The 144179-nt window shown below is 30.9% G+C and overlaps 12 protein-coding genes across 24 annotated transcripts; 6 read left to right on the top strand and 6 right to left on the bottom strand.

The window, feature by feature from the left end:
• The first annotated feature begins 17392 nt into the window (after positions 1-17392).
• On the top strand, positions 17393-23831 carry KAN (Homeodomain-like superfamily protein). 2 transcript variants are annotated; one of them, XM_089720620.1, is made up of 6 exons: positions 17393-18879; positions 19002-19078; positions 19648-19693; positions 20028-20214; positions 23295-23388; positions 23563-23831. In XM_089720620.1, exons 1-6 carry the CDS (start codon positions 17997-17999, stop codon positions 23674-23676), a joined length of 1401 nt encoding a protein of 466 aa, XP_089576746.1. In that variant the 5' UTR covers positions 17393-17996; the 3' UTR covers positions 23677-23831. The 2 variants fall into 2 exon arrangements, with proteins under 2 accessions (XP_089576746.1, XP_089576745.1); XM_089720619.1 differs by having other exon boundaries at positions 17397-18879; positions 23292-23388.
• A 6906-nt stretch (positions 23832-30737) lies between these two features.
• Positions 30738-34738, bottom strand: LOC105636167 (voltage-dependent L-type calcium channel subunit). Its single transcript, XM_089720724.1, has 3 exons — positions 34259-34738; positions 31947-32184; positions 30738-31211 (listed from the first exon to the last, which is right to left on the bottom strand). Exons 1-3 carry the CDS (start codon positions 34550-34552, stop codon positions 31057-31059), a joined length of 687 nt encoding a protein of 228 aa, XP_089576850.1. The 5' UTR covers positions 34553-34738; the 3' UTR covers positions 30738-31056.
• A 12753-nt stretch (positions 34739-47491) lies between these two features.
• LOC105636166 (TPX2 (targeting protein for Xklp2) protein family) lies at positions 47492-50048 on the top strand. Of its 3 annotated transcripts, none has more exons than XM_020680111.2 (7): positions 47492-47600; positions 47727-47762; positions 48917-48958; positions 49035-49133; positions 49293-49352; positions 49450-49544; positions 49692-50048. In XM_020680111.2, the coding sequence occupies exons 1-7, from the start codon at positions 47568-47570 to the stop codon at positions 49816-49818; spliced, it is 492 nt and encodes a 163-aa protein (XP_020535770.1). In that variant the 5' UTR covers positions 47492-47567; the 3' UTR covers positions 49819-50048. The 3 variants fall into 3 exon arrangements, with proteins under 3 accessions (XP_020535770.1, XP_020535769.1, XP_020535771.1); XM_020680110.2 differs by having other exon boundaries at positions 47496-47600; positions 47706-47762; XM_020680112.2 differs by lacking the exon at positions 47727-47762 and having other exon boundaries at positions 47498-47600.
• Positions 50049-55122: 5074 nt separating this feature from the next.
• On the top strand, positions 55123-64965 carry LOC105636164 (uncharacterized). The gene is made up of 16 exons (XM_012219362.4): positions 55123-55437; positions 55555-55599; positions 55762-55802; positions 55900-55981; positions 56421-56465; positions 57213-57269; positions 58047-58106; positions 58236-58363; positions 58620-58887; positions 58987-59053; positions 61238-61308; positions 61387-61476; positions 62667-62775; positions 63055-63146; positions 64072-64177; positions 64744-64965. Exons 1-16 carry the CDS (start codon positions 55309-55311, stop codon positions 64863-64865), a joined length of 1512 nt encoding a protein of 503 aa, XP_012074752.1. The 5' UTR covers positions 55123-55308; the 3' UTR covers positions 64866-64965.
• Positions 64966-65710: 745 nt separating this feature from the next.
• LOC105636163 (uncharacterized) lies at positions 65711-67694 on the bottom strand. Its single transcript, XM_012219361.4, has 2 exons — positions 66528-67694; positions 65711-66245 (listed from the first exon to the last, which is right to left on the bottom strand). The coding sequence occupies exons 1-2, from the start codon at positions 66717-66719 to the stop codon at positions 66126-66128; spliced, it is 312 nt and encodes a 103-aa protein (XP_012074751.3). The 5' UTR covers positions 66720-67694; the 3' UTR covers positions 65711-66125.
• Positions 67695-67848: 154 nt separating this feature from the next.
• LOC149497028 (ribosomal RNA processing-like protein) lies at positions 67849-69841 on the bottom strand. Its single transcript, XM_089720635.1, has one exon. It carries the CDS (start codon positions 69680-69682, stop codon positions 68015-68017), a length of 1668 nt encoding a protein of 555 aa, XP_089576761.1. The 5' UTR covers positions 69683-69841; the 3' UTR covers positions 67849-68014.
• Positions 69842-74010: 4169 nt separating this feature from the next.
• LOC105636161 (Far-red impaired responsive (FAR1) family protein) lies at positions 74011-81474 on the top strand. 2 transcript variants are annotated; one of them, XM_012219358.4, is made up of 4 exons: positions 74011-74351; positions 74468-74491; positions 75090-75643; positions 80830-81474. In XM_012219358.4, coding segments are annotated over exons 2-4 (750 nt in total). In that variant the 5' UTR covers positions 74011-74351; positions 74468-74490; the 3' UTR covers positions 81025-81474. The 2 variants fall into 2 exon arrangements, with proteins under 2 accessions (XP_012074748.1, XP_012074749.1); XM_012219359.4 differs by lacking the exon at positions 74468-74491 and having other exon boundaries at positions 74012-74351.
• A 1700-nt stretch (positions 81475-83174) lies between these two features.
• Positions 83175-84528, top strand: LOC105636160 (xyloglucan endotransglucosylase protein 1). Its single transcript, XM_012219356.4, has 3 exons — positions 83175-83537; positions 83636-83829; positions 83940-84528. Exons 1-3 carry the CDS (start codon positions 83262-83264, stop codon positions 84343-84345), a joined length of 876 nt encoding a protein of 291 aa, XP_012074746.1. The 5' UTR covers positions 83175-83261; the 3' UTR covers positions 84346-84528.
• A 1479-nt stretch (positions 84529-86007) lies between these two features.
• Positions 86008-87504, top strand: LOC105636159 (Adenine nucleotide alpha hydrolases-like superfamily protein). 2 transcript variants are annotated; one of them, XM_089720072.1, is made up of 4 exons: positions 86008-86448; positions 86564-86673; positions 86753-86874; positions 87099-87504. In XM_089720072.1, the coding sequence occupies exons 1-4, from the start codon at positions 86229-86231 to the stop codon at positions 87190-87192; spliced, it is 546 nt and encodes a 181-aa protein (XP_089576198.1). In that variant the 5' UTR covers positions 86008-86228; the 3' UTR covers positions 87193-87504. The 2 variants fall into 2 exon arrangements, with proteins under 2 accessions (XP_089576198.1, XP_089576199.1); XM_089720073.1 differs by having other exon boundaries at positions 86032-86448; positions 86756-86874.
• Positions 87505-88002: 498 nt separating this feature from the next.
• Positions 88003-90545, bottom strand: LOC105636158 (glutamate decarboxylase 1). The gene is made up of 7 exons (XM_012219353.4): positions 90385-90545; positions 90093-90297; positions 89615-89815; positions 89307-89521; positions 88861-89114; positions 88718-88770; positions 88003-88624 (listed from the first exon to the last, which is right to left on the bottom strand). Exons 1-7 carry the CDS (start codon positions 90468-90470, stop codon positions 88154-88156), a joined length of 1485 nt encoding a protein of 494 aa, XP_012074743.1. The 5' UTR covers positions 90471-90545; the 3' UTR covers positions 88003-88153.
• Positions 90546-94036: 3491 nt separating this feature from the next.
• Positions 94037-108620, bottom strand: LOC105636157 (cystathionine beta-lyase, chloroplastic). Of its 8 annotated transcripts, none has more exons than XM_020680106.3 (16): positions 108079-108620; positions 107455-107520; positions 104792-104894; positions 103449-103558; positions 102907-103069; positions 102688-102800; positions 101077-101147; positions 100863-100954; positions 100192-100279; positions 99996-100107; positions 97329-97425; positions 97155-97236; positions 96450-96609; positions 95990-96097; positions 95794-95896; positions 94037-94490 (listed from the first exon to the last, which is right to left on the bottom strand). In XM_020680106.3, the coding sequence occupies exons 4-16, from the start codon at positions 103545-103547 to the stop codon at positions 94315-94317; spliced, it is 1464 nt and encodes a 487-aa protein (XP_020535765.1). In that variant the 5' UTR covers positions 103548-103558; positions 104792-104894; positions 107455-107520; positions 108079-108620; the 3' UTR covers positions 94037-94314. The 8 variants fall into 8 exon arrangements, with proteins under 8 accessions (XP_020535765.1, XP_037492397.1, XP_012074740.1 ...); XM_037636469.2 differs by having other exon boundaries at positions 103449-103522; XM_012219350.4 differs by lacking the exons at positions 107455-107520; positions 108079-108620 and adding an exon at positions 105505-105752.
• A 651-nt stretch (positions 108621-109271) lies between these two features.
• Positions 109272-116036, bottom strand: LOC105636156 (glutamate decarboxylase 1). Its single transcript, XM_012219349.4, has 7 exons — positions 115878-116036; positions 115584-115788; positions 111466-111666; positions 110943-111157; positions 110340-110593; positions 110197-110249; positions 109272-109970 (listed from the first exon to the last, which is right to left on the bottom strand). Exons 1-7 carry the CDS (start codon positions 115961-115963, stop codon positions 109503-109505), a joined length of 1482 nt encoding a protein of 493 aa, XP_012074739.1. The 5' UTR covers positions 115964-116036; the 3' UTR covers positions 109272-109502.
• Between the last annotated feature and the right edge of the window lie 28143 nt (positions 116037-144179).

Below are 144179 nucleotides of genomic sequence, written 5' to 3'. Positions count from 1 at the left end.
TTTAAATGTTATTAATTAAATAAATTATAACAATATTTTGAAAAATGCTTCAAAAGAATGTAATTTTAAACTTAGTAAACAATTTAAAAGGGTAAAAAAAGAGTTAAAAACAATATAAGTTTAGATTAAATATTTCTCTCTTTTTTTACCATTTTACTTTTTAGATTTTTAACTTTTAAAGTAAAGTTTTATTTTTTTTAAAAAAAAATCTTAAGTAGAGTATATCATATAGTAAAATATTATTAAAACTTTTAGAAATGTATAAAATATGCTAAGTGATTATTATTTTGAAAATAAACATAAAAAATTTTCAGTTCAAACCGGACCGGAACAGCCGGTTAACCACCGGATCAGGACCGGCTAAGATTCAGATTTTAATTTTCACATGAATCTTAACCGGCTCTCGAACCGTTGGTTCCAGTTCAAAACTTTGAACCGACGGTTTCGGTCTCGTTTCAGTTCATCTATGGTAATGTTCAGTTCCGGTTCAAAATGAACCCGTGGCCATGCCTACAAATAAGCATAAAGACCAAACATAAACTTTACTATTATTAGCTAATAGAAGCCGCTAATCTTTTAATAAAACAAATGAATTCAAATCAAGAATTCATATAGGGTAAAATATATTTAGGTCTCTAACTTATATCCTAATTAATATTTATCCCTTTATTTTTGAGAAATAACTATAATGTTTTCAATTTTTACTTCTTTCTCATTATCGTGTCTTTCCGTTCAAGAAGGAGCTCTTTACAATAATTTGACAAGGAGAAGAATAAAATGACATTTTTAAAGTAAATACTATTTTAGTAGAATAAGATAGATGTGGATTCCTAAATTATGTGATAATTAACACTTTTATCTTTTTATTTGCGAGAAATAATTATGACATCTCTAATTTTTGCTAAATCTCATTATCGGTCCTTCTGTTAGAAAAGGTTATTTATATATTTAGTTAGGGATGGTGTACTTGTTTTTTGAGAGTAGATGGATGAAAATAGTAATTAGGACATAAATGAAAGATAGAGATATAATTTACAGTTAATTTTATTGTATTCCTCTTTTTTCTGGGTAAAAAAATAGCAAAAAGATAGAATTTGAGTTACTATAATATATCTAAATTTATACTTATATACTTATTATATATAAATCTGCGAATAGGGAAAATAATGAGATTTTCGATAACGCTCTTGATGGAAGCACCACTCCCATCACACAATCATGGCCTATGAAAGCGCCACCCCCATCACACAATCGTGGCCTATGAAAGCATCACCCCATCACACAAATAAGCGCGTCCACCTATTTATAACGTCCACATCAAAGTTAACCAATCTAGAAAGCTAGTTGCACCTGAGCACCCGAGCACCCTACATTCGTTTCTAGGCAACATCTTCTTGCAAAACAATAGGTAACCAGACAGTGCATTGTGGGTCCCGAATGTGTATGGCACAACCCAAGAGGGAGGGTGAATTGGGTTTTCTAAAAACTTGAAATTAATTTTAGAAATTCTAAACAAGAATTAGAATTCTAAGTGCAGCGGAAAAACACACAGAACTTTGTGAGAGTAGAATATGGATTAGAATCTCCTCACAATGTTCTAATTTCAAATATAGAAAGTCTATGCAAAGTGCAGCTATTGATTAGAACAGTTTCACACTGACTTGTCCAATATCAGAGCTTCTTTATGAAGGAAAGTTATTGAACTAAGAACTTCCTCATAAAGTTTGCAAAACCATATAACACTATGTGAAAGATAGTTATTAGAACTTCTTCACAGAGTCTTAATCAAATGTTAAAGTAACTTTATGATGGAGAGTTATCAGGTTTAAAACATCCTCATAAAGTTTAGAAAACAAAATAGAAACCCAAACAGTGAATTATACTAGAAATAGAATAACAATTAGAACATTGTATATTCACTATATTAGAATACCAGAGTTCTAACGTTTAGAATTAATGAAACTTATTGTCGTTTTAGAACATCTGAATTAATAACAATTTCAACGTTTCTAAGAAATTAAACAAGAGTGTAAAAGAGACAGTAATAACCAAACTTCAGAAATAAATAGAATAACACCGAGAGTTATAGTGGTTCGGCACTAACTCGCCTACATCCACTCCCCAAGACGCATCTTGAGATCCTCCACTAAGTTATCTCTTTTAAAGGGTAAGAGACAAACCAACAGTACAAGGCAAATGGATCAACAACCTAGATCTACCCTTTTTGTCCCACTAGATTTTCCAAAGGTTCTAGTTAACCTCAACCCTTTCTGTTTTTGGTAGAGTACAGAAAACTCGATTCAAGACATTGCTATCCCACACATGGAGAAGGTCGCTTGATAACCTCTATCTCAATAGCTTCTAACCTAAGCTATTACACTCAAAAGTTTAACAAATAAAGAGCCTGTCTACTATAGAATACAGATTCTAAATAGACAGAAAACTCGATTCAAGACATTGCTATCCCACACATGGAGAAGGTCGCTTGATAACCTCTATCTCAATAGCTTCTAACCTAAGCTATTACACTCAAAAGTTTAACAAATAAAGAGTCTGTCTACTATAGAATACAGATTCTAAATAGACAGAAGGAAACGCTTATATAAGCACAGGAAAAACAATTTTATCAGATTAGAAAATCGATTAGAACACAGAATTGTTTTTCAAAAAGAAATTGTAAAAATTCTTTTCACTTTAAAAATTGAAAACGTTAAGTTTAGAGATGAAAAGAAAATGGGGGTAGAGTAAGTTTTGAGAGAAAAAAGGATTCGTTCAATGAGAGAGTGCTCTTAAAACAAATACTCTTACTTCACCAAATGAATAAGGCGTGAATGTTCCTTTATATAGGAAACAGAAGAGCTGTCACCTTTTGGAAAGATATCAGAATATCTTCTTTCCTAATTTTTGAAGATGTTAAAAATCTTTGTTACCAAAAATTGTTTTATCCCTTTTTGGTAAGAGAATAAAACCCGATTTTCACTTCCCTTTAGAAAAGATCTTCGACAGCATTTATTTTGGAGAGAAATTATTTGCGGAAAGTTGCACTTACCAAAACCGAAAGAGATTTTCCTTTCATTTTAAGGTAAGCGAATAACTTTAAAACACTTTAGATCTTTCAAAATATATTTCCGAAAAGGTGAATGATTTTATTACCAAAAACATTAAGAGAAGAAATCTCTTTAGTTTTAGGAAAATAAATCTTTTCGATTTAAAGAAATATTTTCGAAAATAAATTATTTTGAAGAAAACTAATTTTCCGAAAAATATTTTTGAGAGAGAAAAAGATTTTTGTGCTCATATATGGACTTTCTCTCTATCCTACAAAGTTTTCCTAAATACCTAGCTACTAGGTCTTCGAAATCTTCATGCTCAAAATAGGATTTGCCTTGTTTGATATTCTTTCCAACGAAATTCCGCATAAAATAAAATTAGCACAAATAACATAATTTAAATTTATTTGTTTTGTATTAATCATCAAAATCCGAGATTTGACCCTTGAGCCAACATGCATGGCATCCTCATCCTTACATCTACAAACTGGACACGTGCTTGACACCTCCACTCGCTTCTTAATTAAATTAAGCTTAATTAGAAAAATATTTATGAATGCTCTACATACAAAATTACGCACCTTCGCAGGCACAACGAATTTCCAAAGAATTTTAAGCAATTATTTTGAAGAAATATTAGGTAAATGTCGAGCAGTATATAGAGAATTATAACCACTTTTAACACTGTAAATGCTATTTGGAGTAAACCGCCAACACCAAACATCTTCCATTGGATTTTTGGGCAACTGGATAGCTAGAATAGCTGTCATATGTAGAAAATAAATCTTACACCAAATCAACATCCCATTGCTGCCTACCTGGGTAAAGTAAATTATCTACCTGAAAATTTAGTAAACCAGTAGTATTCATAGAGAGAACCATATGACTATCTGTTGGTTTGTGGCTTAAAATTTCCACATTGGAAATTTAGGAAGGGAATAGTGAGTCCTTTGCCTACAAAAGGAGCCTACCTCCTTAAGTTTTAATTGTCCCAGCTTGTCTCCAATACCTAGTGGGTTAGACAAGTTTCTCGCCTCTCTCAATTTGTATATTTCTTTAATGAAATATAAATTTGGTAGTGTCCGATGACGTAGGCAAAATTGGCCGAACCTCGTTAAAATTCTGGTGTTCTCTCTTATTTATTACTTTTTTCTTTATTTATTTAATAGCTATTGTTGGGCAAAATATTTTTGGTGGTTATTGTTTGATTAATTGTATGTCTAGGTAAATTCTGTCAAACGACACGAATTTAGTTTAAGGCAAATGGATTTTAAGTGAGATCGTTTGTGACTCTTCCACTTATCTAGGAATTTACCTGACATAGTTACTGAGTACAGTAATTCACAAATTGTTTTTAATTTGGTAGAAAAAGCCCAATTTCCACAACAATTGGTATCAGAGCCAAGGTTAATAAGTATTCACTATAGTTGCAGCATAGTCTGATCTTCCACATAAAAAAAGTTCATTGATTGTGTTTCGCATTTTGAAAATTGATTTTATAGCTATTAAATATTTAAAGTAGAAATGGCAAACGGAAAGAAAAATACCACACCTACTGCAGCATGAACCTTTAGTAAGAAATGTTGTATCAAATGCAAGATTTACAGTGGAGATTTTCGATAGCACCGGTCATTTCGGCATGTGGCAGAGTGAACATCTAGTCGCTCTCTTTCAGCAAGGTCTAGATGCTGCTATTGAAGAACAGAAACCAAATGAGATGGAGGAGAGTGAATGGAGGACCATCAATCGTTTGACATGTGATACAATTCAGTCGTGTCTTTCTAGAGAGCAAAAATATTCTTTCTCGAAAGAAACTTCTGCAAACAAATTGTGGAAGACATTGGAGGAGAAATTTTTGAAGAAAAACAATCAGAACAAACTCTTCATGAAGAACAAATTGTATCGTTTCAATTATGTTCCAGGTACTGTGGGTCCCGTATGTGTATAGCTCAACCCAAGAGAGGGGTGAATTAGGTTTTCTAAAAATATTTTAAAATTTAAAAACAGAATATCAAATTCTAAGTGCAGCGAAAAAATAAAAAACTTGTGAGAAAAGATTATGGATTAGAACTTCCTCACAATGTTCTATTTATAAAGAAATAGAAAGACTATGTAAAGTGCAGCTATTAATTAGAACTGCTTCACAATGTCTTATTCAATATTAGAACTTCTTTATGACGAAAAGCTATTATATTTAGAACTTCCTCATAAAGTTTAGAAAATCATATAAGACTGTGTGAGAGGCAGTTATTGAAATTAGAACTACTTCACAAAGCTTTAACCAGGTTTAAAAAACATATTAGAAACCCAAGTAGTGAAATATACTGTAAATAGAAGAACTGTTTAGAACTTGGTATATTCACTTATCAGAATTTCAGAGTTCTAATATTCAGAGAAGATAAGACTTATTCCAGTTTTAGAACATCAAATCATTAACAACTTTAGCATTTCTAAAATATAAACAAGAGTGTAAGTAAAGCAGTATCAAGCGAAACTTCAGAAATTAAAAAGATCAACACAAAGATTTATAGTGGTTCGGCACTAACTCGCCTACATCCACTCCCCAAGACTCATATTGAGATCCTCAACTATGTTATCTCTTTTCAAGGGTAAGAGACAAACCAACAGTATAAGGCAATAGATCAACACCTAGATCTACCCTTTATCCCACTAGATTTTCAGAAGGTTCTAGTTAACCTCAACCCTTTCTGTTTCTGGCAGAGTATAGAAACTCAATTCAAGACATTAGAATCTCTCTCACGGAGAAGGTCGCTTGATAACCTCTTTCACAATAGCTTCTAACCTAAGCTATTACACAAATGTTTATCAAATAAAAACCTGTCTACTATAGATTACAAAATTAAATAGACAGACAGAAATGCACATATAAGCACAGGAAAAATAGTTTTTCAGATTAGAAAATTGTTTAGAACACAGAACCGTTTTTCAAAAGCAGTAATTGTAAAAAAATTTTTCTCTTTTAAAGATAAAACGTGAAGTGTAAAGATGAAAAGAAAAATGGGGGTAGAGAGTAGGTTTTGAGAGATAAAGGATGTGATCAATAGGCAAAAACTCTTAAAACGAAAACTCTTTCTTCCACTTAGTTCAAAACGTAAAAGCTCCTTTTTATAGAGAGCTTTGTGACTCTTGCTTTTGGAAAGTGGATATTTTATTTTGAAATCAGAATATTTGCTTTCTTTATTTAGAAGATACGAAAATCTTAGTTACTAAAAATTTATTTTATCGTTTTGGTAAGAGAATAAAAGATGATATTCCTTTTCTTAAATATAAAGATTTTCCGAAAGCATTTTATTTGGGAAAGTATTTTTCGAAAAGATACTACTTACTAAAAATGAAAAGATACAATCTTCCTTCGTTTTAGGTAAGAGAATAAATTAAAATTCTTTAGATCTTCAAAGATAATTTCCGAAAAAGAAAACATATGATTTATTACCAAAATCGTTTTAGAGACATAATCTCTTTAATTTTAGGTAATTAAATCATTTTGATTTTTAAAGAATATTTTTCGAAAATAAAATTTTTGACGAAAGAAATTTTTTTGAAGAATCTAATTTCTGAAAAATATTTTTGATGAGAGAAAAATTAGTTTATATGCTTATAGATAAACTTTCTCTCTATCCTACAATGTATCCTAAAAACCTAACCACTAGGGTCTTCGGATATCTTCACACACTAGGGATTTTGTAGGACTTGCCTTGTTCATTTTCTTTCCATAATAATTCTGCATAAAATAATATTAGCATGAATAATAAAATTTAAATTTATTTGTTTTGTTTTAATCATCAAAATTCCGAGCTTAGAAATTGACCCTTGAGCTAACAGGTACCACTATGAATGAACATATCACAAAATTTAATCAGTTGGTGGCTGATTTGTTTAATTTGGATATGACATTTGAAGATGAAGATTTGGCATTATTATTGCTGGCATCTCTTCCTGATGAATTTGACTTTCTTACAAAGACTCTAATCCACGGGAATAAAGATGTGACTTTTAGTGAAGTTTGTGCTGATCTTTACAGCCATGAACTGAGAAAGATAGAAAAGAAGGAAAAGGCAACTGAAGTAGAAGCTCTGGTGGTTAGAGGTCGTTCACGAAGCCAAAAGAAAGGTGGAAAGAAAAGTAGATCCCGTTCAAAAACCAGAGTTGACAAAGATGAGTGTACTTTTTGTCGTGAGAAAGGTCACTGGAAGAAAGATTGTCCAAAGCTGAAAGCCAAAGGCAAAGCTGTTATTGATTCAAACATAGTTGGGTATCATGATGCAGACTCAGACTTCTCATTAGTTATTATGACATCTATAGACAATTCACTAGCAAATTTGACAAGTTCTGGTGAGGTATGGCTGCTAGACTCTAGATGCATTCATCATATGAGTCCCCATTTGGACAGATTTTTTGACTTTAAAGAACTTGAAAATGAAGTTGTCTATACTGCAAATGATGTTCCTTGCTTCACAGAAGGGATTGGTTCAATCCATTTGAAGAATCATGATGGGTCAATCAGGATTCTGACTGATGTTCGATATGTACCGAGTTTGACAAAGAATCTCATTTCAGTGGGAGTCCTAGAATCAAAAGGATTCACTATAATCGTGAAAGATGGAATGATGAAAGTCATCTCGGGTGCACTTGTGGTGATGAAAGGAGTTCGGAGAAGGAATAATTTGTACTACTATCAGGGTAATACAATTATGGATCGACAGCAGCAGTTGTTTCTAGTGATGACAAGGAGTTGGAAACAACCAGATTGTGGCATAGGCATTTGGGACATGTAGGTGAAAAATCGTTGAAAAGATTATCAGATCAAGGATTATTGAAAGATGTCAAAACCTGCAAGTTGGACTTCTGTGAGCATTACACCAAAGGAAAGCAGTTAAGAGTGAAATTTGGCACTGAAATCCATAATACCAAGGGTATTTTGGACTATGTTCACTCTGATGTATGGGGACCCTCTACAATGGCTTCTTTGGGTGGCAAACACTATTATGTGACCTTTGTCGATGATTTCTCTCGAAGGGTTTGGGTGTATACTTTGAAGTCAAAAGATTAAGTGCTAGGAGTTTTCCTTAAATGGAAAAAATTGGTGGAAACTCAGACTGGTAGACGCATCAAATGTCTCCGAACAGATAATGGAGAAGAATACAAAAATGATGCTTTTGATAAAGTCTACACAGCTGGAGGCCTTGTTCGGTACTTCACAGTTAGAAATACACCACAGCAGAATGGGGTGGCAGAACGCATGAACCGAACGTTGCTGGAGAAAGTTTGGTGTATGTTGTTTAATTCTGGGTTAGACAAGAAATTTTTGGTTGAGGCTTTGTCATATGTGTGCCATCTCGTTAATCGATTACCATCAACTGTTATTGGTGGCAAAACACCTATAGAGTGATGGTGTGGAGAACCTGCTAATGATTATGATTCCTTACGTGTATTTGGTTCCACTGCATATTATCATGTTAAGGAATTGAAGCTGGATCCAAGAGCTAAAAAAGCCATTTTCATGGGGATAAGCACCAATGTTAAAGGCTATCGGCTATGATGTATATAATCAAAGAAAATAATCTTTACCAGAGATGTCAATTTTGATGAATCTACCATGTTAAAAAAGGTGACAGTAGAGCAGCCAATGGTACTCTACAATAGGATGAGTTTGATAGAAAATTCCCAGTGACAGGTACTGAACCTGTAGAAACTCCTAAGGTAGAAGGAGGTTCAGATGAAGAGGAGGTTCAGATGAAGAGGAGGTTCAATCCAAGAACCTCCATATCAACTTGAGTCAATTGCACTTGATAGGCCAAGAAGATCTATAAGAAAGCCTACTCATTTTGATGATATGGTGGCCTATGAATCTTCAATTGCAGATGATAGTATTCCATCCACTTTTAATGAAGCTATCAAAAGTTCAGACGATGTAAAATGGAGAAAAGCTATGGAAGATGAAATGAAGTTCCTTTATAAGAATCAGATGTGGAACTTAGTTGATCCACCAAAGGGAAATAAGGAGATCGGATGCAAATGGGTATATGCAAAGAAAGAAGGATTTCCTGACAGAGATGGTGTTCACTATAAGTCAAGATTGGTAGCTAAGGGATACGTTCAGACGGAGGGAATTGATTATAATGAAGTGTTTTCTCCAGTTGTAAAACATTCCTCCATTCGGATTTTGTTAGCCTTGGTAGCACAGTTTGATTTGGAACTAGTTCAATTGGCTGTAAAAACTGCGTTTTTACATGGAGATCTGGAAGAAGAAATCTATATGACTCAGCCAGAAGGATTCAAGGTTTTTGGAAAGGAAAATATGGTATGCAAACTTGAAAAATCGCTTTACGAATTCAAGCAATCTCTGTGGCAGTGGTACAAGTGATTTGATAAGTTTATGCAAAGGCAGAAGTATACAAGAAGCAAATACGATCATTATGTGTATTTGCGCAAGCTACAAGATGGCACTTTCATTTATCTTCTTTTGTATGTTAATGATATGCTGATAGCTTCAAAGAATAAACAAGAAATTGAAAATTTGAAGAATCAGTTGAATCAAGAATTTGAAATGAAAGATCTGGGCGAAGCAAAAAGGATTCTTGGTATGGAAATTATGAGAGATAGGAAATTGGGGAGACTGTGTCTGAATCAGAAGCAATATCTAAGAAATGTACTAAAGCGTTTTGGTATGGATGACAAAACCAAACCTGTTAATACACCTCTTGCTCCTCATTTCAAACTTAGTGTTGGTCAATTGCCAAAAATGATGCAGAAAGGGAATACATGTCAAGGTTTTCCTATGCAAATATTGTGGGTAGCTTGATGTATGCTATGATGTGTATGAGGCCTGACATTTCACATGCAGTTGGAGTTATGATCAGGTACAAGCACGATCCTGGCAACGATCATTGGCAAGCTGTGAAATGGATTCTGCGGTATCTTTTGAACACCGTGGATGTTGGATTGATTTTTGAGCTGGATAAGAATAGTGATCAATGCGTAGTCTAATATTGTGATTCTGATTATGCTGGTGATTTGGACAAATGTCAATCAATTACTGGTTATGTGTTTACTCTTGCAAAAGCACCAGTTAGTTGGAAATCTACTTTACAGTCAACAGTAGATTTGTCTACAACAGAGGCAAAATATATGGCAGTTACAGAGGCTGTGAAGGAGGTAATTTGGCTTTAAGAGTTGCTTGATGAATTGGGAATTAGGCAAAACGATATTGTTGTACATTGCGATAGCCAAAGTGCTATTCACTTGGAAAAGAACCAAGTTTATCATGCAAGGACGAAGCATATCGACGTTCGCTTTCATTTTGTCAGAGAAATTCTGGCGAAAGGACAGGTTCAACTCTTGAAGATTCAAACTGCTGAGAACTGTTTGGACAGGTTCAACTCCTGAAGTTCAAATACTGTTTGGACTTGACCAATATTGTTAAAAATTGAAGCTTGGCACTGCCAAACACATTTGTAGACATTGCAACTTTGTGAGAGAGAGAGAGCAAAAATTTGTATTGGTGGAATTTTTCGCCAAGGTGGAGATTGTTAGTTTGTGGCTTAAAATTCCCATATTGGAAATTTACGAAGGGAACAGTGAGTCCTTTGCCTATAAAAGGAGCCTACCTCCTTAAGTTTTAATTGTCCCAGCTTGTCTCCAATACCTAGTGGGTTAGACAAGTTTCTCTCCTCTCTCAATTTGTATATTTCTTTAGTGAAATATAAATTTGGTAGTGTCTAAGGACGTAGACAAAATTGGCCAAACCTCGTTAAAATTCTGGTGTTCTCTCTTATTTATTGCTTTTGTCTTTATTTATTTAATAGCTATTATTGGGCAAAATATTTTTAGTGGTTATTGTTTGATTAATTGCATGTCAAGGTAAATTCTGTCAAACGACACGAATTTAGTCTAAGGCAAGTGGATTTTAAGTGAGACCGTTTATGACTCCTCCACTTATCTGAGAATTTACCTGGCATAGTTACTCAGTACAGTAATTCACAAATTGTTTTTAATTTGGTGAAAAAAGCTCAATTTCCACAACACTATCAGCTTGTGGTAGCCAAGGAATACCATAAACATTAGTCGAAAGACCATTATCAAACCTACGAAAACACCCTTCCTGCAATAAAGTCTTACTAGCTAAAACACTACGCCAGATGTAACTAGGGTTTCTTCCCAATTCTTCCTCCAAAAAACTCTTCCCAAAATAGTATCGTGCTTGATACAGCCTTGCCACTCAAGGGTGCGAGCATGTCAAGAACTTCTAGCCTACTTTAGGAAGCATAGATAAATTAAATTCATGTAACAGCTTAAAACCAACACCCCCATTAGCCTTCTTATATGAAAGATTTCGCCAAGACCACCAATGTATTCCAGTACCACTATTTCCTCCATTCCTCCACAATATCCGTACATCGCATTCTCAATAATAGTAACAATATTTTGAGGCAAAATAAAAACAGCCATCAAATAATTAGGAAGAGCTTGACAAGTTGAGTATTCTTTTCTGTCCTGCTCGTGATAACAATTGTCATTTCCAACTATTTAATGTTTTTCAAACTTTATCCAGCACATATGAGAATACCTACTCCTTACTATGTCCCACAATAGTAGGTAAATCCAAATAATTTCCAGGTTGCTCCACCTTTCAAATACCCAATAAATTACAGATAACATCCACCATTTTTGACTTCATGTTCTTGCTAAAAAATAACTCAATTTTTTGATAGTTTACCTCTTGTCCCGATGCTATTTGATACAAAGAACGGCAATGCTGAATTATAAAAACCTCTACAAGATTAGCCCGCAAAAAAATACAATCATCGTCTGCAAAAGAAGAGATGCAAAATAGTAGGAGCTTGACTAACAATATTTATTCCATAAAACTGATCATGCATTTCAAATTTTTGCAACGCCGATAAACCTTCAACCACAATGATAAAGAGATATGGGGAGAGAGAGGATCCCCTTGTCACAATCCTCGAGATGGAAATATTGGCCTAAAAAATTTTCCATTATGATAAACATTATAAGAAATAGACGTTACCATTCGAAAAATTTTTTGAACCCATAATTCATTAAAATCCAATTTCAGCATCATTAACCGCAAGAAATTCCACTTAATTCTATCATACGCCTTCTTCATATCCGTTTTCAATGCTACATATCCATCATGGCCTTGTATTTTCCTTTTGGGATAGTGCATAGCCTCAAAACCAACCATTACATTATTTGTAATAGCCCGGCCAGGAATAAAAGCACTTTGAGTTTCTGAAATAGCACAATGCATTAGTTCCTTCATTCTATTTGCCATAGCCTTACAAACAATTCGATCAATTACAATACATAATGAAATAGGCCGTAAATTAGAAATTGTAACCGGCTCCTTTTTTGAAATCAAAACGATGTTCATTTGATTCAAACCTGGACGTTTGTATGATTTGATTAAATATATTTTTTGAAAAAACAAAATTTCAAATAGAATATAGAAAAAAATTATTATTACGTCCATATATAATGGTTAAATACACTAGTCAGGACCTGTTTTTTTAAAATAAATTATTATATCTCTAACTTTTGCTTCCGTGTAATCATTTAGTTCTTCCGTCAATTGTTAAAATTTTTACCGTTAATTTGTATTAAAAAGACAATAACATCCTTTATTTAAACCAATATCATCATAGCCACCTAACTACCTAAAATCGTCAGATCCTAATGAAGAATGATCAAACTTTATAACATAGTGAGTTCTTGGAGATTAATTAGCTTAACAGTTATTTATAATTTTAATTCTCTTTGAAGGAATGGTGATTATCTAACTATTTCATTGACAGTCAGACAAAAAAAAAAAAAAAAAAAAAAAAAAAAGGAAAAAGAAATATTATGCATAAATAAATCCATCTCCAACCCGTTTTACACATATTATTGCAAGTGTGTGGCCAGTAAAATAAATCACATTTTCCTTAATGAAACATCCCAAATATTAACATTTTCGGGTCTCCAGATCGACGATCTGCATATCATCATACCATATGCCGACTCCATCAACCCTCAATTCCGAAACAGAAAAACAAGAACGTAGAAAGTGAGAGTCAAGTTTCTATTAAGATCTAAAACGAGTTTCTTTGAACTAAATAAACAATCTTTCGGGTTCCACCTGACCCAGACAACAAAACCATATCTACCCATCGAGAAATCGGAAACTAAACCGAAAAATTACTGCAGCCATCAATAGAGTCGGGGTGGAGCTGGAGCCCATCATAGAGAGACTTGAATCTGAAACTGAAGAAAGAATGAGCATGTAGCGCTGATTTTGGGAATTTAGATGACAGGATAAGTGTTTAAGGGCATACTAGTCATAAAAGAGTCTTATCTCTCTTTTGATTGGACGGGAGCAAAAGTTAGGGATGTAAGAATGTATTTAAAAAAAATAGTTTTTGACTAGTGTATTTGACCATATGTAATAATAATTTTTTCTAAAATATATATAATATTTTATTTAGAAGAGAGATAAAAAAGAAGAAAAAAGTATATTATTTTATTAAATATATTTTTCAAAAAGTAAATTCTAAAATAGAATTTACGTAATTAAATGACAAACCGTTGAAAGTTTTAATTTACAAAATATATATAATATTTTATTTACATATTTATAAACATTGAAACTTTTTTTTCTTAGGTGGGCTTTGAAAAAATTTTATTCTTGATAATAATTTTTTATTTTCTTCTTCATTATTGAATAATTTGTAACAACTATTATTTTAATTTAGTAAAAAATTTATATCTCCCTTGTAATAAATAGATGGCCTATTGATAATTAAACATTTTTATTTTTCTTGATTTTTTTTCTTATATCCTAAATCTTTTTGACTTAAAAGAAAACAATGTTTAAGAAATTGAAAAAAAAAAAACTAAAACTATATATTTCTGTTTGAGTCACTTATTTAGATTTTTTTAAAGAATTTGTGTATATGCATATATTCCTTTCTGATACACCGGGTAAGTCATATGACCACTGTAATCAAAATGATTACCATTATCAATTTAAAACATCTTCTCATTTCTTTTCTTTTACCTATCTTTTAAAAATAATTTATTTTATTTTTCATTATAACTGTATATAAATATTGATTTGGGGTTGAAGGTAAGGGTTTGGAGATTGAGTAATGACTTGATTTTCTTTTTGGGCATCTATTAGGATTTTAAAAATATGCATTTTATAAATTAGGGATTAAAGGATTAGGTCTAAGAATTCTGTAGAATATTATTCAGAGGCCATTTCATTATATAAAAATAGAATTAAGTACATAAAAAATAGCATTGCAAATAGTTTGTACGGTGAAGTGTAATACAAATTAACCACTTGTATTTATTTTAATCTAAACAAAATTTATGCTTTAACATTATATAGATAAAAAAAAATGAATATATAACAAACATAGTCAACATGCAATACATGTCATACAAAAGACTAATTATATATAAATGAGAAAATAATGAGATTTTCGATAGCGCCCTTGATGAAGTTTAAAATATTCTAAAATAACATTAGCCATAGCAATTAGAAAATTACATTTTATTATTTGATTGGATATAATTTACAAAAACTGTTTTTTAAATAACTATACATAGATAATTAAGAATTTCAAAATTTTAAGTTTTATCTTTTTAAAATTTATTGTTTGTTAAATATACATTATAATGAGATATTTGAAAATTTTTATATTTTATTTTTAAAACATTTGATCCTATTTTGATTATAGTTTAAAATATTTTATTTAGGAGATAAAAAAGAGAAAATATATTATTTTTATTATTCCTTATATTTTTTACGTTTGTATGATTTATATTATTTTAAAAATAAATTTTTAAATAGAATATATATAATATTTTATTTAAGGGAAAGATAAAAAAGAAAAAAGTATATGATTCTTTTCTTGTATGATTGTATGGAAAATTGAGGGCTTATTTGGAGAGAATAAAACATTTCTCTTATGTATTATTTTTTTATTAATTAATTAACTTATTTATTTATTTTAAATTTGCAGCTAGGAAAATAGAGAAATAAAATTAGATCCTAGTATCATTTGTTTTGTAATTTCTATTTATTGGCTTGGTTATAGTTTTTTTTTTTTTTTTTTTGTCTATCAATATCAATTTTCATTAAGTTACAGCATTTCTAGTTAAAGAAGGGATTGATTTTTGAAATTCAAATTGGTAATTTTTTAATATAATTTGTTTCTTGTTTTATGTTCAATTCTCAATAGAGTTATTCTTAATAACAATTTTTTTTATTTGTTATTTTCTTTTTCGTTAGTGAATTAATTTGTAATTGCTATCACTTTAATTTAGTAAAAAGATTTATATTTTCCTTGCAATAAATAGATGGCCTCTTGATGATTAAATAGTTCTTATTTTCTTGACATTTTTTCTATTATATTCTAAATCTGTTTGACTTGAAAAAAAATAGTGTTTATGAAAATAGAAAAAAACTAGAACTATATATTTCTGTTTTGGATCACTTTTGAATATTTCAAGAATTTGCGTTTTATGTGCATACATTCTTTTCTCTAATGTATTGGATAAGTAATACTGTCACTATAGTCAAACTAATTACCATTATTAATTCAAATCATCTTCTCGTTTCTTTTCTTTACCTAGCAGAAAAAAATAATTTATTATTATTTTTCATTATAGCTGTACATAGATATTGATTTGGGGTTGAGGGCAGAAGGTTGGAGATTGAGTGATAGCTTAATTTTCTTTTAGAGCACTTATTAAGATTTTTAGAATATGCATTTGTAAATTAGAGATTGAAAGATTAAGTCTAAAGATTGTCTTGAATTTTATTTTGAGACCACTTCATTATAAAAAAAATAAAATTAAATATATAAGAAGTATCATTATAAGTAGTTTGTACGACGAAATCTAATACAAATTAAGCAATTATATCTATTTTAATCTAAATAAAAACCTATGCTTTAATATTATATAGATAAAAAAAATTAAAAGAGTACAAATATGTAACGAGTATAGTCAACGTGCAAGACAAATCATAAAAAAAAACTAGTAAAGTATAAACATATACATCATAAAAAAACCAAACCAGTGAGATATAAATAAATAAATATATCATCTCCGAAGACAACATTTAAAGAAAGGGTTTAGTTCCCAATATAAGAGTAAGAGATCCCATATAAACTAATTAAAGATTAATATTTGATTCTTGGAAACCCTAGCTAGCTAATCTGTCAAAGCAAATATATATATATATATATGACATAATAATAATTGTAGTAGTAGAAAGCCATGATGCATGGTGGACAAGGTTGTTGAAAGATTAGAAAGGAATATTTGGGAGAGTATGAAAAGGAATTAGAAGGTAATGTTGATTTAGGGTTTACGATGTGTACACTTTGAATCCAAACAAAAACCCCTTTGTGGGTCTTTCTCTCTCTCACCAACAAGGTCAATGCCCTCTATCCATATAAATATTTTATTTTCCTATTATTAATGTTTTGGAATATAATCTCAATATCTCCTGACATTTTTAAAAAATTAAGAATATATTATTATAAAAAACATTGTACATGTACTTTTTTTTATTGCATGGAACTTACAATACCTACTATTATTAATTATATATCTTTTTTAATTCAATAAAATAAATAATATATAGCAAAGAAAGAGGAGGAGAGAGGCGAATAGGGTGGGGGAAAAAGAATCAAAGACAAGAGAGTCTTTCTCTTTCTAACTTATTATATCCCGTCGTCTACGGGGAAAGAAAACCAAAGTCACCATATTTTTTTGGTACTTTTTTTTTTTGAATGGATGGGACTTGTTTATTAGATTGGTCCATTTTTATATACCAAAATCAACTAAGAATTTTTTTTAAAATATTATTTTTTACTTATTTTTTTAATATATTGTCAGAAATATCATTGTTTCGATAAAAATTTATTTTTCATTATTTTTTTTAAATGAATTTATAGATCCGGTCTACAGGTCAATCTTTTTTAAAAAATATAATTTTTTATTTTAACCGCATTTCAACTTACTGTATATATTGACTCACCAAGAGATAAAAATATTTAAGTTAATATTTACTCGTTTTATAAAAATAACAATTTCGACTTTACTTCAAAAAAGAGTGTCGAATCACTCATCTTGGATCTCGGTATAAGTTGATAATAATATATTATCTTTATAAATAATTAAATTTCTTTAATTTAATAAATTAATTAATTATTTTTAAAGTTTTGACCAAAGAGAGAGACAGATGGAGAGACCTTGTGTTCTTCCTCCCCTAGCTAGTGTCATTTTCCAAGATATACTCTCGAGGTGCACCAGACCCAAATCCTCTCTCTCACTGCCCTTTCCTTTCTGTGCACTTTCTGGAATTTTTTTTTCCTTTTAAATTTCTCATAACATATAATTTTTTTTTTTTTTTTTCTCTTTGTTAGCTTGACAACACACATGCCCTCTCTTTCTTTCTTTCTCTCTCTGTATCTACCTTTCACTCATCACACACACTCTCTCTCTCTCTCTTCCTCTCTTTCTTGAGCATGTTTGTTTGTTAAAGAAGATTTATGAGTCTTTAGCTCTCTTTGCCTTATCCTTCCCTTCACACTTTCTCTTTGTTCCTCCTCCTCCTCCTCTTCTTCTTCTTCTTGTTCTTCACTAGTTTCTTTAGTCTTTGAAGAATCAACAAATTCTTTCAAATCTTTTCATCTTTATTCTTACATCTACCAAATCCAAGTCTCTCCATCTCTTTATTTACTAATTATTCTTGTGAAAAGATTAAAGACCCACTTGACTACTATATACTTGCACTGCTTTTTCTTGCCATTTTCTTTTCTTTCTTGCTTGCTATCTACCAAGAAAAAGAAAAGGAAAGGAAAAGGAGAAACAAGGCTATATACTACTTGATAAAGAATCAAGAAAATGCCCTTAGAAGGGGTTTTTATTGAACCCTCTACAAACCCTGTTCCTGATCTTTCTTTACATATTAGTCCTCCTAATATTTCACCTTCTTCACTTTCTAACACAATTATCAACAACAAAACCGGAGCAGATACAAGCTTTAATTTTTTGGTGAGCAAATCAAACAACACAAGTACAGTTATTACTTCTATGAGGAATTCTACATCTGATTCTCAAGCTTACACTGAGCTTTCTCTTGCACATCCATCAAATTCGCGGTCCGATCAAGAATCCCCACATATCCCTTATCATTATCAACAAAATAGTCTCAACACTAGTACTTGTACTACTGCTACTACTTCTCATTTAAGTCATCTAAATCATGGAGTTTCGAGACTTGATGTATCGGATGGTTTAAGGCCTATAAAGGGTATTCCGGTTTATCACAACCGTTCATTTCCTTTCCTGCCATCAGAACAGTCAAGAGATAACAAAGATCCAAAGATGTGCTTCTACCCAATGTTATCTTATCCATCTTCTTCTTCTTCTTCAGTGCCTTATTATATTGGAGGAGGAGCTAGTTTAGATCCCATGTACTCGTCTACAGCGAATCATCATCACCATCATCATCATCAACAACAATCTTTGCCTGCTTACAGTACTAATAGGCTAACACCTACTACAAGATTTAGTGGGTTATCAATAGATGCTTTCAAATCACACCACCAACTGCACCACCACCAATACGGTGTTGGATCCGGCGAGGCGTCTCATGGGTTGATTAGATCAAGATTTTTACCTAAACTTCCTACAAAAAGAAGCATGAGAGCTCCCAGAATGAGATGGACTACCACTCTTCATAATCGATTTGTTCATGCTGTAGAGCTTCTTGGCGGCCATGAAAGTATACACACAGTTCTCTTTTTTTTTCCCCTTAATACAGTAGTTTTAAAAGATTTTAAAGATGAATGTTTTTATTTTGATTCTTATCATTGTTTTTTTTTTTTTTTTGTTGGTTTTGTTTAGGAGCAACTCCAAAGTCAGTTCTTGAACTTATGGATGTTAAAGATCTAACATTAGCTCATGTGAAGAGTCATTTACAGGTAAAGAAGAAAGAAAGCAAAATTTCTCTCTTTTCCTTCTTTTTTTTTTTTTTTTTTTGCCTTTTTTCTCTCTCTAAAATGTGTATTCATTCCATGGAATTAAAGGCGCAGTAGCCAAAGAAGGCTGCAGCAAGTGAATGAATTAAATTGAATTCAACATTAAAGAAAAAAAAAATATTATTAGTAGTCTGAAAGTTCTGAGACGTCTCAGGGCAGACAAGCTTCTGCTTTTGAAAGAGGAGAGAGAAAGAGAAGAAGAAGAAGAAGAAGAAGAAGAAGAAGAAGAATGATAACAGACAAAAGTAGTCATCATTTCTCAATAATAAACATCTCATTACTACCTTATCAAACATCAACCTCGTGATTAATGATGAATCCAAGACAAGCCCAGAAGCCCAGAGAGAGAGAGAGAGAGATCTGATTTTATTTATTTACTTATTTTTTATTTTTATTACTTGTATTATCTAGTTCTTGTTTTTATTTCTTTTTTATCCTTTTTTTTTTCTTTTCTTGTTTTCTGTATGGTATTGAATGGTGTTTTTGCTAAATGTTTCCCAATGCCTTTGCAGATGTATAGGACTGTTAAGACAACTGACAAGCCTGCAGCCTCCTCAGGTAATTCGTATTGCTTAGTCTTCAATATTTTAACCTTTTCTTTAAAAGAAAAAAAAAAAGATTTTTTTTTTAAATTATCTTCCCCTTTATTTGCAAATTACTTATTTTTTTATAAATTTATTTTCAGTAATTATTTTACTGCTTCCATTTGAAAATTCTCTCAAAAAAAATTCCTTATATTACTATTAATACTAAACCCTATTATTAACACACGACACAGTTACACATTACCCCATATAGGCACAGTCATACATGCATTGCTATGCATATGCATACTTACATACATACATGCTTTGCTTATTTGACCCTTTTGATAATGTTCTTTTTCTTGAAGGCCAATCAGATGGTTCTGGTGAAGATGACTTATCTCCAATAGGCAGTACTGGCAATGAGCACCGTGCCCTACGGCGATTTTCCGATCAGAGAGGCCCTTCAGATGGCTCACTGCAACAAGAAATTGACTTCCCTTCTTCTGCTTCTGCTGCTGCTGCTGCTACCACTCTTTGGAGTAATTCTTCAAGGTACCATTTCTTTTTTCTTTGTTTTTTATGTTTTTGATATATTGAAACATTTTTAGAAAGCGAAAGAGACTGTCATGGTTTGAAATTCTGAGTTTATGTATTTCATAGGCTCGACATGAATGCTTTTCTGAAACCAAAGGACTAATGCTGTGGTTTCCTTTTACTTTCGCATGGTACCTTCTTATAGCTTAGAAATGCAAACCCACGTCCACAAATTTTTGAAGAATAAAAGAGTTCTTGTGGCAGCTTTTGCTTTCTTTTATTTTTAAGTTTTTTTTTTTTTTTTCCTTGTTTGATTTCTTCTTTCTTTTCTTTTAAGGCTTTTCTTTTCTTTGTTCAAATGAGATTTGTAGCCATAGCTATCTTGCTTTGATGCAGCTATTATAATTAATTATTAAAGAAAAAGTAGTAAGTAATGCAAATCATATACACACACACACACTATAATTAGGGATAATAGAAAGCAACCACATTTACATATGCACTTTTTTCTTTTTCTTTGGAACTACATCATATTACTGTTCTTATTAAATTATCATTATTAAACTCTCTGGTTCTTATTCCCTCCACAAGGACATTGCCTTGCAGCATATATATCATGACTAAAAAGACTATATACTTCCTTGGACTTAAGTGCTCTTCTTTTTTTCAAAGTTCAAATTAAATATGCTATTGTATCCCATTTACCCATTTTAATATTTATATTAGATCCTTCATATATTCCTTTGGTTGGTTCTTTCCCATTTTTGTTCAAAATTCTTTTGTTATTTTGGTCAATTAACACGAAGGTACGCAATAAGAATAACTCTATCTCTTTTGACGGTCTAAATTATTTATAAAATTCGTCCTCAAACTTTAGAAGCAACAGAAAAAGAAAAATATGGAAGAAAATTATTTAGCTATTACATATGTGCTCACATGAGTTTTAATATATAGATGTTTGAATGTAATGCAAACACTATGAGTTTAATAAATTGTATTTGAAGTAATTATTTTATTAATTGTTTATTTGGGTGTCTCTTTTTGGTGGGGATGGGGATCCTAATTTAGGTTTTCTGTTTGTTATCTTATATTGTAGCTAAAGAATAAAGCCAGTAGCTGAAAGTATTTCATATTATGGAAAGAGATTGTTATATTATTTCGACAAATAATCTTTTTATTTCCTGATATTAATCTTAGAAGTGAGAAGAAATCAAGTTTTCATGATATATAGATTATAATTTTTTTTTTTTTCTTTTTTCAATCATTTTAACCAAATCCTAGATAGACCATAAATATATAGTCAACTAAGAAAACATACACATGAGGGAATTAAGAATAAGCATATGGCATAAACATCAAATTGTTTCTAGAACAAGTTCACATAAGATATAACCTTAGTCTTCCATTAGTTCTTTTTCTTTTTCTTTTTCCTTCTTTTTTTTCCCTTTGCTAAGTACTTAAGAGTATAGATTGTGATAGAAAACAATTGCAATAAATAGAATTTTATTTATATTTTTTGCTGAAAAACAATTTTTCCTTCTAAAAATATTTTTTATTGTTGTCTAATAACTTTAAAAAAAAAAAACAAAAAGAAGTCAACTAAAAATCTTTACTTATTAGTTAAGTTTTTGAATGGTAGTTAGTACTTAATTAGTAGCTTCTATTTGAAAAATATAGATACATGCAAAAACTTCCCTAATAGTGAATATGTTGTGATCAACAATGACTAACAAAAAGGTTAAATTCTTAATTAGACACATAAATACATAGTTCACCTAATTAAATACCACAATAATTAAAAATATACTCTCAAGTAAGAATTTAATATAATGAAAATTTATTTAATAATATTAGGATTGTCTTTAAAATGGAGAATTTATCAATTTACTTATCAAAGCCAATTAATTAAAACAAATAAAATAAAATAAAATCTTATTATTCATAATAATTCAGTAATCAAATATTATCTAAAGACTATCTTAGGCTATTAATTCTCATTCTACACTAATTACTATATGCATATGTGAGGTCTCATTCTTTCTATTAGAAAAGTCAAAATCTTTTGCTTGACAAGGAATTAATAGAGCCCTGAAAAGCTTTCTTTCTGCTTGAGATATATATATTTTTTTTTCCTCTAGGCTGGTCTTTAATTAAAATAATTGGAAACATGCAAATTTTAGTAGGGGTAGGTAGTGGGTGTATCTATCTACTAAAACAAGTAGGTGGCATTTTAATTCACTTGGTCTCTACTTAAAATACAAGTTCTTTTAATCAAGAATTGCAATTCTTTTTGAGTAGGCATTTTCTTAGTTTTGGAATTTGAGTCAATAATTATTCAAAGCTCCAAATGGTTGGAACAATGGTTTTCTATACTCCTAGTGCTTGTTTATGAGAAATATCTGATAACATTTATGTGTAGGATTGATATGCATTTTATAAAAATTGAATAAATATTCATATTTTTTAATAAAAAAGAAAACATGGTGTGCAGAATAAATTAATATATAAAATAAAATCAATTATGAAAAATAATTATTCATTACCTACAAATAAATACTGAAATAAGTGGTTCAACACTTTTTCTCTAAAGATTTGACCTTAACGAATGAAATAAATACTCATTAGGAGTGCTTTCCCTTTTAATAGGTCAACCTAACGCGACCAGGATTTATTCTTAACTTAGAGAACTGCAGATACTTGTAATTAATACCAAAAAGAAAACAAAAAATATATATATAATCATTTTCTGATTTTTTTCCTAAATGCAATCAAACTGTTCTTCTGATACCTATAGTGAGATTTAATTCTTGGACTTCATAGTTCTATAAATGGAGAAGCTTAAAATTTTAGTGGAGGTGAACAATAATAACATTATGCTTAAAATTATTACATTTATTTCCTCTGTGTGGGGTTCCATTTGTTGGTTGCACCTACAAGCCTAACCCTAGGAAGAGAAAAACTAATCTTAAACTGTTTGTGTCTCTTTTCTAATTACAATTTTTTATGGCAATTCTTTTGTATTATTTGAAATAACTATTTGCAGAATCATTTTTAAAGCTTGTTAAATCTAAAGAAATGTCTTATTCAAATGTCAGTAGTAGAGAACAATGGCCACAAACAAACTCTAATGACATGGATGAGCATAGAGAAGCTACATTCCAATCACAACAAAGATCTGGACTCTCAATTGAGGTAAAAATTTTCATTTTCATATACTTTAATGGCTTATTTGGTTCTCCTTTGAGATTAGAATTGTACTTTTTAAATAATTAAATGAAATTTATTAATTAGATTAAGAATAATACTTAAAATAATATATCATTTCAATGTAAAAAATAAAGTATATGGGTGAAACTATGTATGCAGGAATGCAGTTCAAATCGGGTGAAGAGTTACTTAGGGTCTAATTTGGAAGGCAAGAATCCAAGCTTGGAGTTCACATTAGGCAGACCAGACTGGCAAGGAAATGAACATTACTGATAATAAATAATTAATTTTGGTATACCCGTTTAATTGTTTCTTTTGATTGAAATTTCATTAGTCTTGTCATTCAAGAATGAGAAGGCAATAGAGATATATATATATATTTATAACAAGCAAGAAGAAGAGATGGGTGAGTTTCTAGTTTCAGTGCATTTTGAGTCTCTTTTTCAATTACTGAAACAAGCTAGTGCTGCAATTTCATGGGTAATTTGTAATGGCAAACAAACATGAAATCAAGAAAAAAGAAGAGGATAGAGACAGAAAAGGTTATCTCATCATCAACTCTAGCTAAAGTTGAACAATTAGTTAGTTAGGGTTTATGCTATTTTTTTGTTTGTGTTTGATTACTTGTAATTTACTTGTAAAGCTTAAACTTTCTAATGAAACTGGTAACCATTTTGATTTTGGAGAAAAACTCTTTTTTTTAAAAAAAAAAAAAAAAAAAAACGTTCAATTTTTTTTATTTTTTACAATTAAGTGTTCTTTTGGCAATTACGATAATTAAAATTTAACCCCCAAAGGATGAGACGGATGGCAGAAATCCCTTCTTTCTTAACTACAGGTATTGAATTTGAACCCTGAATATGAAGTCCCTTTAAACACTCTAGAGGGAGCGTTTTACCCCTCTTTGTGGGCTTGCCCCGGCCGAATCTGGATTAGTCGGACATGTAGACTTCACACACCGAATAGTTAAAAAAATAATAATAATAATTAAAATTTAGTTAAAATTCCTTGTAAAGGTAACCATGTATGGACTAGGCTGTAGCCATTAGTGTCTCTACTCACTTCTGCTATATCTAGCATCTGTCAATGAATAGAGGTAAACTAGAATTTGTTTCTACAAATATTAAATGAATTAGATAACCACAAATATATTCAACTCCTATATTGTTTAATATTATATTATCTAAATTGTGTAAAAGGAGTTATTGAAATTTTAAATAAATAGTAAGTGAAAATACTCATGAGTGAATAAATTTTGTTTTTATTCTAAATTGGTCTAAATCTAATCACTTAATTACTTGGCATTTATTATGCAAATTAGAGTTTAGATTGATTTATAAATAATCTAATTTGATTTATCACGGTTAAATACATAAAGTGATCTTTGCATTTGACACAAAAAAATCTTTGATATCCTAAACTTTAGAAGAGACCTATTATATCTGTAAAAATTTACAAATTTAGTATATTATACAACTCTTCACACTAACAATAATAATTTTTAGGGCTTTTAGCTTTTATATACACTAGTTTTCTTTATAACGTGCGTTACACGTTAAGTATGCTCGTTATATATTCATTTTTATACTCGTTTAATTTTTTATTTATATTATATTAAAATATAAATTTTTATTAAATTAAGTGGTTAAATTATATTACACTTTATATATACAGTAAATATTTTTTTGGTTCTATATCAACGTACTAACTCATACGGTTTTTATTATACGTTAGTTGCTTTCATTTTCTTTTTTAAAGAAAAATCGAATTAATTTATAAAAATCATTATATAGATTCTATTTTATATTTTATAATTAATTTACATGTTCTGGTAATAACTTTCATTATAATCTCTTGTAGTAAATAAATATATGTTAATAATAGCATAAGAAAGCCATCTAATAAATCATATTAAATATTTATGAATAATTATAATTTTTTATTTTTTAGCCAATCAAAGTTATGAAAGCATTTTAAAAAAATCTTTAATAAATTATACTCTTTAATAGAAATAAAATTTGAATTATATAAGATATCAATATAACTAATTAAATTCGAGATGTTTAAAAATAATAATTTTTTATCTTATTTTTGGCTAACCAAATTAGACTGTAATTTATAATTAAAGAAATTTAATCATACCTTTTTTAAATCAAATCTAAATCATCTAGATATATTTATTTAAAATAAATATAAAAATCTTCAAATGCTCCATCTACATATATTATTTAAAATAATAATGTTGAAGCTAAATTATAAATTATAATAATAATGAATTATTAAATATTATTAAATTGTTATTACTAATTTACATAATAATATAATGCAATAAAATATAATTAGACACAATAAGATAATAATAGTAAAAATTTAAAATTTTGAAATACTTACTTAACTATATTTATTTATCTATTAAAAAAAAGTCAAAAATAACATCCAATCAAATTATAGAAATATTATATATATTTTTAGATTAAAAATTTTTAATTGGTTAAAACTAAGGTTATTTTAGGGTATCTTAAGTTTCACAAGGATAATATCGGCAATCCCACTATTCCCCTCATTCCCACTTTTATATAGTATAGATAGTTAGATAGATAGATAGATAGATTATGTGATTATGAACTATTAAAATAATAATTTTCACATTTTTCAACTATGTGTTTATCTAATTTTATAAGTTGAGGTGTCTAATATATAAAATTTTATATCTAAAAATATTTTATATGTCGAAATAAAAGTTGAAGATGTTACAAAATATTTCACGATAAGTAAAAAGGATGAATTTACGCATTTAGTCATTTTATATAGTAAATTTCATTAATACATTAACAAGCATATCAAATATAACAACATAAATTTCATAAATGTTATATGAAACTTATTTAAATGAAACATAAACTGAATTCAGGTAGATTATAATAGTAAGTTTTTTTTTATCAGCAAATTTTTATTTTATTAATAATAATTAAAAAAAACAAATCTTAGCAGCTAAAACAAAACCAATAGGCTTCCCAATACATCCAACATAGCTAAAGAATGTTAAATTAAAAGAACCTGAACCGAAGTACGTCAAATCTAAAGGAACCAATAGAAAAAAAAATATTGAGTTAAGAAACATAAACTCTCCGAATCATATTAAAAAAGAAAAATATTATAAATAAATGAATAAGAAAAAGAAAAAGAATATTCAATGACTATATATGTCAGTATAGGCCAATAGCAAGTAGTGACACCTAATATGATTTGTATACTAATTGAGTGAATTACAAAAGGATAGATGTGGAGATGGTTTGGTTTCTTCTTCCCTGCAAATTTAAAAACCCCATCCTATGCCCTAAACAACACTACTTTAAAGAGTAAATGCACTGTCGTTTTCACAAATGCTTAAAAATGAGAACAGAACAAATGAATGACAGTTACGTTACAGAGGATACTTAAGTCTCATATATTTTGTGAATAATGACGTATAGAGATAGATAGATAGATAGAAGGCATATGTCAAGTCAATTGAAAAGACCTGTTTGGTTTCATTTAATTTGAAATTATGATTCTTAATTGGCTGTGACACCTATTTGTGATACTATGGATTAAGCTTTCATTTACTTCACCTTAACTGCAAATCTACCTATTCTTAGAAATTGTTTTGTCTTTAATTCTTTTTTCTTGTTGTATTCTAATAAGAACATAATGGGCAATAGAGTCTTTAAATGAGTTTGTGATACTATCGAGCAGTAATATTGCAGTTTTTATATAGAGTTAAAAGGATAAAAAATAAAAAAAATAAAAAAAAAAATAAAAAAAACACCTGAGCATACGTCGAGATGTTTACCTGAACTTGAACTTTATGTTGATCCCATGTTGATATATGGGAAAGAGAGACTTTCTATATGCTCACGGTTTAAGGTCAGGGGTGAAAACAGGACGAATATCCGTAAATTTTAAACTATCCGTACTTGTATTTGTTTAAAATTTTTTACTATTTATATTCGTTCCAAATCATCTAAGTAACTTTTTAAGTATTTGTATCTAAACTCATTTAAAATTTTATTATTTATATCATTGTAAATCTATTTAAAGTAAACCTTAAACGGATAGGATATTCAGAAATTAAACTATAAAAACCCAAACTCATTTAATACCTTAGATAATATGTACCTAGAGACCTATACTTGTATCTTATTATATTTGTTATGGGTAATAACTTTATTATCCATAATTATTACAAATCTATTTATATAACTATTCATATCCATTAAACGGATTGGAGTGAAGCATATATCATGAATACTCGTGCTGCTTACATCCTTACTCGGGACCTGTTAACCCAACTTTCTACCTGTTGACAAAAAATTTGGACCCATAGGGGCCAAGTTTGGCCCAAACCATTTGGTCTCTAAACTTTAGATATAGAATAGGAATGATAATTTAATCCGATCCATTGTATGTCTTCTTTGATCCGACCCTAATAAGGTAAATTTTACCTAGTCCGTTTATGGGTGTAGCATATGTTAAAAATTAAACCCACTGTACATACATAACTCGCACGAATCCGATCTAATTAAATTTTTATTTAACTTTGCTTTTTTTAATTTAAATGTAAATAAAAAATTTAACATAATCTAATTATTTAGTAGTTTGCATGTCATCAAAGTTCAAACATTGTAAATAACAAATCAAATTGTCATCTGTGCAATTTGTGTTTTCTATTTCTTTTAATTTTTAATACTCTTTTATTTATGTGGTTCTTCTTTCAATAACTATATTTTTATATTTGGTTTATTATTATATTCTCAACAGTTAATTTTTGACTTTTTGACTTTTTTTTCTTTTATTTATTATGTTGAAGTAACAACTATAAACTTGTTTTTTTTCTTATTATGGTTATTATACATATTTAATTATATAATTTTGTTTTATTGAAAAAGACGCGGCACGAGTCAATTAGCTAAGGACACCTATGTGTTAAAAAAAAATATATGCATTTTGACAAAATAGAACAATAAAATAGTAATTTTCTAAAAAAATTTTTTAAAAAAACTCAATAGCTTTGAACATTGTGTTTAGTGTTTCAAAGGTTAAAACCTTTATTATTTTTAGTATTCCATAATATAGTGCTTATGCTATTATTTAGGATTGGAAGGAGCAAATCAACCGATGTCTATTACTAAAATAGCTAATTTTACTTTTATTAGGGTATAAATAAATCAAGTTCAAATAAAAATTTGAACTCAATTATTTTTTTTATAAACCGATATCTTTATTAAAAAATATTATTTAATATTTTATAAATAAAAATATACTATCAAATAAAATAAATTAATTTTGAGGAAATATTTTTAACTGTTTATTTCGAAATATATTCTATGAAATTGTTTAGAAAGTTGCTAAGAGTTAAAACAATATGTTTATAACAATAATATTTTATTTTTTATTATTAATATTTCAGAATAGAAATTAATAAATTAGCGCACATAATAAAAAACTGAAAAATGAAACTGAATTGATCTAATTCCATTGGTAGATTAATCAATTCGATTTGATTTATAAATATAAATAATAATTACAATTTTAATTTTAAGTTTGATTGTAAAAAATAAATTAAAAATTTATTAAGCCGAATCAAATTAATTAATGTCCTGATATATCAAAAGGATAGAAGGCCATTTTCATATTTCACATCCTCTTTTATCTTTTTTCAAATTTTATTAATTCTATATATATTGCTTATTGTTTTTAAGAATTAGTTATCTCAATTATTTGCAAATTGCTAATCTTCTTGATGGAAATATGACATGAAATGGCTTCCAACTTTGCACCTTCAAACTGGAAAAACATTATTAATATTCATATCTAAAATAATGGACCACTTTTCAAAATCAGATATATTATAAAAAATATAAAAAATACTTTTGCATAAATTTATAAATCAAAAAAAAAAAAAAAAAAAAAAAGCTATTCTTTTTTTTTTTTACACGCTTCGGTATGTATATGTCTACTTGGTGAAGAAAAAAGAAGTTATATGAATATGGTAAATGTTAGTATATTCAAGTGTAGTTTTTTTTGCATTAATTGCTTTGATTTTTAAGGAATGGATTTGATCGTTATCATTTGAAATTAAATTTCAAACAAATAAGTTATCATATATCTCAATTTTTGTAAAGACGAGAATATAAATTTAATTTTCGAAAAATGCAATTTACTAAAGGATAAAAACCTTTAGGCAACAATCTCAATTGTGTTAGGTTTTTCTTTTATTCTCCTCTTTTTGCTCTTTTTTTTTTTCTAGCCCACTGGACTAGAAAAAAATCGTATTTGCATTGGGTCGACCCACTAAGGACAAAATACTTCTAACGAATATTTGATCCATTCATAAAGATTGAATGCTGGACCTTACTTAAGAGAGAAGAGTACCAAACTACTCATCAAAACACTCGTTGCCAAAAGAATACCAAACCACTCATCGCAACACTTATTGTTGTTGGTCATCAATAACTTTACTAGAGGTACCAAGACATGAGTTATGACATAGAAATACGATTCACCTAATATGAAAATTAAGCAAGTTAGGTTTGAATCTAAATGTGTTCATATCGTAAACAAGTGACGCTTATATATTAAGAGTTTAAACAAGTTGTATCATGAGTTGATTCACATGATTTATCCAATCCGTTTAACTAAAGATAAAAAGATAATGTTATATATAATATTAAATTTTTCGATTGGTATAGACCTATTTAATTAAATTAGCTAAATTTTTTATCTTATATATGAGCGATTTAATTAAATGGACTATACATATCTTATTCATACCATTCGTTTAATTTGCATATTATGTTTATGTTTAAATATTTAATATAATTATTAAATAGATCATATTCGTATTAATCATAATTGTTGTGTATTGAAAGAGTTTATGTTCAACCTGATATCTGACCTGTTTTGACAGCCAAAACTTTCCTAAAGATTAATATTATATATCCACTACATTAATATTTATTATATTGTTTACTGATAAACATCAAATTTGACATCAAAAAATTTCGGGTCCTTTGATGACAATTAAGTGATGCTCTCAACTCATCTACACGCAGTGAATTGCGAGACTGGATTTTTTGGCTCACTGCCACCTGAATTTTGAAAAACGACAAAACATTTTTTGGTTTTGACTAACAAATTATGCTTCTACTATCTGTATTGTTAAAAAGGCTTCACTCTTATTAAAACAGCAGACATGCAAGAAATTTATATATAACTTTAAAAACAAATCAAATTATCACCTATACTATGTAAATTCAAGATGATGCTATTCTGTGACAAATAATAAATCACGCTACATGAACTATCTTCACTCTGTTTACTTCCGAATAGTTATTGTTTTCAAGCTACATACCCACATATAATAATAGTACGCAAGCAAGTTACAAATATGTGTTTCTAAACTGTAATAACAGATATGTCCACCAAAAGCTTTGGAACTACAAATAAGCAACGATCATGGTAACAAACACTATCGTAGTGGCCAGACTTGATGAAGTTGTGAACAGGGAAAAAGATGTACAAATATATATATATATATATATATATATAGAGAGAGAGAGAGAGAGAGAGCAAAGTGGGATATCTACACACATGGCCTCGCTGCATCATGGCTCAATCTGATACCTTATCTACTTCATGATAGCGCCGCAGATGCCGAGCAGAAGAATAAGCTGAAATTGCCGATCCAGTCATGCTCAGTGAGTGCTTCGCCACACCCACACTTTTCTTCGTTACCAACCAGACAGTCCAGAAGAATCCAATCCAACCTGATTTGCACAAAAGTTTCAGATTGCTAGCAAGAAAGAAGAAAAATTGTGGCGTATTGGTTTTGTAAAATAAATACTAATAAAACAGAATTAGGCTTAGCATAATCATACTCCTTATCATAACAATGATATTTATGTCACACAGGGCCAAGATTAGAAAGCTATGTATTGCCACTATAGCAAAATTCAAGTTATAAGTAACAGTATCAGGTGCAAGTATGTCCAGACACACGAGCATTTTAACCATCAAACAAACATGGCCAGATGTTCATGGATGCATACCAAGCTGAAACACTAAGCATCCCCCTAGTCCCTATAAGGATAGCACAAACAATAGGCTCGAATATAATATATTTTTAACTTTTCTACTCGATTGGGATCAAACATTTGTTCTTGTTGTCACACTGAACCACACTAAATAATTCTCTATGAAGCATGAATAATTAATTGGCTTCATTCCACACCTCAGGATTTGTGTGACAACTGGAATAATTATAGTCTTCCCTCTTGTAGTCTTTATTTTCCTCTTTTAGGATGGCTAGCAGTCAGGTTCTTAGGAAAGGATGTGGTGTTTGGTAAAAACATTCCAGAGGATCGATTGCTTAGGTTCTACGCCCATTGTTGTAAAAATTCATGCCTCAAGTTCATTGAATTAGAGTCCCAAACCAAATATGAGAGAGAGAAAAATTTGTACAGCATGGGATTAGTAAAAATGAAAAGCACATTTTGCTCTACCTGTAGCTATCAGGACAGCTACGATTGCTGAAATTGCAGTCGTGGAAATAACAAATAGAGCAACTGATAATGCCCCTATGTATACAGCTGTTACACAAGCAAAGAAAAGAGCCAAGAATCCTCCTGCAGCTGCCAAAGAAATGAGAAGAGAGACTACAATGGCATTGACAGTGGCTGCCAGAAAGAAAAGCATAAAGACAAGCAATCCTGTCAATGTAAGAAGAGTGATAGTCCCTACCTGCAAAGGTTTTAGAAAATAAACAATCATGATAAACTGTGGAGATAGATAGAAACATGGATTCCATATTTGAAAAAATGCAAAGCAATGAAAACTTAATAGATAATTCAGAAGAAATAAGGAAAAGAACAGGAGAAAAAAATAAAAGTTTAAAATCCTAGTAAGCTTTCAGGTGTACTAAGGAATTTAAATTTGTTTAACATGTTATATGGCAATGGTGCAGTCAGTTCCATTTATAATTCATTTGCAATTTTCAGTTCTTTGATGCTGAAAATTCTTGCTCCTCAATCACTGTAGAAACAGAAGTTTTACACAGCCAAGGAAATACCAATGAATTGGATGAATCATCACTAGTTACCAACTACAATAGCACTGCAAAAATTTAATGAGTGGTTGACCCCCAAACCAGGAAGAGAAATCAATTAATAGTAACTAAATACAAGATTATATCTGCAATCACTAGTTAGAGCTGAAAGAATCCCATCTATAATTAGTGCCATAATTCCTACTTTGATACAATTCATTGTTTCTATCTCATTGCATTTATGCATGTTGCTGATATTGTCTAACTCTTATCCTAGTTGGATCTTCCCTTCAATAAAATTACCCATCGTTAGTACATCACTACTGCCTGCCTATAATTGAATCATCAGTAATGTTGCTCCCTTCCTCGCATAAATGCATTCATTTCTTAAAATTGCATCGCAATCCCACTCATACATCTCAATTCTCAACAAGTTGACTTCAATTCCATTTCTATAACTTCTTAGCTGTCTTAAAATACTTGTCCCAAGCATATTGATGTGAAATAACCTTAACCCCAATAAGATGTTGGTTGGAGTGGTAAGCGACCTCTATCCCGTAAGGATGAGAATATAAACTCAATCCCTCGGAAGTGCACTTTAATGGAAGGGCAAAAAACCTTTACGCTCTATGGCCTAAGAGTGATTACACTTCCTGGTATACCAAAAAAAAAAAAAAACACTTTAACCAAGAAGAATTCAGCTTTTCCAGTCAGCTCAGGGCCCTTTAAACCAGGTCATCTTCAAATGAGTCCTTTCTCAGAGGTGAACAGTGAAAGACAAACAATAGTTCCTTTCATGTTTATCTAAATTAGTAGGATATAATATTTCATGTCATGACACATGACTCTGTTAACTGGTGAAGGCAATTAATATACAGTATATCTTCCCCAGTCCCCCCACTGTGAACCGAAATACAGCTTTGTAGTTCTACATTACAATATGGTTTCATTAACATGGGAAATCAACATTAATAAACCAGGTGAACTTCTATTTCAGTCTCTCTCATTTTATCCATGAAATTTTAAGCATAATGACAAAGTTAACCAACTGAAACTTCTGTCAGCTTCCAAGAAACTACACACCAATCTTTGCATCAAGAGAAAAACAAGTCCAGGAATAAGATAAAAACACTAGTAAAAATCATGGAACCCAAATCTTCTGACACTAAGATGATATTGCCAAAACCCACTTCGTCTTCACACTGACAACAATAAAAGACACCCAACTGTCTTTAGCCAATGAGGGAAAAAGTACCAAATTTCACAGTAAAGTTCGTTATATTTCATTATTGATGGACAGAATCTTAGGAAACTTTGCAATACAACAATCAATGAAAAATTTTCTATTTAATTAAATTTATGAATTTATGAAATTCAAATCTCTAAAATTCATATCCTTCCATCAAAGGCAAGCGAGGAAAATATTTCATAATTCCATATGTATTAATTATTACATTCTGAACCAAAATTCTACAAAATCCATTATACTTGTATAAGATCTCTTAAAGCTGATTGAATTAACAAAAGAATCCAAAAACTAAAATTATACAATGATTAGACTAGGTGATGCTCTGTTTCCTCTGTACTCTTTCTCCATAAAGAAATTACCAAACTCTAAAAACCCAGTTCAAAAACCAAATATAGCAATTCATTTAGAATCGAATTCTTAATAGATAAGTCCTCAACTAAAAACACAACCATACGTAACGTCCGGTTTTAGTAAAAGCAAAGTAAGCATTCACTTAAAAAAGCGACATTAACAGTACTTACCGAGATCACGAGGAGCGCCCGCAGAGGGCTACCCCGGCGAGTCCAGAGAAGAACCTTCCGGCCAGTGTTTTTGGTAGCATCTTTAAGAAGAGGACCGTTTTCGGATACAGAGATCTTGATCCGCTGCAAAAACGATTCCGCTGCAACGCTACTGCCGGATTCCGGCACGAAGATCATTGCCAACAAACTGTGAAGCACGCTGTAAAGCGTCTCATCCTTCCGGTGAACCCCTTTCTTCTCGCTCCCGTCGACCCCGCCGTTGATCCCTCCCGATTCAAGTCCGTCCATCGTCATAGTGTGAATTTTCCGGCGAGAAAGAGAAATTAGAGTATTTAGTGCATGTGGTGATTAGTGTTTGGCAGTGGAGAGAGTTCAAGAAGATTAAGGAAAGAGAGAAACTGTACTTGGGTTTTCTAGTATTTCATTTTTGATTGGGATAGAAATGAAATGATGAAAGTGACCGGTTGCCTTTTCCCCAACTGAAGATGAAGACTGAAGCGCCTGGTCCACTTTTCATATCCTATATTATTTAATTATTTAATTTTTTTTAATCTAGACATTAATATTGATTATTTATAATCATTTATCATTTAATTAATTTTTTCCATTCTCATCTATTTAATTTAGTTAATTTAATGTTTATTCAGTCATATTAAATGTTTTAGGAGCAGTTAATTATTACTATATTTTGATACATTAATTGTTACTAGCAATTACTTGTTTAATTAAATATAAAATTATAAAAGGGTCATCGAAATATTAATTTAGTATTTTAACTTATGACCGACATTGTGATGGGCGTCAATAAATAAACATAACATAATATAAATATAATAGTTATAAATATTCGTTATTGATTTATAATTTTTTATTATTTATCAAAAAATGATGTTCATTATTATTTTAAAATCCTCTTTAAAAATAATTAAACACAATAATTTATAAATTTATAAAAATAATTGACAATTAAATAAAATATATTTTCTTCCATATTCATATACTTGTCTATGAAATTTGAATAAAAATATTTATGAATCCGAAAATATCAAAGAAAATTTCATAATAGTTTACAAAAAATTTTAATTTTCTCATAGATAAGAAAATATTCATTCAATAGTTTTATTTTATTTTTGATGGTTATTATAATGTTCTTTTAACAAATAATTAATTAAGTTTAAAATTGACACTGTACACATGTCAATGAAATTAAAGGAAATTAGAAACTAATTAAATCAAAATTTAAAATAATAAATTTTAAAGTTAAATATCATAAGGATATTATTGATTGCATGGTGGTCCAATTTTAAATTATTTTTCTCAATTATTGTTGACTACAAAAAATTTAAAGTATACAATTTCATTAAAGTTAAACCTTTTTTTATAATAATTTACAATTTCGTACATGTATGTTTGGATATAAAGTATATATAGGATTCATTTCCTTATAAGTTTAATTATTATGTTATAATATTGAAAGAGTTTCAATATGCTAAAAGATATTAACAATTTGTCAGTGTGGTATAGTTTGATTGGTCTTTTCATTCATATGTGAAGTGGGATGGAAGGATCAATTTAACGAGTTAAAGGGAGAGCTATCCATATTATGTACCCTGTAATGTTATCAATTGGGTTAAAGCTTTTCAAACAATTCAAATATGTAGTATATATGGTACTTCTTTCCTTACTATAATCTATTTTTCTTTTTAAAAAAAGGAAACAATAATAAATTATATCATCATAAATACAAAATTTTATCAATAAACTAATTGTGTGATGCCGAGTTTTACGCACGGGTATTTATAAATTATTTTTATTATTTTATTTTTATAAATTTGGAAATGTTTTTGATAAAATGTTAGGAAATAATAATAATTAAAACTCTACGTTTATACACATATTTAAAATTTTCCCTAAAAAACTCAGTAATGATTTGAACCCGTACTTTTTGGATAGAAAATATATTTATTTCCATTAGTTTATTAACGTCACGCAATGGAATAGAATATTAAGAAAATAAATTATGAATTTTTATTTTATTTTTTTATATTTATATATCATTGACTATTGCTTAAAAAACATAGTTTTTAACGTGCAAGACAAAAAAATTTTCATTTTTTTAATTTAGATTAATTTTAAAATCTTTTAAAATAAAAATTATATTAAACAATTAAGTTCTTATTATTAATGGGAGGAATAAGGTTCAATATACAATTTGTCTTTGTATAATTTACTATTTAAACTTGCACCAAAAGTACAAAATGCCCAATTTTTATTCTAAAAACTATTTAATATAAATGAAATATAATTAAAAAGTAATTAAATATTTGATTTAAATTAAATATAATTAAAAATAATTAAATAATAAATAATAAATATTTTTATAAACAAATATTTCAATATAATCGAATCTTTTTTAATTCTATAATTTTTTTTTGAAGTCAAATATTTATCAAATTATTTTTAAATCAAATACCATAAATTTTTATAATTATTGTTATATTTTTAAATAATTTTTTATTTTCTAATTTTGAATTTTTAAGTAATTTTTATTAGTTAAAACTATAAGAAAATTTCTTAAAAAACTGGAAATTTTCTTCTTGTGGTGCAAATTCAGGGACAAATTATACAAAAAGTTAACTTTGGGCAAATTGTATATTGTACCCAAATTCATGGGCAAATTGAACCTTATTCCTTAATAGAAATATGTTTCAAAGAATCTATTGTGTTACCTACATGTTGTGGTTCAGTTGGCAACGCAGACTGGACATATTGGTAAAACTTTCGGGTTCGATTACCCACTAATTGCATCTGTGGGAGGAGTGAGTAGCCTCAGTTGTGACTGAGCCCTTAGACAGTTCCTGGTAATGAATTCCAAATCTTTTTTTTTTGTTTTTTTGAAAATGTAATTTATTAATAACAATATCAAGAATTACAAATAAGCATATATACCAAATATAGAATTTTACTAACTAATAGAGTTCGTTGATCTTTTAACTAAAGAAGGAAATTCATATACTTTTGAATAATGAAACTAAAACTAAAATATATAATATTAGATCTTTTCACTTGGAGTTGATCTTGACAAAATATATAAATCTTCATAGTAGTAACTAGTCCGTTAATTGATTTGGACGTAAAAAAATAACTCCTCTGGATCTTCTATAACTTGATTGCTTTTCCAATAATTTGCAACATATGATGAATACAAATGAGTTTCCGTCGCTAAGCACCAATAACATTAATAGAACAAGCCACACTACCAAGCTCCATCGATTGAAAATCCACATCTGCAAATCAAGATATAAAGTCTCCAACCAAATAAAATTAAATATCATAGTTTTATTTATTAATAAAACCTCACAAGAAGGGACAAAAAGAAACTTCAAATATGGAGACAACCAACCATAATAATAATAATAAAAAAGATCTATTGTAGGAAAAATAAATCTGAGATTATTAAAGCAAATAAAGATTAAAAAAAGAAGAAGCAAGAGAGATAGTAGAAAGTAGGAGATAGGGGACTACCGCTGATAAACAATGGCAATTCCAAACTAAAATTAGGGTGAAAAAACTAGAGAAAAAGGAGAAAAAGAAAAATAGGAAATTTCAAAGAATCTATTATGTTATTTCTTCTATTTCTTCTCTAATGCGTCTGCGCGAAATAGATACCAATAATTAAAATTCAATATGACTTATAATGTGAAATTTGTAGTGTAGTTAAAAAAGTTAAAAAAAATCATGATTAAAATTTATTAATCTAAAATCAGCGTGATGGACTTAAAAAAAAAAAAAAAAAAGCCTTTTGAATTGTTTTGATGAAAGTCTAATTATCAAAAATCTAATTTACATATTGGATAATTCTATAATTCATAATATAAAAGGACTATAATACTCTCTAGATAAGCTTTTCTTAAATAAATAACTCAACCAATTAATTAAAACAACTGGATGACAGTTAATATATTTTGGATTTTATTTATCATATTTATCAAGTTTCATTTAAAAATTCATATAAGTGGTTTTAAAATAGCATGACCGCAGTTTTATAATAATCAGGTCTAGTTTTCAATAAAGGTGAATGCAAAATTTTCAATTCTAAAGAGGTGTAGAGCCATGGTATTACTTGAGTATTTTTCAACACTGAAATGTTAATCCCAGCATACTTACGACTTATACATTTAAAACATTTAAATGTTTTAGATGTTACATTTAAATGTTTTAAAATACTTAAATGGTTTAAAACATTCATCCTAAATTGTCTGTTAACCTTATTTAAATGTTTTAAATGTTTTAACATTTTTAAAACATTCATCCTAAATTGTCTGTTAACCTTACATCCATGTAAGTCTCCTCTTGCCTCGATTTTCTTCAATAAAGCCAATAAGCCCTTCGCTTATAAAATAAATAAATAGAGAGATAGAGGATCTCCTTAACGAAGACTCCTTCTGCGAAATAATTAGTAATATACAATATGATCCAATCCACCCATTTATGATGAATACCCAACAATAGCTCAAAGATATCCAACAGAAGTAATGTCAATTTTAAAAGCAGTTTTCCCCGATTCACCTTTAACTTCCTTTTCATAGGATGAGTTAATCCAAAAGCTACCAACATTGCTTATATATCATTTGGCTTAAAACAAAAGTTAACTAGGAAACAAAAAATTAAAACTTTTAGCTAATTAGCTAAGATCTTAGAAACAATTTTATAAATAGCATTAAACAACGAGATAGGTTTAAGATCTTTTACAAACCCAGGATTAATAACTTTTGGAAAAAATAAAACTAGTATCATTAAGAGAACTCACTGGTAGGCTCTGTTTGTTTCTGAAAAAAAAACGTACAAGAAAATATTTTTTAAAATTTTCTATTGTTTGGGACGTTCAGGAAAATAAGTCAACGGAAAATATATTTTCCTGTTAAAGAAGAACTAAATCATTTTTTTAAGGAAGATAACTTCTTATTTTCGAGAGAGTAAAATATTTTCCAGATATTGACAAACCTTAAAAATCCATATTTTTTTAATTTATTAATAATTATAGTCACTATCATCAGTCACTATTTACCATCGACCACCACCACTGGCTACCACCTCCTGCTGCCACCATCAGCCACCAACAGCTTTCATAATATATATATATATATATATATATATATTTGCATTCTTCTTATATTTAACAATAAAAATTTTAAATTATAAAATTTCTATTATTATTAATATTTTTTTACATCTTATGAGATAAAGATTTAAATATTTTTAACTAATTTTCAATATTATAATCAAATAACAGAAAATAAGTCATTTATGGAAAATAGTTTTTAGCAAACTATTTTCCTGCGAGTTATTTTATAAAAACAAATGAAGCATTAGAAACGATTTTATAAATAGCATTAAACAAACGAGATAGGTCCAAGATCTTTAACAAACTCAAGATTAATAACTTTTGGAATTAAAATAAAAGTAGTATCATTAAGAGAACTCACCGTGCTCCAACCATGATTTATAAGCTCTCACAACATTTTCCTGAATCATATCCCAAGTCTTTAAGAAACATAAATTCATCTCGTCAGGTCCTGGTGCTCTATTGGGGTGAGTTTGAAAAGCGCATTCTGAAATGGTTGGTTCCACAAATCTCACCACCTCATCAATTGTAGTTTGTAAATACAAAAATAAATTTTCGAAATATGTCATCACTGTGTAAAATCCTCATAGAGTCATAAAGCTTTGTAATCCCGATTATAATATGCTCAAGAAACTGCATGAAAAACTTACTACTCAAATCACCCTTCTCCAACCAAAATACTTCCAATCTTTGTTTCCAACATGCTTCCTTTTAAGCAAAGAGTCTATTCAAATCCTCTCTAACTAGAGCAATACGATTACAAGACTCTAACATTTAAAATTGCCCAGGATTATCAAAGCCTCGACAGTTCCAATTCAGGCAACTCATTGCTCTCGATAGGCTTGGATACTAGGTCCCACCGTTAAAGAGTCATAAGCAATGGTAGATGTAACAACTTCAGCTAGGTCCCATCCCCCCTCCAAGATATGCATATTTTTCATTTCCACCTGACCTATTGAGCTAGCCTCCACCTTTTCTTTTCCTCCGATAGCTCAATCATAACAGATTCATCATTTGAAATATTGATATCACTTGGGCCAACGATAATCATAGGCCCAAAATAATGAGTGGTAAAATGGTAGAATTATTGGTCTTTTAAAAATATTTCTTAGAGCAATTCTCGCTACTTGCTGGAGATTCCCCATATTACTCATCTTAACTTGCTCCCACAGATTATATGTATTCAACGCTCTTCTCTAATCATAAAACCACAATTAGTCTTATTTTCTGATCTGCCTTGGCGCAAATGGTATCCATCCCTTTGTTAATGCAAAGTCTTAAGTGTAAAGCAACTTCTCACAGCATTGTTCATTATTGCCTAAGCATCCAGAATTCAAAAAAAAAAAAAAAAAAAAAAAAAATTGGGAGCTTTTCATATTTAAAATGGAAATGGTACCATTAGAGTTCTTAACCTTCTTTAATCATCTCAACAGCTTACGGACATTTAAGCAAATCCTAGTCCACATATATTGTCTCTACCTCCAACCTTATTATTGTCATCTTATGAAACAAACTCTCCAATAAAATTGCCAAATTGTTTTGCCACCATTTTCGACATAAAACCTTTGGCAAATAATGAATCTAAACCCATATCTCAATGAAGAACAAAGGAACTGATAGTGGATCCTCCAAGAGAGAATCTTTTAGATTATCAGAAGTTTATTATTGAAAACCCAAAGGCCTTCATTCCACACTTGATTATAATCAATAATATGAAAATTTGAAAAAGAGACCTTTTTGGTTTAGGCTTTGTCATACACATACCCCACTTTTGGTCACCAAAAACTAGCCAATGTGCTTTTCATAGCCCCATAATTAACCCTCAAGTCAGTTATAAGTACAACAAAGGCTATAACCAGTTGCAGGTTTTCTTGGAATAACATGGTTGTATTCAAAAAGGTGTTTCTTCCTCGTTAGAGAACATCAGATCTCGAAATATTCAACTCAAGGTCAGTTTATGAATCTTCCATACTCAATAAAAAGAAAAAAAATGCACTAGGCAAGATAAACACACATGCAAAACATGAGACTTTCGGGGAGAAAAAACAAAAGAAAGCTGTTAGTTGTGAAAAAAAGTTGAAAAAATTAGCTCAGAGAAAATTTATAAAATAGAATCTATTATTGGACTATAAAAATTCAGATCTATTTGATTACAGAAATTGGAATTAAAATATAAAATTAAAATTATAGTTTTAATTATGTTAAAATTGAAATTAAATTGGAATTATAATTTTGATGTTTGGATAATATTAAATTTTTTATAATTTAGAAGTACAAAGGAATTTATAATTTAAAGCTACAACTTCAAAGTAGGCATTGCAAATATAAAACAATTCCTTACTCTTCACAAATATTCGCGCGAATATTAAAAGGTTAATTAATTGATATATATTGTTATATTTTTATTTTTAAATCAAATTGTATATATATAGTATGTACAAAAAGAAAGTTTAAACAAGTGGGAGGTCTCGAGCTTGAACCCTCTCGAATACAGTTATTTTTACCAATTTGGTGAATCAAGAGGAGGACTATTTCCTATTGTATAACGTACAGTATTATTTCAGCCTATAAAACCTCCAACTTTAAAATAAAAAAAAAAAAAAAGTTTAAACTTTTTAAAGAAAAAAGAGTTTAATTGATTAAGATAAGCCCATTCCTTGGTTGATGAATTCAGTTGAGTTTGATTTATTTCAAATTCTACAAAAGGAAAAAAAAAAAAAAAAAAAAAACTTGGACTTTAAATTAAAAAAGAAAAACATATTGGACTACGATAAAATGACTTTGAAATGGTATTTTTAGGCCCAATTTTAAGAAGCTAGAAAAGGTAAATAAGCCCACTATTCATTTTGAGGAATTAGACTTACTTACACTGCATACGTACACCAAAGCAATCATAGTCGATTCAACGGTGATCAAATAATAATAAACGAAAATATTTTTAGTATTCACTGAAAAAAAATAAAATAAGAATAATGGTAGTACCTGTTGACTTAGTGTATGAGTGGTCTCATACACGGAAAGTAGGTACGTAATTTTCTCATTTTGAATTAATTTAAAACAAAATTTCACAAAGTGTTATGGAATTTTTTTTTTTTAGGGGATAGAACTTCATTCATTCCTTAAAATTTTCCTCTAAACAAGAATAATGAAAAAATAATAATAAACTATCAAGAATCAAAGACTAAGCATTGGATCAATTTAAACTAATTTATTTTCGTTTGCAAACTCTGCGGGATTAGGTTACGGCAACTACAATGTGTTTGTTTATTTAAAGATTTTATTTTTTTTTTAATTTTATTATTTGAATTTGTTTATTATTTAAATATAAAAATTAATTTTGATTATAGTTGGCTAAAAATAGATTAAATTAGTCTTAAATTGATTTTTTTTTTTCATAGCTAAGGTTCAACGGACACTTATTTATAAACACATGGTATAGTTTATGTTTAATTAATATGGATTTTCTTTTCAACACAGAGTCTAATTATAGTATTAAAATTTTGTATGGATGGATTGGTTTACATATGCTCAAATTCTTTAAATAAGAGATCAAGTATTCTATTTTTATAATAGAGAAAATCTCTATTATAGGCACGAGCATTATTAGATTTAGCTTAATGAACTGGAGATATAAAAAAATAAAAAAAATAAAAAAGAAAGAGAAATTTTATGTCCAAATACCAAAAGTTCATATACGAATAAGTGTCGGATCCATGTTAATTTTCGGCCGTGGAAAACATGCCTTTCCAAAAGAGAGAAAGAGAAAGTGAAAGAGAGATGTTAAATAAGTGATTGTGGACCTTGAACTAATACAAACATGGTACCAATCATTATTGGTCTGCAGATCGACAGCAGAAAGAGAGATGATGGTGGGTATTCAAAGAGATGTTCAGGTAGAAAGAGAGAGATGCTGGGTTCAAAACGGGGTGTTTTGGTAGTGGGTTAAGTTTTTAACCAAGGTTAATTCATGGGCCCCACTAAAATATTTTTTATTCTAAATTATAAGCCTAAATGCATTCTGGGATGCTAATATATTTAAGTTTCAAAATGGAATACTCAAAGCACAAAGGTCGAAATAGAGTAATTTTTGTAACACGTTATAAAGTTGATGGTATTTTTTAGGTTTAGCCTTTTTTTTTTTAAGTTAATAATAAGTTTGCGTTAACTAAATACATTTTTTAGATTATAAAATGTAGTTTTGATATACAAATTAAAATTTTGATTCCTTTTTGAAATACCACGTATAAAATTCAACTTATTATAAAGTAACTTTAGTATAATTAGTGTTTTTTATGATATACATTATACGTTCACTATGCTCGTTATACACTTATTTTTTACATTTTTTAAATTTTTTCTCTATATAATATTAAAGTATAAGTTTTTTGTTTAGATTAAAATAAATATAATTTTTTTTAATTTGTATTAGACTTTATCATGCAAGCTACTCTAATGCATTAGAAAAAGGAATATATACACATCATACACACAAATTCTTGAAACTCCAAAAGGTGGCCTAAAACAGAAATATATAGTTTTAGTTTTTTTTCAGTTTCATAAACACTATTTCATTTCAAGTCAAACAGATTTAAAATATAAAAAAAAATATTAAGAAAATTAAAAATGCTTAATTATCAAGAGGCCATCTATTTATTTCAAGGGGATGTAAATCTCTTACGAAATTAAAATGATAATAGTCAAAAATTATTATTAAGAATAAAACTCTTTTCAGAACTCAACACATAGTAAAAAACAAATTATCATTTTGAATTTCAAAAATTAATTTTTCAATTGGAAAGTTGATAGACAACAAAAGAAAAATAAAAGACTAAAACTAAGTCAATAAGTGGAAATTACAAAGCAAATAATGACAGGATCTAATATTGGTTAGTTAATGAGTTTATCCAAGTATTTCCTTTCTCTATTGTTCTAAATTGTAAATTTAAAATAAATAAATTAATTAATAAAAAAAGATTAATAAAAAAAACGTTTTATTCTCTCCAAATAAACTATCAATTCCCTGTAACTATACAAAAAAAATATATAATTTTTTCTTTTTTATCTCCTCCTAAATAAAATATTATGCATATTCTATTTAAAAATAAATATTTTTAAAAAAATATATCCAATCAAATAATAAAAACATAGAGAAAAAAGAATATTAAAATATACTTTTTTCTCTTTTTATCTCTCTCCAAAATAAAATATTTTAAATTATAATTAAATAAAATCAAACTATTTAAAAATAAAATATGAAAATTTTCAAATGTCCTATTATCATATATATTTATTAAAAAATAAATTTAAAAAATATAAAAATTAAAATTTTTAAATTTTTAATTATCTATATGTATTTATTTAAAAAATAATTTTTATAATTATATCCAATCAATTAATAAAATATAATTTCCTTAAGTAAAACTATTTTAGGATATTCCAAATTTTATTAAGAGCAATATTAAAAATTTTATTATTCTCTCATATTCCCACATTTATATATAGTATAGATAATCATGCTATAAGTCACATTTTAATTAAGTATTATAATATGTACAGAAATTATTATGATCATTACAAAAATTTTAAAATAGTATTTATATGATTAATCTTTTTTTAGGAAAATATACGTTCTATATTTTATTTTAGTGGAAAAATATTCACTTAGTATATTTTCTGTATTAATTGGTTAAAACGGTGGATAAAAATTCTATATCAATATAGAACGTTTAATTTTTATACTGTAGTCTTTTCCATTTCGGTGCACATGATGTTATAAATATTTTTTTTCCCCTACTTAGTAAGCAACATATGAATCTCTAACAAACACTGAAAAGTTTGTCAGCATATGTAACATCAAACACCAATCAAAGCTTTATCCTTTGTATTTAGTTAAAGCAATAGAAAGTCCAAATTGATTGGTCAAAAAATGATGATTTTGCAATTAATCTCTAAAACTTGTATTGCTTGAAAGCATTGCATATAGGAGGTTAATTTTTCAATTCATGACCTAACTAACTATATGACATGCCTCTTACCCTCAATAAAGCCAGAAAAAGAATACTACAAGGAAATTACAACTTTGCTTTTTCTTTCTTGGTTGATTGGATAACGGCTTTAACAAGAAACAATTGAAAGTGGGTGGTTAACTACCTCTTCTTTGTGTTTTTTTTTTTTTTTTTTTTTTTAAATATCATTAACTGTAGAGAAAGTGACAGAAAGCAAATCAATGCCATCTACTGATACTATGTTTTTCACTTGTCACTTTTGGAGACAACTCATCAACCAAGTTGCTTGAATTCATTATTAAACTTATAATATGAGGCTTGTTAATTATTATTGATCTATTAAAATAATTCAAGTTAATGGATTGAGAGTATATGTCCAATATTTAGGACGAGATCGAATTTTAGATCAATACAAGTCGATCTCAATCAAATAATTATTTCTATCCTAAAATCTTTCGAATAAGAAACTCATGAGATTTTTTTGAAATTAAGATTTTCACAGTCTCGTGCATACCTCAAGTTGACAATATATTTGATATTAAGGTTAAAATATTTTTTTGAAAAATAATAGTTTTGGAGTATTATTTAATTATTTTAAAATTTTTGTAATTGAAGTGTGTAATTTTATTTTAATAACAAATTTTAGTAACTTATAATCAACATTTTGGTTCAGCTTATATATACTCTATAGCCAAAATGTATATATTATAGAGTATGGATAATATACAGGTTGTGCTTGAGAGGCATTCTTTGGTGTTTTTAAGATTTAGTTTGAGTCAATGTTATGAGAACCAAACCAATTATTGAATTGGTTAAAACATTTTATATATAATATTCTTAAATATATTTTTTAAATACAATAAAAAATATAGGATTTATAAACACTAAACTTTTATAAAGATGATGAAAAATGATTAAATTTAATTAATTACCATAAAATATAATATTGTCTAACACTAGTAACAATTCAAATATGGAATTTTTTTTTATTTTAAATTGAACCATACCCAATAACCGAATCGGTTCCTCGATTTTTACCGGTTCTCACAGCTTCTTACACCATATTTTTAGCTCCCATTTTAAGTACCAATCTGAATCAGACCATAGTCCAGGTTCTGATTCAACGGACATGATTTCAGCTACAAGTGATGTGCGGTTTGCGGATGCAATCTCTCGGTCTGGCACTCTGTTGGATCGCGACTCGCATGTATAATTCCATTCTACAACATTGTTATCGTGAAGCAAAACAAATTGCTGATAGATTGACTAATGGATGATGAGTTGGGCGGTGAGATCATGATTTCCTGCAATAGAATATGCAAGGTGTGGTGGTTTGGCCCTGGTTAACACGCAGTGCATCTTAATTTTCTTTTTTCTGATTTGTTCTTCTCCTCTCTATCCCAAAAAATTAAACCCAAAAAAAAAAAATGCAACATTTTAAACACCGAAGTTGCACCGTGTGTATATCGTTGGTCACGTGACAAGCACTTTTTTTTTTTTTTTTTGAGTATTGGAGAAAAAAAATTCAAACCTGAATCTGTTGAGAGATTATACATACACTTTAATGTAATGATTGAGTTCTAATATAATAACTAATCCTTGGAACAAAAATCTTGATGCATAAGTGTAGACTAATCTTGAATTTGACCCAAGAACAAGAAACAAAAATGGAAGACAAAAATTTTGCAATACATGAATCTCAGTTTTAATTAATCTCGGTAACCTATCATGTAAGCTAACAGTGATATTGATAATTAAGAAACTTAATTAAGCTAATTAATCTTTCTTGGAAGAACTAAGTTGATGCAATGATAGATGTAATTAATGATGAAATTAGAACTCTTAAGACAGAGATTTGATTAGTTAATAGGGAGTTTACTTTTTGAGATTTGCTATTGACTGATGAATAGCAAGAGGAGAGTTGAAGGAACATGGGTATGGTATGACAAATGATAGTGCATGAGAGGGAGATTTAATCAGAAAGTTTGGTGTAAGAAAGAATGCAAATGCTTGATAATGTTTGTGATGTAGCAACAGAAGGGATTTAGAAAATTACAAATCTCCAAACTTTTATATTTAAAATCCATTCTCTTTAGTGTCTATAAATTCATTTCAAGTTTTCACTTGTTAATCCAACCCATTAGAGAGAGAGAGAGAGAGAACTAGTAATTAATTAAACATGGAGAAAGCACACACAAAATCTGCACTCAAGGTTGTCTTTTTTATTTTTTATTTTTTAAATTTATTTTTTATTTATTATTTTCTAGGGATGAGATGCATTTCTAATTTTTTTTTTTTAATTTTTATTTTCACAAAGCTTATTAACGCTAGTTCACAGTCTAATGTTCCATGGAGCACTACTGCTAGAGGAATGGTGAGATATTGTTCCATCTCAATTGCATGCATATATATTTGGTCCTTTATTGCAGCTCCATTGCCCTACTTACTTACTATGGTTGTATTTAGTAATAGTTTTTTAAGTAGTTTTTAGCGTCTTAACTAAACTTTATTTTCTATAATGTCCGGTAATACAACGTTTGAATTAGTTTTTAGAAGTTAAAAATAATATTTTATAAAAGATTAACTCATGTAACATTTAACTTTTAGTGGTTTATGAAAAGCTATTCAAACAGCTAAACGTTACTAAAACAGCTAATAGCTACCAAACAACTAATTTTATCGAATAGGCCCTGAGTGACCAAATTAGCATTTGGTGTTAAAATGTATTGCTATACTTAAAAGAAAATTGGGATTAGAATTGAAAATTTGCTCATCTTTCTATTATTTTTATTGTTTTTCATTTTATTTTTTTATGTCAGAAATTGTTTTAAAAAAAATATTGATTCTGGATCGTTGACTTTTCATATATAGTAATAATGCAGAGGCAATTGCTCATTGGTTTTTTTTCAGTTGTTTGAAAATGCATGGGCATAATTTTGTTGGATGGTTTATTAACAACTTTAACTGTAGTTGAAAAGCTACCTTTTGCTAAGGAAAAGATATGGGAGGAAAACTTCACATGTGGTCGTTACTCTATCCCATCTATTTTGTTCTCATTTTTGGTCAAAAAAGTCTTTTTCTTTTTTCCTGTTTATGAAGCATTACATTTTATGAGCAAACAATTTTAGAATCTAAATCTAAAGGGTGGCTTGATTTGTTAATTACGGCTCGATTTTTGTAATCACGATCTTAGATTAAATTATAAAAGAAGTGAATTCAATACGATAAACAAAAACTGACTCGTGATATCACCTTATCTTATGGCTAAACCAAAGGTGATTGTTTTCTATTCCTTTTCTATTAGAAAATAAAATCAAAAGCAAAGAATTTAGGGTCACAAAACTTGTTTGCACATAGAAGTTTAGAACCCTAAAATTCTTTTCATTTCTTTCTGAACTTCAAAATATTGTTATTGCTAGCACTAGCTATCCAAGGAGAAACTATATTATTGTTTTAAATAAAAACTTCAAGTATATTTTTATTGTTTTAAATAAAATTAATAAGAGTACGAAGCAACGCTTGTCACAGGCAAAAGATGATCTCAAGGAGAAACTGTGTGACAAATCCAAGGTAAATCTTATTTACTCAACTCTCACTCTCTATATCTCCATTTGTGTCAACTGAGAAGCTACTTCACCATCAACAGGCAATCCCAAAACCTCCATCCAAGGAAAATACTAAGCCACAAGAATTCAAACTCCATACACAACAAAGAGCTTATAAACGTGCAATGTTCAATTATTCTGTGAGTAGCCTGAGAATGTTTATTTTTTAAAAAAATTTGCATGTATAATTAATAAATTTCACTTATATGATCATGTTTTGTTTCACTTAGAAATATACTAAAATAAATTTAATTCTTAATATATAATTCTCTAAAATGGCAAATGACTCAATAACTTAGGTTGCAACCAAGCTATATCTCATGGAGCTGGAAAAGAAACAGATAGAGAAGATCCAAAAGGTATATTTTATGTATGTAATTTTTATTATATCGATGATCACTAGTCTTAATTGCTAGATTTGATGGCAATAACACTAATATGAAAATTGTGAAGCAGATCATAGAAGAAGAAGAGGTTCGCTCCCTGAGAAAGGAAATGATTCCAAGAGCCCAGTTGATGCCTTTTTTCGATAGACCTTTCTTTCCACAAAGGTAAAATAATATGTACTAGGTTGGCTGTGATATTCATTTTTAAAAGGTTTGTTCATTCCTTTACTTACCAAATTTAGAGTTCTGAAGTATAACTGAACATGTGAAAGATGTCAAATTTAGCCTAACATACCGGTTTCTTTCATGCAGATCAAACAGGCCTTTGACAATACCTAGAGAGCCAAGTTTCCGAATGGTGAACAGCAAGTGTTGGAGCTGCAACTCTGGAAATGAACTCTACCATTTTCAACATGCTCATCAAGATTGGAACTACTAATTTTGGCGGTGTTTAATTTCATCCATCTTGTACAACATATCTAGTCATAGATTTTTTTTTTTTTTTTGTTTTTAAGTTTTGTGAGTGTGTTAATAATGTAGCAAGCAACATATTAGGTCTTTTAGGGGTTTTTACATTAGTTTGCCTTTACATATAGCCATAAACCCCTGCTTTCAATGGGTTTGATTAATGTTATTCTCACATCTAATAATGTGAATTTTATTTTTGCACTTCTGTTTCATTAATGAGTAAATGATAATGTCTCTTTTTTTTTTTTTTTTCTTTTCTTTTCTTTTATGTTTATCTAGAATATTGTTTGGAATTGGAGGACATATTTCTAATATTGATATAAATTTATGCTCTTAAATGAAAAAACAATTTCAATAAATTTAGATTAAATTGTAGTGATCAAAAGGCTCTAATATTGTTTTAAATTAAATTAAACAATTATAAAAAATAAAAATTAGTTGTTTTGGAATTTGTTTTCCGTTAAAATAGTAAAGCAAATTTGAAATAATTAAAAAATAACTCCATTCAGAAATAAAAAAACATAATTAGACATAAATTTTGGTTTAAGATTTCATTATTTTTACCATTAATCTCTTGTTTTGCACGATTTTTACCTTTGCATTTATTTTTTTTGATATTATGAAAAATTAGACAGTCTTTCGCATTTCGCGCTGCTATATAGTGATTAGGTGATTAGGTGTATGTTATAAATTTATAGAATCTCATATGCACAAAACTCATAAATTTTCTCTAATTTATGCACAACTATTATTAATAAGGGGAGAGAAACTGGAAATAGGAAGCCATATTAGAAGCATCTAATCTATATCTATCTATCTCTATTATATATAAAAGTGGGAATGCGGGGAATAATGGAATTGCAGATATTATCATTGTGAAATTTAAGATATTCTAAAATAACCTTAGTTTTAACTAATTAAAAAATTTTAACCTAAAAATATATATAATATTTCTATAATTTGATTGGATATTTTTTTGACATTTTTAATAGATAAATAAATATAGATAATTAAGTATTTCAAAATTTTAAATTTTTCTTGTTATTATCTTATTATGTCTAATTTTATTTTATTTTATTATATTATTATGTAAATTATTAATAATAATTTAATAATTTTTGATAATTTATTATTATTGTTATTATATATAATTTAGATTCAACACTATTATTTTAAATAATATATGTAAATGAGGCATTTGAAAATTTTTACATTTTTTTGAATTTATTTTACATAAAAATATATCTAGCTGATTCAGATTTAATTTAAAAAGGGTATGATTAAATTTTTTTAATTACAAATTGCACTCTAATTTGGTTAGCCAAAAAATAAAATAAAAAATTATTATTTTTAAACATCTCGAATTTAATTAGTTATATTGATATTCTTATATAATTTAAATCCTATTTCTATTAAAGAATATAATTTTATTAATAATTTTTTATAATGCTTTCATGATTTTGATTGACTAAAAAAATTAAAATAAAATAAATTATTATTTATAAATATTTAATTTAATTTATTAGATTGCTTTCTTATTCTATTGTTAACTTATATTTATTTACTATAAGAGATTACAACGAAAGTTATTAACAAAATACGTATATTAATTATAAAACGTATAATAGAAGCTACATGATGATTTTTATAAATCAATTTAGTTTTTCTTTAAAAAATAAAATAAAATAAAAACAACTAATGTATACTAAAAACTGTATGAATCAGTACGTTAATATAGAATCAAAAAAAAAAAAAAAACTATACATGTAAAGTGTAATATAATTTAACCTCTCAATCTAAATAATAATTTATACTTTAATATTATATAAATAAAAAATTAAACGAGTATGAAGAATGAACATATAACGAACATAATCAATGTGCAACGCATATTATAAAAAAGACTAGTAACACTGAAAAGGGAAAGAAAGTATATCATCACCGTACTATTCGTCGAATACAACAACTTGAAACGTATACAAGATTATCTCTTGTATGTATGTACATATGTTAAATTTCTTTTTGTTTTTTTTTTTTCCTTTATTGATAATTGTGAATCTTGTCTAAATAGACATCTTTCTCATCCAACGATAAAAATTCTTTTTGTTCTTTGAATTTTATTAATTTTTTGCTTACTTTTCTTTTGAAAAAAGCCGTTGAGCCAGCATCTCGAATATATGACATACTTATAAATTGAGTTTGCTTCAATCTTGTCATTTTCTTTAGCTTATCGGCAAATTGAAGTCATATTTTATTCTTATGTTAGTTTAATTATTATGCATAAATATATCCCATTTATAATTTTTTTTTATCAAGCTAGCTTTGCTTAAATTTGTGTGGTAATTTATTTATAGTTTATTACGCATAAATCTCGTTAATTTATTTGTGTGTTAGTGTGTTTTTGTTATTTGTGTTTTATTAAGTTTTGGTTTCCTTTTCTTTGGAAAAAAAAAAAAAGATATTTTGAAAAAATCTCCGAATTTTCTAACTGCTACTATCACTTCAACCTCTCTTCTTTTGAAATTTTCTTGTACCTAAGAAATCCAGTCTTGGAATTAGAAAGTTACACACATAAGCATAACCTAGGTTAATATAGTTCAAAAGAAAGAAAGTCAACTGAATTCAAAATCAAAGATTTTTCTAAAAAAAAAAAAAAATAGCTGTGGAAAGTAATAAAGGAATTAGAGATCTTAGTAAGTATATGCAAAGTTTCTTTTTGAAAATGATGAAAATGAAAACCTTAATTAATTAATCAATAATTAATCTCAAAAATCAAGGAAATAAAAATAAAATTGATTTTCTTTGTAATTCATAGAAAATACGAATATTACTAATTGCTGGGTCACTTACTAATTAGACAAATCTTCTTATAACAAGAAGGATCGTTATTACTTTATTTTAATAAATTAAAATAATGATTAATATTGCTAATCAAATTTCACTTACAAAGAAGGATCCCTTGTAAATTCAACAATAATTCTCCCGTAAAAAAGTTGTAAAATATAAATTCACTGATAAAAAAAATTGAAAATAAAAAGCTAAAGCCAACGCGATAGAAGAGTCAAAGAAGAAGATGAAGATGAGGAAAAGAGTTGATTCTTATTGTATTTAGGCTAGTAGCTTTTGAAGAATAAGAATGTTCCATTTTGATTGAGGAATCAATTGTTTTTGGGAGGGAAGATTACTTGAGGTCTCTTTTAATTTTTAATTTTTTTTTCAAACCCTAAACCTAATCCTATTTTGGGGCTTATATATGTGAGATTGAAAATAAAGTGCTCCATAAATAAAATTAAGGTTATTTTGGAGTGATTTTGTAACGAGGTTAAAATGTTAAAGATATTTTTATAATTTACTAATTTTTTGTATGACGTGCGTTGCACGTTAACTATGCTCATTATATATTTATTTTTTTATCTATATAATATTAAAACATAAGTTTATTTAGATTAAAAGAAATACAAGTGGTTAATTTGTATTATACTTTAACTACTTACAATTCTACTTCTTTTGTATATAATTCTATTTTTATATAATGAAGTACTCTCAAAATAAATTTCAACCCAATCCCTAAACCTAATTCTTTAGTTCCTAATTTATAAATATAGATTTTTAAAATCATAATAGGTGCCCAAAAATAAAACCAAGCTACCACTTAATCTCTAACCCATGCCTTCAACCTCAAATTAATATATATATACAACTATAATAAAAAATAATAATAAATTATTTTTTACTGCTAGGTAGAAGAAAAAAAATGAGACGATAATTTGAATTAATAATGGAAATCACTTTGTTATTGTAACAGTATTATTTATACAGTATATCAAAGAAAGTTAGAAAGGAATATATGCACATACCTACAAATTCATCAAATCTAAAATTTGACCTAAATAGAACTATATAATTCTAGTTTTTTTTTTTCAGTTTTTTAAACACTATTTTCTTTTAAATCAACCAGATTTATGATATAAGAGAAAAAATATCAAGAAAATTAAAAATGTTTAATCATCAATGGACCATCTATTTATTACAAAGGGATATAAATCTCTTTCTAAATTAAAATAATAGTAATTACAAATTATTTAGTCACAAAACATAAAATAAAAAATTATTATTAAAAATAAAACTCTTTCAAAACGCATAACAAAAAAATATTTCTATGTATATAGATATATAAATATACCAATAATATATTATATATATTTTTAAATTAAAATTTTTAACTGTTTATCAGATTTAATTATGTAAATTTTATTTAAAAATTTACTTTTTAAAGAATATATACAATAAAATCTTGAAAAAAAAGAAAAATATTAATAAAAATAATATATATATATTTTCTTTTTTTATTTCTCCTAAATAAAATATTACATACATTCTATTTGAAAATTTATTTAAAAAAAATACATGCAATCAAATCATACAAACATAAATAAAAGAAAGAATATTAATAAAAAATATATTTCTTTATTTTTTTATCTATATCCTTAAAGAATTAAATATTTAATAAATAAAATATAAAAGTATTTCAAATGTCTCATTGTGTCATATATATTTATTAAAAAAAAAATTTAGTAAAGATAAAACTTAAATTTTTAAATGCTTAATTTATGTATATGTATTTATTTAAAAAACATTTTTTTTAATTCATTAGGAGACATAATGGGCTGAAATAACACTGCTGGCTACAATAAGGAATAACCCTCTATTCACTAAATTGGTGAAAACACTTATAGTCGAGATGATTCGAACTCGAGACCTCTCACTCCTCACATAAGTGAGAAGACTATCAGACCACACATGATTAATTTATAAAATAATTTTTATAAATATATTATAATAAAATGTAATTTTTTAATTGGCTATTATTAAGGTTATTTTAAAATATTCTAAGTTTTATTAAGATCGCTATCAGAAATCTCATTATTCTTTCTTCCCAATTTTATATACAGTATAGATAGATAGATATATATAGTTGGGCCAGAATGAGAAACAATTGAAACGTGGCTAGGAATGTACAAAACCACTGATCAAACCAAATTAATCCATTTTGATTTGATTTGGTCAGCTTATTTAATAGAAGTCCGATTTATTGCCTTAATCAATTTGAACTGAAGTTATTATTGGTTGGGCTCGGTTTCATAGAAATTAATAGGTTAGATTTAAATCGAACCGATAAAATAAAAATTGACTGATTCGGTTCCTTTCAGGCCCGAAAAAAAGTTCGGTCCCTATTTTTCACCTTGTTTGCTCACCTCTAGATACAGGGTCCAGCCGCTCTCTCCCTCCAGTAAATCACAATAAGCCAGAAAACAATTGAAACTTCTAGCGCCCTCTCAAAGAACGCATAATAATAAAGAAACTCCTCCATATTTCGCCGCCAGCCCAAAAAAAAAAAAAAAAAAAAAAAGGAAAACCTTGTAGCCGAGAAATAGCAGAAGCACCAAAACTGCCGGAAACAATGGAAAGCAGCAGCAATAAGGAGCAAATAATGGATGTAAGAACAGTAGTAGAAGCTATTTCTACTGACGACGATTTTGACGCTCCTCTTTACCAGGTCGAAAGCCTTTGTATGCGCTGCGGCGAAAATGTAAAACCTCTTTCTCACTCTCTGTGTATTATTTTCTTGTCTAATTCATAAATAGATATATTTGTGGAGATCACTCAATTTATTGAGTTCAATTTGTATGCTAAATTTTTTTAACAGGGAATAACAAGGCTTTTATTGACATTAATCCCTCACTTTAGAAAGGTACTTATCTCATATTTGCTTCTTAGTAACTGGTTATTATTATTATTCTTTTTTAAATTTCTGATTAAATTAATCTCAGTATGGATAGCATGTCTGGTTTTTGTGTAATTGCACTGCATGATAAAAATAAAATATACTGGAATATATTTTTCCTGCCTGCAGATCTTGTTATCAGCTTTTGAGTGTCCGCATTGTGGTGAGAGGTAATTTTGAATGTTTTTGTTCTTGTGAGGATTTTTCAGTATTTATTATTAAACTGATATTTTATGTAGGCTTTTTATTTGTTTTTCTCCTAATTAGGAATAATGAAGTCCAGTTTGCTGGTGAAATCCAGCCTCGGGGATGTTGTTATCGTTTGGAAGTCCAATCAGGCGATCCTAAGGTTGCCTCAACTGTAATCAAATGCTTCTAATTTGCAATATGTTTCATTTATACTTATGTTTTTCTGATTACTTTCTGCATTGAGCTAAATTAATTTCCATGTTACGGTGATATTAAGGTGACATGAGGATGATAAGAATGAAAAAATTGTTGGTGTGCAATTTTGTTGTGAGATTGAGTATTTAGCCTATTTGAACATTTACACAGATGCAACTTCTATAATCTTCAGAATTTCTATCATTTGACTCATTATTTTTCTTCCCTTTGATTTGTTATATTCAAAATTGTGCTTCTATATATGTAGCTTGGATAAGACCTTGTTATTGGAGCTTGTTTTCAATAGTTGTCTGGGCATGTGAAATATTTAAGTCTTCTGCTTTTGTCACAAAAATTTGAAGCTGTCTTAATAAGGGATCCAATTCTGTTCATTTGATATGCAGGTGCTAAATCGACAGGTTGTAAAAGCTGAGTCTGCCACCATAAAGGTATGTTCACTTGATCCTAAAACCACTGTTTTGTGAATACGTGTTTACTTACAATTTCTAATAACGTTTATATTTAGTTCTCATTTGATACGTTCAATCGTTCATATGCTTAGTTTGTGGGGTAGAAATAGATTGGTTCTGAAAGTCAAATTGGTTCTGCCCCTTGTGCTCAATACTTGATCTTACCATTCCTTATTTTTTGTCTCCTTGTTTCATCCCTCCTCGTTTTGCTAGCATCTTTTATAAGCAAGTTGATGTGTCCTTGTTTAACTGAAGGTTTAAGCTTGTAACCTCTGTAAATTATTACTCCAAGGTGTTAGGCAGGATTGTGTGTTTAATTTCAGAATAATGTAACCATACTGAACTAAATAAGCAATCAATTTGCTTAATGTATCTTTGTCTTTATCTAGTTATTAGATAAAAAAAATATGCTTTTGGCCACTGGATTTAGGGCCAGTGTTGTATAGTTGTCCCTGAAAAATCAAACCAAACCAATGAAATTTGGGTATTTAGTAAGGGAAGTTTGGTTAATGCTTTTACAATTTGTTGGTTCGGTCCTTGGTTCAATTACCTCCCAAAAAAAAAAATATATATAAAAATTTATGTCCAGAAGTTCTTATAGATTTCAATTAGCATTTAATGTTCCATTTTTTTTTCTTCCTTGTTTTGGAAGATGTGACAGTTTATTTACATTTTATTGTAATGTATCAGTTTGTGATTCTTACATCCTTTTATATGTATATGCAGATTCCTGAATTGGAGTTTGAGATTCCTCCTGAGGCACAACGCGGCAGTTTATCAACTGTATCCCCTATAAGCTCTGTTTTAAGTCGCATATTTTTTTCTTTCTAAGTGTGTTTGTTTTGGTAATATCTGTCTTTTGACTTTCCCTTGGCTTGTTCATATGTTGTGAAAATAGTGTTGGTAGTTGCACTTGCGCTCGCACTCTATCTCTACATTTGCAGTTGCAGGACTCCATTTAGTATATTGAAATGATTGGGATTTGGGAAGAAAAAAGAAAAAGATACCATTCAATGAAAATTTTGTGGCTAGCTAGTGCCTAAAATAAAAGGAGAGATTTAATTGCTTGCTTGTTTGACTGATGACCATGGAATTTGCTGAATTGAAAAATTCAAAACTTAAGCTGCCAATCTTCTCTTGAAACAAACAGTCAAACTGTGGAGGACACTGCAATGAGAAGCTTTCCCATTGTTCTTTGGGGAGCTTACTAGTGCTGAGAAGAATTTTTTTTATTTTTTTGGTAATTTATACATGTATCTTCATTTCTTACTAATGTTTCTAGTCATATTAGCTTGATGAGTAATCAACTAAATAACGGAATGTTGCATATTTTAATGTGAGGGGCTGGATGACTTTCTGTGCAGTCTGTGATATGTTCTTCTAGGTTGCTGATGCATTTCCTGAAGTTAGACAAGCAAAATAGTTTTGGATTTTAATAATGCCTCTTACTGTATAAGTTGCTCCATATTTTAAATAATGATTCCAAAATGTGTCTTATGTTACACTATCTCTATTCTTCTCTGATCCACTTAACCATTCCATACCTGGAATAATTCTTAGGTTGAAGGTATCTTGACACGAGCTGCAGATGAATTGCAAGCACTTCAAGAAGAGCGGAAGGTGCATCTTAAGCTGATACTGTTGTTGCTTGATGCATTTTCTTGTTATGCTATTATTTTTTGGGAAAAAAAAAAAAATTCATTGGCTTTGCTTTTATCCATCTAATTAATGGTATTTCTGGCTGTCCAGAAAGTTGATCCTCAGACAGCTGAAGCAATAGACCAGTTTTTGTTGAAATTGAGAGCTTGTGCAACAGGGGATTCATCTTTCACTTTCATCCTTGATGATCCTGCTGGAAACAGCTTCATTGAGAACCCGTAAGAGAATTTAATGAAGGGAAATTTTATTGTCTGCTTCATAGTTGCATATCCACATGAACTTGCATGTTCCCAAGATCTGAACCTTCAATTCTTTTATCTTGCAATATATCTCAGATACTGTAGCTGGATTAAAATTTTCTTTTGGGATAAACTTATTTATCTTGTTTGTTATCTTTCATTATATTGAACCTCATCTCTCTTCCTTTTTTTTTTTTTGAAATGTTTTAATGATGTTATTATAATCTGTGAATAGGTTTGCTCCATCTCCTGATCCATGTTTGACTATTAAGTTCTATGATCGAACTCCTGAGCAACAGGCATCATTAGGCTATTTAGTTGACCAATCACAGTTGGGAGAATCTGGTGATAGACCAACATCAGAAGTGACAGGCACTGCGTCTGATCAAACAGGACGAGAATCTCATGGGTCTGTTGGAGCAGTGGCTGGTCAACGGGCCATTGCTCAGAGTAATAGTGCAGAAATTGCTGATGCTTTGTGTCGCTACTCTGCACCAGAAGAGGTCATGCAGTTACATTTGTTAAATATCCTACAAGTTAATTGTCCTCATATAACTTTGTGTTTTATAATCATATTACTTTGTGCATGCTTTCTTCAACAGGTGATGACTTTCCCATCGAGTTGTGGGGCTTGTTCCAGCAGGGGTGAGACTCGAATGTTTGTTACCAGTATCCTTGACTTCTTTTGTTTCTCCTTTTATTTCTTCAATATTCAATTTATTGGCTAGGGATCTATTATAATGTCCTGACTTGGGTTTCCATTGTCTCATTTGTGGCAGTCAGCTAGTCATGGTCATTAAATATCCTTCGTCTTTAATTTGTGTTAGATTCCTTTTATGCCCGGTTACTTTGAGTTTCTGTTCCATATTTACATTTTCTGATAAAAAATTCACTCTTATCATATTCTGAGATAACTAATTCTGATCAGATTAAGTTGTTAAATTAATGGATCAAGAAGGGAAAAGGTACTTTACCTCAGCCTCTTAAAGAAATCTAGATAGAAATCTCTAAGTGGTAGAATATCCAGCCTCTACCAATGCATATGTCATCATTGAGCATGTTGAGGTGAGACTAATGATTGTCTTGGTAGATGCCGATAACTTGCTATTTCAACTCCTAATTTTCTTAATAGGCTCCATTTTAAAAAGCACATTTGCAGGATTCCTAAGTCTAAATTATGTAGTTTCTTGTTTGGGATTAGGATTGTTACTGTTGAATATCTATGTGATCTCGCTGTTGCCTTCATTGTGCATTTTGTTATGGTGACTAGTGAGTCAATAGTGTTATCTCCTTAATATTATTTGTAAAGTAATAGTTGTGATAAACTTTGTTTAGGACACATCTCGTTTGGGATTTTAGCTGTAGAAAGAATTTGAGAAGAAGTTGCTTGTAATTAGTTAGTATTATCTCTCTATGGGGCACCCGTCATGAGCTACTAGGATTTTGGCTCGATAATAGGTTGCTTGCACTCATAAGCTCATTAATCAATGCGTTAAGCTTCAGCTAAGAAAAGCTTGATTCATCTAGGTGAGGCTTGGGAGTTGCTCATTTATAGGTTCATGAGCCAGCTTGTATATAATATAATTAGTTTATATAAAATGTACGTGTGTATGTATGCATCTGTATTATTTATGATTTTTATGTATAAATATACTTTTTATAATATTAATTGCTAAAAAAAAAAAAAAATTCAGTGGCATAATAATTAAAGTTTACAAATTTATCATAAAGAAGTGTAAGTGTCATCAAAGAATTAACATATATATTTTGATATTTGAATAAATTTATGAATAACTCAATTTATATTACAACAACCACCATGCCTCGGTCTCAAACTAATTGGGGTCGGCTATATGAATCCTTTGTTTCAAATATCCACTTTGATCAAATTGATATCAATGCAAAACAAAGTATAAGTCGGAAAAAGTTTTCAAATACTTTCTGTAAAAAGAATTGATATTAAGTTTGTTTCAAATTAATATCAATGCTTTTTGTATTGTAACCAAATTTATAATATACATTGATTAAAAAAAAAAAATTAAGCTCAATTAAGCTTGTGAGATTTACATGAGCCTGATACTACTCATTTTGAATTGACTCATTTATTAAAGAACCAAGCCTGAGCTACCTAAAGCTCGGCTTGACTTGGCTCATTTGCATCCCCTATCTATGTATGGCATGGAGAAAGTCATATCCTTACTGCATAGCTTGAGATGCTTGGTTGATGTCTTTTTCCTTTTTGAAGTGTCTTGGCATGCTACAGACCTTTTAGGATTTCTGAACTTATTGTAGAGGACATTATGTAATTTTGCATGAAATATGCTATTCTTAGTTGTGGTTCATGGAAGTTTGGTATTTAACGGCAAAGCTTTGGAGAGTAAATATGGTGGATGATTACAAGATGGTTTAAGGAATTTGTTTTTGTTGGCGATCAAAATTTTTTGGAAGAGATGTTGGATACTGGTTTGTACTCCTATTTCTCCTGTCTTATTTTTCAATTGCTTAAATTTCCATTCCTACTTTGTTTTTCCTCCTTGCTCTTAAGTAGCTTTTTTGCTTTGGTAAATTAGAGAAAATGATTGTTGAAAGTGAGAAATGCTTGGAAGAGATTTCTAGATATGTCCTTACTTTAATGATGTCCTTTCGTGTTTTATGTTTTTTTAACTTATGGAGCAAACTGTATGGAAGACTATGGAATCTAAAAATGATGGTTGTGGTGGGAAAATGCCATCAAATAACTCATTTGAAAAGTTTAATTTATACAGCTGAAGCTGCTGAGCTTTTTTAAAATCTTCCAATTTGCAAATTTGATCGTTAAGTTATGCACAGAATCTTGGCCTTAACAGTCTGCAGAGATTCCATACTTCCAAGAAGTAATCGTCATGGCATCTACTTGTGATGCCTGTGGTTACCGCAATTCTGAGGTTTGTAGTCATTTGATTTTACTTTCCTATTCTCCTTTCTATGTTTATTATTACGTAATATATTATTTTCAAATGCAGTTGAAACCTGGTGGGGCAATTCCTGAAAAAGGAAAGAGAATCACCCTTCATGTGAAGAACATTAATGACCTAAGCCGTGATGTAATAAAGGTTTGTTCTAAACCTTTTTCTGCAATCTAGACTTCTCTCGTGTAAGATGCAACAAAATTTCCTTACTGGTAATTGTATAGTTAGAAGGAGAAATATATGCTTGCATTCATCAATATATTGGGGATCCTATTTTTGTTAATTTCTATCATGTATTAAGATGTTTTGAGTTGTTTTCAATGCGAAACATCTCTAAGAAATCCTGAAAAGAGCATCTGAAAGAAGGAAGAAAAAGTTGCTATTGTGGGTGTCGAGGAAAATGATCATATGGGTTGAAGAAAATAGACATCCTCAGTTCTCAATGGTCCTTGCTTTTTATTTCGAGGGTCATCTATTTTTCTTCTTGCATACTTCATCCTTCTTTTTTGTGCGAGGTGATTTTCACTCTTAAATTTGTGTATTGTTCACAGAAATGGGAACTGGTTGCACAAATTGATGTGTTCCAATTGCATATACATTTTTTACAATCATTGCTCTTTCAGGGTGTTTGAGATTTTTTTTTTTTTGGGTGGGGGAGGGGACCTAGATGCAGCCATCATAAATGGTTCATGCAATGGCGGCGGAGGCAGATTCTTGACGACGGGGCTATGGGTGGAGTAGGAAACTGACAAGCATAATTTCTCCCTTGGTCTAGAGATATATGAGAGTAAGGTCAGCAAGTCTGAGCATTAGAGTGAGAGAAGAAGAGAATTGATGGCTTTTTCTGAAGCTGTAAACAGTACCTCAGGTACTGTAGCAGCAGAGAGAGAGATGGGAGATAAAAAAAAAAAAAAAAAAAGTTAGACTCACAGGCTGTCCAAATTAGATAGTTACTAATCTATTGATCAAAAGCCTGAGAAAATAATTAGGTTAAGTAGAAACTTAGAGAACTACTTTGGTTGTTCAACCAGTACCATTCTAAATAAGAAAATGTGTTTCTTGATAATCACTAAATCAGAAGCAAACAACCTTCCGATTACTAAATTCTTAAATAGTATAATACGCTAAATTTATCAACGGAAAATCCTAAATAGGAAGGTATATATATTACTTAAATAGAATACTGTTACTGGGAGAATCTGAATACTAACAAGTAAATCAAAATAAATGCTGAATGACTCATAAGAATTTATTGAATGTTTTAGATGTGCTATTTGCTTCCACTTAGGATGTGATGTGTATTCATTTGCTAATTATCTTGCTGCATTTATCAGTCAGATACTGCAAGTGTGAAAATTCCAGAGCTTGAGTTGGAATTGGCCAGTGGCACATTGGGGGGAGTTGTTACAACTGTCGAAGGTTTAATTACAAAGATAAGTGAAAGTGAGTGTTGCTTCTCACGTATGCTTCTTAGTTGCTATTATTTCATGATGCATCATTATACTGTCTCTTGTTGCCTTTGGCAATATTTACTTCTGAATGGACATAAACCGCTCTCTTACTGTCCTAGTATGTATTCTGGGGTATAAAATTAGAACTCACTTTATTCATTTGCTGTATTATTTAACAAATTAAATGTTTTATAAGATTTGCCTGTGGATTTTCTTTTTACAGCTTAAATTGTGATATATAATCATTGTACCTAATGATTTATATGTACAGGCCTTGAGAGAGTACATGGATTTACCTTTGGAGATAGTCTTGATGAATATAAAAGAAGCAAGTGGCAAGACTTTAGAGCAAGGCTGAACAAGGTAAGTTATTCCTCCTCCCCGTGCATTTCTTTTTGTTATTGCCATCAACCGGATCAAGAAACTGGAAAAAATAGTATATTTGGCTGCAGTGAACTGTGATGGTATCTCGTAACTTGTTTGCTTTGTGAGTGCTCATAGGCCTTTTCTTTTGGCCCTAGTTGCATGTTTGCAATAATTCCTTTTTTTTTTCAATTTAAATAAAGTAAATGAATATTTTATTAACCAAGGAAAGAAAAACACTGTCTGTGATAGTGGATAGGATATTTCCTCTTAACCAATGATAGGGTGGTTAGAAAAAAAAAAAAAAAAAGAGAGAGAAATGGAGAGATAGAGATCCAGAAATTTGCAACTTCTATAAGTTAGTTGAATTGGAGACCTAGGAGGTGGAAAGTAAAAGCTTTTGTTATGTCTGGGAGATTGATTCAAGGCCTTCAGAGGAATATATCCAAGTATTATGCAGTGTGTGCAGAAGGCACTACTATTATTCTAATTTGAAGGATTGCTTATCCTCTATGTCAAACTCCCTTTCTTTTGTTTATGTCCCTCCTCTTATTGGATATTAGCTAGAGATAAAACTCCATGAATCAAAAAAGGCTAGAAAAATTATTTCTTCATAATTAAATCAATAACTTTAATTCCTTAACATTTTTCTTCAATTTATACTTGAAATTACAGCAATTATGATGTAACTCAGCATTTTCCCTTGCAAAATCGCAGTGTGAATCAAATGTGTTGACAAGATGAAATTTCCTACTACTTCCATTATTATGCTTTTTTCTTGTGTGGATACAACTACTCCTGGCATATATATTCAGCTAATACTGATTTAATAATAAAAGGAATTGTAGGTCTATATTTGTTGCTTGGAGGGTGGGTGGGTTTGTCTTCATTTATTTTGACCACTAGTAATTTTCTTTCTTTTCAGCTTTTGAGTTTGGAAGAGCCATGGACTTTAATTCTTGATGATGGATTAGCGAATTCTTTCATTGCACCAGCAACTGATGATATCAAAGATGACCATCAGTTACAATGTAAGCTCTTTTTGTTTCTGTTCTGGCATATAAATATGTTCTGCATTAAATCCATTTAGAAAAATTCATGCAGTGTATAAGATGAGAAATAAGAATTAGTTTCCATCATTCACAAAACAACTTCAAGTTTAGGTTTTAAAAAAAAAAAAATTTTATGGTGGACATCACATTCTCAGTTTGTTTGGGCTGCGATGAACGTTTCCACCTTGTAGTACAAATAAGGGACTCGCACCCACCAATTGGGTGTGATCTAGTTGGTCATCCTATCTCTTGTAAAAAATATACGAGTGACGTCTCGAGTTTAAGTCCTCTCCACCACAAAAGGTTATCACCAATTTGATGAATATTATTCAAAGGAGAGGGCTGCTTCATGTTATGTAGCTCACAATGTTATTTCGGTTTATTAAGTCTCCCATATTTCCAAAAAAAAAAAAGGACTGCATCCTGACAGTCCCATCTCTTTTAAGAATTCTGGATGTACCGAATAAAAAATTGAATGAATAAACTATGTGCTGATATGACTACCTTTTTGTTTGATTGATGTGGTCGAGTTTGCTATCTTTCAGTTGAGGAATACAAGAGGTCTTGGGAACAGAACGAGGAGTTGGGACTGAATGATATTGACACTTCTTCAGCTGACGCTGCTTATAACTCGACAGACGTCTTAAACCAGAGAACAGAAGAGTAAATTATTTTGTTACATTAATATGTTTAACTGTCAAACAAAAAAACCAAAGGTATTTTTATTTTTGTATTAGCTAATGCTATCTATTAATTGAGTTTCCATATGCCTTTTTTTTTTTTTTTTTTGGTTCTTGGGGATTGGTTAATCGATCAACTCCCATCTGAAAACGAGGAATGACAATGAAGCGGAGCAAGGTAGGCGGTAACATTGCCCATTCCCACCCTGTATAAATAGCTGGTCGGGTATGGAAAGCATAGGCAATGTTACTGTATTATAACTATAGACGAATGAGTTACGAAATAGTGCCTTACATTTCACATGCAGGTGGTTTAAATGTTAAAATTTTTAAAACTACCCTACTTTTGACGATTACAACTTTTTAAGTGCTGAATGGATGATGTGAACCGGTAATTGTATTGAAATTACCCGGACAACCAGTCCCAATTCATTGGGGAACCCGTTTAGTACTGTTTCTTCCTTTTCACCTTTTGTTTGTTCTCATTTTCCTCTAGCCACTGTTGAAAATTGGAATGACGCACTATCATTTTGTTTTCCAAGATTTCTTCCTTTTTGGTTTCAAAATTTTAATGATAATAGGACTGGTGATGAGTTGCTTTAAGGCCATGACCTGTTGTAATTATTAATAGATATTTCATTAGTTAAAAACTTGTAAAAATTATTAATTTCAAAGTTATATTTGTTCATATATCAAATTAATATTTTATATATAAAATTCAAAAACTTTTAACTTTAAAAATTGTTATTGGTAGCGTGGGGGAGCGAAAATTATTTTGTTGTTAAAACGAGAAGCTGGATGTTGGACTAAACATCATTCGGAAGAATAGAACTTATCAATTTACTCCTTTTTGACTAAAAATTAGATTCAAGTTAAACTGAACCAAAATAGTCATGTTCCAAATCGGGGCAGAAGCCACATAGTATATTATGAAACAAATTAGACCTTTTAGAAAACCCCAAGGATCAATTTGACCTTTACAAGTGAACGCTTCTTCAAATGGCAATTAAACCTATTAATCTGAAATGGTGCAATTCTTGCCACAAAAGAGAAATTAAAACAAAGACGTTTGAAATTCGCATTTCCTCCCAATCAGTTAACTCCATTTTTTCCTACAGAAACTGTAAGCCATCAAAACACTTTTGGAAGTATTATTCATTACTTTGGTTGCTGTGAGCCTCTGGTAGCAAGCAATCTCAGTCATCGCTATTCAAAACGTCATGTTTAAGGAAAAGTAATTAACCATCTCATCCAACTGCTGGTTGAGAGTTCCCTCCTTTCCCTTCAGTTCTGTAGCAAACATTCTCAGTGAACTTCCAGATCAGTGCATAAGCATTTAGGGCATGAGTAATACCAATGCCTAAAACCTGAAAAGAATAAAATATCAGAATAACTATATGTCTCAAATCTATAAGTTACCACCAAAAAAAAAAAAAAAAAAAAAAGATCCCCATTATGATGCAAGCAACATAGGTGCAGAATAGGTGAGAGATAATGAAGTTGAATCTGTAACTTCTTAATATCATATTAGTCCTAAACCCATAATTAGGAATTATAAATGATCAATGCACAAGCAATTGAATTTGAGAATCAATGAAATCAGAGTTTTGCAACCATAATCTGAAAACCATAGAAAAAAGAGAGGATACCTGATATCGTGGGTCCAACCTCACAGCATAGGGAGAAACATCATCTCCTATCCTATTACAATTATCCCGTAAATTTGATATCTCCTGTGTCAGACAGCACACATCAGAATGACCACCAGACGCTTTCTCTCCCCACCCTTCAAGTTTAAAAGGTGCAAGACCAGAGGCTGAAACAGTGCTAGGAGAGGACATATTTAAGGTCTTGCAATAGTTGATCTCGTCCGGTTTGCTACAAATGCATATTTAGAGAGACAAAAGACGAGAAACTAGACCAACAGGGGGGTTTTGGTTCCAAGGTACAATGATTAAGACGTTCACATAGCCCATATCAAAAAACAATAAATCAGCTATTAGAAATCCTACTTCAGATGCCAAGGTATTGGCACAATAAAATTTGACATCCACCCAAGGATCTTACCGGAAATTCCTCTGTAAAATGATCTGGAAATATGTGGAGGGTATACTAATTCACACTCACAAGTTCACATATCCAAGTACATTACAATATCTAACCATTCCTGGTTAAAATTTATAAGAAGAACAGGACGAACAGGACATAGTTGCACAATCCTTAATAGTTTGGCATTCACTTATTGATATTTTTGGTGTGAGGTCTCAACACATACTGATAATAGGGCTTATAAATCAGGTTCAGGTTGATCATAAATGATATGTATGCCTGCATATTGTTAAATCAAAACATAATCAATAATATCAAAATATATTGTCTCCTGCTTAGACTGACAAATCCACATGAAATTTTCAATGATAAGAAGTCTGTATGTTAGTTCTAACATTCAAGAATTCAGATAAGTATATGCAGACAAGAAAAAATGCAAAAAGAAAGCAGGACAAAGTGAGACCAACGAACACAATCATACCTAAGGTTTTCTACGCAACCAAATCTAGAAAAGAGGCAGTCAAATTGCCTCGGAAATGCATAGTACCCTTGTAACTCTCACTATCATTTTTATAAGTTAAGCCTTCATTAGGGAATCTCAATATGATTGACAATGCATCCTCCATTATAATCAGTATCCACGTGGAATACACAATGACTCATAAATACACAAACAGCATCCCTTTAAATCATCCAATATATAATTTAAATGCCGCAGCATCAAAGCTTCATTCCAACAAAGAAGCTCAGTTAAGATAAAAAGAAAGCATTTATCAGCAAGTATATGATTTTGACATCAACCTTTGTGTCCTATCCCAGAAAGCGAGAAAAGGGAGGGGGGAGGGGGATCCAAAAATAAGAGTGGAGGTTATTAAATAATTCAAGGAATTAAAAAATTCCCAACATTAAACAATTGCAGGATGTCGATCAAAACTATTAGGAGATAAGTCATTGAATCATTAGCATCCATTGTTCTTCACTCAACAAAGAAATTAAATATCAAATCAATTTTCAAACTTGAGACCAGTTACCAAAAGAAGGGGAGCATGAGAAGATTAAAAGCAAGAGATTTCATGATAACCACTATCTATGTGGAAACAGACTTTAATTTCCTGAGGCGTTTAATGGAAGGGCCAATGATACTTATTCCCTTCCGGTTCTTCTTCATAGATTTTGCTTTCTGTTTCGCCTTTTTTGCAGCAGGCATCTCCCTAATGGGACCTGGAGGTATCCCTTTCTTAAGTGCACTTCCTCGAGGAGTCACAGATGGAGGTATTCTCAAGCTTTGCGGAGGTAAAGGACTGTGAGGCTTCCATACTAAGTTGTTTTTCATGGAAAACCTTACTTTCTTTGCACTCTTCTCAGTACTCTTGGCTGTTGCACCGCCTTCAGCATTTTCTTCACCAGTTGACCCTGGATTTTCTGATTGCTGTCTATCCTTACTTTTTGCTCTCTTCCGTTTCTTGGATATAGTACTTTTTCCAGTGACTTCAGGAACATCACAACCACTTCGGACTTTATTATCCAAGCCCATTTCATCAGCAACTTTCTCAAACTGCATCTGGAGGTTTGATATCACAGATTCATTAAATGTTATTAAATTAGCATCATGGTTGCTTTCTTCATTTGCATTGCCATTATTTGTTATAACCAAATTATCTTCTTCTTCAGTGTCACAATTAAAACTGCCACCATTATGCTTCTTAGCCTTTTTTCCACTACTACCTGAGGCCTTTTTAGACTTTTTGCACTTTCTCAAGCGGTTGCTACTAGACAATTTTGCAACATCAGTATTCATACCGTCCACTTCCACGTCCATTTCAGTGGTGATAGGAACCAATTTTGGCACCTCATCTTCATCATTGTCTTGATTAACCTCAGGTAAAGAGATATCAATCCCTGAAGATGCAAAATCCTTCTCCAACTTCAAAAACAATTCATGCAAACGAAAAAGAAGTTTCCTATTCCCTTGAGGACATTCTACTGCCGAGCCCAATTCATAAAATTTGGCAGAAAATCCGAACACCAACGCTATTGAACCTAAAACCATTTCATCATCCACAAAATTAACATCATCCTTCGATTTCTTGAGTTCTAACAGCTTATTTCCCATTTCCAGCAACGAATTAAACACATTACTCTTAATCTTATCCAACAAAATCTTATCAGACACTTTTCCCATGACTGTAAGAAAAGGTCCCAAAAGAACATGAATCATTGGCTTACTCAAAGGAAGAAAAGGTTTAAGTTCCTCAAGAAAAACAGAAGCGATATGATAATTGACACCGTTGCCCAACAATTTATCATCAGCCAAAAAAGTATGTTGTACCAATACATCCATCAAACGAGTAGAAAGCTCCGAATCCCACGAATTTCTCTTCATAATATTGAAAAAGAAGTGCAGAAACTTACGAATCAAAAGATAAAACTTATCTAACCTTAGCCTATCTATGCCTGTCCACTCGCGACGCATAGTAAGTAAAAACACTGAAAAGTACTGGATTGATACACGGAGATCAAGCTGAGGAAGCAAAGAAGAAAGACGATGGATAAGATGGGCCTGGGGGCCCGCCTTATCGGAATGCCATACGCAGTAGAAAAGCCCTTTCCATAGCTTTTTCATATCCTCGTCGGGGATTTGCGATTGAGAAGGAAGCCAGCTCTTTAACAGGAGGCCAAGGGCTTTATTACGGGTTTTGTTATCGCAGGAAGCTAGCTGCTTTATCAGTGACGGCTCCGCTTGGGCTTCGTCCATTTTTCCGGTGACGGAGAAGGGGGCGGCGAATAATCGATCCGTAACTCTTCTCTGATAATGGAAAATGGGGTCTGGCTTTGGGGAGTTTCTTTAAAAACTCTGGTTTTTAGGGTTTTGTGTAATAACAGTTTCTTGGTCGCCGTTTATATGCAGTTAAAAAGCATATGTGAAGCCAAAGTGCGGTCAGAACCCTATATAATTATTCTTATATGCAATCAAGTACTCTTTTCCCCTATTTTGTAGAATTTGATTTAATTTCTATTTCCATTGGATTTTAATATTTGCTGAGATTTGAATTCTAATACACATATTTTTTAACAATAAATAATATTTAAAATTTATTAAACAAATATTAGAAAATTTTAAAAACTTAAGAGAATTATTTTTGGTCAAAAATAAACAATAAACCCCAAAATAAAAGCTTAATGAATCCATATCACACACAAGCACACAACCAAATATGGGTCATACTATCAGAAAATCGAAAGAAAAATAAAAATAGATATAAATAAAATTAGGAAAAATGAAACATGAAATCTTTGTAAAAAGAAAAATTAGAAAAACAAAACAAATGAAAAAACTAGTTACATCTACAAAATAAAATATGTAGTTTCGTTCCATAATTGAAAAAATAAACAGTCGAAAAATTAAAATTTTCAAGTCAACTGTAAATATCGTATATATGCATATATATATATACCGAATATACATATACCAAATAACACGTTGAATGCATAACATGTGTGTGTGGATACAATATATAGACAAATTAAATACAGAATATATATTCAAAATGCGAATAAAATTCATACAATAACAAAAAAATAACTCATTTGATGCCTAGAAATCTATAGAAATCTAGAATTGCGGCCAACATCAACCGAGAAGAAGACAAGAAAAATTGGAGAAAAAAAAATATAATCAAATTGAAAATAATAGATTTTCAATTGTATAACAGAAATCGGTTTTATGGTAAGAACAAAAATAAAAATAAAATTGTAAAACATGAATTGATTTTCCAGTAAGAACAGAAACAGAAACGAAAAATAAAATTATAGAATAAAAATAGATTTTTTCGATGAGGACTCTCACGTCTACAGCGACGACTGTCACACTAATTTCACGCCTGCCAGTGAAAGAAAAAGAAGAAAAAAATGAATAAACATTAATAACAAACAGTAGCATCCAAATAGAAAATAAAAGTCTCATTAAGTAAAAGGGTAAATAAGTAAATAACAAAACTTACATTTTTTAAACTAAAGTTTCAAAATTTGACATATACTACAATATCTCTCGTTTATTATTTTTCGTTATTTAATCTGATTTTTTCTCAACAAGTATATTGTCAAATTACTGCATCACTATAAATTAAATTTTAATATAAATAAAATTAAAGGGTAACGTTATTTTCAAATATAAGATTGTTAAACAAATGCAAAAGTTGATTTGATAAAATTACCTTTATCACAAAGAGAAACACTATTTTTACTCGTGTAATTTTCTTAACTATCCTCTTTCTAAATCCTTCTATTATCTATAAAATTATTTCTACACAACTCTTCACCTATTAAATTCTCACTCTTTTATTCCATTATCAATTACCGCATCACTACCGGTGAATCTTATACTTGGATTTCTAATCTTTTGTATAAATAGGTGTTATCCCCTAAATTATGTAAATCTACCATTGCCATATCTTCGGTCTTAGAAAAAATATCCAACGACGTTAAATTCTTTGTATGTTGACAATCAAAGGAAGTGATTTGGTAAATTAGTAATTGAAGTTACTCCGACTTTAAAAATTCTTAAATCGGGGGGATGGGTCGTCTAGTGAATTGCCCAAGGTGGCGAGCACTACAAAAATCGTAAAAATGAAAGGCCAACGAAGTTATTCGACGACAGCTCTATTAGGTAAAAATCTTCAGATTAGAGTGAAATTTAGCAATGAAATGCAATTTAGTCAGAGCCAGAGATGATTTTGACTAGGATAGATTCCATTTGAAAATAATTTTATTGCTTACAAAATACATGATTTGCTTTTACTTGTCTACAAAAATGTTTAAATCTTATGAGGTTTCAAATTTGCATTTCATGTACAAAGAAAACAATTAAAGAAAAGAAGGATAATTTAGTCAACAGAAAAATACTTGCTATGTGGTTAGGGTTGTAAATAAGACAAACTGCTCGTGAGCTGCTCGAGAAAAACTTACTCGAGCTCATTCGATAAGCTTATTGAGTCGAGCTAATGAGCTCGTCTAATAAATAAGCTGAGTTCGAGCTTGGCTTAGTAGCTTCCGAGATGACTCACAAATGAGGTCATTCAATTAGGCTCACAAGCCGGTAAAGTATGTGAACCGCTCGTGAGCTAGCTCAATAAATACGCGTCTTTTTAGATAGAGTTCCTTTTGATAAGAGTAAACCTAAAATCTTTTTTCTTTGCAAATTGAAACCGTTGCACTCTCTCTCAAAAATTGAAAGTTTTGTATGATATTTTGTAAACTCAAAGTTATTACATATTCCCAGGCATTGATTGAAAAAAGTTTTGAACTTTTAATAGGTACTTTTTCGAAAAATGATAAAAGCAATTTTGCTTTCTGGATTATTTTTTATTTTCATTATTTTTAACCGATTTTTGTTGGTATTTGGTAAACAATTAAGTGTTAATTTTTTATTGCTTTGAGCAACGCTTTTCAAGGGTAAATCTTTGTTCTTCTTCCCAAGATTCATAGTCTTGTTAGGCACTTGGATCCACACGCAAGTGTAAATCTTTCCTCTTTTCCCCCTTCCTATCCTCTTTCCCTTCTAGCTCTTTCTCTTTCCTTAATTCTTTTCTTTCCACCGTTCAACCCTTCAATCACTCCCATGGTATCACCACCAATCCTCAATCAAACTACCACTCTCACCATCTTGCCATTAAATACCTTCGATCACTTTCATGTTATCACTATTAATTTCCTTTTCTCTGTCTCTCTATAGGTCCTATCGATTGTGGCCTTACTTTGTCCAGAGATGGGGTTTTGACAACTATGCTTGGCCAGTTTTAGTCTTAAAATTTGCAGATTTATGTTCAATTTATTCTTGTTGGATCTCTTGTTAAGAAAGGGTTTTAAAACGATTCAATTAAAGTTTAAAATTGCAAATAATTTGATTGAAACAAGGACCAATTAATCAAGAAATTGCAAATGATTTAATTAAAGTTTGATTCAAGGTGGATGTTTTTTTCAAGATCTCGTTAATTAATTTAGGTATTCATTGTCAATTTTTTTTTTTTTTTTTAATTGGGATTGCATTTTGAATTTTGTTATTTAGATTTGTTTTAAAATCAATATTAAGTATTTATGGAAGATTATGATGAGGAGTAATTTATGTGAATGCAATAAGAAATTCTCCATGGCTAAATACTCTTCTTTTCTCAAATTTTCTAGTTATCATTCAATCGGTGCATTCTCTAGAATCTCATTTGCTTTTGCTAGAATTTCAATTCCATTATCAATTAGCAGTTTTCTTATAGCTCGATTTCTACACATTGTTATTTTTTAATATTTGTTTTACCAATTTTAACAATTAGTGAATACTTCTTAACTATTTTGATTCGTCATTTTTAAATGATCGATGATTGATGTGATTTTTGTTGTATTTGAGAGGATTTGATTCATAAAATGTGGTTAAAGAAATCGTGAATGAAAAGTAACATTGTTTCTCTTAAGGAAAGGTAGTGTTTGAAGGAGTCGGTGATGATGGCGTTGCTGATGGTGGGATTGTGTTTGAAGGAGAACGTGAAGCAAAATGCAAATTCCGTGCTAGATCCACGTGGCATACAAATGTCAAACTCACTTATGCCACATCAGCTGCTAGAGAAGCAATTTGGGGGTACTTTGTACCATTTAGATTTTCAGTGGTCCACGTGAATGTCAGATATCCACTTGTAAATTTTTAAAAGTTACATCACTAAATTAATTGTATTTTTCATTACACACCGAAATCAAAAAAAATTGATCCCCTATTTAGAAAAATTTACAAATCCAAACTTTTATGTTTAATATGAAAAATGGAATTAAATTCTATAAATTAATTAATTTTATAAATTTAAATATAACTAAATTAAATTCTATCAAACATGTGAAATTTGCAAATGAATTTTTACAAATTTAAACAATTTAAAATTTTATAACAAAATTTTTTATCTTCTAATCTTTTAAAATTATTATTAAGTATTTAAATATGAACAATTTATTTAATTTAAATAGAATTCATTTAAATAAATTTATATTTTGAATTTATTTATAGCAAAGGCCAGTGAGAGTTAAAATATGAACATTATCCTAGTAAAATTAGAATTACAAAATCCAGACGACCCGTCTTCCACAAAACGTGTCTTCTTAGACCTTAATCAAACCCATCATACGTTTAACACCACGTCTGAACCCTAACCAGCCACCGAATCTCAAACTCTACTGTACATTAAGACTACTTACCACCACCTTCACCACCACCGACGGCCAACGTCCGGTTACCGAATACCGACATCATTATCAACGCCGATAATTTGACGTTTTCCTTCACATGACTACCTTCTCCTTTCTTATTATCTACAATTATTCATCTCTCACTATCACAGCCGGTGACTCCCCTTATTAACGCTGGTGATTGCTCCCATCGGTCAACATATGTAAATCTCATCTCTATTCCCTGCCTTTTCTATAAATTAGCTTGGTTTTCGGTTGTTTTTGGTCTGTTCTAATTTAAATACCTTTTCTCCATTTTGTGGCGTGATCGTATCGCTAGATATTACCATCGTCGCCAGCAATAGTAAGCTTTCCAATCGTTTCTTCTCTTTCTATGTTGGTTGTGATTAATTGAATTTTGTACTTTGGGCTTGCTGGTCTTGTTTTGTTTTAATTATGGTGTTTGGTAACGTAACCTGAAATTGACATGGAAATTTTAATCCTTAACTCATTAAAGAATTCCTGTCCTCTCATAATCAAAATTGGAATTTAAATTGTGAGCTTAAACTCCAATTCTTTATCTGCTTAACGCTGTTGCTATTCTCAGTCATACGAGTCTTTGTGGTCCAAATACTTGTATTCGGGAATCAACCACCATTATGGGGCTGCGAGGATGAACATTTGAATTCTTCTGGATGACTTCTGGGTTAAAATTTTGGATTTATACTGTCTGGCTGATAAAATAAAGTAAAATGTTTTAACTTTAGTTTGTTTAGTTGAACAAAAATCCAACTAAACCTGCTGTACAATTATTTTCCCTTTTGAAACTTTGCAATTTCAGGAAATTTGAGATTGGATATCCTCATATTCTTCATTTTTCTTCTGGTTACTTGCTGCTGTCTTTTTGGTTGATTTGATACTGGTGTCAGTGGGGTCATTGAAATAATTGCTTATTATTGCAGTGGAGTTTGGGGTTAATGGTGACGTGAATGGTGTGATGTTGGAAACCGTTGAGTTGGACAGCAGGGCAGGTGATGAAAATGAAATTGGTCTAAATTCTATTGAAGAGGAATTTCAACAAGATGAGGATGATAAAGCGGATACAATGTCCTTGGGTAAAGATATAATCCAGGATACAGTTTCATCTGTAGCAGTGGTTCCAGATGAGCCCTATGTGGGCCAGGAGTTTGAATCTGAAGGAGCTGCTCATGCATTTTACAATGCTTATGCCACACGTGTGGGATTCATCATCCGTGTAAGCAAACTCTCCCGGTCAAGGCGTGATGGATCTGCTATTGGTCGGGCACTTGTTTGTAACAAAGAGGGCTATAGAATGCCTGACAAGCGTGAAAAAATTGTAAGGCAAAGAGCAGAAACCAGGGTTGGCTGCAGAGCAATGATCTTGGTGCGGAAAGTTAGTTCCGGTAAATGGGTTGTTACTAAGTTTGTTAAGGAGCACACTCATCCCCTGACTCCTGGTAAAGGCCGGAGGGATTGCATTTATGATCAGTATCCGGTTAGTTCTTGCTCTTCTGTTACCCAGTGTTGGTATTGCACTAATACATGAATCTTGAGAGTCACAATATTATTGATTATTATTAGGTCATATTTTCCACATAACAACACTCTTTTTAGGGATTTCATTGGGATAGATAACTTTCAGAAATAGAAATAGAATCTGAAGAAAATATGAAGCAGCCCTAGGTTATACATATCTTTTTATTTTGCATATTTTTAGGTTAAACGCTTCGGCAGCCACAACTTTGTCCAGCGTCCTTCATGTTTTGTATCTCCTGGTTGTAGTATGTGCTTTTTAAAATCTTTTGTTTGGCAATTTTGAATTAAACCAACAGAAAGGTGACGCCTTCAACTGTATATCTCTTTGCTGCATTTATGATGGTTCACTATCAATGTGTTCCAATTTAATTAACTATTTAACTTTATGTTTGATATTACAACACCATTATCAAGGAACTTAAAGATCGGTTGGAGTGCAAGATCCTAAATCTTAGTGTTCACATTATGAGTATTAAAGTTTATATTGTTGAGGAGTTGTGATCTGGAAGCATGATTGATTGCAACAACACTTCTTATCTAGATAGATCAGGTTTTTGATAGGACAAGGACCATGTTAAGATGAGTTTTATTGATGTTTGAACTCTTCTCGTATCATGATGGTCAGGATGCTGTTGAATATCGTGCAGAATAAGGATTATTCTCTAGTTAATTTGCATAGCATGTGGGATCACCAGAAGATAGTTGATATTCACTTATGCATTTTGGGTTTATTTGGGTAAACTTTTATCATTAGAAGTGGTTAGCCCATGTGATTCATGTGATTTCAACCAAGAGGGTGGCCGATGTATACAACAAGAGGCACTAGGAAAGGCAAGCTGAAAGATCAAATAAATTTTTCTGTTGGTCTCCAGGTAGTAAGGCGGACTCGAAGCAATGTGTCACCCCATTGCTTTAAAGTTTAAATGCAAAGCGCAAAATGGCGCTTCCTTCATTGAAGGAAGAATTAGTTACAAAAATAAATAAATAAATAAATAAATAAATTAAATAAAAGGCTAGAGTTATGGATGTTAAAGTGGGGCAAAAGAATTCAGTATTGGTAAATAGAGTTTAAGAAGAAGAAGAAGAAGAAAGACTAAAGAAAAATGAATTGCCATTAAAAAAATATGTACCTGGCTCCTGGTGGAATGTATCTTTAAGTGTCCAAGATTAATTGAAAAGTTTTAAAACTGAAAACCCCCATTTTTCTGTTGCTTAAAATTTGTCTCCAAATCCAAGTTGTCACTGAGAGTCAGTAGAAAGTGAAAAGACTGTACAAGTGCTATTTTTAAGGACTTCTAAGACAAATCCCTGAAAGTGAGGGGCTCTTTTTGCTTCGTGCTTCATATGAGGTAAGCGTTTAAGCGCAAAAATCCGTTGCTTCATTGAACGCATGTTGCTTTTGGTATTTAAAAGCGTTATGCTACTTGTTGCTGTTTTCGCACTTTTGACTGCACTGGTTGGTCTAGGTTCGGTTCGGTACCTTATAAAGCCTTTTCAAATCATGATTTAGTTTTGTATTATGTTTATTAATTTCAATTAGCTCTGGTTTTACTTTTAGGACCTTTTTTTTTTTTTCAAAAAAAAAAAAAAAAAAATCTAGCTTTGCTGGTATGTGCTGGGTTGCCATGTCTGGGGTATTCATTTTAAGTTTTATTAGAAGTCGTTACTCAGGTCCTACTTTGGACTAGGAATATTGTTTTTAGTTAGGATTTTGAGTCCAAGCACTTGGATGGTTTAGACTATTGGAGCAAACAAATACCTTGTAACCTATCATTTGTTAGTTTGTCAATGTTTACTATCTAGCAGTTCTCTCTTTGAGTTGTGCAATGCAATTAAAACCTATAAAATTTGAGGCTTTTTGGTTGGACTAAATCCTAGATCCCAGTTGTGTAAGGCTCATTGTCCTATTTTGTTTGCTCATTTTTCCTTTTTAATTGTGAATATAATTTGATCTGCCTGATATCTTTGGGCCCCAACCCTAAATTTTAAACCAGACAAGTTGCCCCCTAAAATTCTCCTCAAATAGCTCTTTGATAGTTAATTAATTGTGAAGTTCTCATTATAAGGGAAAATTGTATTGCATTGTCTTGTGTTTATCGAGCTACCTAATTAGTTTAATCCAACCAAAACTATGGTTATGTAGACCTATCATATGGTTATAAGTCAACATTCAAAGCATAAGGGGAAATTTTATGTTCTTTGTTTTCTCAAATATAAGATTAATCATATAGTTTTTGCTTTCATGTGGCCAGAAGGTCACTGGTTCAAGCATTGAAGAAATGCTCTTTGCAAAAAATGCAAGGAGAGCATTACAAAGGACAAACCCTGATCCTCATAGAGTGGTGACTCGTGCATTTTGGGATGCTCTTTGTGATAGACTTTTAACTCTTATTTTATTTAATCTAAGTGATGCTGTAAATTTTGATGTTAATAATTGAAACAGTTGAATGGCACAAACGATTTAGGATATCCAACAGTAGCATTTTGTTTCTCCATAGTTCTGATGACTGAAGGAAGTTCAATGTAACCATAACATGCAGACAAACAGTTTATGCTTCTATGCATAGGCCTCAAAGATTATCCATAATTTTTTTTTAAGATCTTGTTAATAATATTGGTTGTTTGATTTTGGGACTAAGCAATGTCAGATGGAACTGACAACATACTTAGCTTGATAGACGTATTATGTTCCACGGTGAACTTGAAGCTTAAGAAATCAGTATTCTTTGTATGCTTTACGCGATTTTGTTAGATTCTGCAGACAGCAAGCAGAATAAGTTCTTCATGGTCATGTTTTATAGATTCTAAATGCAAAGTTGTGTTTGCTCTTTATTTTACTTCAGGTGCATATCTACACTATAATCAATATGGCCTCGTCAGAGATGCATTGTTTGACTTTGTGCTCTTGCTAATGGACATAATTGATTTGGTTTTATATATGAAGTAATGGCACATCATCAATGAGAGAATGTGGTGTATATATTTTGAGAAATATAAAGGGGACCTAGTTTATCATGTTAAGTGTTCAGGTTAATCATTAGTTGCAGTATCATAGCTAAGTGATATTGGAGGAGAATGTTGGCACTGCTTAATTGGTCAGATTATCTTGCAGGTTTGACGGTCAACGCCTTGTAGCATAAGGAAAAGAGTTTCTTTATTGACTGTCTTTCTTTTTTTTTTTTTTTCCCCCCTTTTCTGTGGCATCTGCATGGGTACAAGTGGACAAGAGCATACTTAGTTTTGATGCCACTTACATGCTACAGTCATATTCTTTTGTTTGTTTTACTTTTACAATTTTCTTGAATAGACAAAAGGTCTACTGGAAATATTATTAAAGGGTTCACTGGAGATAACAAGGGGTTGTTATTTGTAGAAATTTGGGATAGTTTTCTGAAAAAATTTTCCAAGAAAACTGGAAAACAGAGTTTCATGTTCAAATCTATGGGAAACTTCCAAAATTTAACTAAGATGTGAAAAACAGGTTTAAGTTGTTTTCCGCAGTATGTTTTTCATTTTTTTAGAAAAAATTGAATTTTCATAATTAAAATATAATATATAAGACTTTCTTTGAAAAAAAAAATGATTTATTGAAAAATCATAAAAAAATATTTAAGTAACTTTATTAAATATTTTTGTTTTTCAATTTTGTGTTATGCTTTGATGCATTATTAATTTTATTATAATATAAAAATATGTTTATGATGATAACAGTTATTGTTCAAAAATCACAAAATGATAAAAAATTTATAATATTATCATAAGTAAATCAATAATACATATTTAAAAATTTTAAAATAAAAAGTTTGCAAATATGTTCTTTAATATTTTATTTCTTTTAATTATGAAAGTTATGAATAATTTTTTTAATTTTTGAATTGAAATATTATTTTTTTATTATTAACAAGTGAAGGCATTTTATATTTTCTGTTTTCTTTTTTTCATTTAATAAAATTCTTAACTGAAAATGGAAAACTGAAAACTGTTTTCTATAAGTAAACATACCCCATGTATTTTCAATTTTTTTTTTCTGGGAAAATTTATTTTATTGGACCTCTACATATTCTATAATCTTAAGCCAGTATGATATATTGGCATTCGAGCTTGGGGATCTTAACTGAGCTTTAAGTGTTTGGTCAACAAGAAAACAAATATTTTTGGTATTACTAAGAACCATTGTCTTCCTGAAATCATGAGTCTCATTAACATGAATTATCTGCATGAAATTTAATGAAATATTACAATACTAAAACAATCTAGTTGGTTTATTGTGAGATTAGTTTAATATTAAAGGTCAAGCTATCATTATTCTGAAGTTTCTCTTAACCTTATCCCCAATGCACATAGTTAGAGATATATGTAATGTGCTGGGCTTCCATGAGGAACCATCCCTCTCTATAAGCACAAGATCCAACCCTTGTCTTACCACTGTGGGATTCATGACCTGTTGATGTACACGTATATATTCCTTGACTTTCTAAGGATGTTTGTTCTGTTAAATTTTGATTGATGATTTTTTTTTTTTTTTTTTGGTTTTTGATTATCAGGATTCAGGATTTATATGACCTAGTTGTTAGAGCTCATTTTTTTTAGGCTGCTAGTCTGCTAATAGGTCTTCAATCTTGCTTTCACTTCGCAGTTGGAATGAGTAAGGGGTAACTGTAACAATTCATCTTTTGTTCTATCAAATTACTTTCACTTTGCTGTCTATATTCCTTCATCTAGTGCTTGCATTCCAAAATCTTATGCCTTATTCTCCCTATATTGTGAAACTGCCCCTCTTTTTTCCATGGCAAATGGCCATATGAAGAATATTCACAAAAAATATGGTCATCCATTGTGTTCTAAGAACCATTAGGAAATGGCTAAAAGATACTTGGTACTTTTCATCTAAATTATTGATGATGTTGTAGTGATTTTGCTTTACTATCTCTATGATGCATTACAGTATCATTTATTGGGAAATATTTAGTTCTTCCAAACATCAATACTTTGAGGTGTAAAATGGTAATCATTAATGTGCACATCAGAGAATAATTCATTGTCTTGGATGTTCACTGGTATTAGCGACTTGAATTATTTCATTGATATTAATGATATTGTGCTTGTTGCTACTGCAAATAACCTTTTTAGCATATCTGTTGGCAGAATGAACATGACAAAATCCGGGAACTATCGCAACAGCTGGCTATAGAGAAGAAGCGAGCAGCAACCTATAAAAGACATTTGGAATTGATATTTGAGCAAATTGAAGAGCATAACGAGAGTCTATCAAAAAAGATCCAACACATAGTCGACAGTGTAAGAGAGATGGAAAATAAAGAGCAGGGTAATCATGTATAGGTCCAGCAATTCTTTTTTTTTTTTCCGCTCTTTTTATTTCGTCAAGTACAAAAATCAAGAATTGGTATACAGAATGCTGTTGAGTAGCAACAGATATTCTAATGGGTTAGATGTCAAATGCTGACTTTCTCTAGTTTCTTAGATGTCTAGTTAGTTGCAGATTGTGCAAATGTTTTTGAGTTAGCAGCATTCATTTGGTATAATTGTGCTCCTATTTTTGGAGCAAATGGTGAGTAGGGGAAATAGAGAGTTGATGTATAGTTCTCCAATTTCATTTTCTGCACTTTTGTGCCAAAAATGTGAAAGTGGCCTTACTTAAGAGAGCGTCATTGTGTCCTTTGGAAAGCTGCACTTTGCCTTCCATTCCGTTCTCTGTAGAACTTCAGTTTCAGTTTCTTGTTTTGTATAGCAGGAAATGTATTTCTTTTTAATATATATAATTTCTCTCTCTTTTGCTCTCTCCGAACTTATTTTTTGCCATTTCGTGGCGTTGGATTGAGATAGTAGTTCTTTTCGGCATTGCTAAATTGTTCAGTTGATTTTGATATCACCGTTTTGCCCCATGTTATACAGTTGTGGAATGTAATATATATAATGTAATCAAATGTAGTTCTAGGTTTCATTTGTTGTGAAAAATAACTTATTTTTTGTAAACTATCTATTGTCTTATGGAGAATATCTTTATCTCTGAAAAATATTTGCTGAAAAGAAAATGTTTCCCTACAAGATGTTTTTTAAAGAATTTATTTTTGTTATTTAGTTGTTATATTAAAAATTAATTAGTACATTAAAAATTTTAATTTGCAAGACAGTTTGTAAGTATACCAAAATTTATATATTTTTTTAATGGTTATTTTTAAGTATGAGATGGAATATAATAAAAATAATAAATTGTGGTTTTGTGGTTGTCGATGATGATTTATGTTATGTATTTGTTTTTTATTAAAATAAATTAAAAAATGTTTTGTTTTTCGAAAATGGGAAGGATAGTAATTTTAATTAAAAATAGATTAGTTTTTTTTTCTTAGTCATGAAAATACTTTTGGTAATTAATGTTTTTAAACGATTTAAGTCCATTTTCGGCAATTATATACAACTTTTATAATAGCTTTTAGTAATTAATTTTTGTAAACGTTTTAAGACTATTTTTGACAATTATACCGTTGGGTAATATGGCTTTTATAATATTTTTTAAGAATTGAGTAAGTTTTTTATGAAATGTTAAATACTCTAACGCTTAGAGTTTTTTTTTCTCGAATTTAACTAATTAAATAATTAATGTATTTTTTTTTGTCATTTTAAGTTAAATAACTAATTAAATATATTTTTTCTTTAAAATTAACTAATTAAACACTTAATGTCTTTTTAAAATCTTTTTTAAATAGCTAATTATACATTTATTTTTACTGACATTTCTAATTTAAATTGCTGTATAAACAAGTACTCCCAGCTAATAGAAAAACTATAAGTTATTACAATAGCTAATAATCATTAAAATAGTTAATATTGTCGAATATGCTCTAAATATTTAAATATTTTAGGAAAAGCTTTAAATATGAATTTAAGTAATTTTCATAGGAATATTAACTATATGATAATATAAATTATTGATTAGAATTAAAAAAAATATATATATGGGTAAATTATTAATTAAATTTGGTTTAGGCGGTGAGATAAGGTAAATTTGAAATGGACCTGGGATAAGTGCCAATAGTGAAGTTATAATGTTTGGAATTACAATATTCTAACTATTGCTATTTCTAATCATAAATGAAATCATATTAATGATTTTTTTTTTTTTTTTTTTTTTTTTTTTTTTTTTTTTTTTGGGTTCTGGAATAATGAATACAAATCGTTTAAATGTATATTCAGAGCTTAAGTTTTCTTGTGGGAATCTTTACAATATGCAACTGCATCCAGTAGGTTGAATGAGGGGATGGCCACTTGCGTAATTAAAATCAGTAGTTATCTGGTAGTGTATTTCCTACACTGTTTCCTCTTCACTCGTTTCTCAATTATGAAGCCGCGTGTCCAGTTTTAAAGGCATATTATTATTTTATGACAGCTCTTGTCCAGTTTTGAGCCAACCTGGGATTTGCTTGCTATTTTAATCACTCAATCCCAAAATTTACAACTATATAAATGTCTCAGGACATAGCTTCTACTATCTTCATCACATAACATAACCGACTTGTCTCTCTTTCTATCAGATAATCTTTCTTCAATATTCTTCAAAGATGGCATTCAGTTTATTATCAAATATGCTTTTGCTTTCTACCCTCTTATTTTATTTTCTAATGGCAATATCAGAGGCTAATTTCTACAATGATTTTGACATAACTTGGGGTGATGGACGAGCTAAAATTCTCAATGGCGGCCAGCTTCTTACACTGTCTCTTGACAAGGCATCTGGGTCTGGTTTTCGGTCCAAGAATGAATACTTATTTGGCAGAATCGACATGCAGATTAAACTAGTTCCAGGCAACTCTGCTGGCACTGTCACCACATTTTACGTGAGTAGTTCTCTTCATAATTAAATCCATGGAGCCTGCTGATTAATTTTCAACTCTTTATCATTGTTCACTAAAATATTTATGCATCTATTATGTAGTTATCCTCTCAAGGACCAAATCATGATGAGATTGACTTAGAGTTCTTGGGCAACTCATCTGGAGATCCATACATTCTCCACACCAATGTATTTAGCCAAGGGAAAGGAAACAGAGAACAACAATTCTATCTATGGTTCGATCCTACATTTACCTTTCACACATATTCCATTGTATGGAATGCTCAAAAGATCATGTAAGTTAGTTCGTTTCATTTTCAGTGTTTGTACTTCTTATTTTTCAATTCATATATTCAATATAAGGTTTGTCCAAGAATTTAATTTGCAAGTTTCATATATATTACAGTTTCTTGGTGGATAATATACCAATAAGAGTATTCAACAACTTGGAATCAATTGGAGTGCCATTTCCCAGTAAGCAACCCATGAGAATTTATTCAAGTCTCTGGAACGCTGATGACTGGGCAACAAGAGGAGGGCTAGTGAAGACTGATTGGACAAATGCTCCTTTCATTGCCTCCTACAGAAATTTTAAAGCCAATGCTTGTGTCTGGTCTTCTGGGTCACCTTGTGCCGTGACGTCCACCAATTCTTTGCAGGATAGTAAATGGCAAGTTCAAGAACTCGATGCCTCAGGCAGGAATCGTCCGCGGTGGGTGCAGAAGAAGTACATGATCTATAATTACTGCTCTGACTACCAACGATTCCCTCAAGGCCTTCCATCTGAATGCAAGAGATCCAGATTCCTCTAAATTAAGATGTTACTCCCTGTCCACATGTCCATTGATTCTTTCTTTCTTTCTTTCTTTCTTGATAGGTCAATTCAGCTAGACAATGAAATATTCTTTATTCTTTGATAACATTTCTTTATTCTTTCTGTGATATATATAATACATGTAATTTCAAATTATATATTGAATTATTATTGTCTTGAACTTACATCCTGTACCTTTTCTACTCGTTTATAATTTGGTATATTGTTAGTATTCGAATCTGGCATAATTGAGAGATGCAACATTGTATAATTGATTCAGGAGGAATCAGTTACCCCAACTTCTTCTGGAACCTCCACTGAACTTATTCATGGATCCCATAGAGTAGAAAACAGAGAATTACAAACATCATCTTGTATGCATGTTTCTGAAATAGAACGGCTTCTTGATGAGTTCAAAGAGAAATTTGGAGACCAAAGAGTCTTGCGTTTGAATTGAATATGAATCACCAACTCATTGAACTGAATGATTGAGAAGTGATATTAAGTGCTATAAATAATTAATAAGCGATACTACATGGTATCATTTTACAATTACAATGGATAATTTAATATTTCCATCAAATAAGCTACACTATAGGAGTGTATATGGTCCAGAAAAAACAAGAATTGTATAATTCTCGGTCTGGTCTAGAATATCAAGATATAAAAAATAGAGTCTCAATTGGTATGTAGTTTCGTCCTGTCTTATCTCATTTTAGGACGAAATAGAATGGAAATTCATATCATAAGATAAAATAAAATGGATAGATTTAGAAGTGAATAGAGATTTTCCATAATTTTATTAAATTATTTTTTCATCAAAAAGGATAAATTACTTTATCAATTGCAATCATACAAAATTCATTGATAGAAATTTAAGTAAACGAATGAATAAAACCAGATAATATTATTATTGATTCACTACTAATTTTACATATATATAATTAATTAATTTTATATATATATATATATATTATAAATTTTAACTCATCATTGCTTTTATTACCATTCTTTTTCATGTAATTCAAATTTTAATACTTACTTGATTTAATCTCAATATCATTTTAAAAAAAATATTATAATTAACATTTTTAGTCTTTTCGCTTTCTATTTAATAGAAAAAATTTATTCAAAAAAGATTTACTTAACACATATTGTAAAACAATAGAGTAAACAAATATATTGGAAATTTAATGAATTGATCAATTTGATATTTAAAAAAATATCAATTTCTTTCATATTATTGTTTTTTTTTAAGAGCCATATTATTATTGTTATCTTAACAAGTGATTACTGTCGTTAAAAAAACTTAAAAAAAAAAAAAGGATATGAAAGTGATTTTCATAAACATGATTAGAGAAAAAGAAAAAAAGACAATACGTAAAATTTTAGATAAAAAGATTATATTTGGAGAATTGAGAGAGTTGCGAGCTGAGAATTTTAATTCAATGAGATATTTATCACCAAAATTTGTAAAACTCAGCAGAAAGTTTTTATTTTGATTATTATAGAAATTAATATTGGTTGTGTTTAATATTACAAAAAAAAAATTAAGTAGCGATCATAAAACGCACAAGTGAGAAACATCAAATTAGTTAGAACAGCAAAGGTTGGTTGCAGGGATTAATCAATCAAATGAAAATGATACAGGTGGCTTCGTAACCTTTATGCTAATATTCTCCCATTTTTAGTTTTTATGAAAGAAAAAGTCATTTTCACCATCGCCAAGGAATAAAGTTGTAGAATTTGTTGTAGATAAGGCTGTTACTAGATCCTTCAAGAAGCCCACCTTTTCTTTGCTCTGCAGGAAGGAAACTAATACAAGCAAACAAGAAGTATCCTTCCTCCCTTTTTCTATATATAGTCTTTATACACGTATATATGCACACACAACACAAAGTCACAAATACTGAAGAACTGAGGATGGGGAAAGCAAGTAGAATTGGAGTAGGAATGGACTATTCAGCTACAAGCAAAGCAGCTCTCCGTTGGGCGACAGAAAATCTGATAGATAATGCTTCTGATACCCTTATTCTGATTCAAGTTCAGCCACCCAATGCCGATCATACCAGGAAGCACCTTTTTGGAGACACCGGATCTCGTACGTATACTTTACAGTCTGAGATTTCATCTTCAATTCTTCTTAATTGCAGGATTAATATGTATATGTTGTTTTGTTTCTCCTTCTTCTTCTTCTTCGTATTCGTCTTCTTCAGCTTTAGTTCCCCTTGAGGAATTTAGGGAGATCAACTATTCAAAGCAATATGGGTTGAGTCGTGATCCTGAAGTTCTTGATATTCTTGATACCGTGTCAAAGACTAAAGGGGTATGTATGAATGTATTTATTTATTTATGTATGTATGTATGGATGGATGGATGTCAAGGACTAATGGATGGATGGATAGCAGGCTAAGGTGGTGGCAAAGGTTTACTGGGGAGATCCAAGAGAGAAGCTATGTGATGCTGTGGATCATCTTAAGCTTGACTCACTTGTCATTGGAAGCAGAGGTCTTGGCTCTATCAAAAGGTACTTCTTTTGAATTTTCTCATATTGATATATATAATTTTCTCATTTTCTTTAAGCATCTTAATTTTTTTTTATTTTAAATTGGATAATGAACTTTTAATCATATTTATGTATAATTTTACTTGCCTTCCAGAAATTACAATTAATTGCTGTAATTAGATAGAGTTTGATGTTAATTAGAAGTGATATTGGAGGAGTTATATAAAAATTTTGATGTATGACAGGATATTACTTGGGAGTGTTAGCAACCATGTGGTGGCAAATGCTTCATGTCCAGTTACTGTGGTTAAGGGCTCACAGCTATCATCCAAATCATAATATATATATATATATATATATATATATGCAACTTTCTAGAGAAGAGAGAAAATACAAAAGCAGCCTACAATGTATGCAAATGGCAATTGGCTCTTAAAATCATATCTCACTCCCTTTAGTGGGGTTGGCTTGTACATGGATTGCTTAATGAGTTATTCTATGCTTAGTATCTAGTATTCAGTTTCATGTGATATTTGTATTAATTTGATGTGATTAATGAAATTATAATATATTATATTAAAAAAAATTGTATTTGTTAATGTTTTGTAATTGACTAATAAAGCTCTTGCATTATTTTAGAATTTTAATTAATTATATTATACGCGGAGTTATAGCTTCCACTCAAGTTTAAAAAATATTTTTATAATATAACCTTAAATTGTTGAAAAATTTTTAAAAGTATATAATACGTGAAAATTTTTATCCGTACTGAATAACCGAAAAACTTTTCTAGTTTCGCCGTTGATTTCAATTCTAATTTCACCCAAAAATCAATTTTAATAGTTTTAAATTCATAAAGATCGATCCATTATGTTGGCTTTTTTTCTTTTAAAAAGAGAATTGCTTTATTATTAGCATCAACAAGCAGTGCATCATGAATAATCAATAACCATAGTCCATTATTTGATTCTATTTTTTATCTTTTTTTTTTATTTTTATTTCTAACATTTATTTCCATAAATATTATTCATGAACCACTAATTCAACCACAGCCTAGAAAAAGTGTCATCCACCAACCAAACATCACCTAACATTTTTTTTTTTTTTTTTTTTGAAAAAGAGAAAAAGAATAAATGAAACCTCAAAAGATATTCAAACAAAAATGTAGTACTTATTCAAATTTTTGCAAGTACAAATACATAAGCATGAATCAACAAACATCAAAACAAATAAACAAACAAACAAAATTTGAAGCCAAAAGCTTGATTCATTCTCCCATATATATAGATACTCGTAAAATTTAACAAACACCATTCATTTTCTTCCTTTCCATAACAAACTTCCTCCAAACTGTAGTAATCTCCCTTTGGGTCTCTATAGCAGTTTTCTTCACAACAACCTTATTATCTCCACAAATTGATATCTTTGTGCAATGTTTGGATGGTAAGGTATCAAGTTCATGTAACACTTTTTGTATATCGTTCACAAGCCTCTCTGCAAGAGTGCGAGAAAAGTCCTCCCTTATAACCACACGTAGCACCGTCACATTTTGGGCGTCCGGCGGCATGGTGTACGCCGGAACAATCCAACCGTACCGCCTTAACATATCAGAGAGTTCGAATTCATTGTGATGACTACTGTCTTTTAATGAAAAGGCTACTAATGGTACCCCCATGTCTTTAGAAACAATGTTGAACCTTCCTGTTTGCTCCAATCCTTCTTTAAGCACTATCATGTTGTCTCTACAATTTTCCATTATATTTTTGTATCCCTAACAAAATCATTTCACATTCATAACCCAAATTAGAAATCTAATGCACTGCATAGCAAGATAACTATATATGTATATATATATTAGAGATACCTCATAACCCAAGCGAATTAGTTGATAATATTGAGCGATGACTTGACTAGATCCTGCAATATGCCAAATTATTTATTAATTATGTGTCGCTAGAAGTCTAAAATTAGCATTTTGATGGGAACTCATCAATTTATTTTAGATACCTTTGGAGAAATTGAGGGTGAAGGTGGGTTGATCAGCTCCAAGGTAATTAATATGGAAAATGAGCTCTTCAGGCAAGTCCTCTTTGCTTCTCCAAATGACCCAACCAATACCAGCATATACAAGCCCATATTTGTGACCACTAACATTAATACTCTTAACTAATGGTAATCTAAAATCCCATTCAAGTTCTGGATACAAAAATGGTGCAATAAACCCACCACTTGCTGCATCCACATGAATCGGGGTTTCCCATCTGCAAGTTAAAGAGACATTCCGACATTCAAGAATACAAAATTATAGGGGACGCTTATAAGGACGATGCTATTGTCCCCAAAATTACTCGAGACAATTTTGAACGTCCTATAGTATACTTTTTTTTTTTTTTTCTTTCTATAGTGTCAATTTGAATTTAATTTCCTGTACTTATAAAGATAAGCAAGCGTACCCTGTTTCCTTATTCTTCTCCATCAAAAGATCATTCAATTGCTTTACATCTTCAAATTCTCCATTGAGGGTGGAGCCAAGAATAGCAGCTACACAGATTGTGTTCTCATCCACCATCTCCACTGCCTTTTCAGGGTCTAGTACATAATAATCCGGCTTTAGCTTTACTTCTTTCAATTCCACCTCAAAGTACCTTGCAAATTTCTCCCAGCAAACCTTCATGTGTATATATAAACTTTTCTACATTAGAAAAGCAACTCAACAATACTTTTACAGAACCAGATCTATATATCTGTATATAAATAGTACCTGAACATTGGCACCAGTGACAATATTAGGGTTATCAATGGGTTTTCCTTGAGCTTTTCTCCTGTTTTGCCACTTTCTCTTAAATGCTAAACCAGCCAACATTATTGCCTCTGAAGATCCAACTGTTCCAACTCCAACTGCAGCCTCTGCTTCTCCAAGTGGTGCATTAAAAAGATGTGCTATCATGTTCACACATCGATTCTGTATATATATGTTTATAAATTTTCACTTTGATGTATCATGTGACAATAGTTGTAATTTATTTTATATACAAATTACTCAAACATGAAACCAAAAATCCTTTAGATTAAACCATGGGTGAACAGCATTCCCAGACGAACTTTTCAGGTTTCGAAAACCTAGAGTTGCCATTATTAGGAATGCTTTACCTGAATACCACCTGAGCACTAGCGTGGATTGGTGCAATCCAAAAAAGAAAAGGACTCAAACATGAAGAATCTAAAGATATATAACTTGCCTGTAACTCAGTGGTGACAGGATACTCATCCATGTCAACGTAGTTCTTGTTGACAGAAGCCATAATAAGCTTATCACATTCAGGTTCCATCCATGTAGTCACAAAGGAAGCGAGGTTAAGTCTAGGATTCCCATCCAACATTAGCTCATCATTGATGATTTGATAAGCTGCTTCTTTAGGGATTGAGTTCACTGGCATCTTGAACCTGAAACAATTTAAATATTTAATGCAAGAACTAAAGAACAATTGAAGAGAATGGAAATATATAAAAAGATAGAAATGAAATGAAGACCTGGGAAGTGACGCTCGAACATAACGAGAGGCAAATGTTGAATGAACAGAAACATCTGTGTCTAATGCAGTCTTGGAGAGAGCCATCTTTCTGTGTGTTTGTGTTATGGGAAAGGGAAAGAAATTAAACAGAGAAGTGAAGTTAGATTAAAGAAATAAATTGAGGAATTGTATAATCACATAACCTTTTATATCGGACTTTGGATCAGTCCTTATGTGCGGCTTAAATGCAACAATTTACGGGGGAGTGAGAGAATTGGTAACTTATCAAATTCTTGGCTTCATAAGCATGAAAATTAATTAGTGGTTACTCTTTGTTCTTTCAAATTACCTTTTCTTTTATTGGTTTAGAGGAAATTAGAGTTATTTATTACATGCAACAGTTTGATTGAAAAGCTTACAATTTTACCACTCCTCTCCCTACGTTTCATATAGGAAAACTTTATCTTTTTGGTATTCTTTTTATATAAAAAATTTTATCTAATTTGATAATTTTGGGAACCATATATCAATGAGAAAAATCTATTTTATCCTTGTATTAGTCTTTTGTAAAGCTTTTAGTGTAAGAGATTTTCAAAATAGCGGTAGACAAAGATATTAACGAGCATTTAATATGAAGAAATTTTGAAAACTGAGTTTTTTTACATTAATTTTCATTAAAAAATGTACTTCTATAGATGATATGAGTGCTGATTAAAATGGAGTTTGAATTGATAAAGCCACAAAATTTTCATGTTGACTACATTGAAAGGAATCCTTGCGGACTTGCATGATATTTGAAAAATTGCACAATTTAAAAATATATTTTTAATATCCGAAGGCAATTGGAAGATTAAATGAGTACAAATTTTCATATTTTTACACAATTTTTCCTAAAAAATAAATTTCCCTCCACAAATCAGAGCATAAGTTCTTTTTTAGCAACCGTTGGTATTCCCTCATTCCAACAAAACATTTAAAGCCTCATTTAAAATTGAAATATAATTTAAGACGTGCAAATGAGATATGAGGAGCAAATTAGGAAAAAAAGAAGAAGCAAAAAACGTTGTTTAAACCATTTTTTTAATATTGATGAAGATTAATTATTCTTATATAGATTTAATATTAACAAGTTACATAATTAAATGTTAAATCTATATAGATTTAAGTATATAAAAGTTTACACTTCTTGATTTTAAATTCTAATTTTACCCCTATATATTATATCAGACTAATGGCTAATTCGTAATTTATCTGGTCTATTGTCAAAAATTGTCAATAAATCATCACAGGAAATAGCAATATTTATAACACCTCACCTTAAAAATGATGTGCAAAACTTGCACGTAATAGGTCAACAGGAGTACACCAGTCAAAATTATAGTTTAGCTGAGCTGAAAGTCTATACCCATCATTGTAAACCTGTAAACTTTTCTATTTGCTGACCTGATTAATGTTGCTTGAGCGATTCATGAAAAAATTAGTAAGATTAACAATGAAGAACAAACTTGTTTTAACTAAATTCCTTTGACTAACTTGTTTTAACCAAATTAGTTAAATAAGAGCATAAGTCCCGGCACGATGTGCCGGTTAATTATCATAAATTAACATTTGTAAATTTAATTTTAAAGTGTGCCATAATCATGAAATTTAATATTGCATGATACATGATAATTTCAACTCATAAATAGCATTATGAATATTATACTATCACTAACATGCATATATAATTATGTAAGAAATCATAATAGTATTTATACATGTTGGTCTAATATAGTTAGGTTAAAATATTTGTTATCAGTTGATTATTTTTTCAATTAAATGAAATTGAAAATCCATGCATGTACATTTATGCTTGTGTTGAATTAGTACAAAATATAATACAAATTACATAACATGTAGCACGTATAAAGATTTTTTTTTTAAAAAAAAAAATTGTAGGAATATAGTTAAGGAAGATTAAAAAAAAAAAAAAAAAGCTTGCGTGAGCAAACAGTGTTGTTATATTTATTATTCTGTGAAAAAAAAAATAGATATAGTCAATATGAAAAGAAAATTATTTGAGAATTTCAAAGTGAAATTCTTATTATTATTATTATTATTATTATTATTATTATTATTATTATTATTATTCAACAAAGTAAACAAATTTACCACTAAAATTTTGAACCTGTAGTAATAGAGTAATAATATATAAATGAAAAATAAATTGATAGAATAAATTTATAAGATTATCACTTATTAATAATAATAGTGGCAATAGTGGTAAGTACGTTTTTTTTTTAGAAAATTATATAATAGGCACATTTTAACAAAAAAAAAAAAAAAGAAAAAAAATGGATGAAGAATGTATTATAGCCAGGTTGAAAGTTTTGGGCTAATTGGCCCATTGTAGAAAAAAAAAAAAAAAAAAAGAAAAAACAGTTTTATTAAGAGTTGTTATTATTAAAGGCAAAAAGAGAAAAGAGTTGAATGATAAATATACTGTTATAGCAATGGTGAACCATTCGCGCCCTTTAGATATATAATAATAATAATAATAATAATAATAATAATAATAATAATAATAATATAGCTCTTCAAGATTTCAATATGCTCTCATATTTAGTATAAACTAACTTATATAAACACCTTAACAGGTTTAATATACTTGTGTTGTAACCGTGTCGAACATTGATACTTCTTGAGTACTTTTAAACACAGTACTTTAAACACATCGAACACTTTGAATTATATATCCTATTATTTATTTTATTTTATTAATTTCAAACACTTTTAAAGATACATATGAGATACTCTGAAAACACTTATTGGACACTATATATATATATATATATATATTTATTTGAAAATTCTATTAGACATTTAAATAAATCATTAATAAAAACTTTAAAATTATTATCTTAAATATATATATTTATAATTATTAATACTTAAAAAACAAAATTAAAAGATACTTAAAAAGAATGAAAAACTCAATTTATAGTAATTCACAATTTGTAATTTATTATATATCTATTATTATCAAATTTAACAACTAATTCACAGTGTAACTTTGAACTGATAATTCACAAGACTTCTATAAAAAAAGAATCAACAATATTATATTAGATTAATTTAATCTCTTAAAGATGTTAGAATTCTTAAAAGTTCATTTATTTGTAAATAAGCTAGAGATATTGTGATTTCCAATGGTGATGCGAGAATGTAAATAATTATAATGAAACAAAAAATAAAGTATTTTTTTATTTCATATTTATTATTATAAATGATTGTTTGCTTATTTAAATTATTTAAATAAATTATACTTATTTAATCAGCATGTGTTGGTGCCCTACTCATTTAAAAATTATCATGTCTGGTGTACGTGACTGTGCAAAGTTGAGTGTAAATAAGAATATTTGTTCCACTTCTTGAATATTCAATTTTAGCAAGGAGTCAATAATAGAAAAACTAACAATTGGACCTTCTAATGTAATAGAATTATAATGCAAGGAGTCAACAACAAATAGTGTAATTTTGAAAATCAAGGTCCTTACTAGTATAATTAATCAAAACATAGGGACTATAGAGTAATTACAATTATTTATTTTTGTAAGTAAATTTTATACATCTAAGTTCATTTATTACCAAAAAAAGAAATGCAAAAAATGCATCCACCATTACCATTTCACTAAAGAAACATGGCAAAAGCATTTATTCCTCAACAACTCACACCATTAAAATTTCGTCCCATATCCAAAACCTGGATTCCTCTTAACATGTACTCAATCAAAAACTACCATAAGCTAAAATATGAAACGTTTCTAATCACTGCAGAAAGTTGAGCACTTACCACTAAAAATTCAATAATTTTGACATAATCAATAAATAATTTGCCTGTCCAATTAAAAGCAGAGACAATTTTAGATTTACTCCAGCGGTCAAGTCCATAAAAACCCTCTCAAAATACCTATAGCGGTCCAGTTCTCAGTGCATAGTCTAAATCAGCGATCAGATCATTCACATCCTCTATCCCCACAGATATGCGAATTAGATCTTCAGTTAGACCTCTAGCTTCACGTACTGCTGCTGGTATACTTGCATGCGACATAAAGCAAGGCATGCTTATAAGAGACTTGACACTCCCTGCACATACACAATCACACGGTTAAGAAAGCAGCTTCAACCAAACTGACTAATCAATATCTGGTCTCAAATATCCAACAATTATGCAACAGGATCCCTAAGTATCCAATATGCCATAAAAACTACTTATAACATTGTTTAAAATACTTTTTCATATTTATTGTAAATAAATATGCAATAACAAATGTTTATCATACGTAAAAAGTACTTCATTTGTTGGTGATTTGAAATTTCAAATTAAATGTTAGGCATAATTATCACATCAATATATAAAAACAGTATAACGTACAATCATGGATTTAGTTTATCAAAATAACTGTTCAATGAAACCAAACCTTTTATTGTTTGGTTATCAAAATTAAATTTAAACATGTATTTCGGAAACGTCATTTTTAATTGCACATCAACATATTATTTTAAATATTTTTATTAATTCTTTTATATAATTTTGCATATAAAAGATCAGGAGAAGTCCTAATCAGATAAGAAATTAATCAAAGATAGACAGAAAACAGGGCAAATAAATTCCTACTTGGCTTCAAAGGAACTATTAGAAAAGAAAATATTTATTAGAAAAGAGATGCAGAGGAATAAGCAGCTGTGCACAAATTCACCCTTCTTCTGATTGTACAAAGACAACATAACACTACTCATATAAGAAAATTCACCTGCAAATGAGGGTTAAGTTGGTTCTTACCATTAGCTCAAGGCAAGTACTTCCATGTTACGTCCAATAATTATTCACAATAAACATTACAGAAACATACTATGATTCATCCCCAAAAGGTAAATATTCAAAATAATTTAGTGCCAGTGAGAAAATATTATACTATGGGTTAAGAGCAACTTAGTAATCTAAACTACTAAAAGTCATATTTTGCGTGTCCATGTTTGGCGTCTTGAAGAGGATAATAGAACTCTCTTTTCATTTAGTCTTTACAGTATCTTTTAATAATTATTATAATTTTATAATTTTTATATTTCCGGTAACTGGTTAATAATAATTAGTTGATTGTTATTATTGCCATCGGTCAAAAGAAAACAAACCATTTCTATTGTGAGAACCAATATAAGAATCTCATGAATTTCATTTACCCTCTGTACGTGCACACACGCACATGTATAATGTATGCAATGGTGCAACTATATGCACTCTATTAGTGGAAGATTCAAATTATGTCTCTCTCTCTCTCTCTCTCTCTCTCTCTCTCTCTCATGCATATATCTTAGGGGTCTCATTACCATCACTTCAGCACAAAATTTCTTGAGTCATGCGTAAGCATCAAGTAAAAAGAATAATTACCAAAACTGACAGTTATACTGAAGTACTTGGTAGTCTCAACAATGTGCTTTGATAGTGCGAGTGATCCTGTTAAAAAGCTAAGCACAGAACCTGCACCCTTTGCCTACAAGAGAGAAACGAAGAGGTTTTTTTTTTTTTTGTTTTAATCTAAGTAGTGAAATTATGGTATTCATCTCAACAATTCTAATGGCAGCACCTGAGAATAGTGCAAATCCCGTCCAGGATGACCAGGAAGACCAGCATAGTTAACTTTCTTCACTTGTGGATGTGCTGCGAGAAACTCAGCAATCTTCTGTGCATTGTCCTGCCAAAGACACAATAAAATTTCAAATTTGGAATCTATATCAAATAACTCCCAGGAACTGCAAAAAAAAAAAAGGACCTAATGACCAAAAAGTCCGAAACTATAAGAACATAAAACCAGAACAAGTACAATTTCATAGTGATGGGGACAGGTTACATTTGATCATTAGGCAAGTAACAGAAACTATATAAAAAGATTTGGCCTACTCTTATCATTGACCTTTAAGTCATCAAGGATCACATAAAGATGAAATGCGTGACAAATACAAGCAGCAATCTATCAAAAATATAATTAGATGTAAGAAATAAAAAGAACATAAAATTGTCCGCTTTGGCTGGGTTAGAATTAGCACCTGTTGTTTCTCAACACGTAAGGCCATTGTCTTAATACCTCTTAAACAAATCCAGCAGTCAAATGGTGCTAACCCAGAGCCTTCTGCATTTTGCAGGAAATACAAATCTCTTGCCAAGCTAGAAAATATAGAGAAAAACCCGCCCATGCCAAGGCTGAGACTTTAGAAGGAAACACATATATTCATAATAAAGCAACATATTCAATAAGTAATCAATTCAATTAGCTAGGCACAGGTAAAAAAGATAACAATCAAAAGCAAATACCCTGGAGAACAAGTGTTCTTATTCTCACAGGTGCTTGTAAGCATGTTTCCATGTGTAACGACTCCCAGAACAAAACTAAAAATGTGACAGTAACAACCTCATCAACATGAACTGCTAATCACTAAAAAACTAAGAACTAAATTTAAATAAAGTTCAAGATGATAAATATTAGTGGAAAATGCTAAAACACAGGCATTGAGTTAACGGAAAGACAAGTAAAATAGGCAACAATAGTGTCTTAAGCAAATTAGAAGATCTTAATTATATACTTTCAAGACCAATATGCATTATACCACAATTATATCTTTAATGTTACCTATTGCAAAACAAAATGCCATAGTACTCAATAGACAGGATTAGCTAAAAACTGGACAATTATGAAGAGAACTGGAAAAAATCTATTATATTTCTGTACAAATACATGAACTAGAAGTTACAACCTTTGCCCTTTTACTGCGAGCACGCCAGCCATAACATCACTATGTCCAGCTATGAATTTTGTAGCTGAGTGCATCACTATGTCTGCAACAAGCATAATCAATCAAATAACAGCACTACAAAAGTACTGTTGCAGTTCCTAAAACTGAAGCATGATAATAGCATATTGTCCGTACCGGCCCCAAGTTCCAATGGTTGAGACAATACAGGTGACATAATACTGTTATCCACCAAGACAAGAGCACTGTGAGTGTGAGCCATCTTTGCAATTGCCTGAAAAAAAAATTGACAAACAGATAAGCAAACAATTAAATAAAATGAAAACAATGAAAAGGAACAGTAGTTATAAATTATTTACTATTGTCACAAGTCTGCATTATTCTTCTAGACATATGCATGGAGTAGTAAACTTTTAATAGGATAAAAAATAATCCATTAAAAGTTATAACATGGAGCAAAAAAAAAACCGCAATATATTATATTACTAAATCAATCTTAAAATCATAATATTCCTAAAGTAAAGCCAAAAACCCCATGCCCCTGCATCCCTTTCCATTACTTGGAAATTCATTTAACATTTTTCTGAACATCTCTTCCTTCCAATCTCTTCTCAAATTTCTGGACTTTGGGTACAAATCTTTCTTCCATTCTGGCTGTTTGAAGCAGTATCTCTACTTTTTTGCCAATGCCAAGAATCAAATGGAGACTTTGTTGCTGAATTCTGCCCCATGGCCTTCATCTTCATCTGGGCTTCCAACTTTATATAACTAAAATATTCAAATAAAGGATGACAAATGCTCATGTACAAGAAACAAGGTTTTGGGGATAGCAGTGGTCACTTAGGTTCTTGGTTGTGGAAGGCATTTGATAGAAGCAAAAAATTCCCTGCAGCCAAGATTTAAATAGACTTTACCAAAACAAGAGCTTCAACAAGATGAAAATGGACTTTACTTAATAGACTGATAGCAAATTTCCACCAGTTGCAAAGATGAATTCTATTAGAATTCTCTAATGTTGTTAATTTTGGTTGGGTTTGCAGCACTTTGAAGTAAAAAATGTGTTCCTAAATGGTGAGTTTGAAGAAGTCTATATGGAAATCCCACCGAAGTTCACTGACTGAATGAAAGGTTTGTCATTTGAAGAAAGCTTTATATGCCTTAAAACAGCCACCTAGAGATTGGTTTGACAGGTTTAGTAAAGCAATGATATCTTTAGGGTATCAACAAAGGAATGTAGATCATACTACGTTCATCAAAAATCACCAAGGTAAGATCATTATTCTCATTGTGTAAAGTATGTTAATATATGGTTGTACCAGGAGACAATCAAGAAGAGATGACTAGATTAAAGAAGTATCTGGCTACTGAATATGAAATTAAAGACATGAGAAAATTGTGATACTTCCTTTGAAATAGAGGTTGCTAGATAATTTTTTTTAAAAAAAAAAAGGTATTTCACATTGTCTATCACACACTCATTATTGTAGCAAATTTATGAGTGATTTGTTCGATTCTTTGATATGAACATTTGTTCAATCTTTTGTATGCAAGATGGGTATGAGAGATACACGTACACATCTTGAGAGGGAGCTGTGTATAAGTAGGGGTGGCCACAGTTCTGGAACCGCCAGTTTCGGTTCCGGAACCGAACCGAAAATTGACGGTTCCGGTTATGGTTTGAAACCGAACAGTCACGGTTCCGTTTCCAATTCCGTTAAGGAACCGAACCGAAATTGACGGTACCAGCCGATTCTCCGATTGATTTTCCAGCAAATCACATAACTATAAAATAAAAATTTAGGGAACATTTTTTTGTTGAAAATTTAAAATTTAAATATTTATGAAATAATTTTTAGAAAAACTTAAAGAAAAAATTAAAAAAAAAAGGCTTAACTTAATTCATTTGTTTAAAAAAAAAAACCTTGAACTTATTTTTTTTTTTTTTTTAGAAGAAAGGCTTGAACTTAAATTTTTTTTTTTTTTAGAAAAAGCTTGTACTTCATTTTTTTTAAAATGAAAAGGGATATTTATAGTAAATCCAAAAAATCAATTTTTCACAAATACCTTTAAAACTAGCCGTTATATAATTATTAGGAGGGTTAATTTGGAGATTTCACAAAAATATTTGAAAAAATTAAAAAAAAAAAGTTATTGGAACCACTGGTTCTAACCGGTTGGAAAAACCATTGGTTCCAGCCAGTTCTTGGAACCGCCGATTTACAGTGCCTCAAAAGTTGGAACTGGAACCAGACCGCAGATCCCCAGCTCCGGTTCTGGTTCAGACCGGTTCCGGTTCCTCACGGTTCCAGTTCCGAACCGGCAGTTCCGGTTCCAAAAACCATGAAATGGCCACCCCTATGTATAAGCTTAGTTTAGGAGAAAATTGCGTTTTGTTAGGTCTGAAGTCTGAACCTGTTAGGGGTATTTTTGTGCATCACAAGTGTTGTAAATATAGGTTTACTGGTGAAGGAAAGTAATGAGAACCTACAGCCCTCTCTCTGTATTTCTATTTCTCTAAAACATCACCATTTCTCAAACATGTAGTTTATTATTCTCTGGGAAAGCTTTCAGTTAATGCTTAACAGATTCTGTCTTCAGTCTTCCTCTTTTTTTTTTTTTTTTTGTCAATGAGGCCCAAATCGAATAGTCAAACTGATCAAACTGATTTCAATCAGTTCAGTTCAGTTTCATTTATTCCTTAGTTCGATTCCTTTTCAAAGTCTAATAAATTCAGTAAAAATCTGTTTTTGTTATTGTTCCAATCTCCAATAAAACCAATGCACGCCTATAAAAATATTTGTTGACAAACAAATTTCATAACTAAGAGAAAGCATGAACTCTTACACGAATATCAGAAATCTGTAGACGAGGATTGGTTGGGCTCTCTAGCCAAACAAGCTTTGTCGAAGGGCCAATTGCAGATGCAACCTCATCTAGATTGCAAGTATTTACCCGTCTTCATATTGTTGAGCAAAAAAATTCAGAATTTAATTGCAGTAAAATAATATGAAAAGAACGAGAAAAACAAAACCATACTGACTTAACTACAATTCCAGATTTTGGGGCTACTTGGGACAACAACCGATCGGAACCACCATACAGGTCATCTCCAGCAACAATTTCCCCACCTGAGATGAAAATTGTACCAGTTACAAGAAATTACTAAGGGATCAATGTTTACTATGAATGGGAGCAGAAAGCATTATGAAGCCATTTATCAAATATACATATGCATTATGTGCATGTACATGTCAGAGTCATTATGTATTAACACCTTAGAGTTCTCTCTCTCTCTCTCTCTCTCTCTCTCTCTCTCTTGCAATTCAGATTAAACACACTTTCATAAAGATACTACTATATAAAAGAGATATTAAATGCAAACAAATCTTCAATAGTGTCAAATTCTAACTCTTCTAAATATCATTGCGTCTGCAGATCCTGGTCGTGTCAAAGTGGTATCCTGCATCCATAAACAGACTTCAGCACTTATGATTTCATTCAAGAATATACTGATAAACCAATAATGTTAATACTGTCACACGGCTGAGGGTATATACAGATTGATCTCAGGTTTATATTCATGTTCAAGATTGCTATTGTACCTATGCTTTGAACCACAAAAGCAAAATGCAGAAGCTAACTAGATTTAAAAGATACATATAAGCGTGTGAGGGTGCACCAATTAGACAAACAAAAGAGAGTGAAAAGTACCAGTTCCAACTATATGAGTGACAGCAGCCAAAGCAGCCATTCCACTTGTGAAGCAAAATGCTCGATCTGCTTTGTCCAGCTTTGCCAAGAGGCTAATAGAAGAGAAAACAAATTAAGCTTCCCAAAAGAAAAAAAAATAAAAGAACAAATAGATCCATATAAAGATATGGAAACTGCTTTACAAGCATTAAATGTGCAAAAAGGCAAATCACACCTTTCTAAAGCATCCCTAGTGGGATTTCCACTTCTGGTGTAATCATACGGACCGTTTTCTACTGCTGATGGCTAAAATACAGAGTACAAAAGACAAACTCAGCTAAAAACCCAGAATGGAAGTATCATGCTGTGCATGTGTAATGCCTTATGAGGACAACAGAGAATAGATATAGCAATCATTATGCTACTATTTAGACAGGAAAGAAGTGATTATAGTCATAGATACACAGCTTCACAGAAGAAAAATAAAGTCAAAAAAGTACACCACATCCATGTTTACAAGAACTTCGCAAAACTTCTAAAAAAGGTTTCCTCTTCTTCGTTTTAAGGCAGCATTATCCCAACTATAAATTTCAAATGGATCTACGTCCACGCAACATAAGAAGAAACTGATACACAAGTCCAATATCCTCAAATTAGCCTCATATTTTGTCACATTTTTCAAACTCTTAATGTCAAATGAATAGGTTATACAATCAAATTTAACTTAAGTACTCAATAACTGAAACAAACATCAATCCAAATAATTCAATTGTCTGAAATTCAAGCAGTCTACATCGTAGGGAACTACCCTAACAAAGCCAATACTCATGTTTGCAATAACAAAAACTACATATGCATTTACATAATAGTCCAAATTCAAGCAGCCTACATTGTTAATCAGCATGAAGTAGTAGAAGATTTGACACACTCTATAAATTATACTGAGGGTAAGAAATCTCAGTATAAGGGCATCATATGGTCAAGAAATGGAAATTAATTCTGTTCCATTAATAACAAAGTCATGTATAAACCTAAATACCTCTTTTGATCTTATAGAAGGCTTCTTTAATCAATTTAATTATTAGAAAAAGAGGGGGAAAAAAAAAAGGAGTCCAATCTGAAAAGAAGCAAAGATGACAGTGATGGAACAACACCACCTCAGAGAATTTGATATCATCTTTCCGGATTTATCAGAGTGTGCAAATATTTTTGTGTGTGTGCAAGTCTATTCAACAAAAGTAAATGCCAATTAAACTCCTTTTATTTTTCTTTTTTAATTTAATAAGTTTGCATGTTCACGCATTAAGAGCTACAATCATAAATATGGAAAGATATTATAGTACCAAGATATTGCTCCCCAGATCCTTTCTTCAAAAAAAAAAAAAAATTAATATTGCAATGGTAGAAAAAATAATATAACATGAGTAAATTAGGAAAGCTAAATCAAATATATGTAACATGTATTGTTGCCCTGAAAGGAAGCAATGACATACATAGAGAAGATACGTAATGATTACCAAAAAGTGACAATATCAACAGCTTAACCAAATTGTCATCTTAATTTTTTGTGAACAAATATCAATCTCCTTCCATCAAAGAGACAATAGATTAATAGACTTACTTCAACCTAGTCCTCTATAAAGAAACTGACCATTTCCAAATCAAAGCTATTGCCTAAGTGAGTGGCATAGAGTAAAATCATACCCCATCGTGCCCCACAGCAACCATCAACCATCAAAAAAAATCATTTCTATCATATTTTCACCAGCAACATAACCGTGCAATTATCGTTGTTAGCAAGCCGTTTTGGGGCTCATAAACTGTAAAAAAATTTCATCAGTATTACCTGCTTAAAAGTAGCTGTTTGGTAAAGTGGTGTACTCATTGCACCGTAAGGATCAAACTTATTCTCAAAGTTCATCAACATTGTCGAAATGCTAGGCTCCCTAATATCCATTTCTGCAAAATAAGAATGATGATATTAACAGTTATAAGCACCAAATGATACAATAGATTAGAATATCAACACAAATATAAAATAGGAAACCAACACAATCATACAAACCATTTGAGCACTCTGTTGCACCATCAACCAAAGTGGAAGTCATCACATCCATTTCTTTGTTTGTTGAGCAATTCAACTCAAATTTTTTTCCTAAAATTAAACAAGTCCCTTTACATTCCTTTCTCACCCATAAACTTTTTGGAGATATCCCATGTGTTGATGCCTATACATACACCAAATTTTAGAAAAATAAGTTGGATAAAAACAGCTAAAAGAAGATAAGCACAAACATAATATATGTGACATGCTATTTTAACTCTTCCCAAAATTTTGAAGTTAGTTTAACCAAGCAAACTCAAGATAACAGCTACTTTCATCTCTTTCTTCTCTATGGTTTCAAACTATTTAAAACTAATACTCCTTTTGTTTCAATTATGAATAATTACTTGCATGAAGCATATGAGTTGTAAAAGTAAATTTCCATTATTCACAATCATAAATGGCCAGCACAATCATATTGAATCACAGAAAGCATTTATTTTTTCTTCCCTCAAAAGGAACAATAGCAACAGAGCCAGGGTCGCCAAATCCACTCATCATACCTTGGAACCGCGTATTGGGTCGTGCGTCCCAGAACACGGTACGCCGGCGCTCCGAAATGTGTTTGTACGCGTTCCTGTTTGATGAAAGAAGGGTTCCATAATCTTGATGTCTTCCATGGTAACAAAGGTAAAGAAAAAAAAAATCAAGGAAGAGAATAAGAAGGCATATCTATATTAGAGCGAAACCCAAAAAGAAGAAGAAACTAAGAGCTACCAATTCTAGATCTACTTCAATATTTGGTTTGGGGTAAGTAGAATAGTAAAGTGTGACTTCAAGAAAGTGCATAAAGTGCTTGTGACTGATTTACATTATCAATTCCACTTCCCGATAAGTAGATCATCAAACTTTCCTTACACAAGGGAAGTAAGTTCGTCAAGGATAGCTAGGAAATTGCACCACTAGTTAAATGCCATGAATTTACCAATTTATCTTATTATCTATATACACATAAATTTATGTATATTTTTGTATCATTATATATATGCTAAGTTAGTATCTCATAGGAAATACATATTTTATGTAGAACATTAAAATTATAAAATATCATTACTCAAATTATGAAATATCATTAGCAATTAGGAGTAGGACTATAAATGAATTGAGTTGAGCCAAGCTCTGTGTTGTTCAGGTTTGGTTCACGAAATTTTGATGCAAACTCGAATTCAGCTCGAGCTCGATCCGAGCTTTTATATTGAACCTCGAGCTTGGCTTGTTTGGTAGCTTGAGTTCAAGCTCAAATTTAGGCTCGGTAAAAGCTCGAGTTCGAGATCGAAATAGGCTCGTTAAGATCTCGAGTTCGAGTTCGATAAAAGCTAAGTTTGAGCTTGATAATTCTAATCAATAATTTCAGTCTCTATTTTCAAATGCTCACTAATACAATAATTTTAAACAAAACATAAATAGTTTCAAGCTTAAAAAAACCATAAATCTGTGCCAAATTCCAAATAACATATCGCAACAATTCATTCAAATAAAAACAATTACTTGTTCAATTTGCAAATAGAGTATTGGTCAAAATCTCATCCATGTAATGCAGGCATTGGTCCCATGCCGTATTAGAAGATTCAAATAATTTTTTTTTCTTCAAAAATTTAGCATGAGTAGTTATATTCAATTATATATATATATATATATATATATATATATATATATATATATATATATCGGAAAAAACATGCATCCCCCTCCATAAAATTTCATTATATGCATAAATATACAAAGGCATTTATCACCCTCCGAAAAAATACAAATGTATAAATTTTGCTTTAGAGAGAGAAATGCAAAATAAAAATTAATTAGAACGAGATAGCTAGCGTGAAATTAAAAAAAAAATTAAACTTACATGCAAACAATTGCAGAGATTGATAAGACTTTTTGCAGGCGTCTGTTCCCTTCTCTTCTGCTCTCCAATAAGCGCAAGCAATTTCGAAGGGTTAGGGTTTTCTCTGTAAGAAAGAGAAAAATTTGAAGAGTGAGTGAGAGAGAGTGAAGCAAGGGGCTAAATTATATGATACACACTGAACTTTGCCAGTTGTATGGATTGTACCCAAAATGAACCGCACCCTCAGCACCCAATTTCAATTTTTTTTTTTTTTTTTTTTTTTTTTGTTAAAATTGCACCTTAGTTTCAAATTAGCCAAATTACATGATAAAAAAAATAATATCTACAACTGCAGCTTGGTTAGCTAAACCAAGGAAATGGTGAGAAAAAAAAAAAAAACAGTGAAAAAAAGTTAACGAACAAAGAAGAAGGAAAAAAAAAAATGAGACTGAACTCTGCAAATCAATACATGTAAAATGTTCATGAGTGTACTATGAAATTAAACAATAAATGAAAAAAGAAAAAGCAAAAATGTATGATATAAAAGAAGAAGAGATATAACAATAAAAAGCCCGAAACTAGCAGCAGCAATAGCCCTGATTATGGTATCCATCCCATCACTATACATTCAACTTTCTCTCTGCAAACCTACTCTCTTCTCTGCCATTTCTTATTTTTCAGACTCAAATATTCCATAAAGATTTCGAATAAATATGGAGAATTTCTGCTCTTACCTTTCTGTCCTTGTTATTTGCTTTTCTTTCCTTGATCAATAATGCTAAAGATGCCTATCTAGAGAAACTTCTTTTGCTGGCTGACAATGAAGAATCAATTTCGAAAACCCTAAATTTCGAAACAAAAAGGTAAGAGATGAGAGAGATTTATCCTTCAAAGTTTATGATGATAGAGAGAAAGAAGTAAGTAGGCTGACTGCTGAGCATTAGGTACATTCGAACCGGAACCGACTGACTTGGATTGATTCAGTGTGACCGAATAAGTTTTATAAATTTAATTTTTAAAATAATTGTATATAATATGAAGCATTTAAAAATTTTTATATTTTTATTTTTTAAATATTTCATTGTAGAGCATATGTTTACGATTTCTAGATACAATAAGCATGGGGAAAAGCAGATTCAAGAATATTAACATTGTTATCTGTTTTTAGTGGTCAGCGTTTTCAGAGAATTTATATGATATTCATAATAAAATGAATCTTGAAACAATGGTTTTTGTATATTTTCAGAGATTGTTTTCTGTTTAATTTTAAATAATATACGAAGAAAAGTCTGAATATTTCTCTCTGTTTGGCTTTGTGTTTTGCAGGAGAGTATGGTGTTGAAAATTCTCTCTCCTTTTATGTCACGATCCATTTCCATGGGCCGGACCGGCACTGAGGCCCAGGCAAACTTAAGACCTCCGAGGCCCGTAGTAAGCCTAAATTATTCAATCTATCTATATATCTCTCCCAATTTCATAAGAACCGTAAGCTCATATGACTTAAGAATAAGTTTATAGAAATATTCAACCATCTGGCCCAATCTCAAGTAATACATAAAATTTAACCAGGGCCTATTCACGATAAATCATATTCGCAATATGGGCTTATTGATTCACCTGCAGTTAATTACACGATAATTAATTTATAGCGAAGTGCAAACGGTAAGGCCCAATTTAAATACACAACCCTATAACTGCGGAATTCAACAATAATTTGAAAGTGGAGTAATTTATACAATCCAATTTAAATAACAAAATTACGAATTTTACATTTGTCACTCTGCGGAAAAGATTGCAGAGTTTTAATCGAATTAGCAACTTTCTACTACCTGGGAGATTGGGTGGAAGGGGGGGTGAGTTTTGCAACTCAATGAATAATAATAAATAATACACACCACATACAGTCAAGCAAAATGCACCCTAGTATACAGAATGAACACGCAACAGTCTATCATATGGCATCATATTAGCACCCACAATTAATATCACCTTTAGATAATCACATCACGTGGAAATTAGTCAGTGGAGTCATCGAAACCCGATGAGACGTCCTCCCACATAGCCCATCCACTCACATGTACACCAGGGAGCCAATCCCCCATACTGGCTGACCGGTATAACCTCACACGACCAGTCCTTAGATTTTTTTTTTTAGTCTCTCTTTTTATATATATATAGATATATATATACCAACAAGAGGAAACTCGGTCGTCTCCGTCAAATCTAGATCATCAGGCGCTCACAATAGGAGTCCACTCTGCGGGCTGTGATCAAATCTATATTATCAGGTGCGCCCAATAAAGAGGCCAACCTGTGGTTTCAGAATAGTCAGAATTATCAGGTGCACACGGGAGCGCCGATCTCCCATTTATACGGCTAACAGAAATCAGAATCATGATCCATATAGCAGTAACAGAATATAACAAAAATCAGAATCATGATCCATATAACAGAATTAGCCTCACAGACCCATGGTGACCCACTTCATCCCAATTCGACACAAACAGAGCACAGTATTTGCACAGCACAAGTAATCAGACAATGTATTCAACGTAATACATCGATTCCATCCAATTGAACAATCATACAAATATATTTATATATGAATTAGAATACATTTATAAACGGTTTTCATAAATGTTATGCAAATGTGATGCTGATATGCATTATTTATTATTACTCACAGTGGTGCAGAACGAAGGTATAGCTTTGATTCTGTCCGGAAGGAGCACTAGACGGACCCGAGCGATCTAAGAAATTTAAGAATGACACCGAAAAATAATTATATCAGACAAAATATTTATTTATCACTCTAATAATCTTATTCTATATTTTTAATTTCGATAAATAATTTAATCTCTATAAGTAATTTAAATTCTATAATTAATTTTATTTTCTACCGATATTTCGGTAGCACTTCCCCTAAAATTTAATTATCCACAAATCAACTCATTCAATTATTTTTTTCAGGTTCCCATAGTCCATCCATCGGCAAGCAATTAATCCAGTCAATTATTCCCATCCTCCATATTCTCCATATCAACATTAATTTATAAATTTTTTCTTTGATACCATAAATCATAATTTCCTAATAATTTTATTCATCACTAGCATTTACTTTTAATTAATCAAGCAATTTTAATTGATAGATCAACACTAATTTAAATTACTTCAACTAGTCAGAATTGCTAAGATTAAATTAACTATCCGAGATTACTAAAATCAAATTAATTAACTAAAATTACTAAAATTAATTTATAACCCAAAATTTATTAGTTTTTGTCGCAGATTGCTAGATCGAGCTTTACGCGTGATGGATCGAAGTTACGCGCCGGATCGAAGTTACGCGCACTGGGACTGCAAGCAAATGGCCGGATCCGACTGGCAGTGGCAGAGAGAGACGGAGGCGGCGCTATGAAGCTTGACAGACCTGTTCCTGGTGGTCAGAGGCGCACTGGAGCAACGACAAGGCGGTGGCGCAACAGACCGAGGCGATGGTGCGATCTGGTGGAGGTTGCGGTGCGCGATCTGGCCGAGGATGAAGCAGAACCGCTGGCGGAGCTGCTGCGACGTCGAGCTGCAGCAAGGTGGTGCGCGAGGAGGTCCGGCCTAGCTGGTGTCACCGCTGCTGTTTCAAGTGTCGCCGCTGCTGTTTCAAGTGTCGCCAGTCACAGTGCAGAAACGGACTAAGACGCAAGCGCAGGAAAGAAAAGAAAAAGAAAGAAAAAGAACGAAAGGAGGAGGAGAAGGTGGTGGTGGCAGTGTCGGTGGTGCTGCGTGGGTGGTCGGGAGGCGCAAGACTGAGTGAGTGAGGGAGATGAGCGTTGAAGACAAAGGAGAGGAGATGTTTCTAGATGGTTTGGGCTGGTTCAGTTCAATTTCGGTTCGATTCAGCCCAAATCTTGGTTTTTATTTTGATTTTCGAATTTTTAACTGGTTTTTCGATTCGGTTTATGTGCAAATTATTAATTTGCATTTAAATAATTAAATACATTTTTCGCTCTGTCAGTTTGTTAAATTTAAATGTAAAATCTTTGAAAATAAAAATTTATTTGATTTTATTTTTTGTTTTAAATTTTGAATTTCATTTTCTTTCTAATATTTTTATTATAATTTATCTTATAAATTCAACAATAATATTTAAAAATATCATAAATAAAGAAAAAATTTTAAATGTGTATGGTGTATGTTTATGCTGTTATAATCCCAAATAATCAACAATTTATAAGTAATTCTGATAATTTACCTAAAAATACCTCCAATACTTTTATCTTTCAAAATAACAATTTAATTTTCTGGAACAACATAATAATTATTATTTAAATAATCTATAAATATCTGCTCACGATACTAAAAAGAAGTATATATATCCAGTCGCTCAACTTATGAATAGTTTAAATATAATCTCCACGCTAGAAAATATAGATTCATCAATAGTTAGATTTAAATTAAGAGCCTCACATTCAACTTCCGAATATATAAAATAGGAAGAGTTTATAAGTAATAACAAAAGAGAGAGTCATTCCTATTATATATAGATTCATAAAATACGCCGAAGACAACTAAATTCCTTCCTAGAGGAAGGAAATTGAGTAGGAATTACAAATAAGAGCTTAGTGTCCATTTCTAGGAAAGATAATACAACAAAATAATACCAACACAAGCTGAAAATTATAAATGATATATTTGCTTTAATCTCCAAACCTCATAAGCAGAGAGAGTAAAGACCCTTTTAACAAACACCACTCATCTTTTTCCTGTCCATAACGAACTTCCTCCAAATTGTAGTAATCTCCCTTTGTGTCTCCAACTCACTCTTCTTCGTCGGGACTGCAGGAACAGTGTCACCGTTCTTTGCATTTATCCTGGATGGCAAGGTATCAAGTTCATGCAGAACTCTTTCTATGTCCTGTACAAGACGCTCAGCGAGTGTTCGCGAGAAGTCCTCTCTTATGACAACACGCAACACAGTTACATGTTCAGCATCAGCTGGCATTGTATATGCAGGCACAATCCAACCAAACCTCCTTAGCATTTCAGAAATTTCAAACTCGTTATGGTTGCTATTATCTTTTAAGGAAAACGCTACCAGTGGCACTCCCATGTCCTTTGAAACAACCTCGAAACGACCAATCTTCTCTAGTCCTTCCTTGAGAACCACCATGTTGTCTCTGCAATTTTCCATTATGTTTTTGTATCCCTGCAAGTACAGAACAATGTTCGCAAGATCTTTATTGTAGTTAGGTAGTATCATATTATATGATGCATGGAAACTCTTAGCCATAAGTTCATGTAAAATATCATTTTTCAATGTAAAATTATATTTTAAATGTCGTTTTTTCATATTATTTTCTACATTTCTTCGTTTCTGTTTTCATGCAACATTGGTCATTTATATAGATCATAATAGAACATATTCAACTCACCTCAAAACCCAAGCGAATGAGTTGATAGTATTGAGCAATAATTTGACTAGAACCTACAAGTGAAAGGACAAATTTTAGCTTTTAATCATAATATGTAGAAAGAAAGATAATGGAAGAGGATTAGTGAATCATCATATATATACCTTTGGAGAAATTGAGGGTAAAGGTAGGTTGATCAGCTCCAAGGTAATTGATATGAAAGATAAGTTCTTCAGGCAAGTCCTCTTTGCTCCTCCAAATTACCCAACCAACACCAGCATACACAAGTCCATACTTGTGACCACTAACATTGATACTCTTAACTAATGGTAGTCTAAAATCCCACTCAAGTTCTGGATACAAAAATGGTGCAATAAATCCACCACTTGCTGCATCCACATGAATTGGGGTATCCCATCTATCAAAAAGTAAAATATATATTAATGTTTTTTATACATAAATTGTAATACTAAAATGAATTAATCATAATTAAATTGGAGGGATATTAGGACAGTAGTTCAATGGTAATTGCATGTCTTGTACTATCGGATACCAGTTCAACATAGAAATCTTGATTTTGTTTTCATAAATTCCAGTGTACAAAAATAATAATAATTTCTCATTCCATTTAAGGATATACATGGGAAAGGAAGTCTCGGGTTTGAGTCTTCTCATCCATATGAGTTTTACTAATCTTGTGAGAATCATTAAAAAGAAAGAACTATCTCATGTTGTAATAAAAATAAGCAGCAGAGAGAGAGAATTACCCAGTTTGCTTGTTCTTCTCTGTCAAGAGATCATTCAAGAGCTTTACATCTTCAAATTCCCCATTAAGAGTGGAGCCAAGGATAGCAGCAACACAAATTGTGTTCTCATCAACTAAATCCACTGCTTTCTTTGGATCCATCACATAATACCCATCTCTAAGCTTCACTTCCTTCAACTCTACTTCAAAATACCTAGCAAATTTCTCCCAACAAACCTGAAATTATATGTTATATGAATTAGAATAATACTCCAATTCTCTGTTAATTACGATTAATGATCTAGCATGTCTTAAATTTGGCGTGCCTTTCAATGTAACTAATCTTATATCAAACAACTTGAAACTGTTAAATGTAAATTTTTTTTTTTTTTTTTTTTTACTTATTGATTAAGTGTTACCAAATTAACACCAACTCAGATTTTAAAAGGACGTGCTATGTGGAGTTAAAAAATATGCCCCGACTTTCTGTATTATAAAGTGGACACTAAAACAGAAATTTGAGGTAAGATTTACAGAATGCGTACCTGAACATTAGCACCAGTGACAATGTTAGGCTTATCGAAGGGCTTTCCTTCAGCTTTTCTCTTGTTCTGCCATTTCCTCTTGAATGCTAATCCAGCTAACATTATTGCCTCTGAAGACCCAACAGTTCCCACTCCAACCGCAGTCTCTGAATCTCCAAGTGGGGCGTTAAACAGATGTGCTATCATGTTAACACATCGGTTCTGTATGCATAAACAATTAAGTAGTTGATTAATCAATTCTTTAATTAAGCATTAGATTCTCAATTTCAAATAAAATCAACCATTAGTTATTTTTGGAATTTGATATGGTTATGTATTAAGTATGGAAATCAATGTAAATATTATAATTTTCCCAATTAACTTATAGTGTTATTATTTTACAATTATTTTGTAGGTTTTATTAATTTTAATTAGAATTTGATTCCCATGTAAATTATTTCAAAATATAAAGTTTTAAATAAAATTTGTGTGTACAATAAATTTGTGTTCATCAATGAATATCATAAAATTCATTAGTGTAATCTCACTTTTATGATGTTGTATATTAATAATTTCTCCAACAAGAAAAAATGAAATAATAATATCAATCAAATTTTAGGGACTTCATTGTAATTTATCCAAAATTTATCGTTCCCATACATAGTGTATTTAATCTGACCTTACAATAACCTTTTCTTTTCTAAAAATGATAGTTTATTTATTATTATTATTTACTATTATTAATTATTATTTCCGTTATTAAAAATTTGTCATATCTGAGAAAATATTATATTTCAAAATACTCGTCACATTTATGTTTTAAAAAGTAATAAATTTATTTTCACATTTACTCGTTATATATAATTAACAATTAATACTTCAATTCTTCAAAATTTTGATATTTAAATATACTAAATTAAAAGTAATATAGTTAATTTACTTAATTATTCTGATAAATATTTAAAAAAATATATTTAAAGAAAAATCAGCAAGGAGAGGCAAGGAAAAGACGGTAAGAAACGAGCTGAATATTCAAATAAATAATATTGAAAAGGTCAGCAACGATGGGCAAGGAAAAGACGCTAACATTCGAGAACAACATTCAAATAATAAATAATTAGTAGTCCTGGACATCACATCAGTGGACCACTCTAATTAATTAGTTATGGGCCCGTCTATTATTCTTGTTTTTTACAATACACTGTAGTGTACTGTAAGGGGCCAAACCTGAAAATAAGTTTTTATTTTAATTTTATAAAGTAATTACGAAACATAATAAGTTTTTGTTTTAATTTTTACTGAAAATAAAAATTATTTTAAAATAGTTTATAATCTTAAATTCGTACTTGGTACATTAAAAAATAAATACTAAAGTAATTATTTCTTTCTCACACAATTTAACAGAAAATCTAACAAATGGACATAATAATTGAACGAACTAACAATAAAAAGACAGTTAAATTATTTTTGAAAATACTGAATCTGATTTGTGTTGTTCACTAAAATAGATTATAAACACTAAATGGTCATATATCCAGAAATGATTGTTCAAATATTTTATGTTCTTGGATTCAAACTTTATTAAATCACAAGTGTTATCATAAATTTGGATAGCATAGAAAATTCTGCAATACAAGAAGACTGGTGGATAAGCCTTGAACGTCGGTTTAGCGGCAATAATGACGGGACGGGTAATAGAACCCAAGTATGGATTATTTATTTATTTATTTATTAAATTCCAAATTCTTTATAATTGACAAACCAAAAAATAATGACTGGACTATCACCGATGAACACATTGACCATCAGCAAAGTTTAAGTTTATGTCTTATGATTTCCGCGGCGCCAATTGCGCCAAATCTAGTCTCATGAACAATGAGCAATTGTTGAATGATTAAATTTAAACGCTAAAATAAATTAAGTGATAAAATTTTTTAAATTGCAAATTATTTTAAAAAGAAATGGAAAAGTGAGAGATATCCTATTTGAATCTTATCTAATATAAAAAATATCACTATTTTAATAAATTTTATTCAAAAGGAATATATATATATATATATATATATAACAAGCATTGTTTTTATAGAAAGTTGACATGCGGCATATCCATTTCTCATTTTAATTTGACATGTAGTATATTCCTCCAATTAAACTTCCACTTCGCATGATTTGATTTGATTATTTAATGTATTAATAAATTGATTTGGTTTGGTTCAAATTTATTTAGAATTAGTGTTTTTAGTTTGGTTTGATTTGATTTTTCAATGTATTAATGTATTGATTTGGTTTAGATTTATTTTGAGTTAGTATTTTTGATTTGGTTTGATTTTATTATTTGATGTATTAATGTATTATTTTGGTTTGATTTTATTTTGAATTAGTATTTTTGGTTTGGTTTGATTTGATTATTTAATGTATTAATGGCTTTAAGTAATAATTATTAATTTTTAAAAAATGATAAAATTTAATAATAATGAATTATTCAATTAATGTATTAATGTATTGCTTTGTAACTACTATCAAATGCCAGCCGATTCCTATCTTTAATATATCATAATAAAAGAAATTACATTCAAAAATCTATAAACTATATATATATATATATGTAAAGATATATATATATATATATGTAAAGATATATTGTTTCAATTTTTTACTTTATTTGTTTTAACTGTGCATAGCATGGGTATATATTGCTAGTAATTACTTATAGTATTAGACTTTTCATTAATTTAAAAAAAAAAAATTTATGAACTTATTATAGCGAATGTAAAACTTGGTACAAATAGAGATGAAGCTGAGATTTACAAAGAGGAGGCAAACTACTGTAAAAATTTGTTGAGAGAATACTATAAAAAATGGAGGGATAAAATAGTTAGTGTCTTAAAAATTCGCTTAGGCCAAGATTCAAATCTAAATATTGTTAAGGGAAATTTAAAAGAAAAAAAATAGGAGGGCTCCTCCTCTAAAGGGTAGCCTCGTCCTTAGGTACTATTATAAATTAATAAATCAGTATATTTAAAATGAATTTTATAATTGATTCAAATTATTAAATTTTATTAATTCCTTTTAATAAAATTTATTTGTAAATGAAATGAATTTAAAAATTTGGACAAAAACAAAAAATATTTTGTAGTAACCAAAGTTTTGGTATTTTCACGCTCAAAATATCCAAAATGTTATCTATTTGCAAGTGGAGGTGGTCCATGTTCTTCACTGATTTCCCAATTGAGCATGTGGTATTTCTTTCTCTTTGACCTTTTCCCCCAGACAAAGTTATGGTGATGGAAGACGACAAGTGGTTTTAATAATCTCTGACCAAACCATACTTTGGTATTCATATTTCATATTTGTCCACTATTTCCTTTTGGCTGCCGACATGCAAATTACATTTATTCCCGCCCTTTGGTGTGTTTTTCGGTTAACACTTTGTTTGGAAGAGAGAAAAATTTGGGTGGAAAAAAAATAACCAAGGAAAGCTATTTTACTCTGTTTGGGAACAAGAAGGAAAATTACAGTGGAAAGAAAAAATAACCACCAAATTCAGTCTATTACAATTAAAAAGTATATGATATACCCATTATTTAGCGACTCATGGTACTCCAAGTGTCAGAATTTCAATTTTTTCATTTTAGAAATTCAAAAAAGTATTATTATTCTTTTTTTTTTTCCAATTTTACTCTTCTCTAAATATCTCCATAAAGAAGTAAGAAAATTGATATAAAAGAATTTATTTATTTACAATTATTTTTCTCTACAATTAAGGTTATTTTAGTAAAGTTCTTTTTCTTTAATTTTTATGCAATAAAGTTATGACACTTAAAAAGGAACAGAAGGGAGTACGCTTTTTACCTTTCTGTCCATATATAATAATCCACTTTATAATGTAGACAAAACAGTATCTTTTTATAAAAGAGTATCATCAATAATACTCTTTTAAGTAATTTTTTGATAATTTTCTAACTTAAATAACTAACAAAAACAAAATCAATAAATTAAAATTTCCTTTTTTGGATCAAAGGAAGCTTAATATGTTTCCTATAAAGATATGAGATGAATTTCTAAGCCCCATTTATATTAATTAAATTAAATAAATAACATATATAAGTAGGTACTAATCAGGTGTAAAAAGGACTTGCCTGCAACTCAGTGGTGACCGGGTACTCATCCATGTCAACGTAGTTCTTGTTGATACCAGCCATAATAAGCTTATCACATTCAGGTTCCATCCATGTAGTTACAAAGGAGGCCAGGTTAAGCCTTGGATTCCCATCCAACATTAGCTCATCGTTGATGATCTGATACGCTGCTTCCTTCGGGATCGAGTTTTCCGGCATCTTGAACCTGCAAATTTGCGATCGATCGATCAACAGCATCCATTACAGCTTGATTTTTTGATAATTAAAACGATTTGGATTGTTAATTATTATTACCTAGGAAGTGAGGTACGGACATATCGGGAAGCGAACGTTGAGTGGACGGAGTCGTCGGAATCCGATGCCGCTCTGGAGAGAACCATGGTGGCGATTGAGAGGGAGAGAAGGAGAGTGAGTGACTGGAGATCTGATAAGATAGGCGAAGAGGAATGAAATGGTGGTGGGGATATATAAGCTATTGATTGACATCGTGAAGAAAGAGAAGATGAGTGGAAACGGAACAGAACAGGACAATGATTTTTTTTATTTTTTGTTTGAGCGCGCGTTGAAGAAACTGAGAAGAAATAAAATACTCCACCAATAAGCTCGGTGGAGTTTATGGGAGGTCTAATCAAAGCTCGACACGATTTCTTATGGAGTAGAACTGAAAAAAAATTATTAATATTATTTTAGAGTAATTATTTAATTTTAAATAAAATATTTTACTTCGTCCATTTTACTTTAATAATAATAAATAGATATTTTATTTTATTTCATTTTAAGTTTTCATTTAAAATTTTAAAAAAATTATATTATTTTTTTTTTTACTCTTACTCATATTTATTAGGTGTTATTATTTTTTATTTATTTCTAAAAATAAAAATTTAAATATTTTACTATATATTTTTAAAAAAATAATAAATTTTAATTATTTTCTTAATTATTACGAAGAGAATAAATGTTGTGGTTAAGTGAAACGGAGTGAGTAATATGTTTGTAATCTTTTGGACTTTCCATCACGTAACACTAAAATTATAAAAAATATCTCAAGCTTATTCTAGAACATTTACTTAATTATTTTGTTATTAATAATTATTATTATTACTGCAATAAGAAGCTTCCATAAAAGTACAAAAAAATATGAATATGCTACTTAACTATGAAATTCTTTCAGGTTCCTATAATTTATTATTTAACTCATATATATATAAGAATTATTATACAAAGAAAAGTCAAAAGTCCAATTATTTTCTCACAGTGTTTCACCAAATTTTTTAAAAAATCAGTCAAATTTTCGTGTTTCTAATTTCAAAAATATTTAAATTAAATTAATTTACATCAATATAATAACTCTTTTATAAATTTATACTACCTATATTCTATAATACTTGTCAAATTTGAAATTTCACATTCCTTAAAAAAACCATTAAATGTGTTTAAGTTACAATAAATTATCGAGTAAATTGACCATATTACATTTAATTTAATATTAATTTTCTAAGAAAACCACTAAATTAAAGTAATAATTATTGGTCATATACAAAGGGTAAACATGAAAAAAAAAATTTATTATTCCTTAAAACCACAAATGTGACAAGTATTATGAAACAAGGATAGTATGAGTTTGTTTAAGATAAGAGTGCAACGTATAATTACTTTCCATAACTATATACCCAATTAAATTATAAAACTAACTTCTCCACAATTAGAACAACCAGTTAATTATTTATATTTATAACAAAGATCAAGTGAGAGGCAAATTCTATAGTTAGTATGTTTAAAGCATTTAATTAATTGCTTAATGGCATTCCAGATAATTACGCATGTCTCAAATAAATTGCGTGTGAAATAAATGGGAGTAGGGATGTGCAAAATATCTCATGGACTCGAAAATCAAATCGACTCATTTTAGTTCAATCAATCTGTTTAAACGGATTCGATTTTGTCAGATAAGTAGGTTTGAACTGAAATTGCTGGTGATTTAGCTTGGTTTTATAGAAATTAGGCTTAAAAGCGATCTAAAATGACAAAAACTGGCTAAATCGACTTGTTCGAAATGAGTCGGTTCAATTCAAATACCAATTTCGATTGATTTTGATATGAAAAATTTAGATTTATATTTTTTAGCTTTGACTCAGTTCGGTTCAAATCAAACAGACGGTTTGCTCAACCCTAAATGGGAGCATATATTTTTATATAAATAATAGAGACTGAAATTAGGGTTACAATTATAAATCAGAATGTCCATCCTATAATATAGAAAATCAATATTTAAAATTTAGTAGTACCATTTTTGTGTTTTTTGAACAACTGTGGTTGACTATTCAAAATGATAAACAAATAATAATTTTACATTTATTTAAGCTATATTAGAAAAAATAGTAATACTTTTGTTTCTATTTTTTTTTCATTAATTACAATATTTTCAGATTGGGATTAAATTTTACTCGCGCCAATTAACTCATTAAAAAATAAAATGCCTTCAGTGAGTGTTAATCGGTGCATCAAAATTGAATCTCAAATCTTATTAAAAAAAAAAAAGTGTCGAATCATTTATTTCATTAAAAAAAAGTGATAATACTATTACTATTATAAAAATTCCCACAAAGAAAAAAGACATTATATAAAATTAAGTCCAAACGCGGTTCACGGAAAGGGTTGTTGTATGTGAAGGACGCATAACCCCAAATTAGGGAATCAGCATAAATGTGCGGCATCAATCGCTGAGTCAAATTAAGCAAACACCACATTTTTTTTTTCTTCCTTTTGATTAAATGATATTTTGACAATCAGCAAACGCGTCAAAAGCCTAGTGTGCCTTCTTTCTATCTTTATTGGCTTTTGCTAATATGGTTGGGTTGATTGTGATGGACGGATGAGGAGCATTCAAATTTCCTTTTGTTTTTTTTTTTGGTAAAAAAGTATTTAGTCATTCAGATTTAATCATATTCACAACTTCACCTCTTATATTTGATAAAATACATTGATTAATTTTCAAAGTTATTTCAAATTAGCACATCAATAGTCTAGTAAAAAGTATATATATACGATTCGACAATAGATTCAGATTAAATCTCCTTTCCATACTCAAAGTTCTTTCAAATTAAATTATTTAATCATTATCATCTAAAAAATATTTTCCATTTATTGAATTCTTAAAAAATAATAAATTTCAGGGATTAAAGGCTAAATCTATAAAAATATTCTCATCTGTATGACTTGTTACAAAATCACTTACTTTTATATTTCATGCACCACTATTTTGAAATATAAATATATTAACATCCTAATTTTAAAATAAAGTTAGAATTTGGACTCAAATGATATTATCAAAGATCCCACAATTTAACCTTGGTTAAGCTAACCCAAGGGAAGCAAAACACACCATTTTAATTTTTTGCCTCTCCCCCTAGAGTTGTCCTTCAACGATAATAGTCTTCTCACTTTTGTCTTGTCCAGATCGCAATTCTGCTCAATACTTCTCCCGTTCTCTCTCTAGACTTCGTTTTGCTCAACTCTCTTTCCTTCGCTTGAAATTTGGCCTACCCAAATCACGGTTGTGCTCCAAACTTTGCGATTTGTGTTTAAATCATGAAATTTTAGGTGAAACTGAGGGGACAGTGATGGCGCCAGTGGCGATGGTCGTGGAGGAGGAGGAGGAGAGGGAGATGGAGATTGTGATGGTGACATGTAAACAACTTCCTTTACAATGTCCACATTTTCTTTTTTTGATTTGTCAATTTTTTCGTTTTTCTTGATTTTGCCGTGGGCAATCCTCATGAAGTATAACATTCGATGAATTTGATGAAAATATGTAACTGTTCTTAAAATGTATATCATCATGAAATCATAACCGTTCATCTGTAATAGCCCATAACGATTCTTACGGAGATTCGGATATGGACTAAAACTTCTCAAAGTATTATAAGCCTTTCTGATCTTGATATTGATCATGATCATTATTATGAATTGACCAATATTATCTTTGCTTCTGCAACAAAATATTTGATAAGCTTTGAAAATTTGGGCTTCATTATTGATTACTCCGTCCGTTATTTTTACACAGACAAACTTTTTTTTTTTTTTTTGTTCTTTCTATATAGATAAATTTTCCTTTTTTTTGATAATATTTAAAAAAAAAGTCAATATGAAAACTCATTCTTTGTGAAAGTTCTATTTTGGGAGATTATCAAGGTAACGATAGAAAAGAGTTTAGATGAACATTAGATGTGAAATGTAACGATAGGCAAAAGTATAGATGAATATTAAATGTGAAAGATTTGTTATTCTTTAAATTTACCTTAGAAAACTAATTATAGTCCAATTAAGAAAATGTGCTTAACTTGAGATAGAATTTAAATTTTAAAATAACTTAAAATTTAGAAATAAAGCACAGTTAAAAGTTGTAATTTTACACTTTGGGTCATTTTTTTTATAAAGCTAGTCCTTTTTTAACGCAGCTTATACAAAGAGGGACCAATAACAAGTTTGCCTCAGAGGTTAGAGCATAACTTTTTTTTTTTTTTTTGCACTCATTTGATTTTCGGTCCAATTTATAATTTATGTGCACATTTTATAGGACATATTATTGCATTTGTCCAAATTTGTGAGTTGTCCTGTTTAAGGAAGCCAACAAATTTACCAAAATTTCAACTAAAAACGTAGAATTTAGTTTCAAAATTTTGAATTTTTATTCCCTAATCAAATCTCTAAATATCCCACATTTTTAAGAAGACAAAGCATTTATTGCATTATTCAACCAAGAAACATTATTAAAGACAATTTTTACATTTTAGAGGAGTTAATGTGATACTAGGGGTATATTAGGGAAAAAAAAGAGAAAATAGTTAGTTAAACTTATTTCTTAATTTGGTGAAAATATAGTTGTACCTATATAAAAAAGAACGGATGGATTATCATTCATCAATACAGCATGTTTTGCTTTCCTTGGGTTAGCTTAACCAAGGTTAACTTGTAAGTCCCATGATAATATCATTTTAGTCTAAATTCTAGCTTCATTTTAAAATTAGAATGTTAATATATCTATGTTTCAAAACGGGGTATCCGAGATACAAAGTTCAATTTAGAATGATTTTGCAATAAATCATATAGTTGAGAGTATTTTTATAGATTTACCCAAGATTAAATAATAATGTTATATAAGATGTGAAAAAGGAGACAATCAAATACTATATAATACTTTAAAGTAAAAATGTAAAAAATGGAAAGTCTAACCAGTTTTACAATACTAAAATTGAAAGACAATTTATCAAATAAAAAATGATGAAATTGTAATTATAATCAAATTGAGAGATTAAATAGTTATATATCTTTTTTTTCTTTAATTTGAGTTATCCTAATTTTATATTCGTGAGCAAAAGAATTTTAAAAATTATTTAAGTATCACTAAATCCAACATTCAACTTTCATCTTCAAATTCATGACAATCTTGACAAATGCTTCACATTGATTGAATACAAAAGTGACCGGAGAGTTATCTATAATCACATTTTTCATGTACACTTTCTATATAGCTTTTATCTTTTGCTTAAGGTCAAAATGTTATCACTATTATTTATGTTATTTGATAACGTAGTGTTTACAGTAGTATTTAGCTTTTGTGGGAACAAATTATGAAATGTATTTTTTTAATGTTTGATGAAATGCTGGTTAAATAGTTGACTGCTGTTAAGACAGTTAACAACTATTAAATCAATTAATTTTGCCATGCAATTATAAGTGTATATAGAGTCTAGTGAAACAATCAGTTTCAAATCCCTCTCGGGAAATACATAAGAAAAAAAAATCAAATATCACCAATATTAAAATTTCTCTTTCATAACAAATTTTTTTTTAGGTTTTTTTATAATATAACAATAATAATAATAACAGTAACAAAATAAGTAAAAAATTTTATTTACTATAAATATATAAACGTGGGAATAAGGGGCATAATGGAATTTTCTATAAGATCCCTAGATTAATTTAAAATTTCTAATATATTCATTTAATTAGATTTTTTATGAATTTTAATTGGAGAAACCATTTATCCTTTTAAATATGATTTTATTTGTGTTTTTTATTATTTTTTAATCGAAAAGAATATATTCCATTTATCCTTTTGAATAACATTTTATTTAAATTTTTATGCATTTTAATTGGATAAAATATGTGTGTGTATTTTCTCTATTTGATTTTGCATCATTATTGTAAAATAATTTTTTGTAATTAATAGATTTTGATATTCTTAATTATAGGTTCTTATGTGATTCTATTTTCTGGAAAGTAAATCAAAAACCTTAATTCAAGAATTGAAAATAAAATTTAAAATTTTAATTAATTATATTCTGAATTTTTAAAATATTGGTGAACACTTTGTATCCTTTTAAATATGATTTTAGTTATATTTTTTATTGTCTTTTAATTGGAGAAAATATATTCCATTTATCCTTTTGAATATCCTTTTACTTAGATTTTTATGCATTTTAATTGGAGAAATATGTGTATGTATTTTCTATATTTGATCTTACATTATCATTGTCCAATAATTTTTGTAATTAATAGATTTTGATGTTCTTAATTATAGGTTCTCATGTGATATTGTTTTCTAGAAGTAAATCAAAAACCTCAATTCAAGTATTGCAAATAAAATTTAAATTTTTTAATTAATTATATTCTGAATTTTTTAAAATATGGATAAACACTTTACACCCTTTTAAATATGATTTTAGTTATGTTTTTCATTATCTTTTAATTGAAAAAAAAAAGGATTTTATTTATCCTTTGAAATACCCTTTTTATCTAGATTTTTTATGCATTTTTATTGGAGAACATATGTATATGTATTTTCTCTATTTGATCTTGCATTATTATTGTCTAGTAATTTTTATAATTAATAAATTTTTATGTTTGTAATTATAGATTCTCATGTGATATTGGTTCATATTGGTTTTTTAGAAGGTAAATTGAAAACCTAATTCAGGTATTGAAAATTAAAATTAAATTTTTTATTTAATTATATTCTAAAATTTCTAAAATATGAATAAACACGTTACTATTAGACTCGATTAGTTAAATAAAATGAAATTAAAATAAAAATTTTTAAATATATTATTTCTCTTTGATTTTTTTTGGAGATGATGATGTATACTTATTTGGACTATTTACACATTACTGTATTTGGTTAATATCATATAAAAGTTTTTTCTTTTTAATCTAATGAATATTATTAAAAAAATACGCTATAAAAGTTTGAATTAATGAAAAAATTGACTATTTGGACAATTTGCTGTCTTTTTCATTTTTAATTTTTCTATATTAAAGATGAAATGATGAAAAATTCAAGAGTTCTCTTTTTATTTAATATTTTATTTTATTTTTTTGAAATTTATGAAATTTCAATTATTTTTCTATGATTTATTTGGATGTACTATTTTAAAAATAATTTTGAAAATAGACATAAAGATAATTAGACTTTTGATATTTTAATTTTTTTTCAATATTTTAAAATAAATATAGAACTTTGAAATTTTTGAATTTAACTTCATATATATCTATTTATAAATTTGAGGAAGGATTTTCCATTACCAATATTATAGCTTGCGCATTGATTTTTAAGTTATATATTAACATTTATTTATGTCATTTTAAAGCTTTTTTTAGTAAAGCAAAAATCTTGAAACAATTGGAATAAAAATAGTTGCATGTTAAATATAAAATTACATATTGCAAAATTTTTAGTTACCTTTAAATATATTTTAAATTTAACGAGTAAAAATACTTTTTTTCAACTGGTTTAATTTTTTATCAATCTTTTTGAAATAGTAGTTCTTTTATTTTTCAATTTTATAAAGTATATCAATTGAAAGGGAGAAAAATACTTTATATCATTAATTTTAAATGAGTAAAAATATATGTTAATTTTATTATTTTTAATCAAAATAATAGTAACGTAATTTAATAACAAAATTTATTTAAACAATATCTTTATCTCACGACCGATGTGCTTACTCTATTAACTCAAGTTGGATAACTTAAAAAAAAAAAAGTACAAATCTAATTTAGATAATGATTATTAATATAATATTTTCCACATTATAGCGGACAAATGCTTTAAAAAGAATATAAATGAAAGATGCTATTTTTTAGAGTTAAAAAAAATGTTATTTTAAAGGGAGAAGTAGAAATATTATTTTCTTTCCAATTAGAGTGCAAGACACGTAATAAAAAAAATTCATTTGCATAAATAAAGTGCAATAAAAATTAATTTTTGTATTTATTATAATCTAAATAAATAAAAAAATTTAACGAGTTAAAATGAATATATAACAAGTAAAGTCAACATGCAACGCACGTCATAAAAGAACTAGTGATAATAAATAAGGCTAAATCACTTAAAAAAAAGTTTAAATTTTAACTTTTTTGACAAATTTAGCTAACACTTTTAATTTTATCAATTACTATTTCAAATTTATTTTTCCTTATCAATTATGGTCTTCATCCATAGTCTGTTAGTTAGTTTTTTTTTCTTTTAATTGGACTCATAGCATGCAAACTCACATCCACATGGCTATTTTTTGGCCATTCATTCTTACTTTTAAAATTTTCATGTTAGAAGATAGCGTTGTTGAGACAATATCCTTCTCATCCTACAACAAACTTAAAAGAATTTGGTATGGCTTTATAATTAACGGATTCTTAATGGGCCTTCGGCGAGCAACTCGCATCGTCAGCAACCTCGTGTCCTCCAAGTAGATTTTTTCACTTCTGGATTTGCATTACTCGAATGCACCCATTCGAATTCTGGACAGACGCTAAAATTAACGGTAAAAATTAAGTATAATATGTCGATTCACAAAATTAAAAGAGTTAGCCAAATTTAAAAAGAAAAACTCAGAAGTTCAAAGTTTTTTAACGACAAAAGCCAACAAATAATACATGGATAAGAGTTGGAAGAATCAAAGAGTAGCCAATAGCTTTCACTTTGAATCTCACTTTGAATCTTTCTTTACAACGTATTAGGATTTCTCTTCTGCAAGCAACGAATTTTTGCTTTCAAGTGATCCTTTCTTTATCTTTTTCAACAAGAAACAAAGACATGGGTAATTAAATATTTTATCAATTCTGCAGTTTGATTAAACAATCTAGTTATTCTGTTTAAAAAGTGTTATTTTTGTTATTAAATATATAATATTTTACTATTAAATCCTTGATCACATTTACTACAACGTTATTATTAATTTAGTTTTTCATATTTCTTATTTAATTATTATTTAGTCTATCACTTAATAAATTTTAATTCAATATTATTAAATTATTTCAACAATAGTAATTGAAATCAAATTTATTAAAAAAACATATAAAGTATAAATTCTCTCTTGAAAATTATCTTAATTGTTTCTTATTTGATATTTTTCCTATGTGTCTCGTTTATATAAAAAAAAATAAGAAAAATCTTTTATTTCTTCATCTCCCTTTCTAGGATTTCTCTTTTGCAAGCTATATAATCTTAGCTTATAAGTTTGAGTTAGCCCTTATCTATACATTTAAGATTCCATTTGATGCCATTTGATGGAAAATAAATTTAATCATTTTTATTATTTTGTGATCTGTAAAATTAAAATATTATGTTAGCGACCAAGTGGGGGTCCAAGATCTCAATTTTGTACTTCAAAATATTATTTATAAATCATATGTTGGATATTAATAAATATTATATTCATGACATGAGAGTTTAAAATATACCATCATGATTATATAATAAACAAAAGTTTTATTTTTTAATAGCATTTATTAAATTAATAGTTGATAAGAACTTATTTTACAAAGTCCGGACCACCAATTTTGACGGACATTCTCTTTTTGTAGCTAACATGTGAATACCAGAATATGTTTAATTTTTAATTTACCATTATGAAAAGATTTGGGAAAATTATAATCTTGTTCCTATAAAATATTGAAATTAACTCGCATGTCAATATATTTTGAAAAATACATTAATATTTCTAAATTTTACTTCCATTAGACTATTTTATTCTTTGGTTTATATTTTATATTTTTCCGTTAAATGTTTAAGGAAAAGGCAAAAATACCCTGGAAGGATGCTTTCCTTCTTGTTGGCAAAAATATGCAAAAAGCGATTGTACGTCATTTCCTAGTCGATTTCTAATCGACCTTCATTGAGCTCAGGGGATGGTAGCTATGAAACCCCACTCCTTGACTTTCATTTCTTATTTCTATCATTAATTTCCTTTTTCTTTGTTAAAGTTACGGAATGCAAAACGAAAACAATAGGCAGTTTATGTTACGGCAAAGTATTCTCTCTCCCATGACTTTAAGAAATTAAGGCGAGCTAAAATCGATTCTCATCACCTTTTTCAGTATTTTCTCCCTATTTATAGAGGATTTAGACAGAAATAGCGAAACCACCATTCAGTGAAGCAGTTGTCGAGTCTATTATAATTAAACGGCTCAAAAACATTTTAAATCGATTGCATATTTTGAATCCCCATGAAATTTCGAGTATTTTGGTGCGTAATTCGTTGGATTTGTTGCATTTTAATTTTTCGACCACCATGCATGGGACGGTTGCGGTGACAATCCGGCAAGCACGGAAAATCAGTAGCTTCTCCTCCTCAAGTTGATCATCATGGTGCTAGTAGTTTTTGAGTTGATAAATTTTCGAACTTCATATACTGATTTCCAGTTAGAAATTAGTTTCTCCAAAATATAATAATACACAAGTTAATATTAATATTTTATAGAGACAAAATCGTAATTTTTCCTTCTTTATCTTTCCTTTGACTAATCTTTTTTGCATTGATTTAATGTGAAAAAATGAAAAAATTGGATGGAATAATAAGATTGTCAGACGAAACTAAAATTTAGGGATACATTAATGTATTTTTCAAAATACAAGAATACATAAATTAATTTTGATGTTTTATAGGATAAAATTGTAATTTTTCCGAAAAAAAATTTTCGGTTTCCATTTTTTTTTTTTTGTCAGCATGACATTCACTACCTCTATAATTATATGTATCTCATGCTAATCATAAAGAACAAATAGAGATAATGGTCTTCATAATTATTGTCCAACCATGAATAATTTTATGATACTTCTACTAGAGAAGCTGTCATTTGTTTTCACTAACACTTGTAAAATAGATTCTATAATAAGATATTAAAAGGCTTATGTTGTACAAAATGGTGTTACCCCTAAGTTTTGAAATATATAAATAATTGATGCGCTAATAAGAATTTCAATTAAATGTTGTAATTAGTAGGTGAATCCAAAACCATCAAGAGCTTCAATTATTATATTATATATTCAAGTATTTTGAAAGCTGCAAGTCAAGTGTAATATTTTTTACATTTTTAAATTTATTTTAGCCTAAGATTCTTTTATGACTTTAAGACATTGATTTCAAAAATTATTTTTTAGTCAATCACCTTAAATTTGGATATTTTTCCGAACTGTTTTTTTTTTGAATTTAGAAATTTTTGATAAAAGATTTTCAAAATTTTATTTAATCCTTTAAAATTAACAATTTTATAAAATAAATTAGTTTATGATTTTTATGTCTTTCAAAATATTTGTTTGTAGTTTTGGACGATTCAAATGAATTGAAAATTATTGTAGTAAAAGTTATAAAATTTTAAAGTTGGAGAAAGCTGACTACTTTGGCATGACAGAAATAAGTTGTAAAAGAGTCACTTGTAAGTTATTTGAGGCTCCATTCAAAAAAAAGCTTATCTGGACTCATTTACTAAGCTTAAAAAGCTAAGTTCGAACCTACTTACCTAGCTCGTTTAATAACTAAGTCAAGCTCAAGCTTGGCTCATTTGCTCATGAGTTGGCCGGAAAGCTAGACCTATAATTTAAAAGCCTATTATGTTTTAAGAGCATACACGTTTTAAAGCCTAGTAAACTACAAAAAGATCGCCATTTTGCGACCGACTAAATTCGGTCGCAAAATTGCCTACCTATGGACAAACAGTCGCTAATTATAGCGCTAAAAATTCCCGCGCGTTTGTTTTCCAGTTTGCGACTAGTGTACGATGGATTTGAGACCGATTTTGCGACCGATGTGCGACCATATATTATTCCGTCGCAAAATTGTGCGCTTCAAATTAAGGACCAAATTTTGCGAACGATTTGCGATCGATTATTTACGACCGACTTAGATGGTCGCAAATCGGTTGCAATTTTGGTGCGAAGTAAAATGACGTCGCAGAGTTAAAAATTGCGATCGATTTTAATGAAATTTGGTCGGTCGCAAATTTTAGGGTTTTAAACGCTAGACGCCCTCCTTCTTCTTTCTTTCTTCTCCTCCTCTCTCTTCTCCTCCGTTCGCAGCGCCGTCCCAGTGTCTCGCCGCGTCGTTCCAGGCCGCCTGACGCCGCCATCTCCGCTCCATTGCAACCCCGGTCACTTCTCATCGGCGTTCGCGCTCTTTGGACACAAGTTCAGGTACATTTTGTGATTTTGTTTTTTTTTTTTTTTTTTGTGAATTGCGATTTATATGTAATTTAATATATATTTAAACTTCTGAATTTATTAAATTTTAGAACTTTTATTTACTGACATTGAACCGTTCAAGTGAATAATTAATTTGGGTCTTTTCTTTTTTAACTTTTTGTGTGTGAAGTTGGTCAATTGCCTTTGCTTCTTGTTTTTCATTCTTTTGGATAATTACTTGTACAGAGAGCAAGCTATGTAATTAGTAATAATAATAAGTAAAAGGAAAAAAAATTGTATTAAAGGTAATTAATTCTTATGTTATGATTTAATGATTTTGCTATTTGTATGACATAATAGATATTGTTGTCATAACTTTTAGTTTTTTCCTTATATGGAAACCTAAGAGTAGAAGATTTATTATATATAGGATGTATGATATTAAATTTTTATTCTCTAATTAGTCTTTTTATTTTCAATTTATAAGTTAATTTAAAAATAAGTAGTTAAGTGTTTTGTAAAACTATCTAAATTGGTATTAAGTAATTTAATTATTTGGTTAGTATATATGTGAGAGTAATTTAATTTATCATAATTGCCAAAGATGTGAAATGATTCATTAGAAAGTTGATAAAGAGGGTGAAGTTTGAAAATTTTAAGTTTTATTGATTTAATCTTATTGTAGTAGGACTTTAATCTTGCTAAAATTCGATTTTAATGCATTTAATTATTCATTCTACAATTAGGAATATTTTACAATTTTGATGATTCTACAATTACCTTTTCATATATTGATGTAAGATTTAGCATGAGATCCATTAGTCCATGCAACTCTTGGTATAAAAAATATAAAATACAAATTAGCTACAATATTTCATATTTTCTTCTATTTTGTCACAATTAAATGGATTGTCCTTTAAAAAAAAAAAAGATCAAGCAGCTATAATTTAACCTATGACAAAATGAAATAACATAAAGGAAAAAGTGTATGCATGTGTATATGTATTTTAGTACTTTTAATTTGAAAATTTCCTAAATTTGTTAGTTTTTGAGTTAGGAAATGGGCCATCCATTTAAATGATAATTCCAAGAAAATAATATTTAAAAGCAGAAAAATGTACAGGGAACCTTCATAATCTTCTTTTTGACAATGGCACTAAGTAATCAACTAATTAAGGTAGGCCCACTACTCTCCATGACATTACCCTAAATTAGGGTAATTTGACTTTGGATAATTACTTAATTGTTAGCATTATGTAGATCACATGCAATTCTAAAGTTGAAGTGCAAATCCTCTCCAAATTAATGGGATGTGATCATTATTTACTAATAGGTTTTTATACATAACTTCCTATCAATATTATATTCAAAATGACATATAACTATCATCTTAAATTTTCCAATAAAATAGTGTAAAATATTATTTCTTTGGTTGATCTCTTTAAATTTTTTTTAAAAGGTTTAATTAATAAATTGTTGAATTCCTCAATTCCTAAATTGTTGACTGAACCTTAACTGAATCGTTGATCTACACCGGTTCAACCATTGAATTGGTTGATGAATAATTATAATTATCTAAACTAATATCTGTTATTAATATTTTTATTGCCAATTAATTGAATTATTGACCCACCAATTTTAGTTTGTGTTGAATTGATTGAAAAATAAAAAATTACATGTTATTAATTAATGTTAAAAAAAGAAATAAATCAATTAAAATATGTGCAAGTGAATAAGTATAATTGTGTAACTAAAATAAATGAATGACAAACAAACATAGTTATGTAACTAAAATTACTCTTTTTTTTTTGTAATTATGAAATAATGCATTTTATTTGTTATTATTGTTGTTATTATTCTTAAATATTTTTTTTGTTTTTAAATGAATGATGCGTTTGGGTTGGAGGCCTAGCAGTGGCCATTTTGCCTTTAGAGAATGTTGGTATGATATAGAAGTGTTTATTGAAGTGTGTTTGTATTTGAGATTTGATTGTGTTGTGCCGAAGTGCTGCCGAATTTTTTTCCAAAAAATTCAATATGTGGAATTGTACACTACCTTTATTATAGTAGGTTCATATATATATATATATATATATATGTGTGTGTGTGTGTGTGTGTGTGTGTGTGTGTGTGTGTGTGTATAGAACTATATCTAACCTTAGTATTGAATAAATGAACTTAGTGAATTTATATTTATATATAGTTACCCTTAGTATAGAAATAACCTTAGTAAGTTAGAAGTGTAAATTGAACATTACATTTGGCATGTTTTAAGGATGATTTAGACTAATGCAATTACATATAATTTGGCCTTTATAAACACAGTGTTAATTAGGTAAAAAAATGAGGACTAATCGAAATTGGATGTATTGGAGGTACGAGGTCAATGGGATATTAAGACAAGAGTTCTTGTAAAGATTGGAGGCGTTTATACATTTTGCAGCTGGTAAGCCCAGTTGTATGGATGGTAATAAGTTGAGGTGTCCATGTAATCACAAGAAGTGTCGAAATAGAGCCTTCTTAGATATCGATACAATTAAACTTCATTTATGCAAAAATGGGTTAGTAGAAAATTATTACGAATGGATACATCATGGTGAACCTCGAGTTTCCAGTGGGTCAGGCCACTCTATTCCAGTAAGTTTAGAAGGTCAGCCTTATCAATTTCAGTATGGTAATCAATGCAATGATATGGTAATCGATGCGAGTAGAGTAGAATGTCATTGGGATAACATGGAGGAATCGCCAAACGTAGCAGCACAACAATTGTTTGACATGCTAAGTGCAGCTAACAGTGAACTGTGGCCTGGATGCAAGAATCATTCAGTTCTATCTGTTGTGGCATGATTACTGCACATAAAAGCGGAGCACCATTTTTCAGAAAGGTGTTACGATGATTTTGTGTAGTTAGCAAAAGAAATGTTGCTGCAAGGCCATTCAATGGTTGATAATTTTTACCCGACAAAAAATTAGTTCAGGGTTTGGGACTACCCGTGGAAAAGATTGATTGTTGTCGTAATAATTGTATGATGTATTGGGGCCTTGACTCGGAATTCAGAGAATGCAAGTTTTGTAATCTTTCAAGATATCAACGGCAGGGTCAAGGGACTGGTACAGTACAAAGAGAGAATGCTTTCAAGAAGATGTATTATTTCCCTCTTGTTCCTCGCCTTCAAAGGTTATATGCATCTAAGGCGACAGCTGAACATATGACATGGCATGCTTTGCATGAATATGAGGAAGGTATAATGACTCATCCGTCAGACTTTGAAGCGTGGAAACATTTTGATAACATTCATCCTGTGTTTGCTATTGATATGAGAAACGTGAGATTGGGGCTTTGTACTGATGGGTTTCAGCCGTTTGGGCAATCAGGACAACAATATTCATTATGGCCTGTCATTGTCACACCATATAATCTACCACCGTCAATTTGTATGAAAGATGAATATATGTTTTTGTGTGTTATTGTACCTAGCCCTACTAATCCGAAACACAAAATTGATGTGTTTCTGCAGCCTTTGATTGCCAAACTTAATTATTTATGGGAATATGGGGTTGAAACATTCGATATTTCGACCAATCAGAATTTCATAATGCGAGCTGCTTTGCTTTGGACCATCAGTGATTTTTCAGCATTTGGAATGTTATCTAGGTGGAGTACGGCAGACAAATTGGCTTGTCCTCATTGCATGGAAAACACGAATGCATTTACACTAAAAAATGGAGGTAAACAATGTTGTTTTGATTGTCATCACAAATTCTTACCAGAATCTCATCCTTGGAGGAGAAATCGACAATGCTTTAGAAAGAACACGACTATTGTTGAACCCCCTTCGCCTGTGAATTCTGAAGCTGAAATATTACAAGAAATTGAAGATCTGGGCCTTATGAAAGTTACAGAGTTAGGTGCAGATGAGGCAAATGGAAGAATTGGCAGGAATAGCAGGTGGAAAAAGCGAAGCATCTTCTGGGATTTGCCATACTGGAATTCACTTCTTATCCGTCATGACCTTGATGTGATCTTCTGGGATTTGCCATACTAGAATTCACTTCTTATCCGTCATAACCTTGATGTGATGCACATAGAAAAAAATATGTTTGAAAATCTGTTCAACACTGTCATGGACATTGAAGGGAAAACCAAGGATAATGCAAAAGCGAGAGCAGACATGAAGGAAATTTGTTGTCGACCAGAACTCGAGCAATCTGTAGTTACTGGTAAGTTTCCAAAGGCATGTTATTGTTTAGATAAACCCCAAAGGCAATTATTGTGCGAATGGGTACGGTCATTAAGGTTTCCAGATGGATACTGTTCAAATATGGGTAGATGTGTGGACATGAGGAAGTATAGATTGTTTGGCATAAAAAGCCATGACTGTCATGTTTTCATGCAAAGATTGATCCCTGTGGCATTCCGGGAATTATTGCCAGGGAAAATTTGGGAAGCAATGACAGAATTGAGTCTCTTTTTCAAGGAATTGACGATGACTGTTACCAGATGCGATGATATGAACCAATTAGCGCGAGAAATCCCAGTAGTGATATGCAAATTGGAGCGAATTTTTCCACCCGGCTTCTTTGATTCTATGGAGCATTTGCCGGTTCATTGCCCTATGAATGTCGTGTAGCAAGACCAGTACAATATAGATTGATGTATCCATTTGAGAGGTGAATCACTAACATCTCATTCTAATCATTACATCATTTATTTCAACTCATACTTACATATTGGCATTGTACAATGACAGACACCTGCAGAAAATTAAAAAGAATGTGCACAACAAGGCAAAGGTCGAGGGATCAATTTGCAATGCATATTTGGTGGAAGAAGCTTCCACCTTCTGTTCACACTACTTCGAACCACATGTTTTCACCAAGCATCGGAGAGTGCCACGTAATGATGACGGAGGAGATCGAATACAATCTGAGTTTGAAGGAAATCTAACAATTTTCACCTATCCTGGGCGTACGATTGGTAAATAAAAAAAAAACGATTGACTGATGCAGAGATACGAGCGGCTCAAACCTATATTTTGTTAAATTGCGAAGAGATTACACCATTTGTATAGTAAGTATACATATTGTAGACATGGTAAACCCGGTCTGGGGCGTAGTTAAATCATACTTATGCTAATTTTGTTCGTTCATAAACAGGAAATATATCAATCTTTTGGGGCTTCAAAATCCCAATTTGACTGATACTGCAGTTGATGCAAAACTGGACTCCGAATTTGCAGAATGGTTCAAATATTATGTAAGTTACTTTCAATGTACACAACATGGAATGTACATTATTAGATCTCACTCGTGTCATTACTATTTCCCATAGGCTCGAAGCTCAGAAAGCGATATTGGTAACAGATTCATTACGGATCTAGCAAAGAAACCTCTACCTGTTGCTAATGCCTACTCTAGCTACTTTGTGAATGGTTACAAGTTTCACACTGAGGGTTATGGGAGAAGCAGAAAGACAATGAACAACGGTGTTTGCATAAAGGGATCAAACTACAGTGCCGTGTCAAACGATTTTTATGGGAAATTGGTTGAGGTTTTAGAGTTAGAATATCCAGGCCTACGAATGAAGTGCACAATCTTATTCAAATATGAATGGTTTGATCCTACACCAAACGTTGGCACGAAGGTTCATCCTAAGTATAATTTGGTAGATATTAATCAAAGAAGAAGATATACAAAGTATGAACCTTTTGTGTTGGCAATGCAAGCTGCACAGGTGTACTATGTCCTATATCCATCGTTTAAACGAGATTGTTGCGATTGGATGACGGTGTGTAAAATCAAGGCTAGATCAATTGTTCATACACTTGAAACCAAACAATCTGCTTCACTCGCAGTATCGGAGCCATTTCAAGAAGTTAGCGTTGATACGCAACCGATGCAAGTTGTTGAAGATTTAACGGATAGATTGGATGATGAAAGCCGATCTTATGTTGAAATAAGAGCATCGGATGATGAAGAGGAAGAAGATCAAATCATCATGGGTACCTCAGAAGACGAATATGAAGAAGAGGAAGAAGATGAAGAGGAGGAGGAAGCAGATGATAATGAAGACACTTAATACTTAGAATAGTTTTACTGTTACAAATTGATAGATGTATATCTAATATTATTAATGAAGAATTTCAATGTTATTAACTTTCTTTACTCATATTTACCATATGTTCTACAATTCATATAACTGTATAAATTCATTTATCTAGGTTTTGATATCTGCAGTAAAGATGGATAGAGGCAAAGCGTTTGATTCACACGCGTCCGGGTGGTTCGCGTGGAGGTCGTGGCCCAAGACGCAGTGCCCATGGACGAGGAGGGACTATCCCTCCTTCTTCAGGTATGTCTGGGGCTTCATCCTCTGCTCAGTGACCAGTACTACTGCCATCACTTCCTTCTGCTGCTTCCTCTTCTACCCCCGTTTTTGGACTAGTACAATCTTCACCAGTTGCACAGTCACCTACTGTACAAGGTAATCATAAATGTCATTACTGTCATTTCAATTATATATTAATTATTTATTTGCATTTATAGCATTTGTCACTTCTTTTACAGCTTTATCAGATCCACATACCAGCCTCAGTTTGGTAGCGGGACAGTAAGTACTGATTCACTTTTTCCTCTGTACTTGGTTTTGTTCAGATTGTGATGCTTTCGTCTAATTATATTTCACTTGTGCTTTTTTTCTTAGCATATATCCATCCTCTCGAGCATCGAGGCAAATTATGAGGATAATCAATCTACGACTCCATAAAGAAGGATACACATGGGATGCCGTACCACAAGAGGCGAGAGACTTTTATTGGGAGGAGTTTCAGGTACGCTTTGGTTTAAGTTATATCATCATTCAATGTTTACAATTCATCAAGATACCTCGTTTTATTGAAATTTTATTTTTCATTTTTTGCAGAAGCATTTCGTATGGGACGAGGCAATTACGGCTTTACTAAAAGTGGCCTGGGAGAAGTTATGCGCTGACCGATATGCTGACTTCACCTATAGGATGAGAAGAAGCGGTAAGAAGCAGCAGTGCGTGTCTCAAGAGATATGGGAGAGTTGACAAAAGGCTTCGGAGGATCCTACATTCAAGAGAAAGTGGGAGATATTTGCACAAAACAGGCGTAGTGAGACTGGCGGTGATGGAGCAGGACCTTCTCAACACACAGGCGGATCAATATCTGCTATAGAGATAGCTCGATATTAGTGAGTCAAGTAGTCACAGTATATGAAACTGATGTTTAATGAAAGGACACTATATTAATATATCATGCATAAAAATTCATTACAGGCTGAAAAATTAGGTCGTAAGCCCACACCGATTGAGGTGTTTACATACACTCACACGAAGGACCGCGATCTTAATACGTTTGTCGACAGACGTGCGGTGAGCGTCAATGTAAGTAACAATGAAGAATATTTACATTTACCCTCTAGTCGTTGCGAAGATGTACAAAGTTCAATATAATAAAGCTTGCAACTGCATTGATTAATTAATTTTTTGTTTTCAGGAGAACTATAATACATCTCAGGAGCATCTTGTTTCTTCTCAGGCTGATGAATCTGAAGCTGAGTCAAGAATTGATGAGGTAGCTGTAACATCCTCTTGAGTTGAGTCGGGTTGAACCAAACCTAGTTGGGGTAGAATGGATGATAAGTGGACTTATTTGCATGGAAAGTTTAGACCTTGTTTGCAGCCAAACATACAGTGTGGGTATTAAGTTGTGTCTTTGTATACTTGAGGTACCAATTAGAGAGTTTACACAGCCAAATCACTTCTTCTAGAGTCTACCCGTTCCTATCATTTTCACTTTCCTATTTTCACGTTTTTCATTTTCTTTTTAAGTTTCCCTTCCATTTCCTTGCACTTTTCATGCAAGTTACGCAGTAAGTCCACTCCAAGTAAGTAGAATTCCTTGAAGCTATATGTTATCCACTCTTTAATTGAGTTATATTGGAGATGAGTTATGAGAATTCTTGTGTATAGGAGAAGAAAGTTCCAAAGTTGCAGAAAAGAGAAGCTAAAACAGAGCCCCAGCTTTGTGGCAAGACAGGTTTGATATCTCATGTTGTCTACTATTTTGCTTGCATGTAAATTGTGTGGTGTGTTGCCAATGAGATGATATATTGCTTGTTGTTGGGTGGAAGTACTGGAAATGATGTAAAAACAGGGGATGAATATATGAAACGGAAACAGAGTTTGCTGGAAATGTTACCAGCAACTTCATCTTGATTTTGAATCCATATAATGATGGAATTAGGAATTGTCATAGAAGAGTTAATTGTTCCTTTCTGTGTTAGCTTTACATGGGCTTTTGAATCATTCAATTTGAAGTTGTATATTGAGAGTTATGGCCAAAAGAACACGGACTACACAATCTGGAATCACGTCGCGCGCTCGCGCATACTGGAAAGCAAGTCGCGCTTGCGATTCCCTATTGCGCGCTCGCGACTTGAGTCAGGTAGCTCTCTGACTCTCAATTGCACAACTCGCGCTCGCGAGGATCATATGCGCGTTCGCGACTTTGGCCAAAAACTCTCTGACTCTCAAATGGCACAACTCGCGCTCGCGACTTTCACATGCGCGGTCGCGAGTTTGGCCAGAAGCTCTCTGACTCTCAGTGTGCGTATCTCGCGCTCGCGAATCACACAAGCGCGCTCGCGACTTCATCTCGCGCTCGCGACTTGTGCTGCGCGGTCGCGACTTCAGCCAGAAACACACTGACTCTCAGGATGCACAAGTCGCGCTCGCGACTTTCACATACGCGGTCGCGACTTGTGCTGTGACACTCTTTTGCCTTTCTTTTGCTATGTAATCACATTTCTTTGCTCCACATGCATGCATCCAATCATTTTACAACAAAAATACAACATAAGAACATGGATTAAAACAACATACAAGCATTCATATGATGTGAAATCAAATCAATATGATGAACGATGACGTTGTGAAACCATTTATGTGCTATTGTGTTACAATGTTGACATGCTAATCTTAAGCTCCATTGAGGTTAGGTAGAAACCATGTAGATAAGGCTATGTCGTGACATAGAATAGCAGATCTGCGCCCCATACAGTTTGGAACTCCGGCTACAGGCCGTTGAGTGGATATGATTAAACCGTGCGGTGCGAATCCGATTAGGGGCACCAAAACGGACAATATTGGCATAGGCGAATCCAGTTAGGGGCCTATAGCATACAGTTTTACCCAGTTTCATACAGTTTATCTTATCACTTCGGTTTCACTATAACCTTATGGAGCCATCCAAATATTTTGACATAACATTTCATGAATTATACAGGATTATAAACAGTACAAAAGATAATCAAGATATCATGAAAGTATCATAATGTGTGAGCTTATATGTGCCATATATGTTTCCATGGTTCTTTCTATATATGTATGTGTTTAATTGTTTCTTTATTTGTTGAGATATCCACTGAGCATTATTTGCTCAGCGAGTTACCTGTTTAACTCGCAAGTTTTTGAGACTGGTCCGTAGAGAGTCCGCGTACAACTGCTGCAGTTCATCTGTAGAAGACTCGGTCTTCAGGGTAGAAACTCATTTTGTTTTTCTTTTTATATGGCATGTACAGGGCACACAGTTGGGCCCATTTCATTTTGTAAACTTGTATCATGTTTTGTAAATATATAAATTACATTATTTTTGGAAACAGTACCAGCATGTTATTATATTCAATATACAGTATGTTTTCAGTCTGTCAGACCATACAGTCAACCAGTTTTGTAACATCTCGACTCGGTTCATTCGGGTTAACGGGTGGACCGGGAAGGGGTGTTACAGTAGCACTTTATCTCGAGACTGTAGGGGGCGAGAAGAAGAGGAAGGTATATGGCATCTGGTCTCAGGCATCACAGTTTTACTGCGGCTCAGCATCTCACGCTTTTGCAGCCAGCGCAGTACCACAGCCCGAGCATAGTGCCGAAGAGTTTGCTGCATTACGGGCTCGTGTTGATGATCAGCATAGTCCTAGAACAATTGCAGTGTACATCCGAAGACAAGTTGGTTTGTGCCACTTCATTGCTGATAGAGGAGGCATATACATGGTGGACCACTGTGCAACAGAGAGTAACAGCAGATCAGCGTACTTGGCAATTCTTCTTGGATGAATTCAAGAAGAAATTCATTACAGAGGCTTACCTAGATGCGAGAAGAAAGGAATTCTTATACCTGCGACAGAACAGAATGTCCGTAGCCGAATATGAAAGAGAATTCACTAGACTTAGCAGGTATGGTAAGCAGATAGTGTCTACAGAGGCCGAGAGGTGTAAGAAATTTCAAGAAGGCCTGAATGATGAGATTCAGATGGGAGTGGTAGCTTCCAGATTCAGAGAATTCTCAGCCTTGGTAGAGGCAGCTCAAGAGATAGAGCGAATACAGGCCAATCAGCGTTCTAGACGCCAGCGGTCTCAGCAAAGAAGAGATCAGACTCAGAGTGCACCCAGTACACATCAGCCGGAAAGCAAGAGATTCAGAGGTGCTAGTAGTTCAGCTGGTTCTAGACCTTCTTTTAGCCAAGGCATAGCTAGGGGTGTTCATGCACCAGCAGCATCAGTTGTGGCTAGTTCTACCGGTGGTATTCGAGGTTCAGGCAGAGGAATTGGTAGAGGCACCGGTAGAGGTGCAGAGTCAGCCGGTTATCCGTATCCACCTTGTGAACATTGTGGCAGACGACATGGTGGAGATTGTTGGTTGGTGACCGGTAAATGTTGGACATGCGGAGCATCAGACCATTAGAAGAAAGACTGTCCGAAGAAGGCAAGAGTTCCTACCCAGTTCATAGCAGGTAGAGGTAGAGGTGAGCCCTCTGGAGTACAGAGACAGCAGTCAGAGACTGTGGACAGGCCTGAGACCAGGGGTCCAGCTAGGGTTTATGCCATGCGAGCCAGAGAAGATGAGGAAGCTCCAGATGTCATAGTTGGTGAGTTTTCTTTATTTGAGCATGTAGTTTATGCTTTAATTGATCCTGGCTCATCTCATTCATACATTAGTGTACCTAAACCTTGGGTTAAAGGGTTAGCGGTTGCACATGTGGGTCAGGGTATGTTGGTTACCAATCCATTAGGAGATGTAGTAACAACTCATACAGTGATCAAAGACTGTCCAATTGTTATTCATGGAAAGGCGTTTCCAGGAGATCTTATGGAGTTGCTATTTAGAGAATTTGATGTTATTCTGGGCATGGATTGGCTATCTAGACATAATGCTCTAGTTGATTGTGCAAAGAAAAGGGTGACATTATCTACACCAGTAGGGGAAGAGATTACAGTAGTCGGGAAGCGGCGAGAGTTTTTGAGTAATGTGATATCAGCCATGGCAGCAAAGAGATTAATTCAGAAGGGTTGTGAAGCATACTTGGTATGTGCATTACAAATAGAGAAAGAAAAGTTGAAAGTGGAAGATATACCAACAGTATGCGATTATCCAGATGTGTTTCCAGATGAGTTACCAGGGTTACCACCAAGAAGGGAAGTAGAGTTTACCATCGATGTCTATCCTGGAGCAGCACCAGTATCTATTGCACCTTACAGAATGGCACCAGCAGAGTTAAAAGAGTTAAAGATTCAGCTGCAGGAGTTATTGGATAAAGGCTTTATAGTGTATCACCTTGGGGAGCACCGGTATTATTTGTAAAGAAGAAAGATGGATCATTCAGATTGTGCATTGATTACAGACAGCTGAATAAGCTGACGATCAAGAATAAGTATCCATTGCCTCGCATTGATGATTTGTTTGATCAATTAAAGGGTGCAGGTATGTTTTCTAAGATCGACCTCAGATCAGGATACCATCAGGTGCGGATAAAGGAAGAAGATATCTCCAAGACTGCATTCAGGACCCGATATGGTCACTTTGAATTTTTAGTCATGCCATTCGGTCTTACAAATGCACCAGCGGTTTTCATGGATCTCATGAACCGCGTATTTCATTCATACCTGGATCAGTTTGTGGTGGTGTTTATAGATGACATTTTGGTCTACTCCAGAGACAGGGCAGAACATGATAAGCATTTACAGATTGTACTTCAGACTTTGAGAGATAAACAGTTGTATGCTAAGCTCAGTAAGTGTGAGTTTTGGCTAGAAGAAGTTTCTTTCTTAGGACATGTGGTGTCATCAGAGGGTATCAGAGTGGATCCTAAGAAGATTGAAGCTATTGTTGATTGGAGACCACCCAGGAATGTCACAGAAGTTCGAAGTTTTCTGGGTTTAGCCGGTTATTACAGAAGGTTCGTAAAAGGATTCTCCATCATTGCATCACCTTTAACAAGACTATTGAAAAAAGAGGTTATATTTCAATGGGATGCTAGATGTCAGCAGAGTTTTGACACTTTGAAGAGAAAGTTGACTGAAGCACCAGTGTTAACTCAGCCAGTGTCAGGTAAAGACTTTGAGATTTACAGTGATGCCTCTCATACTGGGTTGGGATGTGTACTCATGCAAGATAAGAAAGTGGTCGCCTATGTCTCCAGACAACTGAAGCCACATGAATTGAATTATCCAACCCATGATTTAGAACTAGCAGCCATTGTTCTAGCATTCAAAGTCTGGCGGCATTATCTGTATGGTGAAAAGTGTTACATTTACACAGATCATCAGAGTTTAAAGTACTTACCAACACAGAAGGACTTGAATTCAAGACAACGGAAGTGGATGCAAATTCTGGCTAATTATGATTATGTCATTAATTATCATCCGGGCAAGGCGAATGTGGTAGCGGATGCCCTTAGCCGGAAATCCTTGTATGCTTTGAGCTTAATGAGAATCAGCATGGAGTTGCAACAGCAGGGAGCTATTCTCGCACAGATGCAAGTACAACCATCTTGGCTTCAGGAAGTTGCAGAAGCACAGAAGAAAGATGCACAAATAGCCCTATGGGTTAAACAAGTCCAGGCAGATCATGGTGGGAAATTTAGATTGGATAGCAATGGAGTTTTGTTTTATGCAGATAGAATTGTTGTACCACAGACAGGGGAGGTCAGACAAAAGATTCTGCATGAAGCTCATAACAGTCCATATACAATGCATCCAGGTAGTACCAAGATGTATCAAGATTTGAAGACAGGCTATTGGTGGTCGGGCATGAAGAGAGACATCGGAGATGTTGTAACAAGATGTTTAACATGTCAACAAGTAAAAGCAGAACATCAACTACCATCCGGGTTACTTCATCCAATAACAGTGCCAACATGGAAATGGGATCAGATCACGATGGATTTTGTTACTGGCTTACCTCAGACACAGCGGAAGCATGATGCAGTATGGGTAATTGTGGACAGATTAACCAAGTCTGCTCATTTCCTACCAGTTAAGACAGACTATTCTCTGGACAAGTTAGCAGAAATTTATGTTAGTGAGATAGTTCGACTACATGGAGTTCCATCATCCATTATCTCTGATCGTGATCCAAGGTTTACATCGAAGTTCTGGGGTAAACTTCAAGAGGCATTAGGAACGAAACTGCATTTCAGCACTGCATTTCATCCGCAGACAGATGGGCAATCAGAGAGAGTGATTCAAATCTTGGAAGACATGATGAGATCATGTGTTATAGAGTTTGAAGGCAGTTGGGACAAATATGTATCTCTCATGGAATTCGCCTACAACAACAGCTATCAAGCGAGCATCAAGATGGCACCCTATGAAGCATTGTATGGTAGAAGATGCAGAACACCTGTATGTTGGACAGAACTTAGTGAGAAGAAGATTTTGGGTCCAGATTTGGTGAGAGACATAGAAGAGAAAGTAGAAATCATCAGAAGACGGCTAAAGGAAGCAAGTGATCGACAGAAATCCTATGCGGATTTAAAGAGAAAAGACATTGAGTATTCGGTTGGGGATAAAGTATTTTTGAAGGTTTCACCATGGAAGAAGATCTTAAGGTTTGGACAAAAGGGTAAGCTTAGCCCTAGGTTCATTGGTCCATACGAGATTGTTGAACGCGTAGGACCATTAGCCTATCGCCTAGCATTACCTCCAACCTTAGATCGAATCCATAACGTATTTCATGTATCAATGTTAAGGAGATACAGATCAGATCCCTCACATGTGTTATCAGCGGAAGAGATTGATATTCAGCCGGATCTCACTTATGAAGAAGAACCAGTTCAGATCCTAGCCAGAGAAACTAAAGAATTGCGGAACAAGAAAATAGCATTGGTGAAAGTTCTTTGGAGGAATCATAAGACAGAAGAAGCAACTTGGGAATCAGAAGAAACCATGCGACAACAATATCCGCATCTGTTCACAACAGGTAAACTTCGGGACGAAGTTTTTATTTAGAAGGGGAGAACTGTAACATCCTCTTGAGTTGAGTCGGGTTGAACCAAACCTAGTTGGGGTAGAATGGATGATAAGTGGACTTATTTGCATGGAAAGTTTAGACCTTGTTTGCAGCCAAACATACAGTGTGGGTATTAAGTTGTGTCTTTGTATACTTGAGGTACCAATTAGAGAGTTTACACAGCCAAATCACTTCTTCTAGAGTCTACCCGTTCCTATCATTTTCACTTTCCTATTTTCACGTTTTTCATTTTCTTTTTAAGTTTCCCTTCCATTTCCTTGCACTTTTCATGCAAGTTACGCAGTAAGTCCACTCCAAGTAAGTAGAATTCCTTGAAGCTATATGTTATCCACTCTTTAATTGAGTTATACTGGAGATGAGTTATGAGAATTCTTGTGTATAGGAGAAGAAAGTTCCAAAGTTGCAGAAAAGAGAAGCTAAAACAGAGCCCCAGCTTTGTGGCAAGACAGGTTTGATATCTCATGTTGTCTACTATTTTGCTTGCATGTAAATTGTGTGGTGTGTTGCCAATGAGATGATATATTGCTTGTTGTTGGGTGGAAGTACTGGAAATGATGTAAAAACAGGGGATGAATATATGAAACGGAAACAGAGTTTGCTGGAAATGTTACCAGCAACTTCATCTTGATTTTGAACCCATATAATGATGGAATTAGGAATTGTCATAGAAGAGTTAATTGTTCCTTTCTGTGTTAGCTTTACATGGGCTTTTGAATCATTCAATTTGAAGTTGTATATTGAGCGTTATGGCCAAAAGAACACGGACTGCACAATGTGGAATCACGTCGCGCGCTCGCGCATACTGGAAAGCAAGTCGCGCTCGCGATTCCCTAGTGCGCGCTCGCGACTTGAGTCAGGTAGCTCTCTGACTCTCAATTGCACAACTCGCGCTCGCGAGGATCATATGCGCGGTCGCGACTTTGGCCAAAAACTCTCTGACTCTCAAATGGCACAACTCGCGCTCGCGACTTTCACATGCGCTGTCGCGAGTTTGGCCAGAAGCTCTCTGACTCTCAGTGTGCGTATCTCGCGCTCGCGAATCACACAAGCGCGCTCGCGACTTCATCTCGCGCTCGCGACTTGTGCTGCGCGGTCGCGACTTCAGCCAGAAACACACTGACTCTCAGGATGCACAAGTCGCGCTCGCGACTTTCACATACGCGGTCGCGACTTGTGCTGTGACACTCTTTTGCCTTTCTTTTGCTATGTAATCACATTTCTTTGCTCAACATGCATGCATCCAATCATTTTACAACAAAAATACAACATAAGAACATGGATTAAAACAACATACAAGCATTCATATGATGTGAAATCAAATCAATATGATGAACGATGACGTTGTGAAACCATTTATGTGCTATTGTGTTACAATGTTGACATGCTAATCTTAAGCTCCATTGAGGTTAGGTAGAAACCATGTAGATAAGGCTATGTCGCGACATAGAATAGCAGATCTGCGCCCCATACAGTTTGGAACTCCGGCTACAGGCCGTTGAGTGGATATGATTAAACCGTGCGGTGCGAATCCGGTTAGGGGCACCAAAACGGACAATATTGGCATAGGCGAATCCAGTTAGGGGCCTATAGCATACAGTTTTACCCAGTTTCATACAGTTTATCTTATCACTTCGGTTTCACTATAACCTTATGGAGCCATCCAAATATTTTGACATAACATTTCATGAATTATACAGGATTATAAACAGTACAAAAGATAATCAAGATATCATGAAAGTATCATAATGTGTGAGCTTATATGTGCCATATATGTTTCCATGGTTCTTTCTATATATGTATGTG

Source organism: Jatropha curcas, chromosome 4, assembly GCF_041381405.1.
Source record: "Jatropha curcas cultivar XTBG-Jc1 chromosome 4, XTBG_Jcur_1.0, whole genome shotgun sequence".
Lineage (NCBI taxonomy): Eukaryota > Viridiplantae > Streptophyta > Magnoliopsida > Malpighiales > Euphorbiaceae > Jatropha > Jatropha curcas.
The sequence above is the reverse complement of the archived record's forward strand: the minus strand, read 5'-3'. Positions and strand labels throughout refer to the sequence as shown.

Coding starts and splice junctions, on each gene's coding strand:
- LOC105636167 (XM_089720724.1), bottom strand. CDS start 34,552: ATGACGATGGACGGACTTGAATCGGGAGGGATCAACGGCGGGGTCGAC. Junction 32,185..34,258: donor GGGCGCTCCTCGTGATCTCG/GTAAGTACTGTT, acceptor AAACCTTTGCAG/GTAGGGACTATCACTCTTCT. Junction 31,212..31,946: donor AGCTGTCCTGATAGCTACAG/GTAGAGCAAAAT, acceptor TGTGCAAATCAG/GTTGGATTGGATTCTTCTGG.
- LOC105636166 (XM_020680110.2), top strand. CDS start 47,568: ATGGAGAAAGCACACACAAAATCTGCACTCAAG. Junction 49,134..49,292: donor GTGCAATGTTCAATTATTCT/GTGAGTAGCCTG, acceptor TCAATAACTTAG/GTTGCAACCAAGCTATATCT. Junction 49,353..49,449: donor AGATAGAGAAGATCCAAAAG/GTATATTTTATG, acceptor ATTGTGAAGCAG/ATCATAGAAGAAGAAGAGGT.
- LOC105636157 (XM_020680106.3), bottom strand. CDS start 103,547: ATGGAACCCTTCTTTCATCAAACAGGAACGCGTACAAACACATTTCGG. Junction 103,070..103,448: donor ACCCAATACGCGGTTCCAAG/GTATGATGAGTG, acceptor GTGTATGTATAG/GCATCAACACATGGGATATC. Junction 97,426..99,995: donor TACAGATTTCTGATATTCGT/GTAAGAGTTCAT, acceptor TTTTTTTTTCAG/GCAATTGCAAAGATGGCTCA.
- LOC105636161 (XM_012219358.4), top strand. Junction 75,644..80,829: donor GCATTTATGATCAGTATCCG/GTTAGTTCTTGC, acceptor ATCTGTTGGCAG/AATGAACATGACAAAATCCG.
- LOC105636164 (XM_012219362.4), top strand. CDS start 55,309: ATGGAAAGCAGCAGCAATAAGGAGCAAATAATGGATGTAAGAACAGTA. Junction 58,364..58,619: donor AACAGCTTCATTGAGAACCC/GTAAGAGAATTT, acceptor ATCTGTGAATAG/GTTTGCTCCATCTCCTGATC. Junction 61,477..62,666: donor TAAGCCGTGATGTAATAAAG/GTTTGTTCTAAA, acceptor TGCATTTATCAG/TCAGATACTGCAAGTGTGAA.
- LOC105636156 (XM_012219349.4), bottom strand. CDS start 115,963: ATGGTTCTCTCCAGAGCGGCATCGGATTCCGACGACTCCGTCCACTCA. Junction 110,594..110,942: donor GAGAAGAACAAGCAAACTGG/GTAATTCTCTCT, acceptor ACTTTTTGATAG/ATGGGATACCCCAATTCATG. Junction 109,971..110,196: donor TCATTCGCTTGGGTTTTGAG/GTGAGTTGAATA, acceptor CTGTACTTGCAG/GGATACAAAAACATAATGGA.
- LOC105636158 (XM_012219353.4), bottom strand. CDS start 90,470: ATGGCTCTCTCCAAGACTGCATTAGACACAGATGTTTCTGTTCATTCA. Junction 89,816..90,092: donor CTGTCACCACTGAGTTACAG/GCAAGTTATATA, acceptor ATATATATACAG/AATCGATGTGTGAACATGAT. Junction 89,115..89,306: donor GAGAAGAATAAGGAAACAGG/GTACGCTTGCTT, acceptor TTTAACTTGCAG/ATGGGAAACCCCGATTCATG.
- LOC149497028 (XM_089720635.1), bottom strand. CDS start 69,682: ATGGACGAAGCCCAAGCGGAGCCGTCACTGATAAAGCAGCTAGCTTCC.
- LOC105636159 (XM_089720072.1), top strand. CDS start 86,229: ATGCACACACAACACAAAGTCACAAATACTGAAGAACTGAGGATGGGG. Junction 86,674..86,752: donor CCGTGTCAAAGACTAAAGGG/GTATGTATGAAT, acceptor ATGGATGGATAG/CAGGCTAAGGTGGTGGCAAA. Junction 86,875..87,098: donor GGTCTTGGCTCTATCAAAAG/GTACTTCTTTTG, acceptor GATGTATGACAG/GATATTACTTGGGAGTGTTA.
- KAN (XM_089720619.1), top strand. CDS start 17,997: ATGCCCTTAGAAGGGGTTTTTATTGAACCCTCTACAAACCCTGTTCCT. Junction 18,880..19,001: donor GCTTCTTGGCGGCCATGAAA/GTATACACACAG, acceptor GGTTTTGTTTAG/GAGCAACTCCAAAGTCAGTT. Junction 19,694..20,027: donor CAAGCCTGCAGCCTCCTCAG/GTAATTCGTATT, acceptor TTTTTCTTGAAG/GCCAATCAGATGGTTCTGGT.
- LOC105636163 (XM_012219361.4), bottom strand. CDS start 66,719: ATGTCCTCTCCTAGCACTGTTTCAGCCTCTGGTCTTGCACCTTTTAAA. Junction 66,246..66,527: donor GGTTGGACCCACGATATCAG/GTATCCTCTCTT, acceptor TATTCTTTTCAG/GTTTTAGGCATTGGTATTAC.
- LOC105636160 (XM_012219356.4), top strand. CDS start 83,262: ATGGCATTCAGTTTATTATCAAATATGCTTTTGCTTTCTACCCTCTTA. Junction 83,538..83,635: donor GCACTGTCACCACATTTTAC/GTGAGTAGTTCT, acceptor TCTATTATGTAG/TTATCCTCTCAAGGACCAAA. Junction 83,830..83,939: donor TGGAATGCTCAAAAGATCAT/GTAAGTTAGTTC, acceptor TATATATTACAG/TTTCTTGGTGGATAATATAC.